The following is a 144,179-nucleotide window of genomic DNA, read 5'->3' as shown; positions in this document are numbered from 1 at the left end:
CTTTTCTGAAATATTAAGCGATTTTAGTGCATGATGGCTCGTTGGAAAGCTCTTGAAATTCTGAGACGTTTGATACCAAATCCGACGGACATATAATGGGTCGTTAGGGAAATACAACCGTTTGAAGGTGTCCAAATTGACGTCAGAGGCCTCTGTTAGAGTGCTACCGCACGCGCATGCGCGACACCATCGTTCTTATTTTAACATAGTTGGATAGCCAATGTAACCCTTTCAAGGTTTCCAAAGATTTCAAAAGATTTGGTCTCTGCAAAGTGTTTCAAAAGACCTGCACATTTACTCCAAAAACGAAAATTGGCGCGTTTCTCAAACACACAAGGCAGAACAATGTCTTGTCCGATTGCTGACTTGGAAGTTATTTTTCTGGACAGGTGAAAAACACAGTTTTCTTAAATATTAAGCGATTTTAGTGCATGATGGCTCGTTGGAAAGCTCTTGAAATTCTGAGACGTTTGATACCAAATCCGACGGACATGTAATGGGTCGTTAGGGAAATTCAACCGTTTGAAGGTGTCCAAATTGACGTCAGAGGCCTCTGTTTGAGTGCTACCGCACGCGCATGCGCGACACCATCGTTGTTATTTTAACATAGTTGGATAGCCAATGTAACCCTTTCAAGGTTTCCAAAGATTTCAAAAGATTTGGTCTCTGCAAAGTGTTTCAAAAGACCTGCACATTTACTCCAAAAACGAAAATTGGCGCGTTTCTCAAACACACAAGGCAGAACAATGTCTTGTCCGATTGCTGACTTGGAAGTTATTTTTCTGGACAGGTGAAAAACACAGTTTTCTTAAATATTAAGCGATTTTAGTGCATGATGGCTCGTTGGAAAGCTCTTGAAATTCTGAGACGTTTGATACCAAATCCGACGGACATATAATAGGTCGTTAGGGAAATTCAACCGTTTGAAGGTGTCCAAATTGACGTCAGAGGCCTCTGTTGGAGTGCTACCGCACGCGCATGCGCGACACCATCGTTCTTATTTTAACATAGTTGGATAGCCAATGTAACCCTTTCAAGGTTTCCAACAGATTTCAAAATATTTGGTCTCTGCAAAGTGTTTCAAAAGACCTGCACATTTACTCCAAAAACGAAAATTGGCGCGTTTCTCAAACACACAAGGCAGAACAATGTCTTGTCCGATTGCTGACTTGGAAGTTATTTTTCTGGACAGGTGAAAAACACAGTTTTCTTAAATATTAAGCGATTTTAGTGCATGATGGCTCGTTGGAAAGCTCTTGAAATTCTGAGACGTTTGATACCAAATCCGACGGACATGTAATGGGTCGTTAGGGAAATTCAACCGTTTGAAGGTGTCCAAATTGACGTCAGAGGCCTCTGTTGGAGTGCTACCGCACGCGCATGCGCGACACCATCGTTCTTATTTTAACATAGTTGGATAGCCAATGTAACCCTTTCAAGGTTTCCAACAGATTTCAAAATATTTGGTCTCTGCAAAGTGTTTCAAAAGACCTGCACATTTACTCCAAAAACGAAAATTGGCGCGTTTCTCAAACACACAAGGCAGAACAATGTCTTGTCCGATTGCTGACTTAGAAGTCCTTTTTCTGGACAGGTGAAAAACACACTTTTCTGAAATATTAAGCGATTTTAGTGCATGATGGCTCGTTGGAAAGCTCTTGAAATTCTGAGACGTTTGATACCAAATCCGACGGACATATAATGGGTCGTTAGGGAAATACAACCGTTTGAAGGTGTCCAAATTGACGTCAGAGGCCTCTGTTAGAGTGCTACCGCATGCGCATGCGCGACACCATCGTTCTTATTTTAACATAGTTGGATAGCCAATGTAACCCTTTCAAGGTTTCCAACAGATTTCAAAAGATTTGGTCTCTGCAAAGTGTTTCAAAAGACCTGCATATTTACTCCAAAAACGAAAATTGGCGCGTTTCTCAAACACACAAGGCAGAACAATGTCTTGTCCGATTGCTGACTTGGAAGTCCTTTTTCTGGACAGGTGAAAAACACACTTTTCTTAAATATTAAGCGATTTTAGTGCATGATGGCTCGTTGGAAAGCTCTTGAAATTCTGAGACGTTTGATACCAAATCCGACGGACATATAATGGGTCGTTAGGGAAATACAACCGTTTGAAGGTGTCCAAATTGACGTCAGAGGCCTCTGTTAGAGTGCTACCGCACGCGCATGCGCGACACCATCGTTCTTATTTTAACATAGTTGGATAGCCAATGTAACCCTTTCAAGGTTTCCAAAAGATTTCAAAAGATTTGGTCTCTGCAAAGTGTTTCAAAAGACCTGCACATTTACTCCAAAAACGAAAATTGGCGCGTTTCTCAAACACACAAGGCAGAACAATGTCTTGTCCGATTGCTGACTTGGAAGTCCTTTTTCTGGACAGGTGAAAAACACAGTTTTCTTAAATATTAAGCGATTTTAGTGCATGATGGCTCGTTGGAAAGCTCGTGAAATTCTGAGACGTTTGATACCAAATCCGACGGACATATAATTGGTCGTTAGGGAAATACAACCGTTTGAAGGTGTCCAAATTGACGTCAGAGGCCTCTGTTGGAGTGCTACCGCACGCGCATGCGCGACACCATCGTTCTTATTTTAACATAGTTGGATAGCCAATGTAACCCTTTCAAGGTTTCCAACAGATTTCAAAATATTTGGTCTCTGCAAAGTGTTTCAAAAGACCTGCACATTTACTCCAAAAACGAAAATTGGCGCGTTTCTCAAACACACAAGGCAGAACAATGTCTTGTCCGATTGCTGACTTAGAAGTCCTTTTTCTGGACAGGTGAAAAACACACTTTTCTGAAATATTAAGCGATTTTAGTGCATGATGGCTCGTTGGAAAGCTCTTGAAATTCTGAGACGTTTGATACCAAATCCGACGGACATATAATGGGTCGTTAGGGAAATACAACCGTTTGAAGGTGTCCAAATTGACGTCAGAGGCCTCTGTTAGAGTGCTACCGCATGCGCATGCGCGACACCATCGTTCTTATTTTAACATAGTTGGATAGCCAATGTAACCCTTTCAAGGTTTCCAACAGATTTCAAAAGATTTGGTCTCTGCAAAGTGTTTCAAAAGACCTGCATATTTACTCCAAAAACGAAAATTGGCGCGTTTCTCAAACACACAAGGCAGAACAATGTCTTGTCCGATTGCTGACTTGGAAGTCCTTTTTCTGGACAGGTGAAAAACACACTTTTCTTAAATATTAAGCGATTTTAGTGCATGATGGCTCGTTGGAAAGCTCTTGAAATTCTGAGACGTTTGATACCAAATCCGACGGACATATAATGGGTCGTTAGGGAAATACAACCGTTTGAAGGTGTCCAAATTGACGTCAGAGGCCTCTGTTAGAGTGCTACCGCACGCGCATGCGCGACACCATCGTTCTTATTTTAACATAGTTGGATAGCCAATGTAACCCTTTCAAGGTTTCCAAAAGATTTCAAAAGATTTGGTCTCTGCAAAGTGTTTCAAAAGACCTGCACATTTACTCCAAAAACGAAAATTGGCGCGTTTCTCAAACACACAAGGCAGAACAATGTCTTGTCCGATTGCTGACTTGGAAGTCCTTTTTCTGGACAGGTGAAAAACACAGTTTTCTTAAATATTAAGCGATTTTAGTGCATGATGGCTCGTTGGAAAGCTCGTGAAATTCTGAGACGTTTGATACCAAATCCGACGGACATATAATTGGTCGTTAGGGAAATACAACCGTTTGAAGGTGTCCAAATTGACGTCAGAGGCCTCTGTTAGAGTGCTACCGCACGCGCATGCGCGACACCATCGTTCTTATTTTAACATAGTTGGATAGCCAATGTAACCCTTTCAAGGTTTCCAAAAGATTTCAAAAGATTTGGTCTCTGCAAAGTGTTTCAAAAGACCTGCACATTTACTCCAAAAACGAAAATTGGCGCGTTTCTCAAACACACAAGGCAGAACAATGTCTTGTCCGATTGCTGACTTGGAAGTCCTTTTTCTGGACAGGTGAAAAACACACTTTTCTTAAATATTAAGCGGTTTTAGTGCATGATGGCTCGTTGGAAGCTCCTGAAATTCTAAGACGTTTGATACCAAATCCGACGGACATATAATGGGTCGTTAGGGAAATACAACCGTTTGAAGGTGTCCAAATTGACGTCAGAGGCCTCTGTTAGAGTGCTACCGCACGCGCATGCGCGACACCATCGTTCTTATTTTAACATAGTTGGATAGCCAATGTAACCCTTTCAAGGTTTCCAAAAGATTTCAAAAGATTTGGTCTCTGCAAAGTGTTTCAAAAGACCTGCACATTTACTCCAAAAACGAAAATTGGCGCGTTTCTCAAACACACAAGGCAGAACAATGTCTTGTCCGATTGCTGACTTGGAAGTTATTTTTCTGGACAGGTGAAAAACACAGTTTTCTTAAATATTAAGCGATTTTAGTGCATGATGGCTCGTTGGAAAGCTCTTGAAATTCTGAGACGTTTGATACCAAATCCGACGGACATATAATAGGTCGTTAGGGAAATTCAACCGTTTGAAGGTGTCCAAATTGACGTCAGAGGCCTCTGTTGGAGTGCTACCGCACGCGCATGCGCGACACCATCGTTGTTATTTTAACATAGTTGGATAGCCAATGTAACCCTTTCAAGGTTTCCAACAGATTTCAAAATATTTGGTCTCTGCAAAGTGTTTCAAAAGACCTGCACATTTACTCCAAAAACGAAAATTGGCGCGTTTCTCAAACACACAAGGCAGAACAATGTCTTGTCCGATTGCTGACTTAGAAGTCCTTTTTCTGGACAGGTGAAAAACACCCTTTTCTTAAATATTAAGCGATTTTAGTGCATGATGGCTCGTTGGAAAGCTCTTGAAATTCTGAGACGTTTGATACCAAATCCGACGGACATATAATGGGTCGTTAGGGAAATACAACCGTTTGAAGGTGTCCAAATTGACGTCAGAGGCCTCTGTTAGAGTGCTACCGCACGCGCATGCGCGACACCATCGTTCTTATTTTAACATAGTTGGATAGCCAATGTAACCCTTTCAAGGTTTCCAAAAGATTTCAAAAGATTTGGTCTCTGCAAAGTGTTTCAAAAGACCTGCACATTTACTCCAAAAACGAAAATTGGCGCGTTTCTCAAACACACAAGGCAGAACAATGTCTTGTCCGATTGCTGACTTGGAAGTTATTTTTCTGGACAGGTGAAAAACACACTTTTCTTAAATATTAAGCGATTTTAGTGCATGATGGCTCGTTGGAAAGCTCTTGAAATTCTGAGACGTTTGATACCAAATCCGACGGACATATAATAGGTCGTTAGGGAAATTCAACCGTTTGAAGGTGTCCAAATTGACGTCAGAGGCCTCTGTTGGAGTGCTACCGCACGCGCATGCGCGACACCATCGTTCTTATTTTAACATAGTTGGATAGCCAATGTAACCCTTTCAAGGTTTCCAACAGATTTTCAAAAGATTTGGTCTCTGCAAAGTGTTTCAAAAGACCTGCACATTTACTCCAAAAACGAAAATTGGCGCGTTTCTCAAACACACAAGGCAGAACAATGTCTTGTCCGATTGCTGACTTAGAAGTCCTTTTTCTGGACAGGTGAAAAACACCCTTTTCTTAAATATTAAGCGATTTTAGTGCATGATGGCTCGTTGGAAAGCTCTTGAAATTCTGAGACGTTTGATACCAAATCCGACGGACATATAATGGGTCGTTAGGGAAATACAACCGTTTGAAGGTGTCCAAATTGACGTCAGAGGCCTCTGTTAGAGTGCTACCGCACGCGCATGCGCGACACCATCGTTCTTATTTTAACATAGTTGGATAGCCAATGTAACCCTTTCAAGGTTTCCAAAAGATTTCAAAAGATTTGGTCTCTGCAAAGTGTTTCAAAAGACCTGCACATTTACTCCAAAAACGAAAATTGGCGCGTTTCTCAAACACACAAGGCAGAACAATGTCTTGTCCGATTGCTGACTTGGAAGTTATTTTTCTGGACAGGTGAAAAACACACTTTTCTTAAATATTAAGCGATTTTAGTGCATGATGGCTCGTTGGAAAGCTCTTGAAATTCTGAGACGTTTGATACCAAATCCGACGGACATATAATAGGTCGTTAGGGAAATTCAACCGTTTGAAGGTGTCCAAATTGACGTCAGAGGCCTCTGTTGGAGTGCTACCGCACGCGCATGCGCGACACCATCGTTCTTATTTTAACATAGTTGGATAGCCAATGTAACCCTTTCAAGGTTTCCAACAGATTTTCAAAAGATTTGGTCTCTGCAAAGTGTTTCAAAAGACCTGCATATTTACTCCAAAAACGAAAATTGGCGCGTTTCTCAAACACACAAGGCAGAACAATGTCTTGTCCGATTGCTGACTTGGAAGTCCTTTTTCTGGACAGGTGAAAAACACACTTTTCTTAAATATTAAGCGATTTTAGTGCATGATGGCTCGTTGGAAAGCTCTTGAAATTCTGAGACGTTTGATACCAAATCCGACGGACATATAATGGGTCGTTAGGGAAATACAACCGTTTGAAGGTGTCCAAATTGACGTCAGAGGCCTCTGTTAGAGTGCTACCGCACGCGCATGCGCGACACCATCGTTCTTATTTTAACATAGTTGGATAGCCAATGTAACCCTTTCAAGGTTTCCAAAAGATTTCAAAAGATTTGGTCTCTGCAAAGTGTTTCAAAAGACCTGCACATTTACTCCAAAAACGAAAATTGGCGCGTTTCTCAAACACACAAGGCAGAACAATGTCTTGTCCGATTGCTGACTTAGAAGTCCTTTTTCTGGACAGGTGAAAAACACCCTTTTCTTAAATATTAAGCGATTTTAGTGCATGATGGCTCGTTGGAAAGCTCTTGAAATTCTGAGACGTTTGATACCAAATCCGACGGACATATAATGGGTCGTTAGGGAAATACAACCGTTTGAAGGTGTCCAAATTGACGTCAGAGGCCTCTGTTAGAGTGCTACCGCACGCGCATGCGCGACACCATCGTTCTTATTTTAACATAGTTGGATAGCCAATGTAACCCTTTCAAGGTTTCCAAAAGATTTCAAAAGATTTGGTCTCTGCAAAGTGTTTCAAAAGACCTGCACATTTACTCCAAAAACGAAAATTGGCGCGTTTCTCAAACACACAAGGCAGAACAATGTCTTGTCCGATTGCTGACTTGGAAGTTATTTTTCTGGACAGGTGAAAAACACAGTTTTCTTAAATATTAAGCGATTTTAGTGCATGATGGCTCGTTGGAAAGCTCTTGAAATTCTGAGACGTTTGATACCAAATCCGACGGACATATAATAGGTCGTTAGGGAAATTCAACCGTTTGAAGGTGTCCAAATTGACGTCAGAGGCCTCTGTTGGAGTGCTACCGCACGCGCATGCGCGACACCATCGTTCTTATTTTAACATAGTTGGATAGCCAATGTAACCCTTTCAAGGTTTCCAACAGATTTTCAAAAGATTTGGTCTCTGCAAAGTGTTTCAAAAGACCTGCATATTTACTCCAAAAACGAAAATTGGCGCGTTTCTCAAACACACAAGGCAGAACAATGTCTTGTCCGATTGCTGACTTGGAAGTCCTTTTTCTGGACAGGTGAAAAACACACTTTTCTTAAATATTAAGCGATTTTAGTGCATGATGGCTCGTTGGAAAGCTCGTGAAATTCTGAGACGTTTGATACCAAATCCGACGGACATATAATTGGTCGTTAGGGAAATACAACCGTTTGAAGGTGTCCAAATTGACGTCAGAGGCCTCTGTTAGAGTGCTACCGCACGCGCATGCGCGACACCATCGTTCTTATTTTAACATAGTTGGATAGCCAATGTAACCCTTTCAAGGTTTCCAAAAGATTTCAAAAGATTTGGTCTCTGCAAAGTGTTTCAAAAGACCTGCACATTTACTCCAAAAACGAAAATTGGCGCGTTTCTCAAACACACAAGGCAGAACAATGTCTTGTCCGATTGCTGACTTGGAAGTTATTTTTCTGGACAGGTGAAAAACACAGTTTTCTTAAATATTAAGCGATTTTAGTGCATGATGGCTCGTTGGAAAGCTCTTGAAATTCTGAGACGTTTGATACCAAATCCGACGGACATATAATAGGTCGTTAGGGAAATTCAACCGTTTGAAGGTGTCCAAATTGACGTCAGAGGCCTCTGTTAGAGTGCTACCGCACGCGCATGCGCGACACCATCGTTCTTATTTTAACATAGTTGGATAGCCAATGTAACCCTTTCAAGGTTTCCAACAGATTTCAAAATATTTGGTCTCTGCAAAGTGTTTCAAAAGACCTGCACATTTACTCCAAAAACGAAAATTGGCGCGTTTCTCAAACACACAAGGCAGAACAATGTCTTGTCCGATTGCTGACTTAGAAGTCCTTTTTCTGGACAGGTGAAAAACACCCTTTTCTTAAATATTAAGCGATTTTAGTGCATGATGGCTCGTTGGAAAGCTCTTGAAATTCTGAGACGTTTGATACCAAATCCGACGGACATATAATGGGTCGTTAGGGAAATACAACCGTTTGAAGGTGTCCAAATTGACGTCAGAGGCCTCTGTTAGAGTGCTACCGCACGCGCATGCGCGACACCATCGTTCTTATTTTAACATAGTTGGATAGCCAATGTAACCCTTTCAAGGTTTCCAAAAGATTTCAAAAGATTTGGTCTCTGCAAAGTGTTTCAAAAGACCTGCACATTTACTCCAAAAACGAAAATTGGCGCGTTTCTCAAACACACAAGGCAGAACAATGTCTTGTCCGATTGCTGACTTGGAAGTTATTTTTCTGGACAGGTGAAAAACACAGTTTTCTTAAATATTAAGCGATTTTAGTGCATGATGGCTCGTTGGAAAGCTCTTGAAATTCTGAGACGTTTGATACCAAATCCGACGGACATATAATAGGTCGTTAGGGAAATTCAACCGTTTGAAGGTGTCCAAATTGACGTCAGAGGCCTCTGTTGGAGTGCTACCGCACGCGCATGCGCGACACCATCGTTCTTATTTTAACATAGTTGGATAGCCAATGTAACCCTTTCAAGGTTTCCAACAGATTTCAAAATATTTGGTCTCTGCAAAGTGTTTCAAAAGACCTGCACATTTACTCCAAAAACGAAAATTGGCGCGTTTCTCAAACACACAAGGCAGAACAATGTCTTGTCCGATTGCTGACTTAGAAGTCCTTTTTCTGGACAGGTGAAAAACACAGTTTTCTTAAATATTAAGCGATTTTAGTGCATGATGGCTCGTTGGAAAGCTCTTGAAATTCTGAGACGTTTGATACCAAATCCGACGGACATATAATGGGTCGTTAGGGAAATACAACCGTTTGAAGGTGTCCAAATTGACGTCAGAGGCCTCTGTTAGAGTGCTACCGCACGCGCATGCGCGACACCATCGTTGTTATTTTAACATAGTTGGATAGCCAATGTAACCCTTTCAAGGTTTCCAAAAGATTTCAAAAGATTTGGTCTCTGCAAAGTGTTTCAAAAGACCTGCACATTTACTCCAAAAACGAAAATTGGCGCGTTTCTCAAACACACAAGGCAGAACAATGTCTTGTCCGATTGCTGACTTGGAAGTTATTTTTCTGGACAGGTGAAAAACACAGTTTTCTTAAATATTAAGCGATTTTAGTGCATGATGGCTCGTTGGAAAGCTCTTGAAATTCTGAGACGTTTGATACCAAATCCGACGGACATGTAATGGGTCGTTAGGGAAATTCAACCGTTTGAAGGTGTCCAAATTGACGTCAGAGGCCTCTGTTGGAGTGCTACCGCACGCGCATGCGCGACACCATCGTTGTTATTTTAACATAGTTGGATAGCCAATGTAACCCTTTCAAGGTTTCCAACAGATTTCAAAATATTTGGTCTCTGCAAAGTGTTTCAAAAGACCTGCACATTTACTCCAAAAACGAAAATTGGCGCGTTTCTCAAACACACAAGGCAGAACAATGTCTTGTCCGATTGCTGACTTAGAAGTCCTTTTTCTGGACAGGTGAAAAACACACTTTTCTTAAATATTAAGCGATTTTAGTGCATGATGGCTCGTTGGAAAGCTCTTGAAATTCTGAGACGTTTGATACCAAATCCGACGGACATATAATAGGTCGTTAGGGAAATTCAACCGTTTGAAGGTGTCCAAATTGACGTCAGAGGCCTCTGTTGGAGTGCTACCGCACGCGCATGCGCGACACCATCGTTCTTATTTTAACATAGTTGGATAGCCAATGTAACCCTTTCAAGGTTTCCAACAGATTTCAAAATATTTGGTCTCTGCAAAGTGTTTCAAAAGACCTGCACATTTACTCCAAAAACGAAAATTGGCGCGTTTCTCAAACACACAAGGCAGAACAATGTCTTGTCCGATTGCTGACTTAGAAGTCCTTTTTCTGGACAGGTGAAAAACACACTTTTCTTAAATATTAAGCGATTTTAGTGCATGATGGCTCGTTGGAAAGCTCTTGAAATTCTGAGACGTTTGATACCAAATCCGACGGACATATAATGGGTCGTTAGGGAAATACAACCGTTTGAAGGTGTCCAAATTGACGTCAGAGGCCTCTGTTAGAGTGCTACCGCACGCGCATGCGCGACACCATCGTTCTTATTTTAACATAGTTGGATAGCCAATGTAACCCTTTCAAGGTTTCCAAAAGATTTCAAAAGATTTGGTCTCTGCAAAGTGTTTCAAAAGACCTGCACATTTACTCCAAAAACGAAAATTGGCGCGTTTCTCAAACACACAAGGCAGAACAATGTCTTGTCCGATTGCTGACTTGGAAGTTATTTTTCTGGACAGGTGAAAAACACAGTTTTCTTAAATATTAAGCGATTTTAGTGCATGATGGCTCGTTGGAAAGCTCTTGAAATTCTGAGACGTTTGATACCAAATCCGACGGACATATAATAGGTCGTTAGGGAAATTCAACCGTTTGAAGGTGTCCAAATTGACGTCAGAGGCCTCTGTTGGAGTGCTACCGCACGCGCATGCGCGACACCATCGTTCTTATTTTAACATAGTTGGATAGCCAATGTAACCCTTTCAAGGTTTCCAACAGATTTCAAAATATTTGGTCTCTGCAAAGTGTTTCAAAAGACCTGCACATTTACTCCAAAAACGAAAATTGGCGCGTTTCTCAAACACACAAGGCAGAACAATGTCTTGTCCGATTGCTGACTTAGAAGTCCTTTTTCTGGACAGGTGAAAAACACAGTTTTCTGAAATATTAAGCGATTTTAGTGCATGATGGCTCGTTGGAAAGCTCTTGAAATTCTGAGACGTTTGATACCAAATCCGACGGACATATAATGGGTCGTTAGGGAAATACAACCGTTTGAAGGTGTCCAAATTGACGTCAGAGGCCTCTGTTAGAGTGCTACCGCACGCGCATGCGCGACACCATCGTTCTTATTTTAACATAGTTGGATAGCCAATGTAACCCTTTCAAGGTTTCCAAAGATTTCAAAAGATTTGGTCTCTGCAAAGTGTTTCAAAAGACCTGCACATTTACTCCAAAAACGAAAATTGGCGCGTTTCTCAAACACACAAGGCAGAACAATGTCTTGTCCGATTGCTGACTTGGAAGTTATTTTTCTGGACAGGTGAAAAACACAGTTTTCTTAAATATTAAGCGATTTTAGTGCATGATGGCTCGTTGGAAAGCTCTTGAAATTCTGAGACGTTTGATACCAAATCCGACGGACATGTAACGGGTCGTTAGGGAAATTCAACCGTTTGAAGGTGTCCAAATTGACGTCAGAGGCCTCTGTTGGAGTGCTACCGCACGCGCATGCGCGACACCATCGTTGTTATTTTAACATAGTTGGATAGCCAATGTAACCCTTTCAAGGTTTCCAAAAGATTTCAAAATATTTGGTCTCTGCAAAGTGTTTCAAAAGACCTGCACATTTACTCCAAAAACGAAAATTGGCGCGTTTCTCAAACACACAAGGCAGAACAATGTCTTGTCCGACTGCTGACTTGGAAGTTATTTTTCTGGACAGGTGAAAAACACAGTTTTCTTAAATATTAAGCGATTTTAGTGCATGATGGCTCGTTGGAAAGCTCTTGAAATTCTGAGACGTTTGATACCAAATCCGACGGACATATAATAGGTCGTTAGGGAAATTCAACCGTTTGAAGGTGTCCAAATTGACGTCAGAGGCCTCTGTTGGAGTGCTACCGCACGCGCATGCGCGACACCATCGTTGTTATTTTAACATAGTTGGATAGCCAATGTAACCCTTTCAAGGTTTCCAACAGATTTCAAAATATTTGGTCTCTGCAAAGTGTTTCAAAAGACCTGCACATTTACTCCAAAAACGAAAATTGGCGCGTTTCTCAAACACACAAGGCAGAACAATGTCTTGTCCGATTGCTGACTTAGAAGTCCTTTTTCTGGACAGGTGAAAAACACCCTTTTCTTAAATATTAAGCGATTTTAGTGCATGATGGCTCGTTGGAAAGCTCTTGAAATTCTGAGACGTTTGATACCAAATCCGACGGACATATAATGGGTCGTTAGGGAAATACAACCGTTTGAAGGTGTCCAAATTGACGTCAGAGGCCTCTGTTAGAGTGCTACCGCACGAGCATGCGCGACACCATCGTTCTTATTTTAACATAGTTGGATAGCCAATGTAACCCTTTCAAGGTTTCCAAAAGATTTCAAAAGATTTGGTCTCTGCAAAGTGTTTCAAAAGACCTGCACATTTACTCCAAAAACGAAAATTGGCGCGTTTCTCAAACACACAAGGCAGAACAATGTCTTGTCCGATTGCTGACTTGGAAGTTATTTTTCTGGACAGGTGAAAAACACAGTTTTCTTAAATATTAAGCGATTTTAGTGCATGATGGCTCGTTGGAAAGCTCTTGAAATTCTGAGACGTTTGATACCAAATCCGACGGACATATAATAGGTCGTTAGGGAAATTCAACCGTTTGAAGGTGTCCAAATTGACGTCAGAGGCCTCTGTTGGAGTGCTACCGCACGCGCATGCGCGACACCATCGTTCTTATTTTAACATAGTTGGATAGCCAATGTAACCCTTTCAAGGTTTCCAAAAGATTTCAAAATATTTGGTCTCTGCAAAGTGTTTCAAAAGACCTGCACATTTACTCCAAAAACGAAAATTGGCGCGTTTCTCAAACACACAAGGCAGAACAATGTCTTGTCCGATTGCTGACTTAGAAGTCCTTTTTCTGGACAGGTGAAAAACACAGTTTTCTGAAATATTAAGCGATTTTAGTGCATGATGGCTCGTTGGAAAGCTCTTGAAATTCTGAGACGTTTGATACCAAATCCGACGGACATATAATGGGTCGTTAGGGAAATACAACCGTTTGAAGGTGTCCAAATTGACGTCAGAGGCCTCTGTTAGAGTGCTACCGCACGCGCATGCGCGACACCATCGTTGTTATTTTAACATAGTTGGATAGCCAATGTAACCCTTTCAAGGTTTCCAAAGATTTCAAAAGATTTGGTCTCTGCAAAGTGTTTCAAAAGACCTGCACATTTACTCCAAAAACGAAAATTGGCGCGTTTCTCAAACACACAAGGCAGAACAATGTCTTGTCCGATTGCTGACTTGGAAGTTATTTTTCTGGACAGGTGAAAAACACAGTTTTCTTAAATATTAAGCGATTTTAGTGCATGATGGCTCGTTGGAAAGCTCTTGAAATTCTGAGACGTTTGATACCAAATCCGACGGACATATAATAGGTCGTTAGGGAAATTCAACCGTTTGAAGGTGTCCAAATTGACGTCAGAGGCCTCTGTTGGAGTGCTACCGCACGCGCATGCGCGACACCATCGTTCTTATTTTAACATAGTTGGATAGCCAATGTAACCCTTTCAAGGTTTCCAACAGATTTCAAAATATTTGGTCTCTGCAAAGTGTTTCAAAAGACCTGCACATTTACTCCAAAAACGAAAATTGGCGCGTTTCTCAAACACACAAGGCAGAACAATGTCTTGTCCGATTGCTGACTTAGAAGTCCTTTTTCTGGACAGGTGAAAAACACAGTTTTCTGAAATATTAAGCGATTTTAGTGCATGATGGCTCGTTGGAAAGCTCGTGAAATTCTGAGACGTTTGATACCAAATCCGACGGACATATAATGGGTCGTTAGGGAAATACAACCGTTTGAAGGTGTCCAAATTGACGTCAGAGGCCTCTGTTAGAGTGCTACCGCACGCGCATGCGCGACACCATCGTTGTTATTTTAACATAGTTGGATAGCCAATGTAACCCTTTCAAGGTTTCCAAAGATTTCAAAAGATTTGGTCTCTGCAAAGTGTTTCAAAAGACCTGCACATTTACTCCAAAAACGAAAATTGGCGCGTTTCTCAAACACACAAGGCAGAACAATGTCTTGTCCGATTGCTGACTTGGAAGTTATTTTTCTGGACAGGTGAAAAACACAGTTTTCTTAAATATTAAGCGATTTTAGTGCATGATGGCTCGTTGGAAAGCTCTTGAAATTCTGAGACGTTTGATACCAAATCCGACGGACATGTAATGGGTCGTTAGGGAAATTCAACCGTTTGAAGGTGTCCAAATTGACGTCAGAGGCCTCTGTTGGAGTGCTACCGCACGCGCATGCGAGACACCATCGTTCTTATTTTAACATAGTTGGATAGCCAATGTAACCCTTTCAAGGTTTCCAACAGATTTCAAAATATTTGGTCTCTGCAAAGTGTTTCAAAAGACCTGCACATTTACTCCAAAAACGAAAATTGGCGCGTTTCTCAAACACACAAGGCAGAACAATGTCTTGTCCGATTGCTGACTTAGAAGTCCTTTTTCTGGACAGGTGAAAAACACACTTTTCTGAAATATTAAGCGATTTTAGTGCATGATGGCTCGTTGGAAAGCTCTTGAAATTCTGAGACGTTTGATACCAAATCCGACGGACATATAATGGGTCGTTAGGGAAATACAACCGTTTGAAGGTGTCCAAATTGACGTCAGAGGCCTCTGTTAGAGTGCTACCGCATGCGCATGCGCATGCGCGACACCATCGTTGTTATTTTAACATACTTGGATAGCCAATGTAACCCTTTCAAGGTTTCCAACAGATTTCAAAAGATTTGGTCTCTGCAAAGTGTTTCAAAAGACCTGCATATTTACTCCAAAAACGAAAATTGGCGCGTTTCTCAAACACACAAGGCAGAACAATGTCTTGTCCGATTGCTGACTTGGAAGTCCTTTTTCTGGACAGGTGAAAAACACACTTTTCTTAAATATTAAGCGATTTTAGTGCATGATGGCTCGTTGGAAAGCTCGTGAAATTCTGAGACGTTTGATACCAAATCCGACGGACATATAATGGGTCGTTAGGGAAATACAACCGTTTGAAGGTGTCCAAATTGACGTCAGAGGCCTCTGTTAGAGTGCTACCGCACGCGCATGCGCGACACCATCGTTGTTATTTTAACATAGTTGGATAGCCAATGTAACCCTTTCAAGGTTTCCAAAGATTTCAAAAGATTTGGTCTCTGCAAAGTGTTTCAAAAGACCTGCACATTTACTCCAAAAACGAAAATTGGCGCGTTTCTCAAACACACAAGGCAGAACAATGTCTTGTCCGATTGCTGACTTGGAAGTTATTTTTCTGGACAGGTGAAAAACACAGTTTTCTTAAATATTAAGCGATTTTAGTGCATGATGGCTCGTTGGAAAGCTCTTGAAATTCTGAGACGTTTGATACCAAATCCGACGGACATGTAATGGGTCGTTAGGGAAATTCAACCGTTTGAAGGTGTCCAAATTGACGTCAGAGGCCTCTGTTGGAGTGCTACCGCACGCGCATGCGCGACACCATCGTTCTTATTTTAACATAGTTGGATAGCCAATGTAACCCTTTCAAGGTTTCCAACAGATTTCAAAATATTTGGTCTCTGCAAAGTGTTTCAAAAGACCTGCACATTTACTCCAAAAACGAAAATTGGCGCGTTTCTCAAACACACAAGGCAGAACAATGTCTTGTCCGATTGCTGACTTAGAAGTCCTTTTTCTGGACAGGTGAAAAACACAGTTTTCTGAAATATTAAGCGATTTTAGTGCATGATGGCTTGTTGGAAAGCTCTTGAAATTCTGAGACGTTTGATACCAAATCCGACGGACATATAATGGGTCGTTAGGGAAATACAACCGTTTGAAGGTGTCCAAATTGACGTCAGAGGCCTCTGTTAGAGTGCTACCGCATGCGCATGCGCATGCGCGACACCATCGTTGTTATTTTAACATACTTGGATAGCCAATGTAACCCTTTCAAGGTTTCCAACAGATTTCAAAAGATTTGGTCTCTGCAAAGTGTTTCAAAAGACCTGCATATTTACTCCAAAAACGAAAATTGGCGCGTTTCTCAAACACACAAGGCAGAACAATGTCTTGTCCGATTGCTGACTTGGAAGTCCTTTTTCTGGACAGGTGAAAAACACACTTTTCTTAAATATTAAGCGATTTTAGTGCATGATGGCTCGTTGGAAAGCTCTTGAAATTCTGAGACGTTTGATACCAAATCCGACGGACATATAATGGGTCGTTAGGGAAATACAACCGTTTGAAGGTGTCCAAATTGACGTCAGAGGCCTCTGTTAGAGTGCTACCGCACGCGCATGCGCGACACCATCGTTCTTATTTTAACATAGTTGGATAGCCAATGTAACCCTTTCAAGGTTTCCAAAAGATTTCAAAAGATTTGGTCTCTGCAAAGTGTTTCAAAAGACCTGCACATTTACTCCAAAAACGAAAATTGGCGCGTTTCTCAAACACACAAGGCAGAACAATGTCTTGTCCGATTGCTGACATGGAAGTCCTTTTTCTGGACAGGTGAAAAACACACTTTTCTTAAATATTAAGCGATTTTAGTGCATGATGGCTCGTTGGAAGCTCTTGAAATTCTAAGACGTTTGATACCAAATCCGACGGACATATATAGGGTCGTTAGGGAAATACAACCGTTTGAAGGTGTCCAAATTGACGTCAGAGGCCTCTGTTAGAGTGCTACCGCACGAGCATGCGCGACACCATCGTTGTTGTTTTAACATAGTTGGATAGCCAATGTAACCCTTTCAAGGTTTCCAAAAGATTTCAAAAGATTTGGTCTCTGCAAAGTGTTTCAAAAGACCTGCACATTTACTCCAAAAACGAAAATTGGCGCGTTTCTCAAACACACAAGGCAGAACAATGTCTTGTCCGATTGCTGACTTGGAAGTCCTTTTTCTGGACAGGTGAAAAACACAGTTTTCTGAAATATTAAGCGATTTTAGTGCATGATGGCTCGTTGGAAAGCTCTTGAAATTCTGAGACGTTTGATACCAAATCCGACGGACATATAATGGGTCGTTAGGGAAATACAACCGTTTGAAGGTGTCCAAATTGACGTCAGAGGCCTCTGTTAGAGTGCTACCGCACGAGCATGCGCGACACCATCGTTGTTATTTTAACATAGTTGGATAGCCAATGTAACCCTTTCAAGGTTTCCAAAAGATTTCAAAAGATTTGGTCTCTGCAAAGTGTTTCAAAAGACCTGCACATTTACTCCAAAAACGAAAATTGGCGCGTTTCTCAAACACACAAGGCAGAACAATGTCTTGTCCGATTGCTGACTTAGAAGTCCTTTTTCTGGACAGGTGAAAAACACACTTTTCTTAAATATTAAGCGATTTTAGTGCATGATGGCTCGTTGGAAAGCTCTTGAAATTCTGAGACGTTTGATACCAAATCCGACGGACATATAATGGGTCGTTAGGGAAATACAACCGTTTGAAGGTGTCCAAATTGACGTCAGAGGCCTCTGTTAGAGTGCTACCGCACGCGCATGCGCGACACCATCGTTCTTATTTTAACATAGTTGGATAGCCAATGTAACCCTTTCAAGGTTTCCAAAAGATTTCAAAAGATTTGGTCTCTGCAAAGTGTTTCAAAAGACCTGCACATTTACTCCAAAAACGAAAATTGGCGCGTTTCTCAAACACACAAGGCAGAACAATGTCTTGTCCGATTGCTGACTTGGAAGTCCTTTTTCTGGACAGGTGAAAAACACACTTTTCTTAAATATTAAGCGATTTTAGTGCATGATGGCTCGTTGGAAGCTCTTGAAATTCTAAGACGTTTGATACCAAATCCGACGGACATATAATGGGTCGTTAGGGAAATACAACCGTTTGAAGGTGTCCAAATTGACGTCAGAGGCCTCTGTTAGAGTGCTACCGCACGCGCATGCGCGACACCATCGTTGTTGTTTTAACATAGTTGGAAAGCCAATGTAACCCTTTCAAGGTTTCCAAAAGATTTCAAAAGATTTGGTCTCTGCAAAGTGTTTCAAAAGACCTGCACATTTACTCCAAAAACGAAAATTGGCGCGTTTCTCAAACACACAAGGCAGAACAATGTCTTGTCCGATTGCTGACTTGGAAGTCCTTTTTCTGGACAGGTGAAAAACACACTTTTCTTAAATATTAAGCGATTTTAGTGCATGATGGCTCGTTGGAAAGCTCTTGAAATTCTGAGACGTTTGATACCAAATCCGACGGACATATAATGGGTCGTTAGGGAAATACAACCGTTTGAAGGTGTCCAAATTGACGTCAGAGGCCTCTGTTAGAGTGCTACCGCACGCGCATGCGCGACACCATCGTTGTTATTTTAACATAGTTGGATAGCCAATGTAACCCTTTCAAGGTTTCCAAAAGATTTCAAAAGATTTGGTCTCTGCAAAGTGTTTCAAAAGACCTGCACATTTACTCCAAAAACGAAAATTGGCGCGTTTCTCAAACACACAAGGCAGAACAATGTCTTGTCCGATTGCTGACTTGGAAGTCCTTTTTCTGGACAGGTGAAAAACACACTTTTCTTAAATATTAAGCGATTTTAGTGCATGATGGCTCGTTGGAAAGCTCTTGAAATTCTGAGACGTTTGATACCAAATCCGACGGACATATAATGGGTCGTTAGGGAAATACAACCGTTTGAAGGTGTCCAAATTGACGTCAGAGGCCTCTGTTAGAGTGCTACCGCACGCGCATGCGCGACACCATCGTTGTTATTTTAACATAGTTGGATAGCCAATGTAACCCTTTCAAGGTTTCCAAAAGATTTCAAAAGATTTGGTCTCTGCAAAGTGTTTCAAAAGACCTGCACATTTACTCCAAAAACGAAAATTGGCGCGTTTCTCAAACACACAAGGCAGAACAATGTCTTGTCCGATTGCTGACTTAGAAGTCCTTTTTCTGGACAGGTGAAAAACACACTTTTCTTAAATATTAAGCGATTTTAGTGCATGATGGCTCGTTGGAAAGCTCTTGAAATTCTGAGACGTTTGATACCAAATCCGACGGACATATAATGGGTCGTTAGGGAAATACAACCGTTTGAAGGTGTCCAAATTGACGTCAGAGGCCTCTGTTAGAGTGCTACCGCACGCGCATGCGCGACACCATCGTATTATTTTAACATAGTTGGATAGCCAATGTAACCCTTTCAAGGTTTCCAAAGATTTCAAAAGATTTGGTCTCTGCAAAGTGTTTCAAAAGACCTGCACATTTACTCCAAAAACGAAAATTGGCGCGTTTCTCAAACACACAAGGCAGAACAATGTCTTGTCCGATTGCTGACTTGGAAGTTCTTTTTCTGGACAGGTGAAAAACACACTTTTCTTAAATATTAAGCGATTTTAGTGCATGATGGCTCGTTGGAAAGCTCGTGAAATTCTGAGACGTTTGATACCAAATCCGACGGACATATAATGGGTCGTTAGGGAAATACAACCGTTTGAAGGTGTCCAAATTGACGTCAGAGGCCTCTGTTAGAGTGCTACCGCACGCGCATGCGCGACACCATTGTTGTTATTTTAACATAGTTGGATAGCCAATGTAACCCTTTCAAGGTTTCCAACAGATTTCAAAAGATTTGGTCTCTGCAAAGTGTTTCAAAGGACCTGCACATTTACTCCAAAAACGAAAATTGGCGCGTTTCTCAAACACACAAGGCAGAACAATGTCTTGTCCGATTGCTGACTTAGAAGTCCTTTTTCTGGACAGGTGAAAAACACACTTTTCTTAAATATTAAGCGATTTTAGTGCATGATGGCTCGTTGGAAAGCTCTTGAAATTCTGAGACGTTTGATACCAAATCCGACGGACATATAATGGGTCGTTAGGGAAATACAACCGTTTGAAGGTGTCCAAATTGACGTCAGAGGCCTCTGTTAGAGTGCTACCGCACGCGCATGCGCGACACCATCGTTGTTATTTTAACATAGTTGGATAGCCAATGTAACCCTTTCAAGGTTTCCAAAAGATTTCAAAAGATTTGGTCTCTGCAAAGTGTTTCAAAAGACCTGCACATTTACTCCAAAAACGAAAATTGGCGCGTTTCTCAAACACACAAGGCAGAACAATGTCTTGTCCGATTGCTGACTTAGAAGTCCTTTTTCTGGACAGGTGAAAAACACACTTTTCTTAAATATTAAGCGATTTTAGTGCATGATGGCTCGTTGGAAAGCTCTTGAAATTCTGAGACGTTTGATACCAAATCCGACGGACATATAATGGGTCGTTAGGGAAATACAACCGTTTGAAGGTGTCCAAATTGACGTCAGAGGCCTCTGTTAGAGTGCTACCGCACGCGCATGCGCGACACCATCGTTCTTATTTTAACATAGTTGGATAGCCAATGTAACCCTTTCAAGGTTTCCAAAAGATTTCAAAAGATTTGGTCTCTGCAAAGTGTTTCAAAAGACCTGCACATTTACTCCAAAAACGAAAATTGGCGCGTTTCTCAAACACACAAGGCAGAACAATGTCTTGTCCGATTGCTGACTTAGAAGTCCTTTTTCTGGACAGGTGAAAAACACACTTTTCTTAAATATTAAGCGATTTTAGTGCATGATGGCTCGTTGGAAAGCTCTTGAAATTCTGAGACGTTTGATACCAAATCCGACGGACATATAATGGGTCGTTAGGGAAATACAACCGTTTGAAGGTGTCCAAATTGACGTCAGAGGCCTCTGTTAGAGTGCTACCGCACGCGCATGCGCGACACCATCGTATTATTTTAACATAGTTGGATAGCCAATGTAACCCTTTCAAGGTTTCCAAAGATTTCAAAAGATTTGGTCTCTGCAAAGTGTTTCAAAAGACCTGCACATTTACTCCAAAAACGAAAATTGGCGCGTTTCTCAAACACACAAGGCAGAACAATGTCTTGTCCGATTGCTGACTTGGAAGTTCTTTTTCTGGACAGGTGAAAAACACACTTTTCTTAAATATTAAGCGATTTTAGTGCATGATGGCTCGTTGGAAAGCTCGTGAAATTCTGAGACGTTTGATACCAAATCCGACGGACATATAATGGGTCGTTAGGGAAATACAACCGTTTGAAGGTGTCCAAATTGACGTCAGAGGCCTCTGTTAGAGTGCTACCGCACGCGCATGCGCGACACCATTGTTGTTATTTTAACATAGTTGGATAGCCAATGTAACCCTTTCAAGGTTTCCAACAGATTTCAAAAGATTTGGTCTCTGCAAAGTGTTTCAAAGGACCTGCACATTTACTCCAAAAACGAAAATTGGCGCGTTTCTCAAACACACAAGGCAGAACAATGTCTTGTCCGATTGCTGACTTAGAAGTCCTTTTTCTGGACAGGTGAAAAACACACTTTTCTTAAATATTAAGCGATTTTAGTGCATGATGGCTCGTTGGAAAGCTCTTGAAATTCTGAGACGTTTGATACCAAATCCGACGGACATATAATGGGTCGTTAGGGAAATACAACCGTTTGAAGGTGTCCAAATTGACGTCAGAGGCCTCTGTTAGAGTGCTACCGCACGCGCATGCGCGACACCATCGTTGTTATTTTAACATAGTTGGATAGCCAATGTAACCCTTTCAAGGTTTCCAAAAGATTTCAAAAGATTTGGTCTCTGCAAAGTGTTTCAAAAGACCTGCACATTTACTCCAAAAACGAAAATTGGCGCGTTTCTCAAACACACAAGGCAGAACAATGTCTTGTCCGATTGCTGACTTGGAAGTCCTTTTTCTGGACAGGTGAAAAACACACTTTTCTGAAATATTAAGCGATTTTAGTGCATGATGGCTCGTTGGAAAGCTCGTGAAATTCTGAGACGTTTGATACCAAATCCGACGGACATATAATGGGTCGTTAGGGAAATACAACCGTTTGAAGGTGTCCAAATTGACGTCAGAGGCCTCTGTTAGAGTGCTACCGCACGCGCATGCGCGACACCATCGTTGTTGTTTTAACATAGTTGGATAGCCAATGTAACCCTTTCAAGGTTTCCAACAGATTTCAAAAGATTTGGTCTCTGCAAAGTGTTTCAAAAGACCTGCACATTTACTCCAAAAACGAAAATTGGCGCGTTTCTCAAACACACAAGGCAGAACAATGTCTTGTCCGATTGCTGACTTGGAAGTCCTTTTTCTGGACAGGTGAAAAACACACTTTTCTTAAATATTAAGCGATTTTAGTGCATGATGGCTCGTTGGAAAGCTCTTGAAATTCTGAGACGTTTGATACCAAATCCGACGGACATATAATGGGTCGTTAGGGAAATACAACCGTTTGAAGGTGTCCAAATTGACGTCAGAGGCCTCTGTTAGAGTGCTACCGCACGCGCATGCGCGACACCATCGTCGATATTTTAACATAGTTGGATAGCCAATGTAACCCTTTCAAGGTTTCCAACAGATTTCAAAAGATTTGGTCTCTGCAAAGTGTTTCAAAAGACCTGCACATTTACTCCAAAAACGAAAATTGGCGCGTTTCTCAAACACACAAGGCAGAACAATGTCTTGTCCGATTGCTGACTTGGAAGTTCTTTTTCTGGACAGGTGAAAAACACAGTTTTCTTAAATATTAAGCGATTTTAGTGCATGATGGCTCGTTGGAAAGCTCTTGAAATTCTGAGACGTTTGATACCAAATCCGACGGACATATAATGGGTCGTTAGGGAAATACAACCGTTTGAAGGTGTCCAAATTGACGTCAGAGGCCTCTGTTGGAGTGCTACCGCACGCGCATGCGCGACACCATCGTTCTTATTTTAACATAGTTGGATAGCCAATGTAACCCTTTCAAGGTTTCCAACAGATTTCAAAAGATTTGGTCTCTGCAAAGTGTTTCAAAAGACCTGCACATTTACTCCAAAAACGAAAATTGGCGCGTTTCTCAAACACACAAGGCAGAACAATGTCTTGTCCGATTGCTGACTTAGAAGTCCTTTTTCTGGACAGGTGAAAAACACAGTTTTCTTAAATATTAAGCGATTTTAGTGCATGATGGCTCGTTGGAAAGCTCTTGAAATTCTGAGACGTTTGATACCAAATCCGACGGACATATAATGGGTCGTTAGGGAAATACAACCGTTTGAAGGTGTCCAAATTGACGTCAGAGGCCTCTGTTAGAGTGCTACCGCACGCGCATGCGCGACACCATCGTTGTTATTTTAACATAGTTGGATAGCCAATGTAACCCTTTCAAGGTTTCCAAAAGATTTCAAAAGATTTGGTCTCTGCAAAGTGTTTCAAAAGACCTGCACATTTACTCCAAAAACGAAAATTGGCGCGTTTCTCAAACACACAAGGCAGAACAATGTCTTGTCCGATTGCTGACTTGGAAGTCCTTTTTCTGGACAGGTGAAAAACACACTTTTCTTAAATATTAAGCGATTTTAGTGCATGATGGCTCGTTGGAAAGCTCGTGAAATTCTGAGACGTTTGATATCAAATCCGACGGACATATAATGGGTCGTTAGGGAAATACAACCGTTTGAAGGTGTCCAAATTGACGTCAGAGGCCTCTGTTAGAGTGCTACCGCACGCGCATGCGCGACACCATCGTTGTTGTTTTAACATAGTTGGATAGCCAATGTAACCCTTTCAAGGTTTCCAACAGATTTCAAAAGATTTGGTCTCTGCAAAGTGTTTCAAAAGACCTGCACATTTACTCCAAAAACGAAAATTGGCGCGTTTCTCAAACACACAAGGCAGAACAATGTCTTGTCCGATTGCTGACTTGGAAGTCCTTTTTCTGGACAGGTGAAAAACACACTTTTCTTAAATATTAAGCGATTTTAGTGCATGATGGCTCGTTGGAAAGCTCTTGAAATTCTGAGACGTTTGATACCAAATCCGACGGACATATAATGGGTCGTTAGGGAAATACAACCGTTTGAAGGTGTCCAAATTGACGTCAGAGGCCTCTGTTAGAGTGCTACCGCACGCGCATGCGCGACACCATCGTCGATATTTTAACATAGTTGGATAGCCAATGTAACCCTTTCAAGGTTTCCAACAGATTTCAAAAGATTTGGTCTCTGCAAAGTGTTTCAAAAGACCTGCACATTTACTCCAAAAACGAAAATTGGCGCGTTTCTCAAACACACAAGGCAGAACAATGTCTTGTCCGATTGCTGACTTGGAAGTTCTTTTTCTGGACAGGTGAAAAACACACTTTTCTTAAATATTAAGCGATTTTAGTGCATGATGGCTCGTTGGAAAGCTCTTGAAATTCTGAGACGTTTGATACCAAATCCGACGGACATATAATGGGTCGTTAGGGAAATACAACCGTTTGAAGGTGTCCAAATTGACGTCAGAGGCCTCTGTTGGAGTGCTACCGCACGCGCATGCGCGACACCATCGTTCTTATTTTAACATAGTTGGATAGCCAATGTAACCCTTTCAAGGTTTCCAAAAGATTTCAAAAGATTTGGTCTCTGCAAAGTGTTTCAAAAGACCTGCACATTTACTCCAAAAACGAAAATTGGCGCGTTTCTCAAACACACACGGCAGAACAATGTCTTGTCCGATTGCTGACTTAGAAGTCCTTTTTCTGGACAGGTGAAAAACACACTTTTCTTAAATATTAAGCGATTTTAGTGCATGATGGCTCGTTGGAAGCTCTTGAAATTCTAAGACGTTTGATACCAAATCCGACGGACATATAATGGGTCGTTAGGGAAATACAACCGTTTGAAGGTGTCCAAATTGACGTCAGAGGCCTCTGTTAGAGTGCTACCGCACGCGCATGCGCGACACCATCGTTGTTATTTTAACATAGTTGGATAGCCAATGTAACCCTTTCAAGGTTTCCAAAAGATTTCAAAAGATTTGGTCTCTGCAAAGTGTTTCAAAAGACCTGCACATTTACTCCAAAAACGAAAATTGGCGCGTTTCTCAAACACACAAGGCAGAACAATGTCTTGTCCGATTGCTGACTTAGAAGTCCTTTTTCTGGACAGGTGAAAAACACAGTTTTCTTAAATATTAAGCGATTTTAGTGCATGATGGCTCGTTGGAAAGCTCTTGAAATTCTGACACGTTTGATACCAAATCCGACGGACATATAATAGGTCGTTAGGGAAATTCAACCGTTTGAAGGTGTCCAAATTGACGTCAGAGGCCTCTGTTGGAGTGCTACCGCACGCGCATGCGCGACACCATCGTTGTTATTTTAACATAGTTGGATAGCCAATGTAACCCTTTCAAGGTTTCCAACAGATTTCAAAAGATTTGGTCTCTGCAAAGTGTTTCAAAAGACCTGCACATTTACTCCAAAAACGAAAATTGGAGCGTTTCTCAAACACACAAGGCAGAACAATGTCTTGTCCGATTGCTGACTTGGAAGTCCTTTTTCTGGACAGGTGAAAAACACACTTTTCTTAAATATTAAGCGATTTTAGTGCATGATGGCTCGTTGGAAAGCTCGTGAAATTCTGAGACGTTTGATACCAAATCCGACGGACATATAATGGGTCGTTAGGGAAATACAACCGTTTGAAGGTGTCCAAATTGACGTCAGAGGCCTCTGTTAGAGTGCTACCGCACGCGCATGCGCGACACCATCGTTGTTGTTTTAACATAGTTGGATAGCCAATGTAACCCTTTCAAGGTTTCCAACAGATTTCAAAAGATTTGGTCTCTGCAAAGTGTTTCAAAAGACCTGCACATTTACTCCAAAAACGAAAATTGGCGCGTTTCTCAAACACACAAGGCAGAACAATGTCTTGTCCGATTGCTGACTTGGAAGTCCTTTTTCTGGACAGGTGAAAAACACACTTTTCTTAAATATTAAGCGATTTTAGTGCATGATGGCTCGTTGGAAAGCTCTTGAAATTCTGAGACGTTTGATACCAAATCCGACGGACATATAATGGGTCGTTAGGGAAATACAACCGTTTGAAGGTGTCCAAATTGACGTCAGAGGCCTCTGTTAGAGTGCTACCGCACGCGCATGCGCGACACCATCGTCGATATTTTAACATAGTTGGATAGCCAATGTAACCCTTTCAAGGTTTCCAACAGATTTCAAAAGATTTGGTCTCTGCAAAGTGTTTCAAAAGACCTGCACATTTACTCCAAAAACGAAAATTGGCGCGTTTCTCAAACACACAAGGCAGAACAATGTCTTGTCCGATTGCTGACTTGGAAGTTCTTTTTCTGGACAGGTGAAAAACACACTTTTCTTAAATATTAAGCGATTTTAGTGCATGATGGCTCGTTGGAAAGCTCTTGAAATTCTGAGACGTTTGATACCAAATCCGACGGACATATAATGGGTCGTTAGGGAAATACAACCGTTTGAAGGTGTCCAAATTGACGTCAGAGGCCTCTGTTGGAGTGCTACCGCACGCGCATGCGCGACACCATCGTTCTTATTTTAACATAGTTGGATAGCCAATGTAACCCTTTCAAGGTTTCCAAAAGATTTCAAAAGATTTGGTCTCTGCAAAGTGTTTCAAAAGACCTGCACATTTACTCCAAAAACGAAAATTGGCGCGTTTCTCAAACACACAAGGCAGAACAATGTCTTGTCCGATTGCTGACTTAGAAGTCCTTTTTCTGGACAGGTGAAAAACACACTTTTCTTAAATATTAAGCGATTTTAGTGCATGATGGCTCGTTGGAAGCTCTTGAAATTCTAAGACGTTTGATACCAAATCCGACGGACATATAATGGGTCGTTAGGGAAATACAACCGTTTGAAGGTGTCCAAATTGACGTCAGAGGCCTCTGTTAGAGTGCTACCGCACGCGCATGCGCGACACCATCGTTGTTATTTTAACATAGTTGGATAGCCAATGAAACCCTTTCAAGGTTTCCAAAAGATTTCAAAAGATTTGGTCTCTGCAAAGTGTTTCAAAAGACCTGCACATTTACTCCAAAAACGAAAATTGGCGCGTTTCTCAAACACACAAGGCAGAACAATGTCTTGTCCGATTGCTGACTTAGAAGTCCTTTTTCTGGACAGGTGAAAAACACAGTTTTCTTAAATATTAAGCGATTTTAGTGCATGATGGCTCGTTGGAAAGCTCTTGAAATTCTGAGACGTTTGATACCAAATCCGACGGACATATAATAGGTCGTTAGGGAAATTCAACCGTTTGAAGGTGTCCAAATTGACGTCAGAGGCCTCTGTTGGAGTGCTACCGCACGCGCATGCGCGACACCATCGTTGTTATTTTAACATAGTTGGATAGCCAATGTAACCCTTTCAAGGTTTCCAACAGATTTCAAAAGATTTGGTCTCTGCAAAGTGTTTCAAAAGACCTGCACATTTACTCCAAAAACGAAAATTGGCGCGTTTCTCAAACACACAAGGCAGAACAATGTCTTGTCCGATTGCTGACTTGGAAGTCCTTTTTCTGGACAGGTGAAAAACACACTTTTCTTAAATATTAAGCGATTTTAGTGCATGATGGCTCGTTGGAAAGCTCTTGAAATTCTGAGACGTTTGATACCAAATCCGACGGACATATAATGGGTCGTTAGGGAAATACAACCGTTTGAAGGTGTCCAAATTGACGTCAGAGGCCTCTGTTAGAGTGCTACCGCACGCGCATGCGCGACACCATCGTCGATATTTTAACATAGTTGGATAGCCAATGTAACCCTTTCAAGGTTTCCAACAGATTTCAAAAGATTTGGTCTCTGCAAAGTGTTTCAAAAGACCTGCACATTTACTCCAAAAACGAAAATTGGCGCGTTTCTCAAACACACAAGGCAGAACAATGTCTTGTCCGATTGCTGACTTAGAAGTCCTTTTTCTGGACAGGTGAAAAACACACTTTTCTTAAATATTAAGCGATTTTAGTGCATGATGGCTCGTTGGAAAGCTCTTGAAATTCTGAGACGTTTGATACCAAATCCGACGGACATATAATGGGTCGTTAGGGAAATACAACCGTTTGAAGGTGTCCAAATTGACGTCAGAGGCCTCTGTTAGAGTGCTACCGCACGCGCATGCGCGACACCATCGTTGTTATTTTAACATAGTTGGATAGCCAATGTAACCCTTTCAAGGTTTCCAACAGATTTCAAAAGATTTGGTCTCTGCAAAGTGTTTCAAAAGACCTGCACATTTACTCCAAAAACGAAAATTGGCGCGTTTCTCAAACACACAAGGCAGAACAATGTCTTGTCCGATTGCTGACTTGGAAGTCCTTTTTCTGGACAGGTGAAAAACACACTTTTCTTAAATATTAAGCGATTTTAGTGCATGATGGCTCGTTGGAAAGCTCGTGAAATTCTGAGACGTTTGATACCAAATCCGACGGACATATAATGGGTCGTTAGGGAAATACAACCGTTTGAAGGTGTCCAAATTGACGTCAGAGGCCTCTGTTAGAGTGCTACCGCACGCGCATGCGCGACACCATCGTTGTTGTTTTAACATAGTTGGATAGCCAATGTAACCCTTTCAAGGTTTCCAACAGATTTCAAAAGATTTGGTCTCTGCAAAGTGTTTCAAAAGACCTGCACATTTACTCCAAAAACGAAAATTGGCGCGTTTCTCAAACACACAAGGCAGAACAATGTCTTGTCCGATTGCTGACTTGGAAGTCCTTTTTCTGGACAGGTGAAAAACACAGTTTTCTTAAATATTAAGCGATTTTAGTGCATGATGGCTCGTTGGAAAGCTCTTGAAATTCTGAGACGTTTGATACCAAATCCGACGGACATATAATGGGTCGTTAGGGAAATACAACCGTTTGAAGGTGTCCAAATTGACGTCAGAGGCCTCTGTTAGAGTGCTACCGCACGCGCATGCGCGACACCATCGTCGATATTTTAACATAGTTGGATAGCCAATGTAACCCTTTCAAGGTTTCCAACAGATTTCAAAAGATTTGGTCTCTGCAAAGTGTTTCAAAAGACCTGCACATTTACTCCAAAAACGAAAATTGGCGCGTTTCTCAAACACACAAGGCAGAACAATGTCTTGTCCGATTGCTGACTTAGAAGTCCTTTTTCTGGACAGGTGAAAAACACACTTTTCTTAAATATTAAGCGATTTTAGTGCATGATGGCTCGTTGGAAAGCTCTTGAAATTCTGAGACGTTTGATACCAAATCCGACGGACATATAATGGGTCGTTAGGGAAATACAACCGTTTGAAGGTGTCCAAATTGACGTCAGAGGCCTCTGTTAGAGTGCTACCGCACGCGCATGCGCGACACCATCGTTGTTATTTTAACATAGTTGGATAGCCAATGTAACCCTTTCAAGGTTTCCAACAGATTTCAAAAGATTTGGTCTCTGCAAAGTGTTTCAAAAGACCTGCACATTTACTCCAAAAACGAAAATTGGCGCGTTTCTCAAACACACAAGGCAGAACAATGTCTTGTCCGATTGCTGACTTGGAAGTCCTTTTTCTGGACAGGTGAAAAACACACTTTTCTTAAATATTAAGCGATTTTAGTGCATGATGGCTCGTTGGAAAGCTCGTGAAATTCTGAGACGTTTGATACCAAATCCGACGGACATATAATGGGTCGTTAGGGAAATACAACCGTTTGAAGGTGTCCAAATTGACGTCAGAGGCCTCTGTTAGAGTGCTACCGCACGCGCATGCGCGACACCATCGTTGTTGTTTTAACATAGTTGGATAGCCAATGTAACCCTTTCAAGGTTTCCAACAGATTTCAAAAGATTTGGTCTCTGCAAAGTGTTTCAAAAGACCTGCACATTTACTCCAAAAACGAAAATTGGCGCGTTTCTCAAACACACAAGGCAGAACAATGTCTTGTCCGATTGCTGACTTGGAAGTCCTTTTTCTGGACAGGTGAAAAACACACTTTTCTTAAATATTAAGCGATTTTAGTGCATGATGGCTCGTTGGAAAGCTCTTGAAATTCTGAGACGTTTGATACCAAATCCGACGGACATATAATGGGTCGTTAGGGAAATACAACCGTTTGAAGGTGTCCAAATTGACGTCAGAGGCCTCTGTTAGAGTGCTACCGCACGCGCATGCGCGACACCATCGTCGATATTTTAACATAGTTGGATAGCCAATGTAACCCTTTCAAGGTTTCCAACAGATTTCAAAAGATTTGGTCTCTGCAAAGTGTTTCAAAAGACCTGCACATTTACTCCAAAAACGAAAATTGGCGCGTTTCTCAAACACACAAGGCAGAACAATGTCTTGTCCGATTGCTGACTTAGAAGTCCTTTTTCTGGACAGGTGAAAAACACACTTTTCTTAAATATTAAGCGATTTTAGTGCATGATGGCTCGTTGGAAAGCTCTTGAAATTCTGAGACGTTTGATACCAAATCCGACGGACATATAATGGGTCGTTAGGGAAATACAACCGTTTGAAGGTGTCCAAATTGACGTCAGAGGCCTCTGTTAGAGTGCTACCGCACGCGCATGCGCGACACCATCGTTGTTATTTTAACATAGTTGGATAGCCAATGTAACCCTTTCAAGGTTTCCAAAAGATTTCAAAAGATTTGGTCTCTGCAAAGTGTTTCAAAAGACCTGCACATTTACTCCAAAAACGAAAATTGGCGCGTTTCTCAAACACACAAGGCAGAACAATGTCTTGTCCGATTGCTGACTTGGAAGTTCTTTTTCTGGACAGGTGAAAAACACACTTTTCTTAAATATTAAGCGATTTTAGTGCATGATGGCTCGTTGGAAAGCTCTTGAAATTCTGAGACGTTTGATACCAAATCCGACGGACATATAATGGGTCGTTAGGGAAATACAACCGTTTGAAGGTGTCCAAATTGACGTCAGAGGCCTCTGTTGGAGTGCTACCGCACGCGCATGCGCGACACCATCGTTGTTATTTTAACATAGTTGGATAGCCAATGTAACCCTTTCAAGGTTTCCAAAAGATTTCAAAAGATTTGGTCTCTGCAAAGTGTTTCAAAAGACCTGCACATTTACTCCAAAAACGAAAATTGGCGCGTTTCTCAAACACACAAGGCAGAACAATGTCTTGTCCGATTGCTGACTTAGAAGTCCTTTTTCTGGACAGGTGAAAAACACACTTTTCTTAAATATTAAGCGATTTTAGTGCATGATGGCTCGTTGGAAAGCTCTTGAAATTCTGAGACGTTTGATACCAAATCCGACGGACATATAATAGGTCGTTAGGGAAATTCAACCGTTTGAAGGTGTCCAAATTGACGTCAGAGGCCTCTGTTGGAGTGCTACCGCACGCGCATGCGCGACACCATCGTTCTTATTTTAACATAGTTGGATAGCCAATGTAACCCTTTCAAGGTTTCCAACAGATTTCAAAAGATTTGGTCTCTGCAAAGTGTTTCAAAAGACCTGCACATTTACTCCAAAAACGAAAATTGGCGCGTTTCTCAAACACACAAGGCAGAACAATGTCTTGTCCGATTGCTGACTTAGAAGTCCTTTTTCTGGACAGGTGAAAAACACACTTTTCTTAAATATTAAGCGATTTTAGTGCATGATGGCTCGTTGGAAAGCTCTTGAAATTCTGAGACGTTTGATACCAAATCCGACGGACATATAATGGGTCGTTAGGGAAATACAACCGTTTGAAGGTGTCCAAATTGACGTCAGAGGCCTCTGTTGGAGTGCTACCGCACGCGCATGCGCGACACCATCGTTCTTATTTTAACATAGTTGGATAGCCAATGTAACCCTTTCAAGGTTTCCAACAGATTTCAAAAGATTTGGTCTCTGCAAAGTGTTTCAAAAGACTGCATATTTACTCCAAAAACGAAAATTGGCGCGTTTCTCAAACACACAAGGCAGAACAATGTCTTGTCCGATTGCTGACTTGGAAGTCCTTTTTCTGGACAGGTGAAAAACACACTTTTCTTAAATATTAAGCGATTTTAGTGCATGCTGGCTCGTTGGAAAGCTCTTGAAATTCTGAGACGTTTGATACCAAATCCGACGGACATATAATGGGTCGTTAGGGAAATACAACCGTTTGAAGGTGTCCAAATTGACGTCAGAGGCCTCTGTTAGAGTGCTACCGCACGCGCATGCGCGACACCATCGTTGTTATTTTAACATAGTTGGATAGCCAATGTAACCCTTTCAAGGTTTCCAACAGATTTCAAAAGATTTGGTCTCTGCAAAGTGTTTCAAAAGACCTGCACATTTACTCCAAAAACGAAAATTGGCGCGTTTCTCAAACACACAAGGCAGAACAATGTCTTGTCCGATTGGTGACTTAGAAGTCCTTTTTCTGGACAGGTGAAAAACACACTTTTCTTAAATATTAAGCGATTTTAGTGCATGATGGCTCGATGGAAAGCTCTTGAAATTCTGAGACGTTTGATACCAAATCCGACGGACATATAATGGGTCGTTAGGGAAATACAACCGTTTGAAGGTGTCCAAATTGACGTCAGAGGCCTCTGTTAGAGTGCTACCGCACGCGCATGCGCGACACCATCGTTGTTGTTTTAACATAGTTGGATAGCCAATGTAACCCTTTCAAGGTTTCCAACAGATTTCAAAAGATTTGGTCTCTGCAAAGTGTTTCAAAAGACCTGCACATTTACTCCAAAAACGAAAATTGGCGCGTTTCTCAAACACACAAGGCAGAACAATGTCTTGTCCGATTGCTGACTTAGAAGTCCTTTTTCTGGACAGGTGAAAAACACACTTTTCTTAAATATTAAGCGATTTTAGTGCATGATGGCTCGTTGGAAAGCTCTTGAAATTCTGAGACGTTTGATACCAAATCCGACGGACATATAATGGGTCGTTAGGGAAATACAACCGTTTGAAGGTGTCCAAATTGACGTCAGAGGCCTCTGTTAGAGTGCTACCGCACGAGCATGCGCGACACCATCGTTGTTATTTTAACATAGTTGGATAGCCAATGTAACCCTTTCAAGGTTTCCAACAGATTTCAAAAGATTTGGTCTCTGCAAAGTGTTTCAAAAGACCTGCACATTTACTCCAAAAACGAAAATTGGCGCGTTTCTCAAACACACAAGGCAGAACAATGTCTTGTCCGATTGCTGACTTAGAAGTCCTTTTTCTGGACAGGTGAAAAACACAGTTTTCTGAAATATTAAGCGATTTTAGTGCATGATGGCTCGTTGGAAAGCTCGTGAAATTCTGAGACGTTTGATACCAAATCCGACGGACATATAATGGGTCGTTAGGGAAATACAACCGTTTGAAGGTGTCCAAATTGACGTCAGAGGCCTCTGTTAGAGTGCTACCGCACGCGCATGCGCGACACCATCGTTGTTATTTTAACATAGTTGGATAGCCAATGTAACCCTTTCAAGGTTTCCAAAGATTTCAAAAGATTTGGTCTCTGCAAAGTGTTTCAAAAGACCTGCACATTTACTCCAAAAACGAAAATTGGCGCGTTTCTCAAACACACAAGGCAGAACAATGTCTTGTCCGATTGCTGACTTGGAAGTTATTTTTCTGGACAGGTGAAAAACACAGTTTTCTTAAATATTAAGCGATTTTAGTGCATGATGGCTCGTTGGAAAGCTCTTGAAATTCTGAGACGTTTGATACCAAATCCGACGGACATATAATGGGTCGTTAGGGAAATACAACCGTTTGAAGGTGTCCAAATTGACGTCAGAGGCCTCTGTTAGAGTGCTACTGCACGCGCATGCGCGACACCATCGTTGTTATTTTAACATAGTTGGATAGCCAATGTAACCCTTTCAAGGTTTCCAACAGATTTCAAAAGATTTGGTCTCTGCAAAGTGTTTCAAAAGACCTGCACATTTACTCCAAAAACGAAAATTGGCGCGTTTCTCAAACACACAAGGCGGAACAATGTCTTGTCCGATTGCTGACTTGGAAGTCCTTTTTCTGGACAGGTGAAAAACACACCTTTCTTAAATATTAAGCGATTTTAGTGCATGATGGCTCGTTGGAAAGCTCTTGAAATTCTGAGACGTTTGATACCAAATCCGACGGACATATAATGGGTCGTTAGGGAAATACAACCGTTTGAAGGTGTCCAAATTGACGTCAGAGGCCTCTGTTAGAGTGCTACCGCACGCGCATGCGCGACACCATCGTTGTTATTTTAACATAGTTGGATAGCCAATGTAACCCTTTCAAGGTTTCCAACAGATTTCAAAAGATTTGGTCTCTGCAAAGTGTTTCAAAAGACCTGCACATTTACTCCAAAAACGAAAATTGGCGCGTTTCTCAAACACACAAGGCAGAACAATGTCTTGTCCGATTGCTGACTTAGAAGTCCTTTTTCTGGACAGGTGAAAAACACACTTTTCTTAAATATTAAGCGATTTTAGTGCATGATGGCTCGTTGGAAAGCTCGTGAAATTCTGAGACGTTTGATACCAAATCCGACGGACATATAATGGGTCGTTAGGGAAATACAACCGTTTGAAGGTGTCCAAATTGACGTCAGAGGCCTCTGTTAGAGTGCTACCGCACGCGCATGCGCGACACCATCGTTGTTATTTTAACATAGTTGGATAGCCAATGTAACCCTTTCAAGGTTTCCAACAGATTTCAAAAGATTTGGTCTCTGCAAAGTGTTTCAAAAGACCTGCACATTTACTCCAAAAACGAAAATTGGCGCGTTTCTCAAACACACAAGGCAGAACAATGTCTTGTCCGATTGCTGACTTGGAAGTCCTTTTTCTGGACAGGTGAAAAACACACTTTTCTTAAATATTAAGCGATTTTAGTGCATGATGGCTCGTTGGAAAGCTCTTGAAATTCTGAGACGTTTGATACCAAATCCGACGGACATATAATGGGTCGTTAGGGAAATACAACCGTTTGAAGGTGTCCAAATTGACGTCAGAGGCCTCTGTTAGAGTGCTACCGCACGCGCATGCGCGACACCATCGTTGTTATTTTAACATAGTTGGATAGCCAATGTAACCCTTTCAAGGTTTCCAACAGATTTCAAAAGATTTGGTCTCTGCAAAGTGTTTCAAAAGACCTGCACATTTACTCCAAAAACGAAAATTGGCGCGTTTCTCAAACACACAAGGCAGAACAATGTCTTGTCCGATTGCTGACTTGGAAGTCCTTTTTCTGGACAGGTGAAAAACACACCTTTCTTAAATATTAAGCGATTTTAGTGCATGATGGCTCGTTGGAAAGCTCTTGAAATTCTGAGACGTTTGATACCAAATCCGACGGACATATAATGGGTCGTTAGGGAAATACAACCGTTTGAAGGTGTCCAAATTGACGTCAGAGGCCTCTGTTAGAGTGCTACCGCACGCGCATGCGCGACACCATCGTTGTTATTTTAACATAGTTGGATAGCCAATGTAACCCTTTCAAGGTTTCCAACAGATTTCAAAAGATTTGGTCTCTGCAAAGTGTTTCAAAAGACCTGCACATTTACTCCAAAAACGAAAATTGGCGCGTTTCTCAAACACACAAGGCAGAACAATGTCTTGTCCGATTGGTGACTTAGAAGTCCTTTTTCTGGACAGGTGAAAAACACACTTTTCTTAAATATTAAGCGATTTTAGTGCATGATGGCTCGTTGGAAAGCTCGTGAAATTCTGAGACGTTTGATACCAAATCCGACGGACATATAATGGGTCGTTAGGGAAATACAACCGTTTGAAGGTGTCCAAATTGACGTCAGAGGCCTCTGTTAGAGTGCTACCGCACGCGCATGCGCGACACCATCGTTCTTATTTTAACATAGTTGGATAGCCAATGTAACCCTTTCAAGGTTTCCAACAGATTTCAAAAGATTTGGTCTCTGCAAAGTGTTTCAAAAGACCTGCACATTTACTCCAAAAACGAAAATTGGCGCGTTTCTCAAACACACAAGGCAGAACAATGTCTTGTCCGATTGCTGACTTGGAAGTCCTTTTTCTGGACAGGTGAAAAACACACTTTTCTTAAATATTAAGCGATTTTAGTGCATGATGGCTCGTTGGAAAGCTCTTGAAATTCTGAGACGTTTGATACCAAATCCGACGGCCATATAATGGGTCGTTAGGGAAATACAACCGTTTGAAGGTGTCCAAATTGACGTCAGAGGCCTCTGTTAGAGTGCTACCGCACGCGCATGCGCGACACCATCGTTGTTATTTTAACATAGTTGGATAGCCAATGTAACCCTTTCAAGGTTTCCAAAGATTTCAAAAGATTTGGTCTCTGCAAAGTGTTTCAAAAGACCTGCACATTTACTCCAAAAACGAAAATTGGCGCGTTTCTCAAACACACAAGGCAGAACAATGTCTTGTCCGATTGCTGACTTAGAAGTCCTTTTTCTGGACAGGTGAAAAACACAGTTTTCTTAAATATTAAGCGATTTTAGTGCATGATGGCTCGTTGGAAAGCTCTTGAAATTCTGAGACGTTTGATACCAAATCCGACGGACATATAATGGGTCGTTAGGGAAATACAACCGTTTGAAGGTGTCCAAATTGACGTCAGAGGCCTCTGTTAGAGTGCTACCGCACGCGCATGCGCGACACCATCGTCGATATTTTAACATAGTTGGATAGCCAATGTAACCCTTTCAAGGTTTCCAAAAGATTTCAAAAGATTTGGTCTCTGCAAAGTGTTTCAAAAGACCTGCACATTTACTCCAAAAACGAAAATTGGCGCGTTTCTCAAACACACAAGGCAGAACAATGTCTTGTCCGATTGCTGACTTAGAAGTCCTTTTTCTGGACAGGTGAAAAACACACTTTTCTTAAATATTAAGCGATTTTAGTGCATGATGGCTCGTTGGAAAGCTCTTGAAATTCTGAGACGTTTGATACCAAATCCGACGGACATATAATGGGTCGTTAGGGAAATACAACCGTTTGAAGGTGTCCAAATTGACGTCAGAGGCCTCTGTTAGAGTGCTACCGCACGCGCATGCGCGACACCATCGTCGATATTTTAACATAGTTGGATAGCCAATGTAACCCTTTCAAGGTTTCCAAAAGATTTCAAAAGATTTGGTCTCTGCAAAGTGTTTCAAAAGACCTGCACATTTACTCCAAAAACGAAAATTGGCGCGTTTCTCAAACACACAAGGCAGAACAATGTCTTGTCCGATTGCTGACTTAGAAGTCCTTTTTCTGGACAGGTGAAAAACACAGTTTTCTTAAATATTAAGCGATTTTAGTGCATGATGGCTCGTTGGAAAGCTCTTGAAATTCTGAGACGTTTGATACCAAATCCGACGGACATATAATGGGTCGTTAGGGAAATACAACCGTTTGAAGGTGTCCAAATTGACGTCAGAGGCCTCTGTTAGAGTGCTACTGCACGCGCATGCGCGACACCATCGTTGTTATTTTAACATAGTTGGATAGCCAATGTAACCCTTTCAAGGTTTCCAAAGATTTCAAAAGATTTGGTCTCTGCAAAGTGTTTCAAAAGACCTGCACATTTACTCCAAAAACGAAAATTGGCGCGTTTCTCAAACACACAAGGCAGAACAATGTCTTGTCCGATTGCTGACTTAGAAGTCCTTTTTCTGGACAGGTGAAAAACACACTTTTCTTAAATATTAAGCGATTTTAGTGCATGATGGCTCGTTGGAAAGCTCTTGAAATTCTGAGACGTTTGATACCAAATCCGACGGACATATAATGGGTCGTTAGGGAAATACAACCGTTTGAAGGTGTCCAAATTGACGTCAGAGGCCTCTGTTAGAGTGCTACCGCACGCGCATGCGCGACACCATCGTTGTTATTTTAACATAGTTGGATAGCCAATGTAACCCTTTCAAGGTTTCCAACAGATTTCAAAAGATTTGGTCTCTGCAAAGTGTTTCAAAAGACCTGCACATTTACTCCAAAAACGAAAATTGGCGCGTTTCTCAAACACACAAGGCAGAACAATGTCTTGTCCGATTGCTGACTTAGAAGTCCTTTTTCTGGACAGGTGAAAAACACAGTTTTCTTAAATATTAAGCGATTTTAGTGCATGATGGCTCGTTGGAAAGCTCTTGAAATTCTGAGACGTTTGATACCAAATCCGACGGACATATAATGGGTCGTTAGGGAAATACAACCGTTTGAAGGTGTCCAAATTGACGTCAGAGGCCTCTGTTAGAGTGCTACCGCACGCGCATGCGCGACACCATCGTTGTTATTTTAACATAGTTGGATAGCCAATGTAACCCTTTCAAGGTTTCCAACAGATTTCAAAAGATTTGGTCTCTGCAAAGTGTTTCAAAAGACCTGCACATTTACTCCAAAAACGAAAATTGGCGCGTTTCTCAAACACACAAGGCAGAACAATGTCTTGTCCGATTGCTGACTTAGAAGTCCTTTTTCTGGACAGGTGAAAAACACACTTTTCTTAAATATTAAGCGATTTTAGTGCATGATGGCTCGTTGGAAAGCTCTTGAAATTCTGAGACGTTTGATACCAAATCCGACGGACATATAATGGGTCGTTAGGGAAATACAACCGTTTGAAGGTGTCCAAATTAACGTCAGAGGCCTCTGTTAGAGTGCTACTGCACGCGCATGCGCGACACCATCGTTGTTATTTTAACATAGTTGGATAGCCAATGTAACCCTTTCAAGGTTTCCAACAGATTTCAAAAGATTTGGTCTCTGCAAAGTGTTTCAAAAGACCTGCACATTTACTCCAAAAACGAAAATTGGCGCGTTTCTCAAACACACAAGGCAGAACAATGTCTTGTCCGATTGCTGACTTGGAAGTCCTTTTTCTGGACAGGTGAAAAACACACTTTTCTTAAATATTAAGCGATTTTAGTGCATGATGGCTCGTTGGAAAGCTCTTGAAATTCTGAGACGTTTGATACCAAATCCGACGGACATATAATGGGTCGTTAGGGAAATACAACCGTTTGAAGGTGTCCAAATTGACGTCAGAGGCCTCTGTTAGAGTGCTACCGCACGCGCATGCGCGACACCATCGTTGTTATTTTAACATAGTTGGATAGCCAATATAACCCTTTCAAGGTTTCCAAAAGATTTCAAAAGATTTGGTCTCTGCAAAGTGTTTCAAAAGACCTGCACATTTACTCCAAAAACGAAAATTGGCGCGTTTCTCAAACACACAAGGCAGAACAATGTCTTGTCCGATTGCTGACTTGGAAGTCCTTTTTCTGGACAGGTGAAAAACACACTTTTCTTAAATATTAAGCGATTTTAGTGCATGATGGCTCGTTGGAAAGCTCTTGAAATTCTGAGACGTTTGATACCAAATCCGACGGACATATAATGGGTCGTTAGGGAAATACAACCGTTTGAAGGTGTCCAAATTGACGTCAGAGGCCTCTGTTAGAGTGCTACCGCACGCGCATGCGCGACACCATCGTTGTTATTTTAACATAGTTGGATAGCCAATATAACCCTTTCAAGGTTTCCAACAGATTTCAAAAGATTTGGTCTCTGCAAAGTGTTTCAAAAGACCTGCACATTTACTCCAAAAACGAAAATTGGCGCGTTTCTCAAACACACAAGGCAGAACAATGTCTTGTCCGATTGCTGACTTAGAAGTCCTTTTTCTGGACAGGTGAAAAACACACTTTTCTTAAATATTAAGCGATTTTAGTGCATGATGGCTCGTTGGAAAGCTCTTGAAATTCTGAGACGTTTGATACCAAATCCGACGGACATATAATGGGTCGTTAGGGAAATACAACCGTTTGAAGGTGTCCAAATTGACGTCAGAGGCCTCTGTTAGAGTGCTACCGCACGCGCATGCGCGACACCATCGTCGATATTTTAACATAGTTGGATAGCCAATGTAACCCTTTCAAGGTTTCCAACAGATTTCAAAAGATTTGGTCTCTGCAAAGTGTTTCAAAAGACCTGCACATTTACTCCAAAAACGAAAATTGGCGCGTTTCTCAAACACACAAGGCAGAACAATGTCTTGTCCGATTGCTGACTTGGAAGTCCTTTTTCTGGACAGGTGAAAAACACAGTTTTCTTAAATATTAAGCGATTTTAGTGCATGATGGCTCGTTGGAAAGCTCTTGAAATTCTGAGACGTTTGATACCAAATCCGACGGACATATAATGGGTCGTTAGGGAAATACAACCGTTTGAAGGTGTCCAAATTGACGTCAGAGGCCTCTGTTAGAGTGCTACCGCACGCGCATGCGCGACACCATCGTTGTTATTTTAACATAGTTGGATAGCCAATATAACCCTTTCAAGGTTTCCAACAGATTTCAAAAGATTTGGTCTCTGCAAAGTGTTTCAAAAGACCTGCACATTTACTCCAAAAACGAAAATTGGCGCGTTTCTCAAACACACAAGGCAGAACAATGTCTTGTCCGATTGCTGACTTAGAAGTCCTTTTTCTGGACAGGTGAAAAACACACTTTTCTTAAATATTAAGCGATTTTAGTGCATGATGGCTCGTTGGAAAGCTCTTGAAATTCTGAGACGTTTGATACCAAATCCGACGGACATATAATGGGTCGTTAGGGAAATACAACCGTTTGAAGGTGTCCAAATTGACGTCAGAGGCCTCTGTTAGAGTGCTACCGCACGCGCATGCGCGACACCATCGTTCTTATTTTAACATAGTTGGATAGCCAATGTAACCCTTTCAAGGTTTCCAACAGATTTCAAAAGATTTGGTCTCTGCAAAGTGTTTCAAAAGACCTGCACATTTACTCCAAAAACGAAAATTGGCGCGTTTCTCAAACACACAAGGCAGAACAATGTCTTGTCCGATTGCTGACTTAGAAGTCCTTTTTCTGGACAGGTGAAAAACACACTTTTCTTAAATATTAAGCGATTTTAGTGCATGATGGCTCGTTGGAAAGCTCTTGAAATTCTGAGACGTTTGATACCAAATCCGACGGACATATAATGGGTCGTTAGGGAAATACAACCGTTTGAAGGTGTCCAAATTGACGTCAGAGGCCTCTGTTAGAGTGCTACCGCACGCGCATGCGCGACACCATCGTTGTTATTTTAACATAGTTGGATAGCCAATGTAACCCTTTCAAGGTTTCCAAAGATTTCAAAAGATTTGGTCTCTGCAAAGTGTTTCAAAAGACCTGCACATTTACTCCAAAAACGAAAATTGGCGCGTTTCTCAAACACACAAGGCAGAACAATGTCTTGTCCGATTGCTGACTTAGAAGTCCTTTTTCTGGACAGGTGAAAAACACAGTTTTCTTAAATATTAAGCGATTTTAGTGCATGATGGCTCGTTGGAAAGCTCTTGAAATTCTGAGACGTTTGATACCAAATCCGACGGACATATAATGGGTCGTTAGGGAAATACAACCGTTTGAAGGTGTCCAAATTGACGTCAGAGGCCTCTGTTAGAGTGCTACCGCACGCGCATGCGCGTCACCATCGTTGTTATTTTAACATAGTTGGATAGCCAATGTAACCCTTTCAAGGTTTCCAACAGATTTCAAAAGATTTGGTCTCTGCAAAGTGTTTCAAAAGACCTGCACATTTACTCCAAAAACGAAAATTGGCGCGTTTCTCAAACACACAAGGCAGAACAATGTCTTGTCCGATTGCTGACTTAGAAGTCCTTTTTCTGGACAGGTGAAAAACACAGTTTTCTTAAATATTAAGCGATTTTAGTGCATGATGGCTCGTTGGAAAGCTCTTGAAATTCTGAGACGTTTGATACCAAATCCGACGGACATATAATGGGTCGTTAGGGAAATACAACCGTTTGAAGGTGTCCAAATTGACGTCAGAGGCCTCTGTTAGAGTGCTACCGCACGCGCATGCGCGACACCATCGTTGTTATTTTAACATAGTTGGATAGCCAATGTAACCCTTTCAAGGTTTCCAACAGATTTCAAAAGATTTGGTCTCTGCAAAGTGTTTCAAAAGACCTGCACATTTACTCCAAAAACGAAAATTGGCGCGTTTCTCAAACACACAAGGCAGAACAATGTCTTGTCCGATTGCTGACTTAGAAGTCCTTTTTCTGGACAGGTGAAAAACACAGTTTTCTTAAATATTAAGCGATTTTAGTGCATGATGGCTCGTTGGAAAGCTCTTGAAATTCTGAGACGTTTGATACCAAATCCGACGGACATATAATGGGTCGTTAGGGAAATACAACCGTTTGAAGGTGTCCAAATTGACGTCAGAGGCCTCTGTTAGAGTGCTACCGCACGCGCATGCGCGACACCATCGTTGTTATTTTAACATAGTTGGATAGCCAATGTAACCCTTTCAAGGTTTCCAACAGATTTCAAAAGATTTGGTCTCTGCAAAGTGTTTCAAAAGACCTGCACATTTACTCCAAAAACGAAAATTGGCGCGTTTCTCAAACACACAAGGCAGAACAATGTCTTGTCCGATTGCTGACTTAGAAGTCCTTTTTCTGGACAGGTGAAAAACACACTTTTCTTAAATATTAAGCGATTTTAGTGCATGATGGCTCGTTGGAAAGCTCTTGAAATTCTGAGACGTTTGATACCAAATCCGACGGACATATAATGGGTCGTTAGGGAAATACAACCGTTTGAAGGTGTCCAAATTGACGTCAGAGGCCTCTGTTAGAGTGCTACCGCACGCGCATGCGCGACACCATCGTTGTTATTTTAACATAGTTGGATAGCCAATGTAACCCTTTCAAGGTTTCCAACAGATTTCAAAAGATTTGGTCTCTGCAAAGTGTTTCAAAAGACCTGCACATTTACTCCAAAAACGAAAATTGGCGCGTTTCTCAAACACACAAGGCAGAACAATGTCTTGTCCGATTGCTGACTTAGAAGTCCTTTTTCTGGACAGGTGAAAAACACAGTTTTCTTAAATATTAAGCGATTTTAGTGCATGATGGCTCGTTGGAAAGCTCTTGAAATTCTGAGACGTTTGATACCAAATCCGACGGACATATAATGGGTCGTTAGGGAAATACAACCGTTTGAAGGTGTCCAAATTGACGTCAGAGGCCTCTGTTAGAGTGCTACCGCACGCGCATGCGCGACACCATCGTTGTTATTTTAACATAGTTGGATAGCCAATGTAACCCTTTCAAGGTTTCCAACAGATTTCAAAAGATTTGGTCTCTGCAAAGTGTTTCAAAAGACCTGCACATTTACTCCAAAAACGAAAATTGGCGCGTTTCTCAAACACACAAGGCAGAACAATGTCTTGTCCGATTGCTGACTTAGAAGTCCTTTTTCTGGACAGGTGAAAAACACAGTTTTCTTAAATATTAAGCGATTTTAGTGCATGATGGCTCGTTGGAAAGCTCTTGAAATTCTGAGACGTTTGATACCAAATCCGACGGACATATAATGGGTCGTTAGGGAAATACAACCGTTTGAAGGTGTCCAAATTGACGTCAGAGGCCTCTGTTAGAGTGCTACCGCACGCGCATGCGCGACACCATCGTTGTTATTTTAACATAGTTGGATAGCCAATGTAACCCTTTCAAGGTTTCCAAAGATTTCAAAAGATTTGGTCTCTGCAAAGTGTTTCAAAAGACCTGCACATTTACTCCAAAAACGAAAATTGGCGCGTTTCTCAAACACACAAGGCAGAACAATGTCTTGTCCGATTGCTGACTTAGAAGTCCTTTTTCTGGACAGGTGAAAAACACAGTTTTCTTAAATATTAAGCGATTTTAGTGCATGATGGCTCGTTGGAAAGCTCTTGAAATTCTGAGACGTTTGATACCAAATCCGACGGACATATAATGGGTCGTTAGGGAAATACAACCGTTTGAAGGTGTCCAAATTGACGTCAGAGGCCTCTGTTAGAGTGCTACCGCACGCGCATGCGCGACACCATCGTTGTTATTTTAACATAGTTGGATAGCCAATGTAACCCTTTCAAGGTTTCCAACAGATTTCAAAAGATTTGGTCTCTGCAAAGTGTTTCAAAAGACCTGCACATTTACTCCAAAAACGAAAATTGGCGCGTTTCTCAAACACACAAGGCAGAACAATGTCTTGTCCGATTGCTGACTTGGAAGTCCTTTTTCTGGACAGGTGAAAAACACACTTTTCTTAAATATTAAGCGATTTTAGTGCATGATGGCTCGTTGGAAAGCTCGTGAAATTCTGAGACGTTTGATACCAAATCCGACGGACATATAATGGGTCGTTAGGGAAATACAACCGTTTGAAGGTGTCCAAATTGACGTCAGAGGCCTCTGTTAGAGTGCTACCGCACGCGCATGCGCGACACCATCGTTGTTATTTTAACATAGTTGGATAGCCAATATAACCCTTTCAAGGTTTCCAACAGATTTCAAAAGATTTGGTCTCTGCAAAGTGTTTCAAAAGACCTGCACATTTACTCCAAAAACGAAAATTGGCGCGTTTCTCAAACACACAAGGCAGAACAATGTCTTGTCCGATTGCTGACTTAGAAGTCCTTTTTCTGGACAGGTGAAAAACACACTTTTCTTAAATATTAAGCGATTTTAGTGCATGATGGCTCGTTGGAAAGCTCTTGAAATTCTGAGACGTTTGATACCAAATCCGACGGACATATAATGGGTCGTTAGGGAAATACAACCGTTTGAAGGTGTCCAAATTGACGTCAGAGGCCTCTGTTAGAGTGCTACCGCACGCGCATGCGCGACACCATCGTCGATATTTTAACATAGTTGGATAGCCAATGTAACCCTTTCAAGGTTTCCAACAGATTTCAAAAGATTTGGTCTCTGCAAAGTGTTTCAAAAGACCTGCACATTTACTCCAAAAACGAAAATTGGCGCGTTTCTCAAACACACAAGGCAGAACAATGTCTTGTCCGATTGCTGACTTGGAAGTCCTTTTTCTGGACAGGTGAAAAACACACTTTTCTTAAATATTAAGCGATTTTAGTGCATGATGGCTCGTTGGAAAGCTCTTGAAATTCTGAGACGTTTGATACCAAATCCGACGGACATATAATGGGTCGTTAGGGAAATACAACCGTTTGAAGGTGTCCAAATTGACGTCAGAGGCCTCTGTTAGAGTGCTACCGCACGCGCATGCGCGACACCATCGTTGTTATTTTAACATAGTTGGATAGCCAATATAACCCTTTCAAGGTTTCCAACAGATTTCAAAAGATTTGGTCTCTGCAAAGTGTTTCAAAAGACCTGCACATTTACTCCAAAAACGAAAATTGGCGCGTTTCTCAAACACACAAGGCAGAACAATGTCTTGTCCGATTGCTGACTTAGAAGTCCTTTTTCTGGACAGGTGAAAAACACAGTTTTCTTAAATATTAAGCGATTTTAGTGCATGATGGCTCGTTGGAAAGCTCTTGAAATTCTGAGACGTTTGATACCAAATCCGACGGACATATAATGGGTCGTTAGGGAAATACAACCGTTTGAAGGTGTCCAAATTGACGTCAGAGGCCTCTGTTAGAGTGCTACCGCACGCGCATGCGCGACACCATCGTTCTTATTTTAACATAGTTGGATAGCCAATGTAACCCTTTCAAGGTTTCCAACAGATTTCAAAAGATTTGGTCTCTGCAAAGTGTTTCAAAAGACCTGCACATTTACTCCAAAAACGAAAATTGGCGCGTTTCTCAAACACACAAGGCAGAACAATGTCTTGTCCGATTGCTGACTTAGAAGTCCTTTTTCTGGACAGGTGAAAAACACAGTTTTCTTAAATATTAAGCGATTTTAGTGCATGATGGCTCGTTGGAAAGCTCTTGAAATTCTGAGACGTTTGATACCAAATCCGACGGACATATAATGGGTCGTTAGGGAAATACAACCGTTTGAAGGTGTCCAAATTGACGTCAGAGGCCTCTGTTAGAGTGCTACCGCACGCGCATGCGCGACACCATCGTTGTTATTTTAACATAGTTGGATAGCCAATGTAACCCTTTCAAGGTTTCCAAAGATTTCAAAAGATTTGGTCTCTGCAAAGTGTTTCAAAAGACCTGCACATTTACTCCAAAAACGAAAATTGGCGCGTTTCTCAAACACACAAGGCAGAACAATGTCTTGTCCGATTGCTGACTTAGAAGTCCTTTTTCTGGACAGGTGAAAAACACAGTTTTCTTAAATATTAAGCGATTTTAGTGCATGATGGCTCGTTGGAAAGCTCTTGAAATTCTGAGACGTTTGATACCAAATCCGACGGACATATAATGGGTCGTTAGGGAAATACAACCGTTTGAAGGTGTCCAAATTGACGTCAGAGGCCTCTGTTAGAGTGCTACCGCACGCGCATGCGCGTCACCATCGTTGTTATTTTAACATAGTTGGATAGCCAATGTAACCCTTTCAAGGTTTCCAACAGATTTCAAAAGATTTGGTCTCTGCAAAGTGTTTCAAAAGACCTGCACATTTACTCCAAAAACGAAAATTGGCGCGTTTCTCAAACACACAAGGCAGAACAATGTCTTGTCCGATTGCTGACTTAGAAGTCCTTTTTCTGGACAGGTGAAAAACACAGTTTTCTTAAATATTAAGCGATTTTAGTGCATGATGGCTCGTTGGAAAGCTCTTGAAATTCTGAGACGTTTGATACCAAATCCGACGGACATATAATGGGTCGTTAGGGAAATACAACCGTTTGAAGGTGTCCAAATTGACGTCAGAGGCCTCTGTTAGAGTGCTACCGCACGCGCATGCGCGACACCATCGTTGTTATTTTAACATAGTTGGATAGCCAATGTAACCCTTTCAAGGTTTCCAACAGATTTCAAAAGATTTGGTCTCTGCAAAGTGTTTCAAAAGACCTGCACATTTACTCCAAAAACGAAAATTGGCGCGTTTCTCAAACACACAAGGCAGAACAATGTCTTGTCCGATTGCTGACTTAGAAGTCCTTTTTCTGGACAGGTGAAAAACACAGTTTTCTTAAATATTAAGCGATTTTAGTGCATGATGGCTCGTTGGAAAGCTCTTGAAATTCTGAGACGTTTGATACCAAATCCGACGGACATATAATGGGTCGTTAGGGAAATACAACCGTTTGAAGGTGTCCAAATTGACGTCAGAGGCCTCTGTTAGAGTGCTACCGCACGCGCATGCGCGACACCATCGTTGTTATTTTAACATAGTTGGATAGCCAATGTAACCCTTTCAAGGTTTCCAACAGATTTCAAAAGATTTGGTCTCTGCAAAGTGTTTCAAAAGACCTGCACATTTACTCCAAAAACGAAAATTGGCGCGTTTCTCAAACACACAAGGCAGAACAATGTCTTGTCCGATTGCTGACTTAGAAGTCCTTTTTCTGGACAGGTGAAAAACACACTTTTCTTAAATATTAAGCGATTTTAGTGCATGATGGCTCGTTGGAAAGCTCTTGAAATTCTGAGACGTTTGATACCAAATCCGACGGACATATAATGGGTCGTTAGGGAAATACAACCGTTTGAAGGTGTCCAAATTGACGTCAGAGGCCTCTGTTAGAGTGCTACCGCACGCGCATGCGCGACACCATCGTTGTTATTTTAACATAGTTGGATAGCCAATGTAACCCTTTCAAGGTTTCCAACAGATTTCAAAAGATTTGGTCTCTGCAAAGTGTTTCAAAAGACCTGCACATTTACTCCAAAAACGAAAATTGGCGCGTTTCTCAAACACACAAGGCAGAACAATGTCTTGTCCGATTGCTGACTTAGAAGTCCTTTTTCTGGACAGGTGAAAAACACAGTTTTCTTAAATATTAAGCGATTTTAGTGCATGATGGCTCGTTGGAAAGCTCTTGAAATTCTGAGACGTTTGATACCAAATCCGACGGACATATAATGGGTCGTTAGGGAAATACAACCGTTTGAAGGTGTCCAAATTGACGTCAGAGGCCTCTGTTAGAGTGCTACCGCACGCGCATGCGCGACACCATCGTTGTTATTTTAACATAGTTGGATAGCCAATGTAACCCTTTCAAGGTTTCCAACAGATTTCAAAAGATTTGGTCTCTGCAAAGTGTTTCAAAAGACCTGCACATTTACTCCAAAAACGAAAATTGGCGCGTTTCTCAAACACACAAGGCAGAACAATGTCTTGTCCGATTGCTGACTTAGAAGTCCTTTTTCTGGACAGGTGAAAAACACAGTTTTCTTAAATATTAAGCGATTTTAGTGCATGATGGCTCGTTGGAAAGCTCTTGAAATTCTGAGACGTTTGATACCAAATCCGACGGACATATAATGGGTCGTTAGGGAAATACAACCGTTTGAAGGTGTCCAAATTGACGTCAGAGGCCTCTGTTAGAGTGCTACCGCACGCGCATGCGCGACACCATCGTTGTTATTTTAACATAGTTGGATAGCCAATGTAACCCTTTCAAGGTTTCCAAAGATTTCAAAAGATTTGGTCTCTGCAAAGTGTTTCAAAAGACCTGCACATTTACTCCAAAAACGAAAATTGGCGCGTTTCTCAAACACACAAGGCAGAACAATGTCTTGTCCGATTGCTGACTTAGAAGTCCTTTTTCTGGACAGGTGAAAAACACAGTTTTCTTAAATATTAAGCGATTTTAGTGCATGATGGCTCGTTGGAAAGCTCTTGAAATTCTGAGACGTTTGATACCAAATCCGACGGACATATAATGGGTCGTTAGGGAAATACAACCGTTTGAAGGTGTCCAAATTGACGTCAGAGGCCTCTGTTAGAGTGCTACCGCACGCGCATGCGCGACACCATCGTTGTTATTTTAACATAGTTGGATAGCCAATGTAACCCTTTCAAGGTTTCCAACAGATTTCAAAAGATTTGGTCTCTGCAAAGTGTTTCAAAAGACCTGCACATTTACTCCAAAAACGAAAATTGGCGCGTTTCTCAAACACACAAGGCAGAACAATGTCTTGTCCGATTGCTGACTTAGAAGTCCTTTTTCTGGACAGGTGAAAAACACACTTTTCTTAAATATTAAGCGATTTTAGTGCATGATGGCTCGTTGGAAAGCTCTTGAAATTCTGAGACGTTTGATACCAAATCCGACGGACATATAATGGGTCGTTAGGGAAATACAACCGTTTGAAGGTGTCCAAATTGACGTCAGAGGCCTCTGTTAGAGTGCTACCGCACGCGCATGCGCGACACCATCGTTGTTATTTTAACATAGTTGGATAGCCAATGTAACCCTTTCAAGGTTTCCAACAGATTTCAAAAGATTTGGTCTCTGCAAAGTGTTTCAAAAGACCTGCACATTTACTCCAAAAACGAAAATTGGCGCGTTTCTCAAACACACAAGGCAGAACAATGTCTTGTCCGATTGCTGACTTAGAAGTCCTTTTTCTGGACAGGTGAAAAACACAGTTTTCTTAAATATTAAGCGATTTTAGTGCATGATGGCTCGTTGGAAAGCTCTTGAAATTCTGAGACGTTTGATACCAAATCCGACGGACATATAATGGGTCGTTAGGGAAATACAACCGTTTGAAGGTGTCCAAATTGACGTCAGAGGCCTCTGTTAGAGTGCTACCGCACGCGCATGCGCGACACCATCGTTGTTATTTTAACATAGTTGGATAGCCAATGTAACCCTTTCAAGGTTTCCAACAGATTTCAAAAGATTTGGTCTCTGCAAAGTGTTTCAAAAGACCTGCACATTTACTCCAAAAACGAAAATTGGCGCGTTTCTCAAACACACAAGGCAGAACAATGTCTTGTCCGATTGCTGACTTAGAAGTCCTTTTTCTGGACAGGTGAAAAACACACTTTTCTTAAATATTAAGCGATTTTAGTGCATGATGGCTCGTTGGAAAGCTCTTGAAATTCTGAGACGTTTGATACCAAATCCGACGGACATATAATGGGTCGTTAGGGAAATACAACCGTTTGAAGGTGTCCAAATTGACGTCAGAGGCCTCTGTTAGAGTGCTACCGCACGCGCATGCGCGACACCATCGTTGTTATTTTAACATAGTTGGATAGCCAATGTAACCCTTTCAAGGTTTCCAACAGATTTCAAAAGATTTGGTCTCTGCAAAGTGTTTCAAAAGACCTGCACATTTACTCCAAAAACGAAAATTGGCGCGTTTCTCAAACACACAAGGCAGAACAATGTCTTGTCCGATTGCTGACTTAGAAGTCCTTTTTCTGGACAGGTGAAAAACACAGTTTTCTTAAATATTAAGCGATTTTAGTGCATGATGGCTCGTTGGAAAGCTCTTGAAATTCTGAGACGTTTGATACCAAATCCGACGGACATATAATGGGTCGTTAGGGAAATACAACCGTTTGAAGGTGTCCAAATTGACGTCAGAGGCCTCTGTTAGAGTGCTACCGCACGCGCATGCGCGACACCATCGTTGTTATTTTAACATAGTTGGATAGCCAATGTAACCCTTTCAAGGTTTCCAAAGATTTCAAAAGATTTGGTCTCTGCAAAGTGTTTCAAAAGACCTGCACATTTACTCCAAAAACGAAAATTGGCGCGTTTCTCAAACACACAAGGCAGAACAATGTCTTGTCCGATTGCTGACTTAGAAGTCCTTTTTCTGGACAGGTGAAAAACACACTTTTCTTAAATATTAAGCGATTTTAGTGCATGATGGCTCGTTGGAAAGCTCTTGAAATTCTGAGACGTTTGATACCAAATCCGACGGACATATAATGGGTCGTTAGGGAAATACAACCGTTTGAAGGTGTCCAAATTGACGTCAGAGGCCTCTGTTAGAGTGCTACCGCACGCGCATGCGCGACACCATCGTCGATATTTTAACATAGTTGGATAGCCAATGTAACCCTTTCAAGGTTTCCAACAGATTTCAAAAGATTTGGTCTCTGCAAAGTGTTTCAAAAGACCTGCACATTTACTCCAAAAACGAAAATTGGCGCGTTTCTCAAACACACAAGGCAGAACAATGTCTTGTCCGATTGCTGACTTAGAAGTCCTTTTTCTGGACAGGTGAAAAACACAGTTTTCTTAAATATTAAGCGATTTTAGTGCATGATGGCTCGTTGGAAAGCTCTTGAAATTCTGAGACGTTTGATACCAAATCCGACGGACATATAATGGGTCGTTAGGGAAATACAACCGTTTGAAGGTGTCCAAATTGACGTCAGAGGCCTCTGTTAGAGTGCTACCGCACGCGCATGCGCGACACCATCGTTGTTATTTTAACATAGTTGGATAGCCAATGTAACCCTTTCAAGGTTTCCAACAGATTTCAAAAGATTTGGTCTCTGCAAAGTGTTTCAAAAGACCTGCACATTTACTCCAAAAACGAAAATTGGCGCGTTTCTCAAACACACAAGGCAGAACAATGTCTTGTCCGATTGCTGACTTAGAAGTCCTTTTTCTGGACAGGTGAAAAACACACTTTTCTTAAATATTAAGCGATTTTAGTGCATGATGGCTCGTTGGAAAGCTCTTGAAATTCTGAGACGTTTGATACCAAATCCGACGGCCATATAATGGGTCGTTAGGGAAATACAACCGTTTGAAGGTGTCCAAATTGACGTCAGAGGCCTCTGTTAGAGTGCTACCGCACGCGCATGCGCGACACCATCGTTGTTATTTTAACATAGTTGGATAGCCAATGTAACCCTTTCAAGGTTTCCAAAGATTTCAAAAGATTTGGTCTCTGCAAAGTGTTTCAAAAGACCTGCACATTTACTCCAAAAACGAAAATTGGCGCGTTTCTCAAACACACAAGGCAGAACAATGTCTTGTCCGATTGCTGACTTAGAAGTCCTTTTTCTGGACAGGTGAAAAACACAGTTTTCTTAAATATTAAGCGATTTTAGTGCATGATGGCTCGTTGGAAAGCTCTTGAAATTCTGAGACGTTTGATACCAAATCCGACGGACATATAATGGGTCGTTAGGGAAATACAACCGTTTGAAGGTGTCCAAATTGACGTCAGAGGCCTCTGTTAGAGTGCTACCGCACGCGCATGCGCGACACCATCGTTGTTATTTTAACATAGTTGGATAGCCAATGTAACCCTTTCAAGGTTTCCAAAGATTTCAAAAGATTTGGTCTCTGCAAAGTGTTTCAAAAGACCTGCACATTTACTCCAAAAACGAAAATTGGCGCGTTTCTCAAACACACAAGGCAGAACAATGTCTTGTCCGATTGCTGACTTAGAAGTCCTTTTTCTGGACAGGTGAAAAACACAGTTTTCTTAAATATTAAGCGATTTTAGTGCATGATGGCTCGTTGGAAAGCTCTTGAAATTCTGAGACGTTTGATACCAAATCCGACGGACATATAATGGGTCGTTAGGGAAATACAACCGTTTGAAGGTGTCCAAATTGACGTCAGAGGCCTCTGTTAGAGTGCTACCGCACGCGCATGCGCGACACCATCGTCGATATTTTAACATAGTTGGATAGCCAATGTAACCCTTTCAAGGTTTCCAACAGATTTCAAAAGATTTGGTCTCTGCAAAGTGTTTCAAAAGACCTGCACATTTACTCCAAAAACGAAAATTGGCGCGTTTCTCAAACACACAAGGCAGAACAATGTCTTGTCCGATTGCTGACTTAGAAGTCCTTTTTCTGGACAGGTGAAAAACACAGTTTTCTTAAATATTAAGCGATTTTAGTGCATGATGGCTCGTTGGAAAGCTCTTGAAATTCTGAGACGTTTGATACCAAATCCGACGGCCATATAATGGGTCGTTAGGGAAATACAACCGTTTGAAGGTGTCCAAATTGACGTCAGAGGCCTCTGTTAGAGTGCTACCGCACGCGCATGCGCGACACCATCGTTGTTATTTTAACATAGTTGGATAGCCAATGTAACCCTTTCAAGGTTTCCAAAGATTTCAAAAGATTTGGTCTCTGCAAAGTGTTTCAAAAGACCTGCACATTTACTCCAAAAACGAAAATTGGCGCGTTTCTCAAACACACAAGGCAGAACAATGTCTTGTCCGATTGCTGACTTAGAAGTCCTTTTTCTGGACAGGTGAAAAACACAGTTTTCTTAAATATTAAGCGATTTTAGTGCATGATGGCTCGTTGGAAAGCTCTTGAAATTCTGAGACGTTTGATACCAAATCCGACGGCCATATAATGGGTCGTTAGGGAAATACAACCGTTTGAAGGTGTCCAAATTGACGTCAGAGGCCTCTGTTAGAGTGCTACCGCACGCGCATGCGCGACACCATCGTTGTTATTTTAACATAGTTGGATAGCCAATGTAACCCTTTCAAGGTTTCCAAAGATTTCAAAAGATTTGGTCTCTGCAAAGTGTTTCAAAAGACCTGCACATTTACTCCAAAAACGAAAATTGGCGCGTTTCTCAAACACACAAGGCAGAACAATGTCTTGTCCGATTGCTGACTTAGAAGTCCTTTTTCTGGACAGGTGAAAAACACAGTTTTCTTAAATATTAAGCGATTTTAGTGCATGATGGCTCGTTGGAAAGCTCTTGAAATTCTGAGACGTTTGATACCAAATCCGACGGACATATAATGGGTCGTTAGGGAAATACAACCGTTTGAAGGTGTCCAAATTGACGTCAGAGGCCTCTGTTAGAGTGCTACCGCACGCGCATGCGCGACACCATCGTTGTTATTTTAACATAGTTGGATAGCCAATGTAACCCTTTCAAGGTTTCCAAAGATTTCAAAAGATTTGGTCTCTGCAAAGTGTTTCAAAAGACCTGCACATTTACTCCAAAAACGAAAATTGGCGCGTTTCTCAAACACACAAGGCAGAACAATGTCTTGTCCGATTGCTGACTTAGAAGTCCTTTTTCTGGACAGGTGAAAAACACAGTTTTCTTAAATATTAAGCGATTTTAGTGCATGATGGCTCGTTGGAAAGCTCTTGAAATTCTGAGACGTTTGATACCAAATCCGACGGACATATAATGGGTCGTTAGGGAAATACAACCGTTTGAAGGTGTCCAAATTGACGTCAGAGGCCTCTGTTAGAGTGCTACCGCACGCGCATGCGCGACACCATCGTCGATATTTTAACATAGTTGGATAGCCAATGTAACCCTTTCAAGGTTTCAAACAGATTTCAAAAGATTTGGTCTCTGCAAAGTGTTTCAAAAGACCTGCACATTTACTCCAAAAACGAAAATTGGCGCGTTTCTCAAACACACAAGGCAGAACAATGTCTTGTCCGATTGCTGACTTAGAAGTCCTTTTTCTGGACAGGTGAAAAACACAGTTTTCTTAAATATTAAGCGATTTTAGTGCATGATGGCTCGTTGGAAAGCTCTTGAAATTCTGAGACGTTTGATACCAAATCCGACGGCCATATAATGGGTCGTTAGGGAAATACAACCGTTTGAAGGTGTCCAAATTGACGTCAGAGGCCTCTGTTAGAGTGCTACCGCACGCGCATGCGCGACACCATCGTTGTTATTTTAACATAGTTGGATAGCCAATGTAACCCTTTCAAGGTTTCCAAAGATTTCAAAAGATTTGGTCTCTGCAAAGTGTTTCAAAAGACCTGCACATTTACTCCAAAAACGAAAATTGGCGCGTTTCTCAAACACACAAGGCAGAACAATGTCTTGTCCGATTGCTGACTTAGAAGTCCTTTTTCTGGACAGGTGAAAAACACAGTTTTCTTAAATATTAAGCGATTTTAGTGCATGATGGCTCGTTGGAAAGCTCTTGAAATTCTGAGACGTTTGATACCAAATCCGACGGCCATATAATGGGTCGTTAGGGAAATACAACCGTTTGAAGGTGTCCAAATTGACGTCAGAGGCCTCTGTTAGAGTGCTACCGCACGCGCATGCGCGACACCATCGTTGTTATTTTAACATAGTTGGATAGCCAATGTAACCCTTTCAAGGTTTCCAAAGATTTCAAAAGATTTGGTCTCTGCAAAGTGTTTCAAAAGACCTGCACATTTACTCCAAAAACGAAAATTGGCGCGTTTCTCAAACACACAAGGCAGAACAATGTCTTGTCCGATTGCTGACTTAGAAGTCCTTTTTCTGGACAGGTGAAAAACACAGTTTTCTTAAATATTAAGCGATTTTAGTGCATGATGGCTCGTTGGAAAGCTCTTGAAATTCTGAGACGTTTGATACCAAATCCGACGGACATATAATGGGTCGTTAGGGGAATACAACCGTTTGAAGGTGTCCAAATTGACGTCAGAGGCCTCTGTTAGAGTGCTACCGCACGCGCATGCGCGACACCATCGTTGTTATTTTAACATAGTTGGATAGCCAATGTAACCCTTTCAAGGTTTCCAAAGATTTCAAAAGATTTGGTCTCTGCAAAGTGTTTCAAAAGACCTGCACATTTACTCCAAAAACGAAAATTGGCGCGTTTCTCAAACACACAAGGCAGAACAATGTCTTGTCCGATTGCTGACTTAGAAGTCCTTTTTCTGGACAGGTGAAAAACACAGTTTTCTTAAATATTAAGCGATTTTAGTGCATGATGGCTCGTTGGAAAGCTCTTGAAATTCTGAGACGTTTGATACCAAATCCGACGGACATATAATGGGTCGTTAGGGAAATACAACCGTTTGAAGGTGTCCAAATTGACGTCAGAGGCCTCTGTTAGAGTGCTACCGCACGCGCATGCGCGACACCATCGTCGATATTTTAACATAGTTGGATAGCCAATGTAACCCTTTCAAGGTTTCCAACAGATTTCAAAAGATTTGGTCTCTGCAAAGTGTTTCAAAAGACCTGCACATTTACTCCAAAAACGAAAATTGGCGCGTTTCTCAAACACACAAGGCAGAACAATGTCTTGTCCGATTGCTGACTTAGAAGTCCTTTTTCTGGACAGGTGAAAAACACAGTTTTCTTAAATATTAAGCGATTTTAGTGCATGATGGCTCGTTGGAAAGCTCTTGAAATTCTGAGACGTTTGATACCAAATCCGACGGCCATATAATGGGTCGTTAGGGAAATACAACCGTTTGAAGGTGTCCAAATTGACGTCAGAGGCCTCTGTTAGAGTGCTACCGCACGCGCATGCGCGACACCATCGTTGTTATTTTAACATAGTTGGATAGCCAATGTAACCCTTTCAAGGTTTCCAAAGATTTCAAAAGATTTGGTCTCTGCAAAGTGTTTCAAAAGACCTGCACATTTACTCCAAAAACGAAAATTGGCGCGTTTCTCAAACACACAAGGCAGAACAATGTCTTGTCCGATTGCTGACTTAGAAGTCCTTTTTCTGGACAGGTGAAAAACACAGTTTTCTTAAATATTAAGCGATTTTAGTGCATGATGGCTCGTTGGAAAGCTCTTGAAATTCTGAGACGTTTGATACCAAATCCGACGGACATATAATGGGTCGTTAGGGAAATACAACCGTTTGAAGGTGTCTAAATTGACGTCAGAGGCCTCTGTTAGAGTGCTACCGCACGCGCATGCGCGACACCATCGTCGATATTTTAACATAGTTGGATAGCCAATGTAACCCTTTCAAGGTTTCCAACAGATTTCAAAAGATTTGGTCTCTGCAAAGTGTTTCAAAAGACCTGCACATTTACTCCAAAAACGAAAATTGGCGCGTTTCTCAAACACACAAGGCAGAACAATGTCTTGTCCGATTGCTGACTTAGAAGTCCTTTTTCTGGACAGGTGAAAAACACAGTTTTCTTAAATATTAAGCGATTTTAGTGCATGATGGCTCGTTGGAAAGCTCTTGAAATTCTGAGACGTTTGATACCAAATCCGACGGACATATAATGGGTCGTTAGGGAAATACAACCGTTTGAAGGTGTCCAAATTGACGTCAGAGGCCTCTGTTAGAGTGCTAACGCACGCGCATGCGCGACACCATCGTTGTTATTTTAACATAGTTGGATAGCCAATGTAACCCTTTCAAGGTTTCCAACAGATTTCAAAAGATTTGGTCTCTGCAAAGTGTTTCAAAAGACCTGCACATTTACTCCAAAAACGAAAATTGGCGCGTTTCTCAAACACACAAGGCAGAACAATGTCTTGTCCGATTGCTGACTTAGAAGTCCTTTTTCTGGACAGGTGAAAAACACACTTTTCTTAAATATTAAGCGATTTTAGTGCATGATGGCTCGTTAGAAAGCTCTTGAAATTCTGAGACGTTTGATACCAAATCCGACGGCCATATAATGGGTCGTTAGGGAAATACAACCGTTTGAAGGTGTCCAAATTGACGTCAGAGGCCTCTGTTAGAGTGCTACCGCACGCGCATGCGCGACACCATCGTTGTTATTTTAACATAGTTGGATAGCCAATGTAACCCTTTCAAGGTTTCCAAAGATTTCAAAAGATTTGGTCTCTGCAAAGTGTTTCAAAAGACCTGCACATTTACTCCAAAAACGAAAATTGGCGCGTTTCTCAAACACACAAGGCAGAACAATGTCTTGTCCGATTGCTGACTTAGAAGTCCTTTTTCTGGACAGGTGAAAAACACAGTTTTCTTAAATATTAAGCGATTTTAGTGCATGATGGCTCGTTGGAAAGCTCTTGAAATTCTGAGACGTTTGATACCAAATCCGACGGACATATAATGGGTCGTTAGGGAAATACAACCGTTTGAAGGTGTCCAAATTGACGTCAGAGGCCTCTGTTAGAGTGCTACCGCACGCGCATGCGCGACACCATCGTTGTTATTTTAACATAGTTGGATAGCCAATGTAACCCTTTCAAGGTTTCCAAAGATTTCAAAAGATTTGGTCTCTGCAAAGTGTTTCAAAAGACCTGCACATTTACTCCAAAAACGAAAATTGGCGCGTTTCTCAAACACACAAGGCAGAACAATGTCTTGTCCGATTGCTGACTTAGAAGTCCTTTTTCTGGACAGGTGAAAAACACAGTTTTCTTAAATATTAAGCGATTTTAGTGCATGATGGCTCGTTGGAAAGCTCTTGAAATTCTGAGACGTTTGATACCAAATCCGACGGCCATATAATGGGTCGTTAGGGAAATACAACCGTTTGAAGGTGTCCAAATTGACGTCAGAGGCCTCTGTTAGAGTGCTACCGCACGCGCATGCGCGACACCATCGTCGATATTTTAACATAGTTGGATAGCCAATGTAACCCTTTCAAGGTTTCCAACAGATTTCAAAAGATTTGGTCTCTGCAAAGTGTTTCAAAAGACCTGCACATTTACTCCAAAAACGAAAATTGGCGCGTTTCTCAAACACACAAGGCAGAACAATGTCTTGTCCGATTGCTGACTTAGAAGTCCTTTTTCTGGACAGGTGAAAAACACAGTTTTCTTAAATATTAAGCGATTTTAGTGCATGATGGCTCGTTGGAAAGCTCTTGAAATTCTGAGACGTTTGATACCAAATCCGACGGACATATAATGGGTCGTTAGGGAAATACAACCGTTTGAAGGTGTCTAAATTGACGTCAGAGGCCTCTGTTAGAGTGCTACCGCACGCGCATGCGCGACACCATCGTTGTTATTTTAACATAGTTGGATAGCCAATGTAACCCTTTCAAGGTTTCCAAAGATTTCAAAAGATTTGGTCTCTGCAAAGTGTTTCAAAAGACCTGCACATTTACTCCAAAAACGAAAATTGGCGCGTTTCTCAAACACACAAGGCAGAACAATGTCTTGTCCGATTGCTGACTTAGAAGTCCTTTTTCTGGACAGGTGAAAAACACACTTTTCTTAAATATTAAGCGATTTTAGTGCATGATGGCTCGTTGGAAAGCTCTTGAAATTCTGAGACGTTTGATACCAAATCCGACGGACATATAATGGGTCGTTAGGGAAATACAACCGTTTGAAGGTGTCCAAATTGACGTCAGAGGCCTCTGTTAGAGTGCTACCGCACGCGCATGCGCGACACCATCGTCGATATTTTAACATAGTTGGATAGCCAATGTAACCCTTTCAAGGTTTCCAACAGATTTCAAAAGATTTGGTCTCTGCAAAGTGTTTCAAAAGACCTGCACATTTACTCCAAAAACGAAAATTGGCGCGTTTCTCAAACACACAAGGCAGAACAATGTCTTGTCCGATTGCTGACTTAGAAGTCCTTTTTCTGGACAGGTGAAAAACACAGTTTTCTTAAATATTAAGCGATTTTAGTGCATGATGGCTCGTTGGAAAGCTCCTGAAATTCTGAGACGTTTGATACCAAATCCGACGGACATATAATGGGTCGTTAGGGAAATACAACCGTTTGAAGGTGTCCAAATTGACGTCAGAGGCCTCTGTTAGAGTGCTACCGCACGCGCATGCGCGACACCATCGTTGTTATTTTAACATAGTTGGATAGCCAATGTAACCCTTTCAAGGTTTCCAAAGATTTCAAAAGATTTGGTCTCTGCAAAGTGTTTCAAAAGACCTGCACATTTACTCCAAAAACGAAAATTGGCGCGTTTCTCAAACACACAAGGCAGAACAATGTCTTGTCCGATTGCTGACTTAGAAGTCCTTTTTCTGGACAGGTGAAAAACACAGTTTTCTTAAATATTAAGCGATTTTAGTGCATGATGGCTCGTTGGAAAGCTCTTGAAATTCTGAGACGTTTGATACCAAATCCGACGGACATATAATGGGTCGTTAGGGAAATACAACCGTTTGAAGGTGTCCAAATTGACGTCAGAGGCCTCTGTTAGAGTGCTACCGCACGCGCATGCGCGACACCATCGTTGTTATTTTAACATAGTTGGATAGCCAATGTAACCCTTTCAAGGTTTCCAAAGATTTCAAAAGATTTGGTCTCTGCAAAGTGTTTCAAAAGACCTGCACATTTACTCCAAAAACGAAAATTGGCGCGTTTCTCAAACACACAAGGCAGAACAATGTCTTGTCCGATTGCTGACTTAGAAGTCCTTTTTCTGGACAGGTGAAAAACACACTTTTCTTAAATATTAAGCGATTTTAGTGCATGATGGCTCGTTGGAAAGCTCTTGAAATTCTGAGACGTTTGATACCAAATCCGACGGACATGTAATGGGTCGTTAGGGAAATTCAAACGTTTGAAGGTGTCCAAATTGACGTCAGAGGCCTCTGTTGGAGTGCTACCGCACGCGCATGCGCGACACCATCGTTCTTATTTTAACATAGTTGGATAGCCAATGTAACCCTTTCAAGGTTTCCAAAAGATTTCAAAAGATTTGGTCTCTGCAAAGTGTTTCAAAAGACCTGCATATTTACTCCAAAAACGAAAATTGGCGCGTTTCTCAAACACACAAGGCAGAACAATATCTTGTCCGATTGCTGACTTGGAAGTCCTTTTTCTGGACAGGTGAAAAACACAGTTTCTTAAATATTAAGCGATTTTAGTGCATGATGGCTCGTTGGAAAGCTCTTGAAATTCTGAGACGTTTGATACCAAATCCGACGGACATATAATGGGTCGTTAGGGAAATACAACCGTTTGAAGGTGTCCAAATTGACGTCAGAGGCCTCTGTTAGAGTGCTACCGCACGCGCATGCGCGACACCATCGTTGTTATTTTAACATAGTTGGATAGCCAATGTAACCCTTTCAAGGTTTCCAACAGATTTCAAAAGATTTGGTCTCTGCAAAGTGTTTCAAAAGACCTGCACATTTACTCCAAAAACGAAAATTGGCGCGTTTCTCAAACACACAAGGCAGAACAATGTCTTGTCCGATTGCTGACTTAGAAGTCCTTTTTCTGGACAGGTGAAAAACACAGTTTTCTTAAATATTAAGCGATTTTAGTGCATGATGGCTCGTTGGAAAGCTCTTGAAATTCTGAGACGTTTGATACCAAATCCGACGGACATATAATGGGTCGTTAGGGAAATACAACCGTTTGAAGGTGTCCAAATTGACGTCAGAGGCCTCTGTTAGAGTGCTACCGCACGCGCATGCGCGACACCATCGTTCTTATTTTAACATAGTTGGATAGCCAATGTAACCCTTTCAAGGTTTCCAACAGATTTCAAAAGATTTGGTCTCTGCAAAGTGTTTCAAAAGACCTGCACATTTACTCCAAAAACGAAAATTGGCGCGTTTCTCAAACACACAAGGCAGAACAATGTCTTGTCCGATTGCTGACTTGGAAGTCCTTTTTCTGGACAGGTGAAAAACACACTTTTCTTAAATATTAAGCGATTTTAGTGCATGATGGCTCGTTGGAAAGCTCTTGAAATTCTGAGACGTTTGATACCAAATCCGACGGACATATAATGGGTCGTTAGGGAAATACAACCGTTTGAAGGTGTCCAAATTGACTTCAGAGGCCTCTGTTAGAGTGCTACCGCACGCGCATGCGCGACACCATCGTTGTTATTTTCACATAGTTGGATAGCCAATGTAACCCTTTCAAGGTTTCCAACAGATTTCAAAAGATTTAGTCTCTGCAAAGTGTTTCAAAAGACCTGCACATTTACTCCAAAAACGAAAATTGGCGCGTTTCTCAAACACACAAGGCAGAACAATGTCTTCTCTGATTGCTGACTTGGAAGTCCTTTTTCTGGACAGGTGAAAAACACACTTTTCTTAAATATTAAGCGGTTTTAGTGCATGATGGCTCGTTGGAAAGCTCTTGAAATTCTGAGACGTTTGATACCAAATCCGACGGACATATAATGGGTCGTTAGGGAAATACAACCGTTTGAAGGTGTCCAAATTGACGTCAGAGGCCTCTGTTAGAGTGCTACCGCACGCGCATGCGCGACACCATCGTTGTTATTTTAACATAGTTGGATAGCCAATGTAACCCTTTCAAGGTTTCCAAAGATTTCAAAAGATTTGGTCTCTGCAAAGTGTTTCAAAAGACCTGCACATTTACTCCAAAAACGAAAATTGGCGCGTTTCTCAAACACACAAGGCAGAACAATGTCTTGTCCGATTGCTGACTTAGAAGTCCTTTTTCTGGACAGGTGAAAAACACAGTTTTCTTAAATATTAAGCGATTTTAGTGCATGATGGCTCGTTGGAAAGCTCTTGAAATTCTGAGACGTTTGATACCAAATCCGACGGACATATAATGGGTCGTTAGGGAAATACAACCGTTTGAAGGTGTCCAAATTGACGTCAGAGGCCTCTGTTAGAGTGCTACCGCACGCGCATGCGCGACACCATCGTTGTTATTTTAACATAGTTGGATAGCCAATGTAACCCTTTCAAGGTTTCCAAAGATTTCAAAAGATTTGGTCTCTGCAAAGTGTTTCAAAAGACCTGCACATTTACTCCAAAAACGAAAATTGGCGCGTTTCTCAAACACACAAGGCAGAACAATGTCTTGTCCGATTGCTGACTTAGAAGTCCTTTTTCTGGACAGGTGAAAAACACACTTTTCTTAAATATTAAGCGATTTTAGTGCATGATGGCTCGTTGGAAAGCTCTTGAAATTCTGAGACGTTTGATACCAAATCCGACGGACATGTAATGGGTCGTTAGGGAAATTCAAACGTTTGAAGGTGTCCAAATTGACGTCAGAGGCCTCTGTTGGAGTGCTACCGCACGCGCATGCGCGACACCATCGTTCTTATTTTAACATAGTTGGATAGCCAATGTAACCCTTTCAAGGTTTCCAAAAGATTTCAAAAGATTTGGTCTCTGCAAAGTGTTTCAAAAGACCTGCATATTTACTCCAAAAACGAAAATTGGCGCGTTTCTCAAACACACAAGGCAGAACAATATCTTGTCCGATTGCTGACTTGGAAGTCCTTTTTCTGGACAGGTGAAAAACACAGTTTCTTAAATATTAAGCGATTTTAGTGCATGATGGCTCGTTGGAAAGCTCTTGAAATTCTGAGACGTTTGATACCAAATCCGACGGACATATAATGGGTCGTTAGGGAAATACAACCGTTTGAAGGTGTCCAAATTGACGTCAGAGGCCTCTGTTAGAGTGCTACCGCACGCGCATGCGCGACACCATCGTTGTTATTTTAACATAGTTGGATAGCCAATGTAACCCTTTCAAGGTTTCCAACAGATTTCAAAAGATTTGGTCTCTGCAAAGTGTTTCAAAAGACCTGCACATTTACTCCAAAAACGAAAATTGGCGCGTTTCTCAAACACACAAGGCAGAACAATGTCTTGTCCGATTGCTGACTTAGAAGTCCTTTTTCTGGACAGGTGAAAAACACAGTTTTCTTAAATATTAAGCGATTTTAGTGCATGATGGCTCGTTGGAAAGCTCTTGAAATTCTGAGACGTTTGATACCAAATCCGACGGACATATAATGGGTCGTTAGGGAAATACAACCGTTTGAAGGTGTCCAAATTGACGTCAGAGGCCTCTGTTAGAGTGCTACCGCACGCGCATGCGCGACACCATCGTTCTTATTTTAACATAGTTGGATAGCCAATGTAACCCTTTCAAGGTTTCCAACAGATTTCAAAAGATTTGGTCTCTGCAAAGTGTTTCAAAAGACCTGCACATTTACTCCAAAAACGAAAATTGGCGCGTTTCTCAAACACACAAGGCAGAACAATGTCTTGTCCGATTGCTGACTTGGAAGTCCTTTTTCTGGACAGGTGAAAAACACACTTTTCTTAAATATTAAGCGATTTTAGTGCATGATGGCTCGTTGGAAAGCTCTTGAAATTCTGAGACGTTTGATACCAAATCCGACGGACATATAATGGGTCGTTAGGGAAATACAACCGTTTGAAGGTGTCCAAATTGACTTCAGAGGCCTCTGTTAGAGTGCTACCGCACGCGCATGCGCGACACCATCGTTGTTATTTTCACATAGTTGGATAGCCAATGTAACCCTTTCAAGGTTTCCAACAGATTTCAAAAGATTTAGTCTCTGCAAAGTGTTTCAAAAGACCTGCACATTTACTCCAAAAACGAAAATTGGCGCGTTTCTCAAACACACAAGGCAGAACAATGTCTTCTCTGATTGCTGACTTGGAAGTCCTTTTTCTGGACAGGTGAAAAACACACTTTTCTTAAATATTAAGCGGTTTTAGTGCATGATGGCTCGTTGGAAAGCTCTTGAAATTCTGAGACGTTTGATACCAAATCCGACGGACATATAATGGGTCGTTAGGGAAATACAACCGTTTGAAGGTGTCCAAATTGACGTCAGAGGCCTCTGTTAGAGTGCTACCGCACGCGCATGCGCGACACCATCGTTGTTGTTTTAACATAGTTGGATAGCCAATGTAACCCTTTCAAGGTTTCCAACAGATTTCAAAAGATTTGGTCTCTGCAAAGTGTTTCAAAAGACCTGCACATTTACTCCAAAAACGAAAATTGGCGCGTTTCTCAAACACACAAGGCAGAACAATGTCTTGTCCGATTGCTGACTTAGAAGTCCTTTTTCTGGACAGGTGAAAAACACAGTTTTCTTAAATATTAAGCGATTTTAGTGCATGATGGCTCGTTGGAAAGCTCCTGAAATTCTGAGACGTTTGATACCAAATCCGACGGACATATAATGGGTCGTTAGGGAAATACAACCGTTTGAAGGTGTCCAAATTGACGTCAGAGGCCTCTGTTAGAGTGCTACCGCACGCGCATGCGCGACACCATCGTTGTTATTTTAACATAGTTGGATAGCCAATGTAACCCTTTCAAGGTTTCCAACAGATTTCAAAAGATTTGGTCTCTGCAAAGTGTTTCAAAAGACCTGCACATTTACTCCAAAAACGAAAATTGGCGCGTTTCTCAAACACACAAGGCAGAACAATGTCTTGTCCGATTGCTGACTTGGAAGTTATTTTTCTGGACAGGTGAAAAACACAGTTTTCTTAAATATTAAGCGATTTTAGTGCATGATGGCTCGTTGGAAAGCTCTTGAAATTCTGAGACGTTTGATACCAAATCCGACGGACATATAATGGGTCGTTAGGGAAATACAACCGTTTGAAGGTGTCCAAATTGACGTCAGAGGCCTCTGTTAGAGTGCTACCGCACGCGCATGCGCGACACCATCGTCGATATTTTAACATAGTTGGATAGCCAATGTAACCCTTTCAAGGTTTCCAACCGATTTCAAAAGATTTGGTCTCTGCAAAGTGTTTCAAAAGACCTGCACATTTACTCCAAAAACGAAAATTGGCGCGTTTCTCAAACACACAAGGCGGAACAATGTCTTGTCCGATTGCTGACTTGGAAGTCCTTTTTCTGGACAGGTGAAAAACACACTTTTCTTAAATATTAAGCGGTTTTAGTGCATGATGGCTCGTTGGAAAGCTCTTGAAATTCTGAGACGTTTGATACCAAATCCGACGGACATATAATGGGTCGTTAGGGAAATACAACCGTTTGAAGGTGTCCAAATTGACGTCAGAGGCCTCTGTTAGAGTGCTACCGCACGCGCATGCGCGACACCATCGTTCTTATTTTAACATAGTTGGATAGCCAATGTAACCCTTTCAAGGTTTCCAAAAGATTTCAAAAGATTTGGTCTCTGCAAAGTGATTCAAAAGACCTGCACATTTACTCCAAAAACGAAAATTGGCGCGTTTCTCAAACACACAAGGCAGAACAATGTCTTGTCCGATTGCTGACTTGGAAGTCCTTTTTCTGGACAGGTGAAAAACACACTTTTCTTAAATATTAAGCGATTTTAGTGCATGATGGCTCGTTGGAAAGCTCTTGAAATTCTGAGACGTTTGATACCAAATCCGACGGACATATAATGGGTCGTTAGGGAAATACAACCGTTTGAAGGTGTCCAAATTGACGTCAGAGGCCTCTGTTAGAGTGCTAACGCACGCGCATGCGCGACACCATCGTTCTTATTTTAACATAGTTGGATAGCCAATGTAACCCTTTCAAGGTTTCCAACAGATTTCAAAAGATTTGGTCTCTGCAAAGTGTTTCAAAAGACCTGGACATTTACTCCAAAAACGAAAATTGGCGCGTTTCTCAAACACACAAGGCAGAACAATGTCTTGTCCGATTGCTGACTTGGAAGTCCTTTTTCTGGACAGGTGAAAAACACACTTTTCTTAAATATTAAGCGATTTTAGTGCATGATGGCTCGTTGGAAAGCTCTTGAAATTCTGAGACGTTTGATACCAAATCCGACGGACATATAATGGGTCGTTAGGGAAATACAACCGTTTGAAGGTGTCCAAATTGACGTCAGAGGCCTCTGTTAGAGTGCTAACGCACGCGCATGCGCGACACCATCGTTCTTATTTTAACATAGTTGGATAGCCAATGTAACCCTTTCAAGGTTTCCAACATATTTCAAAAGATTTGGTCTCTGCAAAGTGTTTCAAAAGACCTGCACATTTACTCCAAAAACGAAAATTGGCGCGTTTCTCAAACACACAAGGCAGAACAATGTCTTGTCCGATTGCTGACTTAGAAGTCCTTTTTCTGGACAGGTGAAAAACACAGTTTTCTTAAATATTAAGCGATTTTAGTGCATGATGGCTCGTTGGAAAGCTCTTGAAATTCTGAGACGTTTGATACCAAATCCGACGGACATATAATGGGTCGTTAGGGAAATACAACCGTTTGAAGGTGTCCAAATTGACGTCAGAGGCCTCTGTTAGAGTGCTACCGCACGCGCATGCGCGACACCATCGTTGTTATTTTAACATAGTTGGATAGCCAATGTAACCCTTTCAAGGTTTCCAACAGATTTCAAAAGATTTGGTCTCTGCAAAGTGTTTCAAAAGACCTGCACATTTACTCCAAAAACGAAAATTGGCGCGTTTCTCAAACACACAAGGCAGAACAATGTCTTGTCCGATTGCTGACTTAGAAGTCCTTTTTCTGGACAGGTGAAAAACACAGTTTTCTTAAATATTAAGCGATTTTAGTGCATGATGGTTCGTTGGAAAGCTCTTGAAATTCTGAGACGTTTGATACCAAATCCGACGGACATATAATGGGTCGTTAGGGAAATTCAACCGTTTGAAGGTGTTCAAATTGACGTCAGATGCCTCTGTTGGAGTACTACCGCACGCGCATGCGCGACACCATCGTTCTTATTTTAACATAGTTGGATAGCCAATGTAACCCTTTCAAGGTTTCCAACAGATTTCAAAAGATTTGGTCTCTGCAAAGTGTTTCAAAAGACCTGCACATTTACTCCAAAAACGAAAATTGGCGCGTTTCTCAAACACACAAGGCAGAACAATGTCCTGTCCGATTGCTGACTTGGAAGTCCTTTTTATGGACAGGTGAAAAACACACTTTTCTTAAATATTAAGCGATTTTAGTGCATGATGGCTCGTTGGAAAGCTCTTGAAATTCTGAGACGTTTGATACCAAATCCGACGGACATATAATGGGTCGTTAGGGAAATACAACCGTTTGAAGGTGTCCAAATTGACGTCAGAGGCCTCTGTTAGAGTGCTACCGCACGCGCATGCGCGACACCATCGTTGTTATTTTAACATAGTTGGATAGCCAATGTAACCCTTTCAAGGTTTCCAAAAGATTTCAAAAGATTTGGTCTCTGCAAAGTGTTTCAAAAGACCTGCACATTTACTCCAAAAACGAAAATTGGCGCGTTTCTCAAACACACAAGGCAGAACAATGTCTTGTCCGATTGCTGACTTAGAAGTCCTTTTTCTGGACAGGTGAAAAACACAGTTTTCTTAAATATTAAGCGATTTTAGTGCATGATGGCTCGTTGGAAAGCTCTTGAAATTCTGAGACGTTTGATACCAAATCCGACGGACATATAATGGGTCGTTAGGGAAATACAACCGTTTGAAGGTGTCCAAATTGACTTCAGAGGCCTCTGTTAGAGTGCTACCGCACGCGCATGCGCGACACCATCGTTGTTATTTTCACATAGTTGGATAGCCAATGTAACCCTTTCAAGGTTTCCAACAGATTTCAAAAGATTTAGTCTCTGCAAAGTGTTTCAAAAGACCTGCACATTTACTCCAAAAACGAAAATTGGCGCGTTTCTCAAACACACAAGGCAGAACAATGTCTTCTCTGATTGCTGACTTGGAAGTCCTTTTTCTGGACAGGTGAAAAACACACTTTTCTTAAATATTAAGCGGTTTTAGTGCATGATGGCTCGTTGGAAAGCTCTTGAAATTCTGAGACGTTTGATACCAAATCCGACGGACATATAATGGGTCGTTAGGGAAATACAACCGTTTGAAGGTGTCCAAATTGACGTCAGAGGCCTCTGTTAGAGTGCTACCGCACGCGCATGCGCGACACCATCGTTGTTATTTTAACATAGTTGGATAGCCAATGTAACCCTTTCAAGGTTTCCAAAGATTTCAAAAGATTTGGTCTCTGCAAAGTGTTTCAAAAGACCTGCACATTTACTCCAAAAACGAAAATTGGCGCGTTTCTCAAACACACAAGGCAGAACAATGTCTTGTCCGATTGCTGACTTAGAAGTCCTTTTTCTGGACAGGTGAAAAACACAGTTTTCTTAAATATTAAGCGATTTTAGTGCATGATGGCTCGTTGGAAAGCTCTTGAAATTCTGAGACGTTTGATACCAAATCCGACGGACATATAATGGGTCGTTAGGGAAATACAACCGTTTGAAGGTGTCCAAATTGACGTCAGAGGCCTCTGTTAGAGTGCTACCGCACGCGCATGCGCGACACCATCGTTGTTATTTTAACATAGTTGGATAGCCAATGTAACCCTTTCAAGGTTTCCAAAGATTTCAAAAGATTTGGTCTCTGCAAAGTGTTTCAAAAGACCTGCACATTTACTCCAAAAACGAAAATTGGCGCGTTTCTCAAACACACAAGGCAGAACAATGTCTTGTCCGATTGCTGACTTAGAAGTCCTTTTTCTGGACAGGTGAAAAACACACTTTTCTTAAATATTAAGCGATTTTAGTGCATGATGGCTCGTTGGAAAGCTCTTGAAATTCTGAGACGTTTGATACCAAATCCGACGGACATGTAATGGGTCGTTAGGGAAATTCAAACGTTTGAAGGTGTCCAAATTGACGTCAGAGGCCTCTGTTGGAGTGCTACCGCACGCGCATGCGCGACACCATCGTTCTTATTTTAACATAGTTGGATAGCCAATGTAACCCTTTCAAGGTTTCCAAAAGATTTCAAAAGATTTGGTCTCTGCAAAGTGTTTCAAAAGACCTGCATATTTACTCCAAAAACGAAAATTGGCGCGTTTCTCAAACACACAAGGCAGAACAATATCTTGTCCGATTGCTGACTTGGAAGTCCTTTTTCTGGACAGGTGAAAAACACAGTTTCTTAAATATTAAGCGATTTTAGTGCATGATGGCTCGTTGGAAAGCTCTTGAAATTCTGAGACGTTTGATACCAAATCCGACGGACATATAATGGGTCGTTAGGGAAATACAACCGTTTGAAGGTGTCCAAATTGACGTCAGAGGCCTCTGTTAGAGTGCTACCGCACGCGCATGCGCGACACCATCGTTGTTATTTTAACATAGTTGGATAGCCAATGTAACCCTTTCAAGGTTTCCAACAGATTTCAAAAGATTTGGTCTCTGCAAAGTGTTTCAAAAGACCTGCACATTTACTCCAAAAACGAAAATTGGCGCGTTTCTCAAACACACAAGGCAGAACAATGTCTTGTCCGATTGCTGACTTAGAAGTCCTTTTTCTGGACAGGTGAAAAACACAGTTTTCTTAAATATTAAGCGATTTTAGTGCATGATGGCTCGTTGGAAAGCTCTTGAAATTCTGAGACGTTTGATACCAAATCCGACGGACATATAATGGGTCGTTAGGGAAATACAACCGTTTGAAGGTGTCCAAATTGACGTCAGAGGCCTCTGTTAGAGTGCTACCGCACGCGCATGCGCGACACCATCGTTCTTATTTTAACATAGTTGGATAGCCAATGTAACCCTTTCAAGGTTTCCAACAGATTTCAAAAGATTTGGTCTCTGCAAAGTGTTTCAAAAGACCTGCACATTTACTCCAAAAACGAAAATTGGCGCGTTTCTCAAACACACAAGGCAGAACAATGTCTTGTCCGATTGCTGACTTGGAAGTCCTTTTTCTGGACAGGTGAAAAACACACTTTTCTTAAATATTAAGCGATTTTAGTGCATGATGGCTCGTTGGAAAGCTCTTGAAATTCTGAGACGTTTGATACCAAATCCGACGGACATATAATGGGTCGTTAGGGAAATACAACCGTTTGAAGGTGTCCAAATTGACTTCAGAGGCCTCTGTTAGAGTGCTACCGCACGCGCATGCGCGACACCATCGTTGTTATTTTCACATAGTTGGATAGCCAATGTAACCCTTTCAAGGTTTCCAACAGATTTCAAAAGATTTAGTCTCTGCAAAGTGTTTCAAAAGACCTGCACATTTACTCCAAAAACGAAAATTGGCGCGTTTCTCAAACACACAAGGCAGAACAATGTCTTCTCTGATTGCTGACTTGGAAGTCCTTTTTCTGGACAGGTGAAAAACACACTTTTCTTAAATATTAAGCGGTTTTAGTGCATGATGGCTCGTTGGAAAGCTCTTGAAATTCTGAGACGTTTGATACCAAATCCGACGGACATATAATGGGTCGTTAGGGAAATACAACCGTTTGAAGGTGTCCAAATTGACGTCAGAGGCCTCTGTTAGAGTGCTACCGCACGCGCATGCGCGACACCATCGTTGTTGTTTTAACATAGTTGGATAGCCAATGTAACCCTTTCAAGGTTTCCAACAGATTTCAAAAGATTTGGTCTCTGCAAAGTGTTTCAAAAGACCTGCACATTTACTCCAAAAACGAAAATTGGCGCGTTTCTCAAACACACAAGGCAGAACAATGTCTTGTCCGATTGCTGACTTAGAAGTCCTTTTTCTGGACAGGTGAAAAACACAGTTTTCTTAAATATTAAGCGATTTTAGTGCATGATGGCTCGTTGGAAAGCTCCTGAAATTCTGAGACGTTTGATACCAAATCCGACGGACATATAATGGGTCGTTAGGGAAATACAACCGTTTGAAGGTGTCCAAATTGACGTCAGAGGCCTCTGTTAGAGTGCTACCGCACGCGCATGCGCGACACCATCGTTGTTATTTTAACATAGTTGGATAGCCAATGTAACCCTTTCAAGGTTTCCAACAGATTTCAAAAGATTTGGTCTCTGCAAAGTGTTTCAAAAGACCTGCACATTTACTCCAAAAACGAAAATTGGCGCGTTTCTCAAACACACAAGGCAGAACAATGTCTTGTCCGATTGCTGACTTGGAAGTTATTTTTCTGGACAGGTGAAAAACACAGTTTTCTTAAATATTAAGCGATTTTAGTGCATGATGGCTCGTTGGAAAGCTCTTGAAATTCTGAGACGTTTGATACCAAATCCGACGGACATATAATGGGTCGTTAGGGAAATACAACCGTTTGAAGGTGTCCAAATTGACGTCAGAGGCCTCTGTTAGAGTGCTACCGCACGCGCATGCGCGACACCATCGTCGATATTTTAACATAGTTGGATAGCCAATGTAACCCTTTCAAGGTTTCCAACCGATTTCAAAAGATTTGGTCTCTGCAAAGTGTTTCAAAAGACCTGCACATTTACTCCAAAAACGAAAATTGGCGCGTTTCTCAAACACACAAGGCGGAACAATGTCTTGTCCGATTGCTGACTTGGAAGTCCTTTTTCTGGACAGGTGAAAAACACACTTTTCTTAAATATTAAGCGGTTTTAGTGCATGATGGCTCGTTGGAAAGCTCTTGAAATTCTGAGACGTTTGATACCAAATCCGACGGACATATAATGGGTCGTTAGGGAAATACAACCGTTTGAAGGTGTCCAAATTGACGTCAGAGGCCTCTGTTAGAGTGCTACCGCACGCGCATGCGCGACACCATCGTTCTTATTTTAACATAGTTGGATAGCCAATGTAACCCTTTCAAGGTTTCCAAAAGATTTCAAAAGATTTGGTCTCTGCAAAGTGATTCAAAAGACCTGCACATTTACTCCAAAAACGAAAATTGGCGCGTTTCTCAAACACACAAGGCAGAACAATGTCTTGTCCGATTGCTGACTTGGAAGTCCTTTTTCTGGACAGGTGAAAAACACACTTTTCTTAAATATTAAGCGATTTTAGTGCATGATGGCTCGTTGGAAAGCTCTTGAAATTCTGAGACGTTTGATACCAAATCCGACGGACATATAATGGGTCGTTAGGGAAATACAACCGTTTGAAGGTGTCCAAATTGACGTCAGAGGCCTCTGTTAGAGTGCTAACGCACGCGCATGCGCGACACCATCGTTCTTATTTTAACATAGTTGGATAGCCAATGTAACCCTTTCAAGGTTTCCAACAGATTTCAAAAGATTTGGTCTCTGCAAAGTGTTTCAAAAGACCTGGACATTTACTCCAAAAACGAAAATTGGCGCGTTTCTCAAACACACAAGGCAGAACAATGTCTTGTCCGATTGCTGACTTGGAAGTCCTTTTTCTGGACAGGTGAAAAACACACTTTTCTTAAATATTAAGCGATTTTAGTGCATGATGGCTCGTTGGAAAGCTCTTGAAATTCTGAGACGTTTGATACCAAATCCGACGGACATATAATGGGTCGTTAGGGAAATACAACCGTTTGAAGGTGTCCAAATTGACGTCAGAGGCCTCTGTTAGAGTGCTAACGCACGCGCATGCGCGACACCATCGTTCTTATTTTAACATAGTTGGATAGCCAATGTAACCCTTTCAAGGTTTCCAACATATTTCAAAAGATTTGGTCTCTGCAAAGTGTTTCAAAAGACCTGCACATTTACTCCAAAAACGAAAATTGGCGCGTTTCTCAAACACACAAGGCAGAACAATGTCTTGTCCGATTGCTGACTTAGAAGTCCTTTTTCTGGACAGGTGAAAAACACAGTTTTCTTAAATATTAAGCGATTTTAGTGCATGATGGCTCGTTGGAAAGCTCTTGAAATTCTGAGACGTTTGATACCAAATCCGACGGACATATAATGGGTCGTTAGGGAAATACAACCGTTTGAAGGTGTCCAAATTGACGTCAGAGGCCTCTGTTAGAGTGCTACCGCACGCGCATGCGCGACACCATCGTTGTTATTTTAACATAGTTGGATAGCCAATGTAACCCTTTCAAGGTTTCCAACAGATTTCAAAAGATTTGGTCTCTGCAAAGTGTTTCAAAAGACCTGCACATTTACTCCAAAAACGAAAATTGGCGCGTTTCTCAAACACACAAGGCAGAACAATGTCTTGTCCGATTGCTGACTTAGAAGTCCTTTTTCTGGACAGGTGAAAAACACAGTTTTCTTAAATATTAAGCGATTTTAGTGCATGATGGTTCGTTGGAAAGCTCTTGAAATTCTGAGACGTTTGATACCAAATCCGACGGACATATAATGGGTCGTTAGGGAAATTCAACCGTTTGAAGGTGTTCAAATTGACGTCAGATGCCTCTGTTGGAGTACTACCGCACGCGCATGCGCGACACCATCGTTCTTATTTTAACATAGTTGGATAGCCAATGTAACCCTTTCAAGGTTTCCAACAGATTTCAAAAGATTTGGTCTCTGCAAAGTGTTTCAAAAGACCTGCACATTTACTCCAAAAACGAAAATTGGCGCGTTTCTCAAACACACAAGGCAGAACAATGTCCTGTCCGATTGCTGACTTGGAAGTCCTTTTTATGGACAGGTGAAAAACACACTTTTCTTAAATATTAAGCGATTTTAGTGCATGATGGCTCGTTGGAAAGCTCTTGAAATTCTGAGACGTTTGATACCAAATCCGACGGACATATAATGGGTCGTTAGGGAAATACAACCGTTTGAAGGTGTCCAAATTGACGTCAGAGGCCTCTGTTAGAGTGCTACCGCACGCGCATGCGCGACACCATCGTTGTTATTTTAACATAGTTGGATAGCCAATGTAACCCTTTCAAGGTTTCCAAAAGATTTCAAAAGATTTGGTCTCTGCAAAGTGTTTCAAAAGACCTGCACATTTACTCCAAAAACGAAAATTGGCGCGTTTCTCAAACACACAAGGCAGAACAATGTCTTGTCCGATTGCTGACTTGGAAGTCCTTTTTCTGGACAGGTGAAAAACACAGTTTTCTTAAATATTAAGCGATTTTAGTGCATGATGGCTCGTTGGAAAGCTCGTGAAATTCTGAGACGTTTGATACCAAATCCGACGGACATATAATGGGTCGTTAGGGAAATACAACCGTTTGAAGGGGTCCAAATTGACGTCAGAGGCCTCTGTTAGAGTGCTACCGCACGCGCATGCGCGACACCATCGTTGTTATTTTAACATAGTTGGATAGCCAATGTAACCCTTTCAAGGTTTCCAACAGATTTCAAAAGATTTGGTCTCTGCAAAGTGTTTCAAAAGACCTGCACATTTACTCCAAAAACGAAAATTGGCGCGTTTCTCAAACACACAAGGCAGAACAATGTCTTGTCCGATTGCTGACTTGGAAGTCCTTTTTCTGGACAGGTGAAAAACACAGTTTTCTTAAATATTAAGCGATTTTAGTGCATGATGGCTCGTTGGAAAGCTCGTGAAATTCTGAGACGTTTGATACCAAATCCGACGGACATATAATTGGTCGTTAGGGAAATTTAACCGTTTGAAGGTGTCCAAATTGACGTCAGAGGCCTCTGTTAGAGTGCTACCGCACGCGCATGCGCTACACCATCGTTGTTATTTTAACATAGTTGGATAGCCAATGTAACCCTTTCAAGGTTTCCAAAAGATTTCAAAAGATTTGGTCTCTGCAAAGTGTTTCAAAAGACCTGCACATTTACTCCAAAAACGAAAATTGGCGCGTTTCTCAAACACACAAGGCAGAACAATGTCTTGTCCGATTGCTGACTTGGATTTTATTTTTCTGGACAGGTGAAAAACACACTTTTCTTAAATATTAAGCGATTTTAGTGCATGATGGCTCGTTGGAAAGCTCTTGAAATTCTGAGACGTTTGATACCAAATCCGACGGACATATAATGGGTCGTTAGGGAAATACAACCGTTTGAAGGTGTCCAAATTGACGTCAGAGGCCTCTGTTAGAGTGCTACCGCACGCGCATGCGCGACACCATCGTTGTTATTTTAACATAGTTGGATAGCCAATGTAACCCTTTCAAGGTTTCCAACAGATTTCAAAAGATTTGGTCTCTGCAAAGTGTTTCAAAAGACCTGCACATTTACTCCAAAAACGAAAATTGGCGCGTTTCTCAAACACACAAGGCAGAACAATGTCTTGTCCGATTGCTGACTTGGAAGTCCTTTTTCTGGACAGGTGAAAAACACACTTTTCTTAAATATTAAGCGATTTTAGTGCATGATGGCTCGTTGGAAAGCTCTTGAAATTCTGAGACGTTTGATACCAAATCCGACGGACATATAATGGGTCGTTAGGGAAATACAACCGTTTGAAGGTGTCCAAATTGACGTCAGAGGCCTCTGTTAGAGTGCTAACGCACGCGCATGCGCGACACCATCGTTCTTATTTTAACATAGTTGGATAGCCAATGTAACCCTTTCAAGGTTTCCAACAGATTTCAAAAGATTTGGTCTCTGCAAAGTGTTTCAAAAGACCTGCACATTTACTCCAAAAACGAAAATTGGCGCGTTTCTCAAACACACAAGGCAGAACAATGTCTTGTCCGATTGCTGACTTGGAAGTCCTTTTTCTGGACAGGTGAAAAACACACTTTTCTTAAATATTAAGCGATTTTAGTGCATGATGGCTCGTTGGAAAGCTCTTGAAATTCTGAGACGTTTGATACCAAATCCGACGGACATATAATGGGTCGTTAGGGAAATACAACCGTTTGAAGGTGTCCAAATTGACGTCAGAGGCCTCTGTTAGAGTGCTAACGCACGCGCATGCGCGACACCATCGTTCTTATTTTAACATAGTTGGATAGCCAATGTAACCCTTTCAAGGTTTCCAACAGATTTCAAAAGATTTGGTCTCTGCAAAGTGTTTCAAAAGACCTGCACATTTACTCCAAAAACGAAAATTGGCGCGTTTCTCAAACACACAAGGCAGAACAATGTCTTGTCCGATTGCTGACTTAGAAGTCCTTTTTCTGGACAGGTGAAAAACACAGTTTTCTTAAATATTAAGCGATTTTAGTGCATGATGGCTCGTTGGAAAGCTCGTGAAATTCTGAGACGTTTGATACCAAATCCGACGGACATATAATGGGTCGTTAGGGAAATACAACCGTTTGAAGGTGTCCAAATTGACGTCAGAGGCCTCTGTTAGAGTGCTACCGCACGCGCATGCGCGACACCATCGTTGTTATTTTAACATAGTTGGATAGCCAATGTAACCCTTTCAAGGTTTCCAACAGATTTCAAAAGATTTGGTCTCTGCAAAGTGTTTCAAAAGACCTGCACATTTACTCCAAAAACGAAAATTGGCGCGTTTCTCAAACACACAAGGCAGAACAATGTCTTGTCCGATTGCTGACTTGGAAGTTATTTTTCTGGACAGGTGAAAAACACAGTTTTCTTAAATATTAAGCGATTTTAGTGCATGATGGCTCGTTGGAAAGCTCTTGAAATTCTGAGACGTTTGATACCAAATCCGACGGACATATAATGGGTCGTTAGGGAAATACAACCGTTTGAAGGTGTCCAAATTGACGTCAGAGGCCTCTGTTGGAGTGCTACCGCACGCGCATGCGCGACACCATCGTTGTTATTTTAACATAGTTGGATAGCCAATGTAACCCTTTCAAGGTTTCCAAAAGATTTCAAAAGATTTGGTCTCTGAAAAGTGTTTCAAAAGACCTGCATATTTACTCCAAAAACGAAAATTGGCGCGTTTCTCAAACACACAAGGCAGAACAATGTCTTGTCCGATTGCTGACTTGGAAGTCCTTTTTCTGGACAGGTGAAAAACACACTTTTCTTAAATATTAAGCGATTTTAGTGCATGATGGCTCGTTGGAAAGCTCTTAAATTCTGAGACGTTTGATACCAAATCCGACGGACATATAATGGGTCGTTAGGGAAATACAACCGTTTGAAGGTGTCCAAATTGACGTCAGAGGCCTCTGTTAGAGTGCTACCGCACGCGCATGCGCGACACCATCGTTGTTATTTTAACATAGTTGGATAGCCAATGTAACCCTTTCAAGGTTTCCAACAGATTTCAAAAGATTTGGTCTCTGCAAAGTGTTTCAAAAGACCTGCACATTTACTCCAAAAACGAAAATTGGCGCGTTTCTCAAACACACAAGGCAGAACAATGTCTTGTCCGATTGCTGACTTAGAAGTCCTTTTTCTGGACAGGTGAAAAACACAGTTTTCTTAAATATTAAGCGATTTTAGTGCATGATGGTTCGTTGGAAAGCTCTTGAAATTCTGAGACGTTTGATACCAAATCCGACGGACATATAATGGGTCGTTAGGGAAATTCAACCGTTTGAAGGTGTTCAAATTGACGTCAGATGCCTCTGTTGGAGTACTACCGCACGCGCATGCGCGACACCATCGTTCTTATTTTAACATAGTTGGATAGCCAATGTAACCCTTTCAAGGTTTCCAACAGATTTCAAAAGATTTGGTCTCTGCAAAGTGTTTCAAAAGACCTGCACATTTACTCCAAAAACGAAAATTGGCGCGTTTCTCAAACACACAAGGCAGAACAATGTCCTGTCCGATTGCTGACTTGGAAGTCCTTTTTATGGACAGGTGAAAAACACACTTTTCTTAAATATTAAGCGATTTTAGTGCATGATGGCTCGTTGGAAAGCTCTTGAAATTCTGAGACGTTTGATACCAAATCCGACGGACATATAATGGGTCGTTAGGGAAATACAACCGTTTGAAGGTGTCCAAATTGACGTCAGAGGCCTCTGTTAGAGTGCTACCGCACGCGCATGCGCGACACCATCGTTCTTATTTTAACATAGTTGGATAGCCAATGTAACCCTTTCAAGGTTTCCAACAGATTTCAAAAGATTTGGTCTCTGCAAAGTGTTTCAAAAGACCTGCACATTTACTCCAAAAACGAAAATTGGCGCGTTTCTCAAACACACAAGGCAGAACAATGTCTTGTCCGATTGCTGACTTGGAAGTCCTTTTTCTCGACAGGTGAAAAACACAGTTTTCTTAAATATTAAGCGATTTTAGTGCATGATGGCTCGTTGGAAAGCTCGTGAAATTCTGAGACGTTTGATACCAAATCCGACGGACATATAATGGGTCGTTAGGGAAATACAACCGTTTGAAGGGGTCCAAATTGACGTCAGAGGCCTCTGTTAGAGTGCTACCGCACGCGCATGCGCGACACCATCGTTGTTATTTTAACATAGTTGGATAGCCAATGTAACCCTTTCAAGGTTTCCAACAGATTTCAAAAGATTTGGTCTCTGCAAAGTGTTTCAAAAGACCTGCACATTTACTCCAAAAACGAAAATTGGCGCGTTTCTCAAACACACAAGGCAGAACAATGTCTTGTCCGATTGCTGACTTGGAAGTCCTTTTTATGGACAGGTGAAAAACACACTTTTCTTAAATATTAAGCGATTTTAGTGCATGATGGCTCGTTGGAAAGCTCTTGAAATTCTGAGACGTTTGATACCAAATCCGACGGACATATAATGGGTCGTTAGGGAAATACAACCGTTTGAAGGTGTCCAAATTGACGTCAGAGGCCTCTGTTAGAGTGCTACCGCACGCGCATGCGCGACACCATCGTTGTTATTTTAACATAGTTGGATAGCCAATGTAACCCTTTCAAGGTTTCCAACAGATTTCAAAAGATTTGGTCTCTGCAAAGTGTTTCAAAAGACCTGCACATTTACTCCAAAAACGAAAATTGGCGCGTTTCTCAAACACACAAGGCAGAACAATGTCTTGTCCGATTGCTGACTTGGAAGTCCTTTTTCTGGACAGGTGAAAAACACAGTTTTCTTAAATATTAAGCGATTTTAGTGCATGATGGCTCGTTGGAAAGCTCGTGAAATTCTGAGACGTTTGATACCAAATCCGACGGACATATAATGGGTCGTTAGGGAAATACAACCGTTTGAAGGGGTCCAAATTGACGTCAGAGGCCTCTGTTAGAGTGCTACCGCACGCGCATGCGCGACACCATCGTTGTTATTTTAACATAGTTGGATAGCCAATGTAACCCTTTCAAGGTTTCCAACAGATTTCAAAAGATTTGGTCTCTGCAAAGTGTTTCAAAAGACCTGCACATTTACTCCAAAAACGAAAATTGGCGCGTTTCTCAAACACACAAGGCAGAACAATGTCTTGTCCGATTGCTGACTTGGATTTTATTTTTCTGGACAGGTGAAAAACACAGTTTTCTTAAATATTAAGCGATTTGAGTGCATGATGGCTCGTTGGAAAGCTCGTGAAATTCTGAGACGTTTGATACCAAATCCGACGGACATATAATGGGTCGTTAGGGAAATACAACCGTTTGAAGGTGTCCAAATTGACGTCAGAGGCCTCTGTTAGAGTGCTACCGCACGCGCATGCGCGACACCATCGTTGTTATTTTAACATAGTTGGATAGCCAATGTAACCCTTTCAAGGTTTCCAAAAGATTTCAAAAGATTTGGTCTCTGCAAAGTGTTTCAAAAGACCTGCACATTTACTCCAAAAACGAAAATTGGCGCGTTTCTCAAACACACAAGGCAGAACAATGTCTTGTCCGATTGCTGACTTAGAAGTCCTTTTTCTGGACAGGTGAAAAACACACTTTTCTTAAATATTAAGCGATTTTAGTGCATGATGGTTCGTTGGAAAGCTCTTGAAATTCTGAGACGTTTGACACCAAATCCGACGGACATATAATGGGTCGTCAGGGAAATTCAACCGTTTGAAGGTGTTCAAATTGACGTCAGATGCCTCTGTTGGAGTACTACCGCACGCGCATGCGCGACACCATCGTTCTTATTTTAACATAGTTGGATAGCCAATGTAACCCTTTCAAGGTTTCCAACAGATTTCAAAAGATTTGGTCTCTGCAAAGTGTTTCAAAAGACCTGCACATTTACTCCAAAAACGAAAATTGGCGCGTTTCTCAAACACACAAGGCAGAACAATGTCCTGTCCGATTGCTGACTTGGAAGTCCTTTTTATGGACAGGTGAAAAACACACTTTTCTTAAATATTAAGCGATTTTAGTGCATGATGGCTCGTTGGAAAGCTCTTGAAATTCTGAGACGTTTGATACCAAATCCGACGGACATATAATGGGTCGTTAGGGAAATACAACCGTTTGAAGGGGTCCAAATTGACGTCAGAGGCCTCTGTTAGAGTGCTACCGCACGCGCATGCGCGACACCATCGTTGTTATTTTAACATAGTTGGATAGCCAATGTAACCCTTTCAAGGTTTCCAACAGATTTCAAAAGATTTGGTCTCTGCAAAGTGTTTCAAAAGACCTGCACATTTACTCCAAAAACGAAAATTGGCGCGTTTCTCAAACACACAAGGCAGAACAATGTCTTGTCCGATTGCTGACTTGGAAGTCCTTTTTCTGGACAGGTGAAAAACACAGTTTTCTTAAATATTAAGCGATTTTAGTGCATGATTGCTCGTTGGAAAGCTCGTGAAATTCTGAGACGTTTGATACCAAATCCGACGGACATATAATTGGTCGTTAGGGAAATTTAACCGTTTGAAGGTGTCCAAATTGACGTCAGAGGCCTCTGTTAGAGTGCTACCGCACGCGCATGCGCTACACCATCGTTGTTATTTTAACATAGTTGGATAGCCAATGTAACCCTTTCAAGGTTTCCAAAAGATTTCAAAAGATTTGGTCTCTGCAAAGTGTTTCAAAAGACCTGCACATTTACTCCAAAAACGAAAATTGGCGCGTTTCTCAAACACACAAGGCAGAACAATGTCTTGTCCGATTGCTGACTTGGATTTTATTTTTCTGGACAGGTGAAAAACACAGTTTTCTTAAATATTAAGCGATTTTAGTGCATGATGGCTCGTTGGAAAGCTCTTGAAATTCTGAGACGTTTGATACCAAATCCGACGGACATATAATGGGTCGTTAGGGAAATACAACCGTTTGAAGGTGTCCAAATTGACGTCAGAGGCCTCTGTTGGAGTGCTACCGCACGCGCATGCGCGACACCATCGTTGTTATTTTAACATAGTTGGATAGCCAATGTAACCCTTTCAAGGTTTCCAAAAGATTTCAAAAGATTTGGTCTCTGAAAAGTGTTTCAAAAGACCTGCACATTTACTCCAAAAACGAAAATTGGCGCGTTTCTCAAACACACAAGGCAGAACAATGTCTTGTCCGATTGCTAACTTGGAAGTCCTTTTTCTGGACAGGTGAAAAACTCACTTTTCTTAAATATTAAGCGATTTTAGTGCATGATGGCTCGTTGGAAAGCTCTTGAAATTCTGAGACGTTTGATACCAAATCCGACGGACATATAATTGGTCGTTAGGGAAATACAACCGTTTGAAGGTGTCCAAATTGACGTCAGAGGCCTCTGTTACAGTGCTACCGCACGAGCATGCGCGACACCATCGTTGTTATTTTAACATAGTTGGATAGCCAATGTAACCCTTTCAAGGTTTCCAAAAGATTTCAAAAGATTTGGTCTCTGCAAAGTGTTTCAAAAGACCTGCACATTTACTCCAAAAACGAAAATTGGCGCGTTTCTCAAACACACAAGGCAGAACAATGTCTTGTCCGATTGCTGACTTGGAAGTCCTTTTTCTGGACAGGTGAAAAACACAGTTTTCTTAAATATTAAGCGATTTTAGTGCATGATGGCTCGTTGGAAAGCTCGTGAAATTCTGAGACGTTTGATACCAAATCCGACGGACATATAATGGGTCGTTAAGGAAATACAACCGTTTGAAGGTGTCCAAATTGACGTCAGAGGCCTCTGTTAGAGTGCTACCGCACGCGCATGCGCGACACCATCGTTGTTATTTTAACATAGTTGGATAGCCAATGTAACCCTTTCAAGGTTTCCAACAGATTTCAAAAGATTTGGTCTCTGCAAAGTGTTTCAAAAGACCTGCACATTTACTCCAAAAACGAAAATTGGCGCGTTTCTCAAACACACAAGGCAGAACAATGTCTTGTCCGATTGCTGACTTGGAAGTCCTTTTTCTGGACAGGTGAAAAACACACTTTTCTTAAATATTAAGCGATTTTAGTGCATGATGGCTCGTTGGAAAGCTCGTGAAATTCTGAGACGTTTGATACCAAATCCGACGGACATATAATGGGTCGTTAGGGAAATACAACCGTTTGAAGGTGTCCAAATTGACGTCAGAGGCCTCTGTTAGAGTGCTACCGCACGCGCATGCGCGACACCATCGTTGTTATTTTAACATAGTTGGATAGCCAATGTAACCCTTTCAAGGTTTCCAAAAGATTTCAAAAGATTTGGTCTCTGCAAAGTGTTTCAAAAGACCTGCACATTTACTCCAAAAACGAAAATTGGCGCGTTTCTCAAACACACAAGGCAGAACAATGTCTTGTCCGATTGCTAACTTGGAAGTCCTTTTTCTGGACAGGTGAAAAACACACTTTTCTTAAATATTAAGCGATTTTAGTGCATGATGGCTCGTTGGAAAGCTCTTGAAATTCTGAGACGTTTGATACCAAATCCGACGGACATATAATTGGTCGTTAGGGAAATACAACCGTTTGAAGGTGTCCAAATTGACGTCAGAGGCCTCTGTTACAGTGCTACCGCACGAGCATGCGCGACACCATCGTTGTTATTTTAACATAGTTGGATAGCCAATGTAACCCTTTCAAGGTTTCCAAAAGATTTCAAAAGATTTGGTCTCTGCAAAGTGTTTCAAAAGACCTGCACATTTACTCCAAAAACGAAAATTGGCGCGTATCTCAAACACACAAGGCAGAACAATGTCTTGTCCGATTGCTAACTTGGAAGTCCTTTTTCTGGACAGGTGAAAAACACAGTTTTCTTAAATATTAAGCGATTTTAGTGCATGATGGCTCGTTGGAAAGCTCTTGAAATTCTGAGACGTTTGATACCAAATCCGACGGACATATAATTGGTCGTTAGGGAAATTTAACCGTTTGAAGGTGTCCAAATTGACGTCAGAGGCCTCTGTTAGAGTGCTACCGCACGAGCATGCGCGACACCATCGTTGTTATTTTAACATAGTTGGATAGCCAATGTAACCCTTTCAAGGTTTCCAAAAGATTTCAAAAGATTTGGTCTCTGCAAAGTGTTTTAAAGGCCTGCACATTTACTCCAAAAACGAAAATTGGCGCGTTTCTCAAACACACAAGGCAGAACAATGTCTTGTCCGATTGCTGACTTGGAAGTCCTTTTTCTGGACAGGTGAAAAACACAGTTTTCTTAAATATTCAGCGATTTTAGTGCATGATGGCTCGTTGGAAGCTCTTGAAATTCTAAGACGTTTGATACCAAATCCGACGGACATATAATGGGTCGTTAGGGAAATACAACCGTTTGAAGGTGTCCAAATTGACGTCAGAGGCCTCTGTTAGAGTGCTACCGCACGCGCATGCGCGACACCATCGTTGTTATTTTAACATAGTTGGATAGCCAATGTAACCCTTTCAAGGTTTCCAAAAGATTTCAAAAGATTTGGTCTCTGCAAAGTGTTTCAAAAGACCTGCACATTTACTCCAAAAACGAAAATTGGCGCGTTTCTCAAACACACAAGGCAGAACAATGTCTTGTCCGATTGCTGACTTAGAAGTCCTTTTTCTGGACAGGTGAAAAACACAGTTTTCTTAAATATTAAGCGATTTTAGTGCATGATGGCTCGTTGGAAAGCTCGTGAAATTCTGAGACGTTTGATACCAAATCCGACGGACATATAATGGGTCGTTAGGGAAATACAACCGTTTGAAGGTGTCCAAATTGACGTCAGAGGCCTCTGTTAGAGTGCTACCGCACGCGCATGCGCGACACCATCGTTGTTATTTTAACATAGTTGGATAGCCAATGTAACCCTTTCAAGGTTTCCAAAAGATTTCAAAAGATTTGGTCTCTGCAAAGTGTTTCAAAAGACCTGCACATTTACTCCAAAAACGAAAATTGGCGCGTTTCTCAAACACACAAGGCAGAACAATGTCTTGTCCGATTGCTGACTTAGAAGTCCTTTTTCTGGACAGGTGAAAAACACAGTTTTCTTAAATATTAAGCGATTTTAGTGCATGATGGCTCGTTGGAAAGCTCTTGAAATTCTGAGACGTTTGATACCAAATCCGACGGACATATAATGGGTCGTTAGGGAAATACAACCGTTTGAAGGTGTCCAAATTGACGTCAGAGGCCTCTGTTAGAGTGCTACCGCACGCGCATGCGCGACACCATCGTTGTTATTTTAACATAGTTGGATAGCCAATGAAACCCTTTCAAGGTTTCCAAAAGATTTCAAAAGATTTGGTCTCTGCAAAGTGTTTCAAAAGACCTGCACATTTACTCCAAAAACGAAAATTGGCGCGTTTCTCAAACACACAAGGCAGAACAATGTCTTGTCCGATTGCTAACTTGGAAGTCCTTTTTCTGGACAGGTGAAAAACACACTTTTCTTAAATATTAAGCGATTTTAGTGCATGATGGCTCGTTGGAAAGCTCTTGAAATTCTGAGACGTTTGATACCAAATCCGACGGACATATAATTGGTCGTTAGGGAAATACAACCGTTTGAAGGTGTCCAAATTGACGTCAGAGGCCTCTGTTACAGTGCTACCGCACGAGCATGCGCGACACCATCGTTGTTATTTTAACATAGTTGGATAGCCAATGTAACCCTTTCAAGGTTTCCAAAAGATTTCAAAAGATTTGGTCTCTGCAAAGTGTTTCAAAAGACCTGCACATTTACTCCAAAAACGAAAATTGGCGCGTATCTCAAACACACAAGGCAGAACAATGTCTTGTCCGATTGCTAACTTGGAAGTCCTTTTTCTGGACAGGTGAAAAACACAGTTTTCTTAAATATTAAGCGATTTTAGTGCATGATGGCTCGTTGGAAAGCTCTTGAAATTCTGAGACGTTTGATACCAAATCCGACGGACATATAATTGGTCGTTAGGGAAATTTAACCGTTTGAAGGTGTCCAAATTGACGTCAGAGGCCTCTGTTAGAGTGCTACCGCACGAGCATGCGCGACACCATCGTTGTTATTTTAACATAGTTGGATAGCCAATGTAACCCTTTCAAGGTTTCCAAAAGATTTCAAAAGATTTGGTCTCTGCAAAGTGTTTTAAAGGCCTGCACATTTACTCCAAAAACGAAAATTGGCGCGTTTCTCAAACACACAAGGCAGAACAATGTCTTGTCCGATTGCTGACTTGGAAGTCCTTTTTCTGGACAGGTGAAAAACACAGTTTTCTTAAATATTCAGCGATTTTAGTGCATGATGGCTCGTTGGAAGCTCTTGAAATTCTAAGACGTTTGATACCAAATCCGACGGACATATAATGGGTCGTTAGGGAAATACAACCGTTTGAAGGTGTCCAAATTGACGTCAGAGGCCTCTGTTAGAGTGCTACCGCACGCGCATGCGCGACACCATCGTTGTTATTTTAACATAGTTGGATAGCCAATGTAACCCTTTCAAGGTTTCCAAAAGATTTCAAAAGATTTGGTCTCTGCAAAGTGTTTCAAAAGACCTGCACATTTACTCCAAAAACGAAAATTGGCGCGTTTCTCAAACACACAAGGCAGAACAATGTCTTGTCCGATTGCTGACTTAGAAGTCCTTTTTCTGGACAGGTGAAAAACACAGTTTTCTTAAATATTAAGCGATTTTAGTGCATGATGGCTCGTTGGAAAGCTCGTGAAATTCTGAGACGTTTGATACCAAATCCGACGGACATATAATGGGTCGTTAGGGAAATACAACCGTTTGAAGGTGTCCAAATTGACGTCAGAGGCCTCTGTTAGAGTGCTACCGCACGCGCATGCGCGACACCATCGTTGTTATTTTAACATAGTTGGATAGCCAATGTAACCCTTTCAAGGTTTCCAAAAGATTTCAAAAGATTTGGTCTCTGCAAAGTGTTTCAAAAGACCTGCACATTTACTCCAAAAACGAAAATTGGCGCGTTTCTCAAACACACAAGGCAGAACAATGTCCTGTCCGATTGCTGACTTGGAAGTCCTTTTTCTGGACAGGTGAAAAACACACTTTTCTTAAATATTAAGCGATTTTAGTGCATGATGGCTCGTTGGAAAGCTCTTGAAATTCTGAGACGTTTGATACCAAATCCGACTGACATATAATGGGTCGTTAGGGAAATACAACCGTTTGAAGGTGTCCAAATTGACGTCAGAGGCCTCTGTTAGAGTGCTACCGCACGCGCATGCGCGACACCATCGTTGTTATTTTAACATAGTTGGATAGCCAATGTAACCCTTTCAAGGTTTCCAACAGATTTCAAAAGATTTGGTCTCTGCAAAGTGTTTCAAAAGACCTGCACATTTACTCCAAAAACGAAAATTGGCGCGTTTCTCAAACACACAAGGCAGAACAATGTCTTGTCCGATTGCTGACTTAGAAGTCCTTTTTCTGGACAGGTGAAAAACACAGTTTTCTTAAATATTAAGCGATTTTAGTGCATGATGGCTCGTTGGAAAGCTCTTGAAATTCTGAGACGTTTGATACCAAATCCGACGGACATATAATGGGTCGTTAGGGAAATACAACCGTTTGAAGGTGTCCAAATTGACGTCAGAGGCCTCTGTTAGAGTGCTACCGCACGCGCATGCGCGACACCATCGTTGTTATTTTAACATACTTGGATAGCCAATGAAACCCTTTCAAGGTTTCCAAAAGATTTCAAAAGATTTGGTCTCTGCAAAGTGTTTCAAAAGACCTGCACATTTACTCCAAAAACGAAAATTGGCGCGTTTCTCAAACACACAAGGCAGAACAATGTCTTGTCCGATTGCTAACTTGGAAGTCCTTTTTCTGGACAGGTGAAAAACACAGTTTTCTTAAATATTAAGCGATTTTAGTGCATGATGGCTCGTTGGAAAGCTCTTGAAATTCTGAGACGTTTGATACCAAATCCGACGGACATATAATTGGTCGTTAGGGAAATTTAACCGTTTGAAGGTGTCCAAATTGACGTCAGAGGCCTCTGTTAGAGTGCTACCGCACGAGCATGCGCGACACCATCGTTGTTATTTTAACATAGTTGGATAGCCAATGTAACCCTTTCAAGGTTTCCAAAAGATTTCAAAAGATTTGGTCTCTGCAAAGTGTTTTAAAGGCCTGCACATTTACTCCAAAAACGAAAATTGGCGCGTTTCTCAAACACACAAGGCAGAACAATGTCTTGTCCGATTGCTGACTTGGAAGTCCTTTTTCTGGACAGGTGAAAAACACAGTTTTCTTAAATATTAAGCGATTTTAGTGCATGATGGCTCGTTGGGAGCTCTTGAAATTCTAAGACGTTTGATACCAAATCCGACGGACATATAATGGGTCGTTAGGGAAATACAACCGTTTGAAGGTGTCCAAATTGACGTCAGAGGCCTCTGTTAGAGTGCTACCGCACGCGCATGCGCGACACCATCGTTGTTATTTTAACATAGTTGGATAGCCAATGAAACCCTTTCAAGGTTTCCAAAAGATTTCAAAAGATTTGGTCTCTGCAAAGTGTTTCAAAAGACCTGCACATTTACTCCAAAAACGAAAATTGGCGCGTTTCTCAAACACACAAGGCAGAACAATGTCTTGTCCGATTGCTAACTTGGAAGTCCTTTTTCTGGACAGGTGAAAAACACACTTTTCTTAAATATTAAGCGATTTTAGTGCATGATGGCTCGTTGGAAAGCTCTTGAAATTCTGAGACGTTTGATACCAAATCCGACGGACATATAATTGGTCGTTAGGGAAATACAACCGTTTGAAGGTGTCCAAATTGACGTCAGAGGCCTCTGTTACAGTGCTACCGCACGAGCATGCGCGACACCATCGTTGTTATTTTAACATAGTTGGATAGCCAATGTAACCCTTTCAAGGTTTCCAAAAGATTTCAAAAGATTTGGTCTCTGCAAAGTGTTTCAAAAGACCTGCACATTTACTCCAAAAACGAAAATTGGCGCGTATCTCAAACACACAAGGCAGAACAATGTCTTGTCCGATTGCTAACTTGGAAGTCCTTTTTCTGGACAGGTGAAAAACACAGTTTTCTTAAATATTAAGCGATTTTAGTGCATGATGGCTCGTTGGAAAGCTCTTGAAATTCTGAGACGTTTGATACCAAATCCGACGGACATATAATTGGTCGTTAGGGAAATTTAACCGTTTGAAGGTGTCCAAATTGACGTCAGAGGCCTCTGTTAGAGTGCTACCGCACGAGCATGCGCGACACCATCGTTGTTATTTTAACATAGTTGGATAGCCAATGTAACCCTTTCAAGGTTTCCAAAAGATTTCAAAAGATTTGGTCTCTGCAAAGTGTTTTAAAGGCCTGCACATTTACTCCAAAAACGAAAATTGGCGCGTTTCTCAAACACACAAGGCAGAACAATGTCTTGTCCGATTGCTGACTTGGAAGTCCTTTTTCTGGACAGGTGAAAAACACAGTTTTCTTAAATATTCAGCGATTTTAGTGCATGATGGCTCGTTGGAAGCTCTTGAAATTCTAAGACGTTTGATACCAAATCCGACGGACATATAATGGGTCGTTAGGGAAATACAACCGTTTGAAGGTGTCCAAATTGACGTCAGAGGCCTCTGTTAGAGTGCTACCGCACGCGCATGCGCGACACCATCGTTGTTATTTTAACATAGTTGGATAGCCAATGTAACCCTTTCAAGGTTTCCAAAAGATTTCAAAAGATTTGGTCTCTGCAAAGTGTTTCAAAAGACCTGCACATTTACTCCAAAAACGAAAATTGGCGCGTTTCTCAAACACACAAGGCAGAACAATGTCTTGTCCGATTGCTGACTTAGAAGTCCTTTTTCTGGACAGGTGAAAAACACAGTTTTCTTAAATATTAAGCGATTTTAGTGCATGATGGCTCGTTGGAAAGCTCGTGAAATTCTGAGACGTTTGATACCAAATCCGACGGACATATAATGGGTCGTTAGGGAAATACAACCGTTTGAAGGTGTCCAAATTGACGTCAGAGGCCTCTGTTAGAGTGCTACCGCACGCGCATGCGCGACACCATCGTTGTTATTTTAACATAGTTGGATAGCCAATGTAACCCTTTCAAGGTTTCCAAAAGATTTCAAAAGATTTGGTCTCTGCAAAGTGTTTCAAAAGACCTGCACATTTACTCCAAAAACGAAAATTGGCGCGTTTCTCAAACACACAAGGCAGAACAATGTCCTGTCCGATTGCTGACTTGGAAGTCCTTTTTCTGGACAGGTGAAAAACACACTTTTCTTAAATATTAAGCGATTTTAGTGCATGATGGCTCGTTGGAAAGCTCTTGAAATTCTGAGACGTTTGATACCAAATCCGACTGACATATAATGGGTCGTTAGGGAAATACAACCGTTTGAAGGTGTCCAAATTGACGTCAGAGGCCTCTGTTAGAGTGCTACCGCACGCGCATGCGCGACACCATCGTTGTTATTTTAACATAGTTGGATAGCCAATGTAACCCTTTCAAGGTTTCCAACAGATTTCAAAAGATTTGGTCTCTGCAAAGTGTTTCAAAAGACCTGCACATTTACTCCAAAAACGAAAATTGGCGCGTTTCTCAAACACACAAGGCAGAACAATGTCTTGTCCGATTGCTGACTTAGAAGTCCTTTTTCTGGACAGGTGAAAAACACAGTTTTCTTAAATATTAAGCGATTTTAGTGCATGATGGCTCGTTGGAAAGCTCTTGAAATTCTGAGACGTTTGATACCAAATCCGACGGACATATAATGGGTCGTTAGGGAAATACAACCGTTTGAAGGTGTCCAAATTGACGTCAGAGGCCTCTGTTAGAGTGCTACCGCACGCGCATGCGCGACACCATCGTTGTTATTTTAACATACTTGGATAGCCAATGAAACCCTTTCAAGGTTTCCAAAAGATTTCAAAAGATTTGGTCTCTGCAAAGTGTTTCAAAAGACCTGCACATTTACTCCAAAAACGAAAATTGGCGCGTTTCTCAAACACACAAGGCAGAACAATGTCTTGTCCGATTGCTAACTTGGAAGTCCTTTTTCTGGACAGGTGAAAAACACAGTTTTCTTAAATATTAAGCGATTTTAGTGCATGATGGCTCGTTGGAAAGCTCTTGAAATTCTGAGACGTTTGATACCAAATCCGACGGACATATAATTGGTCGTTAGGGAAATTTAACCGTTTGAAGGTGTCCAAATTGACGTCAGAGGCCTCTGTTAGAGTGCTACCGCACGAGCATGCGCGACACCATCGTTGTTATTTTAACATAGTTGGATAGCCAATGTAACCCTTTCAAGGTTTCCAAAAGATTTCAAAAGATTTGGTCTCTGCAAAGTGTTTTAAAGGCCTGCACATTTACTCCAAAAACGAAAATTGGCGCGTTTCTCAAACACACAAGGCAGAACAATGTCTTGTCCGATTGCTGACTTGGAAGTCCTTTTTCTGGACAGGTGAAAAACACAGTTTTCTTAAATATTAAGCGATTTTAGTGCATGATGGCTCGTTGGGAGCTCTTGAAATTCTAAGACGTTTGATACCAAATCCGACGGACATATAATGGGTCGTTAGGGAAATACAACCGTTTGAAGGTGTCCAAATTGACGTCAGAGGCCTTTGTTAGAGTGCTACCGCACGCGCATGCGCGACACCATCGTTGTTATTTTAACATAGTTGGATAGCCAATGTAACCCTTTCACGGTTTCCAAAAGATTTCAAAAGATTTGGTCTCTGCAAAGTGTTTCAAAAGACCTGCACATTTACTCCAAAAACGAAAATTGGCGCGTTTCTCAAACACACAAGGCAGAACAATGTCTTGTCCGATTGCTGACTTGGAAGTTATTTTTCTGTACAGGTGAAAAACACAGTTTTCTTAAATATTAAGCGATTTTAGTGCATGATGGCTTGTTGGAAAGCTCTTGAAATTCTGAGACGTTTGATACCAAATCCGACGGACATATAATTGGTCGTTAGGGAAATACAACCGTTTGAAGGTGTCCAAATTGACGTCAGAGGCCTCTGTTAGAGTGCTACCGCACGCGCATGCGCGACACCATCGTTGTTATTTTAACATAGTTGGATAGCCAATGTAACCCTTTCAAGGTTTCCAAAAGATTTCAAAAGATTTGGTCTCTGCAAAGTGTTTCAAAAGACCTGCACATTTACTCCAAAAACGAAAATTGGCGCGTTTCTCAAACACACAAGGCAGAACAATGTCTTGTCCGATTGCTGACTTAGAAGTCCTTTTTCTGGACAAGTGAAAAACACAGTTTTCTTAAATATTAAGCGATTTTAGTGCATGATGGCTCGTTGGAAAGCTCGTGAAATTCTGAGACGTTTGATACCAAATCCGACGGACATATAATGGGTCGTTAGGGAAATACAACCGTTTGAAGGTGTCCAAATTGACGTCAGAGGCCTCTGTTAGAGTGCTACCGCACGCGCATGCGCGACACCATCGTTGTTATTTTAACATAGTTGGATAGCCAATGTAACCCTTTCAAGGTTTCCAAAAGATTTCAAAAGATTTGGTCTCTGCAAAGTGTTTCAAAAGACCTGCACATTTACTCCAAAAACGAAAATTGGCGCGTTTCTCAAACACACAAGGCAGAACAATGTCCTGTCCGATTGCTGACTTGGAAGTCCTTTTTCTGGACAGGTGAAAAACACACTTTTCTTAAATATTAAGCGATTTTAGTGCATGATGGCTCGTTGGAAAGCTCTTGAAATTCTGAGACGTTTGATACCAAATCCGACTGACATATAATGGGTCGTTAGGGAAATACAACCGTTTGAAGGTGTCCAAATTGACGTCAGAGGCCTCTGTTAGAGTGCTACCGCACGCGCATGCGCGACACCATCGTTGTTATTTTAACATAGTTGGATAGCCAATGTAACCCTTTCAAGGTTTCCAAAAGATTTCAAAAGATTTGGTCTCTGCAAAGTGTTTCAAAAGACCTGCACATTTACTCCAAAAACGAAAATTGGCGCGTTTCTCAAACACACAAGGCAGAACAATGTCTTGTCCGATTGCTGACTTAGAAGTCCTTTTTCTGGACAGGTGAAAAACACAGTTTTCTTAAATATTAAGCGATTTTAGTGCATGATGGCTCGTTGGAAAGCTCTTGAAATTCTGAGACGTTTGATACCAAATCCGACGGACATATAATGGGTCGTTAGGGAAATACAACCGTTTGAAGGTGTCCAAATTGACGTCAGAGGCCTCTGTTAGAGTGCTACCGCACGCGCATGCGCGACACCATCGTTGTTATTTTAACATAGTTGGATAGCCAATGAAACCCTTTCAAGGTTTCCAACAGATTTCAAAAGATTTGGTCTCTGCAAAGTGTTTCAAAAGACCTGCACATTTACTCCAAAAACGAAAATTGGCGCTTTTCTCAAACACACAAGGCAGAACAATGTCTTGTCCGATTGCTGACTTAGAAGTCCTTTTTCTGGACAAGTGAAAAACACACTTTTCTTAAATATTAAGCGATTTTAGTGCATGATGGCTCGTTGGAAAGCTCTTGAAATTCTGAGACGTTTGATACCAAATCCGACGGACATATAATGGGTCGTTAGGGAAATACAACCGTTTGAAGGTGTCCAAATTGACGTCAGAGGCCTCTGTTAGAGTGCTACCGCACGCGCATGCGCGACACCATCGTTGTTATTTTAACATAGTTGGATAGCCAATGTAACCCTTTCAAGGTTTCCAAAAGATTTCAAAAGATTTGGTCTCTGCAAAGTGTTTCAAAAGACCTGCACATTTACTCCAAAAACGAAAATTGGCGCGTTTCTCAAACACACAAGGCAGAACAATGTCTTGTCCGATTGCTGACTTAGAAGTCCTTTTTCTGGACAAGTGAAAAACACACTTTTCTTAAATATTAAGCGATTTTAGTGCATGATGGCTCGTTGGAAAGCTCGTGAAATTCTGAGACGTTTGATACCAAATCCGACGGACATATAATTGGTCGTTAGGGAAATACAACCGTTTGAAGGTGTCCAAATTGACGTCAGAGGCCTCTGTTAGAGTGCTACCGCACGCGCATGCGCGACACCATCGTTGTTATTTTAACATAGTTGGATAGCCAATGTAACCCTTTCAAGGTTTCCAAAAGATTTCAAAAGATTTGGTCTCTGCAAAGTGTTTCAAAAGACCTGCACATTTACTCCAAAAACGAAAATTGGCGCGTTTCTCAAACACACAAGGCAGAACAATGTCTTGTCCGATTGCTGACTTAGAAGTCCTTTTTCTGGACAAGTGAAAAACACACTTTTCTTAAATATTAAGCGATTTTAGTGCATGATGGCTCGTTGGAAAGCTCGTGAAATTCTGACACGTTTGATACCAAATCCGACGGACATATAATTGGTCGTTAGGGAAATACAACCGTTTGAAGGTGTCCAAATTGACGTCAGAGGCCTCTGTTAGAGTGCTACCGCACGCGCATGCGCGACACCATCGTTGTTATTTTAACATAGTTGGATAGCCAATGTAACCCTTTCAAGGTTTCCAAAAGATTTCAAAAGATTTGGTCTCTGCAAAGTGTTTCAAAAGACCTGCACATTTACTCCAAAAACGAAAATTGGCGCGTTTCTCAAACACACAAGGCAGAACAATGTCTTGTCCGATTGCTAACTTGGAAGTCCTTTTTCTGGACAGGTGAAAAACACAGTTTTCTTAAATATTAAGCGATTTTAGTGCATGATGGCTCGTTGGAAAGCTCTTGAAATTCTGAGACGTTTGATACCAAATCCGACGGACATATAATTGGTCGTTAGGGAAATACAACCGTTTGAAGGTGTCCAAATTGACGTCAGAGGCCTCTGTTAGAGTGCTAACGCACGCGCATGCGCGACACCATCGTTGTTATTTTAACATAGTTGGATAGCCAATGTAACCCTTTCAAGGTTTCCAAAAGATTTCAAAAGATTTGGTCTCTGCAAAGTGTTTCAAAGGCCTGCACATTAACTCCAAAAACGAAAATTGGCGCGTTTCTCAAACACACAAGGCAGAACAATGTCTTGTCCGATTGCTGACTTGGAAGTCCTTTTTCTGGACAGGTGAAAAACACAGTTTTCTTAAATATTAAGCGATTTTAGTGCATGATGGCTCGTTGGAAGCTCTTGAAATTCTAAGACGTTTGATACCAAATCCGACGGACATATAATGGGTCGTTAGGGAAATACAACCGTTTGAAGGTGTCCAAATTGACGTCAGAGGCCTCTGTTAGAGTGCTACCGCACGCGCATGCGCGACACCATCGTTGTTATTTTAACATAGTTGGATAGCCAATGTAACCCTTTCACGGTTTCCAAAAGATTTCAAAAGATTTGGTCTCTGCAAAGTGTTTCAAAAGACCTGCACATTTACTCCAAAAACGAAAATTGGCGCGTTTCTCAAACACACAAGGCAGAACAATGTCTTGTCCGATTGCTGACTTAGAAGTCCTTTTTCTGGACAGGTGAAAAACACAGTTTTCTTAAATATTAAGCGATTTTAGTGCATGATGGCTCGTTGGAAAGCTCTTGAAATTCTGAGACGTTTGATACCAAATCCGACGGACATATAATGGGTCGTTAGGGAAATACAACCGTTTGAAGGTGTCCAAATTGACTTCAGAGGCCTCTGTTAGAGTGCTACCGCACGCGCATGCGCGACACCATCGTTGTTATTTTAACATAGTTGGATAGCCAATGTAACCCTTTCACGGTTTCCAACAGATTTCAAAAGATTTGGTCTCTGCAAAGTGTTTCAAAAGACCTGCACATTTACTCCAAAAACGAAAATTGGCGCGTTTCTCAAACACACAAGGCAGAACAATGTCTTGTCCGATTGCTGACTTGGAAGTTATTTTTCTGGACAGGTGAAAAACACAGTTTTCTTAAATATTAAGCGATTTTAGTGCATGATGGCTTGTTGGAAAGCTCTTGAAATTCTGAGACGTTTGATACCAAATCCGACGGACATATAATTGGTCGTTAGGGAAATACAACCGTTTGAAGGTGTCCAAATTGACGTCAGAGGCCTCTGTTAGAGTGCTACCGCACGCGCATGCGCGACACCATCGTTGTTATTTTAACATAGTTGGATAGCCAATGTAACCCTTTCAAGGTTTCCAAAAGATTTCAAAAGATTTGGTCTCTGCAAAGTGTTTCAAAAGACCTGCACATTTACTCCAAAAACGAAAATTGGCGCGTTTCTCAAACACACAAGGCAGAACAATGTCTTGTCCGATTGCTGACTTGGAAGTTATTTTTCTGGACAGGTGAAAAACACAGTTTTCTTAAATATTAAGCGATTTTAGTGCATGATGGCTCGTTGGAAAGCTCTTGAAATTCTGAGACGTTTGATACCAAATCCGACGGACATATAATTGGTCGTTAGGGAAATACAACCGTTTGAAGGTGTCCAAATTGACGTCAGAGGCCTCTGTTAGAGTGCTACCGCACGAGCATGCGCGACACCATCGTTGTTATTTTAACATAGTTGGATAGCCAATGTAACCCTTTCAAGGTTTCCAAAAGATTTCAAAAGATTTGGTCTCTGCAAAGTGTTTCAAAAGACCTGCACATTTACTCCAAAAACGAAAATTGGCGCGTTTCTCAAACACACAAGGCAGAACAATGTCTTGTCCGATTGCTGACTTGGAAGTTATTTTTCTGGACAGGTGAAAAACACAGTTTTCTTAAATATTAAGCGATTTTAGTGCATGATGGCTTGTTGGAAAGCTCTTGAAATTCTGAGACGTTTGATACCAAATCCGACGGACATATAATTGGTCGTTAGGGAAATACAACCGTTTGAAGGTGTCCAAATTGACGTCAGAGGCCTCTGTTAGAGTGCTACCGCACGCGCATGCGCGACACCATCGTTGTTATTTTAACATAGTTGGATAGCCAATGTAACCCTTTCAAGGTTTCCAAAAGATTTCAAAAGATTTGGTCTCTGCAAAGTGTTTCAAAAGACCTGCACATTTACTCCAAAAACGAAAATTGGCGCGTTTCTCAAACACACAAGGCAGAACAATGTCTTGTCCGATTGCTGACTTGGAAGTTATTTTTCTGGACAGGTGAAAAACACAGTTTTCTTAAATATTAAGCGATTTTAGTGCATGATGGCTCGTTGGAAAGCTCTTGAAATTCTGAGACGTTTGATACCAAATCCGACGGACATATAATTGGTCGTTAGGGAAATACAACCGTTTGAAGGTGTCCAAATTGACGTCAGAGGCCTCTGTTAGAGTGCTACCGCACGAGCATGCGCGACACCATCGTTGTTATTTTAACATAGTTGGATAGCCAATGTAACCCTTTCAAGGTTTCCAAAAGATTTCAAAAGATTTGGTCTCTGCAAAGTGTTTCAAAAGACCTGCACATTTACTCCAAAAACGAAAATTGGCGCGTTTCTCAAACACACAAGGCAGAACAATGTCTTGTCCGATTGCTGACTTGGAAGTTATTTTTCTGGACAGGTGAAAAACACAGTTTTCTTAAATATTAAGCGATTTTAGTGCATGATGGCTTGTTGGAAAGCTCTTGAAATTCTGAGACGTTTGATACCAAATCCGACGGACATATAATTGGTCGTTAGGGAAATACAACCGTTTGAAGGTGTCCAAATTGACGTCAGAGGCCTCTGTTAGAGTGCTACCGCACGCGCATGCGCGACACCATCGTTGTTATTTTAACATAGTTGGATAGCCAATGTAACCCTTTCAAGGTTTCCAAAAGATTTCAAAAGATTTGGTCTCTGCAAAGTGTTTCAAAAGACCTGCACATTTACTCCAAAAACGAAAATTGGCGCGTTTCTCAAACACACAAGGCAGAACAATGTCTTGTCCGATTGCTGACTTAGAAGTCCTTTTTCTGGACAGGTGAAAAACACACTTTTCTTAAATATTAAGCGATTTTAGTGCATGATGGCTCGTTGGAAAGCTCTTGAAATTCTGAGACGTTTGATACCAAATCCGACGGACATATAATGGGTCGTTAGGGAAATACAACCGTTTGAAGGTGTCCAAATTGACGTCAGAGGCCTCTGTTAGAGTGCTACCGCACGCGCATGCGCGACACCATCGTTGTTATTTTAACATAGTTGGATAGCCAATGTAACCCTTTCAAGGTTTCCAAAAGATTTCAAAAGATTTGGTCTCTGCAAAGTGTTTCAAAAGACCTGCACATTTACTCCAAAAACGAAAATTGGCGCGTTTCTCAAACACACAAGGCAGAACAATGTCTTGTCCGATTGCTGACTTGGAAGTTATTTTTCTGGACAGGTGAAAAACACAGTTTTCTTAAATATTAAGCGATTTTAGTGCATGATGGCTCGTTGGAAAGCTCTTGAAATTCTGAGACGTTTGATACCAAATCCGACGGACATATAATGGGTCGTTAGGGAAATACAACCGTTTGAAGGTGTCCAAATTGACGTCAGAGGCCTCTGTTAGAGTGCTACCGCACGAGCATGCGCGACACCATCGTTGTTATTTTAACATAGTTGGATAGCCAATGTAACCCTTTCAAGGTTTCCAAAAGATTTCAAAAGATTTGGTCTCTGCAAAGTGTTTTAAAGGCCTGCACATTAACTCCAAAAACGAAAATTGGCGCGTTTCTCAAACACACAAGGCAGAACAATGTCTTGTCCGATTGCTGACTTGGAAGTCCTTTTTCTGGACAGGTGAAAAACACAGTTTTCTTAAATATTAAGCGATTTTAGTGCATGATGGCTCGTTGGAAGCTCTTGAAATTCTAAGACGTTTGATACCAAATCCGACGGACATATAATGGGTCGTTAGGGAAATACAACCGTTTGAAGGTGTCCAAATTGACGTCAGAGGCCTCTGTTAGAGTGCTACCGCACGCGCATGCGCGACACCATCGTTGTTATTTTAACATAGTTGGATAGCCAATGTAACCCTTTCACGGTTTCCAAAAGATTTCAAAAGATTTGGTCTCTGCAAAGTGTTTCAAAAGACCTGCACATTTACTCCAAAAACGAAAATTGGCGCGTTTCTCAAACACACAAGGCAGAACAATGTCTTGTCCGATTGCTGACTTAGAAGTCCTTTTTCTGGACAGGTGAAAAACACAGTTTTCTTAAATATTAAGCGATTTTAGTGCATGATGGCTCGTTGGAAAGCTCTTGAAATTCTGAGACGTTTGATACCAAATCCGACGGACATATAATGGGTCGTTAGGGAAATACAACCGTTTGAAGGTGTCCAAATTGACTTCAGAGGCCTCTGTTAGAGTGCTACCGCACGCGCATGCGCGACACCATCGTTGTTATTTTAACATAGTTGGATAGCCAATGTAACCCTTTCACGGTTTCCAACAGATTTCAAAAGATTTGGTCTCTGCAAAGTGTTTCAAAAGACCTGCACATTTACTCCAAAAACGAAAATTGGCGCGTTTCTCAAACACACAAGGCAGAACAATGTCTTGTCCGATTGCTGACTTGGAAGTTATTTTTCTGGACAGGTGAAAAACACAGTTTTCTTAAATATTAAGCGATTTTAGTGCATGATGGCTTGTTGGAAAGCTCTTGAAATTCTGAGACGTTTGATACCAAATCCGACGGACATATAATTGGTCGTTAGGGAAATACAACCGTTTGAAGGTGTCCAAATTGACGTCAGAGGCCTCTGTTAGAGTGCTACCGCACGCGCATGCGCGACACCATCGTTGTTATTTTAACATAGTTGGATAGCCAATGTAACCCTTTCAAGGTTTCCAAAAGATTTCAAAAGATTTGGTCTCTGCAAAGTGTTTCAAAAGACCTGCACATTTACTCCAAAAACGAAAATTGGCGCGTTTCTCAAACACACAAGGCAGAACAATGTCTTGTCCGATTGCTGACTTGGAAGTTATTTTTCTGGACAGGTGAAAAACACAGTTTTCTTAAATATTAAGCGATTTTAGTGCATGATGGCTCGTTGGAAAGCTCTTGAAATTCTGAGACGTTTGATACCAAATCCGACGGACATATAATTGGTCGTTAGGGAAATACAACCGTTTGAAGGTGTCCAAATTGACGTCAGAGGCCTCTGTTAGAGTGCTACCGCACGCGCATGCGCGACACCATCGTTGTTATTTTAACATAGTTGGATAGCCAATGTAACCCTTTCAAGGTTTCCAAAAGATTTCAAAAGATTTGGTCTCTGCAAAGTGTTTCAAAAGACCTGCACATTTACTCCAAAAACGAAAATTGGCGCGTTTCTCAAACACACAAGGCAGAACAATGTCTTGTCCGATTGCTGACTTGGAAGTTATTTTTCTGGACAGGTGAAAAACACACTTTTCTTAAATATTAAGCGATTTTAGTGCATGATGGCTTGTTGGAAAGCTCTTGAAATTCTGAGACGTTTGATACCAAATCCGACGGACATATAATTGGTCGTTAGGGAAATACAACCGTTTGAAGGTGTCCAAATTGACGTCAGAGGCCTCTGTTAGAGTGCTACCGCACGCGCATGCGCGACACCATCGTTGTTATTTTAACATAGTTGGATAGCCAATGTAACCCTTTCAAGGTTTCCAAAAGATTTCAAAAGATTTGGTCTCTGCAAAGTGTTTCAAAAGACCTGCACATTTACTCCAAAAACGAAAATTGGCGCGTTTCTCAAACACACAAGGCAGAACAATGTCTTGTCCGATTGCTGACTTGGAAGTTATTTTTCTGGACAGGTGAAAAACACAGTTTTCTTAAATATTAAGCGATTTTAGTGCATGATGGCTCGTTGGAAAGCTCTTGAAATTCTGAGACGTTTGATACCAAATCCGACGGACATATAATGGGTCGTTAGGGAAATACAACCGTTTGAAGGTGTCCAAATTGACGTCAGAGGCCTCTGTTAGAGTGCTACCGCACGAGCATGCGCGACACCATCGTTGTTATTTTAACATAGTTGGATAGCCAATGTAACCCTTTCAAGGTTTCCAAAAGATTTCAAAAGATTTGGTCTCTGCAAAGTGTTTCAAAAGACCTGCACATTTACTCCAAAAACGAAAATTGGCGCGTTTCTCAAACACACAAGGCAGAACAATGTCTTGTCCGATTGCTGACTTGGAAGTTATTTTTCTGGACAGGTGAAAAACACAGTTTTCTTAAATATTAAGCGATTTTAGTGCATGATGGCTCGTTGGAAAGCTCTTGAAATTCTGAGACGTTTGATACCAAATCCGACGGACATATAATGGGTCGTTAGGGAAATACAACCGTTTGAAGGTGTCCAAATTGACGTCAGAGGCCTCTGTTAGAGTGCTACCGCACGCGCATGCGCGACACCATCGTTGTTATTTTAACATAGTTGGATAGCCAATGTAACCCTTTCAAGGTTTCCAAAAGATTTCAAAAGATTTGGTCTCTGCAAAGTGTTTCAAAAGACCTGCACATTTACTCCAAAAACGAAAATTGGCGCGTTTCTCAAACACACAAGGCAGAACAATGTCTTGTCAGATTGCTGACTTAGAAGTCCTTTTTCTGGACAGGTGAAAAACACACTTTTCTTAAATATTAAGCGATTTTAGTGCATGATGGCTCGTTGGAAAGCTCGTGAAATTCTGAGACGTTTGATACCAAATCCGAGGGACATATAATGGGTCGTTAGGGAAATACAACCGTTTGAAGGTGTCCAAATTGACGTCAGAGGCCTCTGTTAGAGTGCTACCGCACGCGCATGCGCGACACCATCGTTGTTATTTTAACATAGTTGGATAGCCAATGTAACCCTTTCAAGGTTTCCAAAAGATTTCAAAAGATTTGGTCTCTGCAAAGTGTTTCAAAAGACCTGCACATTTACTCCAAAAACGAAAATTGGCACGTTTCTCAAACACACAAGGCAGAACAATGTCTTGTCCGATTGCTGACTTGGAAGTTATTTTTCTGGACAGGTGAAAAACACAGTTTTCTTAAATATTAAGCGATTTTAGTGCATGATGGCTCGTTGGAAAGCTCTTGAAATTCTGAGACGTTTGATACCAAATCCGACGGACATATAATGGGTCGTTAGGGAAATACAACCGTTTGAAGGTGTCCAAATTGACGTCAGAGGCCTCTGTTAGAGTGCTACCGCACGCGCATGCGCGACACCATCGTTGTTATTTTAACATAGTTGGATAGCCAATGTAACCCTTTCAAGGTTTCCAAAAGATTTCAAAAGATTTGGTCTCTGCAAAGTGTTTCAAAAGACCTGCACATTTACTCCAAAAACGAAAATTGGCGCGTTTCTCAAACACACAAGGCAGAACAATGTCTTGTCCGATTGCTGACTTAGAAGTCCTTTTTCTGGACAGGTGAAAAACACAGTTTTCTTAAATATTAAGCGATTTTAGTGCATGATGGTTCGTTGGAAAGCTCGTGAAATTCTGAGACGTTTGATACCAAATCCGACGGACGTATAATGGGTCGTTAGGGAAATACAACCGTTTGAAGGTGTCCAAATTGACGTCAGAGGCCTCTGTTAGAGTGCTACCGCACGCGCATGCGCGACACCATCGTTGTTATTTTAACATAGTTGGATAGCCAATGTAACCCTTTCAAGGTTTCCAAAAGATTTCAAAAGATTTGGTCTCTGCAAAGTGTTTCAAAAGACCTGCACATTTACTCCAAAAACGAAAATTGGCGCGTTTCTCAAACACACAAGGCAGAACAATGTCTTGTCCGATTGCTGACTTGGAAGTTATTTTTCTGGACAGGTGAAAAACACAGTTTTCTTAAATATTAAGCGATTTTAGTGCATGATGGCTCGTTGGAAAGCTCTTGAAATTCTGAGACGTTTGATACCAAATCCGACGGACATATAATTGGTCGTTAGGGAAATTTAACCGTTTGAAGGTGTCCAAATTGACGTCAGAGGCCTCTGTTAGAGTGCTACCGCACGAGCATGCGCGACACCATCGTTGTTATTTTCACATAGTTGGATAGCCAATGTAACCCTTTCAAGGTTTCCAAAAGATTTCAAAAGATTTGGTCTCTGCAAAGTGTTTTAAAGGCCTGCACATTTACTCCAAAAACGAAAATTGGCGCGTTTCTCAAACACACAAGGCAGAACAATGTCTTGTCCGATTGCTGACTTGGAAGTCCTTTTTCTGGACAGGTGAAAAACACAGTTTTCTTAAATATTAAGCGATTTTAGTGCATGATGGCTAGTTGGAAGCTCTTGAAATTCTAAGACGTTTGATACCAAATCCGACGGACATATAATGGGTCGTTAGGGAAATACAACCGTTTGAAGGTGTCCAAATTGACGTCAGAGGCCTCTGTTAGAGTGCTACCGCACGCGCATGCGCGACACCATCGTTGTTATTTTAACATAGTTGGATAGCCAATGTAACCCTTTCACGGTTTCCAAAAGATTTCAAAAGATTTGGTCTCTGCAAAGTGTTTCAAAAGACCTGCACATTTACTCCAAAAACGAAAATTGGCGCGTTTCTCAAACACACAAGGCAGAACAATGTCTTGTCCGATTGCTGACTTAGAAGTCCTTTTTCTGGACAGGTGAAAAACACAGTTTTCTTAAATATTAAGCGATTTTAGTGCATGATGGCTCGTTGGAAAGCTCTTGAAATTCTGAGACGTTTGATACCAAATCCGACGGACATATAATGGGTCGTTAGGGAAATACAACCGTTTGAAGGTGTCCAAATTGACGTCAGAGGCCTCTGTTAGAGTGCTACCGCACGCGCATGCGCGACACCATCGTTGTTATTTTAACATAGTTGGATAGCCAATGTAACCCTTTCAAGGTTTCCAAAAGATTTCAAAAGATTTGGTCTCTGCAAAGTGTTTCAAAAGACCTGCACATTTACTCCAAAAACGAAAATTGGCGCGTTTCTCAAACACACAAGGCAGAACAATGTCTTGTCCGATTGCTGACTTGGAAGTTATTTTTCTGGACAGGTGAAAAACACAGTTTTCTTAAATATTAAGCGATTTTAGTGCATGATGGCTCGTTGGAAAGCTCTTGAAATTCTGAGACGTTTGATACCAAATCCGACGGACATATAATGGGTCGTTAGGGAAATACAACCGTTTGAAGGTGTCCAAATTGACGTCAGAGGCCTCTGTTAGAGTGCTACCGCACGCGCATGCGCGACACCATCGTTGTTATTTTAACATAGTTGGATAGCCAATGTAACCCTTTCAAGGTTTCCAAAAGATTTCAAAAGATTTGGTCTCTGCAAAGTGTTTCAAAAGACCTGCACATTTACTCCAAAAACGAAAATTGGCGCGTTTCTCAAACACACAAGGCAGAACAATGTCTTGTCCGATTGCTGACTTAGAAGTCCTTTTTCTGGACAGGTGAAAAACACAGTTTTCTTAAATATTAAGCGATTTTAGTGCATGATGGCTCGTTGGAAAGCTCTTGAAATTCTGAGACGTTTGATACCAAATCCGACGGACATATAATGGGTCTTTAGGGAAATACAACCGTTTGAAGGTGTCCAAATTGACGTCAGAGGCCTCTGTTAGAGTGCTACCGCACGCGCATGCGCGACACCATCGTTGTTATTTTAACATAGTTGGATAGCCAATGTAACCCTTTCAAGGTTTCCAAAAGATTTCAAAAGATTTGGTCTCTGCAAAGTGTTTCAAAAGACCTGCACATTTACTCCAAAAACGAAAATTGGCGCGTTTCTCAAACACACAAGGCAGAACAATGTCCTGTCCGATTGCTGACTTGGAAGTCCTTTTTCTGGACAGGTGAAAAACACAGTTTTCTTAAATATTAAGCGATTTTAGTGCATGATGGCTTGTTGGAAAGCTCTTGAAATTCTGAGACGTTTGATACCAAATCCGACGGACATATAATTGGTCGTTAGGGAAATACAACCGTTTGAAGGTGTCCAAATTGACGTCAGAGGCCTCTGTTAGAGTGCTACCGCACGCGCATGCGCGACACCATCGTTGTTATTTTAACATAGTTGGATAGCCAATGTAACCCTTTCAAGGTTTCCAAAAGATTTCAAAAGATTTGGTCTCTGCAAAGTGTTTCAAAAGACCTGCACATTTACTCCAAAAACGAAAATTGGCGCGTTTCTCAAACACACAAGGCAGAACAATGTCTTGTCCGATTGCTGACTTAGAAGTCCTTTTTCTGGACAGGTGAAAAACACAGTTTTCTTAAATATTAAGCGATTTTAGTGCATGATGGCTCGTTGGAAAGCTCGTGAAATTCTGAGACGTTTGATACCAAATCCGACGGACATATAATGGGTCGTTAGGGAAATACAACCGTTTGAAGGTGTCCAAATTGACGTCAGAGGCCTCTGTTAGAGTGCTACCGCACGAGCATGCGCGACACCATCGTTGTTATTTTAACATAGTTGGATAGCCAATGTAACCCTTTCAAGGTTTCCAAAAGATTTCAAAAGATTTGGTCTCTGCAAAGTGTTTCAAAAGACCTGCACATTTACTCCAAAAACGAAAATTGGCGCGTTTCTCAAACACACAAGGCAGAACAATGTCTTGTCCGATTGCTGACTTGGAAGTTATTTTTCTGGACAGGTGAAAAACACAGTTTTCTTAAATATTAAGCGATTTTAGTGCATGATGGCTTGTTGGAAAGCTCTTGAAATTCTGAGACGTTTGATACCAAATCCGACGGACATATAATTGGTCGTTAGGGAAATACAACCGTTTGAAGGTGTCCAAATTGACGTCAGAGGCCTCTGTTAGAGTGCTACCGCACGCGCATGCGCGACACCATCGTTCTTATTTTAACATAGTTGGATAGCCAATGTAACCCTTTCAAGGTTTCCAAAAGATTTCAAAAGATTTGGTCTCTGCAAAGTGTTTCAAAAGACCTGCACATTTACTCCAAAAACGAAAATTGGCGCGTTTCTCAAACACACAAGGCAGAACAATGTCCTGTCCGATTGCTGACTTGGAAGTCCTTTTTCTGGACAGGTGAAAAACACAGTTTTCTTAAATATTAAGCGATTTTAGTGCATGATGGCTTGTTGGAAAGCTCTTGAAATTCTGAGACGTTTGATACCAAATCCGACGGACATATAATTGGTCGTTAGGGAAATACAACCGTTTGAAGGTGTCCAAATTGACGTCAGAGGCCTCTGTTAGAGTGCTACCGCACGCGCATGCGCGACACCATCGTTGTTATTTTAACATAGTTGGATAGCCAATGTAACCCTTTCAAGGTTTCCAAAAGATTTCAAAAGATTTGGTCTCTGCAAAGTGTTTCAAAAGACCTGCACATTTACTCCAAAAACGAAAATTGGCGCGTTTCTCAAACACACAAGGCAGAACAATGTCTTGTCCGATTGCTGACTTGGAAGTTATTTTTCTGGACAGGTGAAAAACACAGTTTTCTTAAATATTAAGCGATTTTAGTGCATGATGGCTCGTTGGAAAGCTCGTGAAATTCTGAGACGTTTGATACCAAATCCGACGGACATATAATTGGTCGTGAGGGAAATTCAACCGTTTGAAGGTGTCCAAATTGACGTCAGAGGCCTCTGTTAGAGTGCTACCGCACGAGCATGCGCGACACCATCGTTGTTATTTTAACATAGTTGGATAGCCAATGTAACCCTTTCACGGTTTCCAAAAGATTTCAAAAGATTTGGTCTCTGCAAAGTGTTTCAAAAGACCTGCACATTTACTCCAAAAACGAAAATTGGCACGTTTCTCAAACACACAAGGCAGAACAATGTCTTGTCCGATTGCTGACTTAGAAGTCCTTTTTCTGGACAGGTGAAAAACACACTTTTCTTAAATATTAAGCGATTTTAGTGCATGATGGCTCGTTGGAAAGCTCTTGAAATTCTGAGACGTTTGATACCAAATCCGACGGACATATAATGGGTCGTTAGGGAAATACAACCGTTTGAAGGTGTCCAAATTGACGTCAGAGGCCTCTGTTAGAGTGCTACCGCACGCGCATGCGCGACACCATCGTTGTTATTTTAACATAGTTGGATAGCCAATGTAACCCTTTCAAGGTTTCCAAAAGATTTCAAAAGATTTGGTCTCTGCAAAGTGTTTCAAAAGACCTGCACATTTACTCCAAAAACGAAAATTGGCGCGTTTCTCAAACACACAAGGCAGAACAATGTCTTGTCCGATTGCTGACTTAGAAGTCCTTTTTCTGGACAGGTGAAAAACACAGTTTTCTTAAATATTAAGCGATTTTAGTGCATGATGGCTCGTTGGAAAGCTCTTGAAATTCTGAGACGTTTGATACCAAATCCGACGGACATATAATGGGTCGTTAGGGAAATACAACCGTTTGAAGGTGTCCAAATTGACGTCAGAGGCCTCTGTTAGAGTGCTACCGCACGCGCATGCGCGACACCATCGTTGTTATTTTAACATAGTTGGATAGCCAATGTAACCCTTTCACGGTTTCCAAAAGATTTCAAAAGATTTGGTCTCTGCAAAGTGTTTCAAAAGACCTGCACATTTACTCCAAAAACGAAAATTGGCACGTTTCTCAAACACACAAGGCAGAACAATGTCTTGTCCGAATGCTAACTTGGAAGTCCTTTTTCTGGACAGGTGAAAAACACAGTTTTCTTAAATATTAAGCGATTTTAGTGCATGATGGCTCGTTGGAAAGCTCTTGAAATTCTGAGACGTTTGATACCAAATCCGACGGACATATAATGGGTCGTTAGAGAAATACAACCGTTTGAAGGTGTCCAAATTGACGTCAGAGGCCTCTGTTAGAGTGCTACCGCACGCGCATGCGCGACACCATCGTTGTTATTTTAACATAGTTGGATAGCCAATGTAACCCTTTCAAGGTTTCCAAAAGATTTCAAAAGATTTGGTCTCTGCAAAGTGTTTCAAAAGACCTGCACATTTACTCCAAAAACGAAAATTGGCGCGTTTCTCAAACACACAAGGCAGAACAATGTCTTGTCCGATTGCTGACTTAGAAGTCCTTTTTCTGGACAGGTGAAAAACACAGTTTTCTTAAATATTAAGCGATTTTAGTGCATGATGGCTCGTTGGAAAGCTCGTGAAATTCTGAGACGTTTGATACCAAATCCGACGGACATATAATGGGTCGTTAGGGAAATACAACCGTTTGAAGGTGTCCAAATTGACGTCAGAGGCCTCTGTTAGAGTGCTACCGCACGCGCATGCGCGACACCATCGTTGTTATTTTAACATAGTTGGATAGCCAATGTAACCCTTTCAAGGTTTCCAAAAGATTTCAAAAGATTTGGTCTCTGCAAAGTGTTTCAAAAGACCTGCACATTTACTCCAAAAACGAAAATTGGCGCGTTTCTCAAACACACAAGGCAGAACAATGTCTTGTCCGATTGCTGACTCAGAAGTCCTTTTTCTGGACAGGTGAAAAACACACTTTTCTTAAATATTAAGCGATTTTAGTGCATGATGGCTCGTTGGAAAGCTCTTGAAATTCTGAGACGTTTGATACCAAATCCGACGGACATATAATGGGTCGTTAGGGAAATACAACCGTTTGAAAGTGTCCAAATTGACGTCAGAGGCCTCTGTTAGAGTGCTACCGCACGAGCATGCGCGACACCATCGTTGTTATTTTAACATAGTTGGATAGCCAATGTATCCCTTTCAAGGTTTCCAACAGATTTCAAAAGATTTGGTCTCTGCAAAGTGTTTCAAAAGACCTGCACATTTACTCCAAAAACGAAAATTGGCACGTTTCTCAAACACACAAGGCAGAACAATGTCTTGTCCGATTGCTGACTTAGAAGTCCTTTTTCTGGACAGGTGAAAAACACAGTTTTCTTAAATATTAAGCGATTTTAGTGCATGATGGCTCGTTGGAAAGCTCTTGAAATTCTGAGACGTTTGATACCAAATCCGACGGACATATAATGGGTCGTTAGGGAAATACAACCGTTTGAAGGTGTCCAAATTGACGTCAGAGGCCTCTGTTAGAGTGCTACCGCACGCGCATGCGCGACACCATCGTTGTTATTTTAACATAGTTGGATAGCCAATGTAACCCTTTCAAGGTTTCCAAAAGATTTCAAAAGATTTGGTCTCTGCAAAGTGTTTCAAAAGACCTGCACATTTACTCCAAAAACGAAAATTGGCGCGTTTCTCAAACACACAAGGCAGAACAATGTCTTGTCCGATTGCTGACTTAGAAGTCCTTTTTCTGGACAGGTGAAAAACACACTTTTCTTAAATATTAAGCGATTTTAGTGCATGATGGCTCGTTGGAAAGCTCTTGAAATTCTGAGACGTTTGATACCAAATCCGACGGACATATAATGGGTCGTTAGGGAAATACAACCGTTTGAAAGTGTCCAAATTGACGTCAGAGGCCTCTGTTAGAGTGCTACCGCACGCGCATGCGCGACACCATCGTTGTTATTTTAACATAGTTGGATAGCCAATGTAACCCTTTCAAGGTTTCCAAAAGATTTCAAAAGATTTGGTCTCTGCAAAGTGTTTCAAAAGACCTGCACATTTACTCCAAAAACGAAAATTGGCACGTTTCTCAAACACACAAGGCAGAACAATGTCTTGTCCGATTGCTGACTTAGAAGTCCTTTTTCTGGACAGGTGAAAAACACACTTTTCTTAAATATTAAGCGATTTTAGTGCATGATGGCTCGTTGGAAAGCTCTTGAAATTCTGAGACGTTTGATACCAAATCCGACGGACATATAATGGGTCGTTAGGGAAATACAACCGTTTGAAGGTGTCCAAATTGACGTCAGAGGCCTCTGTTAGAGTGCTACCGCACGCGCATGCGCGACACCATCGTTGTTATTTTAACATAGTTGGATAGCCAATGTAACCCTTTCAAGGTTTCCAAAAGATTTCAAAAGATTTGGTCTCTGCAAAGTGTTTCAAAAGACCTGCACATTTACTCCAAAAACGAAAATTGGCACGTTTCTCAAACACACAAGGCAGAACAATGTCTTGTCCGATTGCTGACTTAGAAGTCCTTTTTCTGGACAGGTGAAAAACACAGTTTTCTTAAATATTAAGCGATTTTAGTGCATGTTTGCTCGTTGGAAAGCTCTTGAAATTCTGAGACGTTTGATACCAAATCCGACGGACATATAATGGGTCGTTAGGGAAATACAACCGTTTGAAGGTGTCCAAATTGACGTCAGAGGCCTCTGTTAGAGTGCTACCGCACGCGCATGCGCGACACCATCGTTGTTATTTTAATATAGTTGGATAGCCAATGTAACCCTTTCAAGGTTTCCAAAAGATTTCAAAAGATTTGGTCTCTGCAAAGTGTTTCAAAAGACCTGCACATTTACTCCAAAAACGAAAATTGGCACGTTTCTCAAACACACAAGGCAGAACAATGTCTTGTCCGATTGCTGACTTAGAAGTCCTTTTTCTGGACAGGTGAAAAACACACTTTTCTTAAATATTAAGCGATTTTAGTGCATGATGGCTCGTTGGAAAGCTCTTGAAATTCTGAGACGTTTGATACCAAATCCGACGGACATATAATGGGTCGTTAGGGAAATACAACCGTTTGAAGGTGTCCAAATTGACGTCAGAGGCCTCTGTTAGAGTGCTACCGCACGCGCATGCGCGACACCATCGTTGTTATTTTAACATAGTTGGATAGCCAATGTAACCCTTTCAAGGTTTCCAAAAGATTTCAAAAGATTTGGTCTCTGCAAAGTGTTTCAAAAGACCTGCACATTTACTCCAAAAACGAAAATTGGCACGTTTCTCAAACACACAAGGCAGAACAATGTCTTGTCCGATTGCTGACTTAGAAGTCCTTTTTTCTGGACAGGTGAAAAACACACTTTTCTTAAATATTAAGCGATTTTAGTGCATGTTTGCTCGTTGGAAAGCTCTTGAAATTCTGAGACGTTTGATACCAAATCCGACGGACATATAATGGGTCGTTAGGGAAATACAACCGTTTGAAGGTGTCCAAATTGACGTCAGAGGCCTCTGTTAGAGTGCTACCGCACGCGCATGCGCGACACCATCGTTGTTATTTTAACATAGTTGGATAGCCAATGTAACCCTTTCAAGGTTTCCAAAAGATTTCAAAAGATTTGGTCTCTGCAAAGTGTTTCAAAAGACCTGCACATTTACTCCAAAAACGAAAATTGGCGCGTTTCTCAAACACACAAGGCAGAACAATGTCTTGTCCGATTGCTGACTTAGAAGTCCTTTTTCTGGACAGGTGAAAAACACACTTTTCTTAAATATTAAGCGATTTTAGTGCATGATGGCTCGTTGGAAAGCTCTTGAAATTCTGAGACGTTTGATACCAAATCCGACGGACATATAATGGGTCGTTAGGGAAATACAACCGTTTGAAGGTGTCCAAATTGACGTCAGAGGCCTCTGTTAGAGTGCTACCGCACGAGCATGCGCGACACCATCGTTGTTATTTTAACATAGTTGGATAGCCAATGTAACCCTTTCAAGGTTTCCAAAAGATTTCAAAAGATTTGGTCTCTGCAAAGTGTTTCAAAAGACCTGCACATTTACTCCAAAAACGAAAATTGGCGCGTTTCTCAAACACACAAGGCAGAACAATGTCTTGTCCGATTGCTGACTTGGATTTTATTTTTCTGGACAGGTGAAAAACACACTTTTCTTAAGTATTTAGCGATTTTAGTGCATGATGGCTCGTTGGAAAGCTCTTGAAATTCTGAGACGTTTGATACCAAATCCGACGGACATATAATGGGTCGTTAGGGAAATACAACCGTTTGAAGGTGTCCAAATTGACGTCAGAGGCCTCTGTTAGAGTGCTACCGCACGCGCATGCGCGACACCATCGTTGTTATTTTAACATAGTTGGATAGCCAATGTAACCCTTTCACGGTTTCCAACAGATTTCAAAAGATTTGGTCTCTGCAAAGTGTTTCAAAAGACCTGCACATTTACTCCAAAAACGAAAATTGGCACGTTTTTCAAACACACAAGGCAGAACAATGTCTTGTCCGAATGCTAACTTGGAAGTCCTTTTTCTGGACAGGTGAAAAACACAGTTTTCTTAAATATTAAGCAATTTTAGTGCATGATGGCTCGTTGGAAAGCTCTTGAAATTCTGAGACGTTTGATACCAATCCGACGGACATATAATGGGTCGTTAGGGAAATACAACCGTTTGAAGGTGTCCAAATTGACGTCAGAGGCCTCTGTTAGAGTGCTACCGCACGAGCATGCGCGACACCATCGTTGTTATTTTAACATAGTTGGATAGCCAATGTAACCCTTTCAAGGTTTCCAAAAGATTTCAAAAGATTTGGTCTCTGCAAAGTGTTTCAAAAGACCTGCACATTTACTCCAAAAACGAAAATTGGCACCTTTCTCAAACACACAAGGCAGAACAATGTCTTGTCCGATTGCTGACTTAGAAGTCCTTTTTCTGGACAGGTGAAAAACACACTTTTCTTAAATATTAAGCGATTTTAGTGCATGATGGCTCGTTGGAAAGCTCTTGAAATTCTGAGACGTTTGATACCAAATCCGGCGGACATATAATGGGTCGTTAGGGAAATACAACCGTTTGAAGGTGTCCAAATTGACGTCAGAGGCCTCTGTAAGAGTGCTACCGCATGCGCATGCGCGGCACCATTGTTGTTATTTTAACATAGTTGGATAGTCAATGTAACCCTTTCAAGGTTTCCAAAAGATTTCAAAAGATTTGGTCACTACAAAGTGTTTCAATAGACCTGCACATTAACTCAAAAAACGAAAGTTGGCGCGTTTCTCAAACACACAAGGTAGAACAATGTCCTGTCCGTTTGCTGACTTGGAAGTCCTTTTGCTGGACAGGTGAAAAACACATTTTTCTTAAGTATTAAGCGATTTTAGTGCATGATGGCTCGCTGGAAAGCTCTTCAAATTCTGAGACGTATGATACCAAATCCGAGAAACATATATTTGGTCATCAGGGAAATACAACCGTTTGAATGTATCCAAATTGACGTCAGAGGACTCTGTTGGGGTGCTACCGCACGCGCATGCGCGACACCATTGTTGTTATTTTAACATAGTTGGATAGTCAATGTAACCCTTTCAATGTTTCCAAAAGATTTCAAAAGATTTGGTCACTACAATGTGTTTCAATAGACCTGCACATTAACTCCAAAAACGAAAATTGGCGCGTTTCTCAAACACACAAGGTAGAACAAATGTCGTGTCTATTTGCTGACTTGGAAGTCCTTTTGCTGGAGAGGGGAAAAACACGTCTTTCTTAAATATTGAGCGATTTTAGTGCATGATGGCTCGTTGGAAAGCTCTTCAAAATCTGAGAAGTTTGATAGCAAATCCGATGGACATATAATGGGTCGTTAGGGAAATACAACCGTTTGAAGGTGTCCAAACTGACGTCAGAGGCCTCTCTTAGGGTGCTATCACACGCGCATGCGCGGCACCATTGTGTTTTTTTTTACTACAGTTGGATAGCCAATGTAACCCTTTCAAGGTTTCCAAAAGATTTCAAAAGATTTGGACAGTACAAAGTGTTTCAAAAGACCTGCACATTTACTCCAAAAACGAAAATTCGCGCGTTTCTCAAACACACAAGGTAGAACAATGTCTTGTCCGTTTGCTGACTTGGAAGTCCTTTTGCTGGAGTTTTGAAAAACAAACATTTTCTTAAATATTAAGCGATTTTAGTACATGATGGCTCGTTGGAAAGCTCTTCAAATTCTGAGACGTTTGATACCAAATCCGACGGACATATAATGGGTCGTTAGGGAAATACAACCGTTTGAAAGTGTCCAAATTGACGTCAGAGGCCTCTGTTAGAGTGCTACCGCACGCGCATGCGCGACACCATCGTTGTTATTTTAACATAGTTGGATAGCCAATGTAACCCTTTCAAGGTTTCCAAAAGATTTCAAAAGATTTGGTCTCTGCAAAGTGTTTCAAAAGACCTGCACATTTACTCCAAAAACGAAAATTGGCACGTTTCTCAAACACACAAGGCAGAACAATGTCTTGTCCGATTGCTGACTTAGAAGTCCTTTTTCTGGACAGGTGAAAAACACACTTTTCTTAAATATTAAGCGATTTTAGTGCATGATGGCTCGTTGGAAAGCTCTTGAAATTCTGAGACGTTTGATACCAAATCCGACGGACATATAATGGGTCGTTAGGGAAATACAACCGTTTGAAGGTGTCCAAATTGACGTCAGAGGCCTCTGTTAGAGTGCTACCGCACGCGCATGCGCGACACCATCGTTGTTATTTTAACATAGTTGGATAGCCAATGTAACCCTTTCAAGGTTTCCAAAAGATTTCAAAAGATTTGGTCTCTGCAAAGTGTTTCAAAAGACCTGCACATTTACTCCAAAAACGAAAATTGGCACGTTTCTCAAACACACAAGGCAGAACAATGTCTTGTCCGATTGCTGACTTAGAAGTCCTTTTTCTGGACAGGTGAAAAACACAGTTTTCTTAAATATTAAGCGATTTTAGTGCATGTTTGCTCGTTGGAAAGCTCTTGAAATTCTGAGACGTTTGATACCAAATCCGACGGACATATAATGGGTCGTTAGGGAAATACAACCGTTTGAAGGTGTCCAAATTGACGTCAGAGGCCTCTGTTAGAGTGCTACCGCACGCGCATGCGCGACACCATCGTTGTTATTTTAACATAGTTGGATAGCCAATGTAACCCTTTCAAGGTTTCCAAAAGATTTCAAAAGATTTGGTCTCTGCAAAGTGTTTCAAAAGACCTGCACATTTACTCCAAAAACGAAAATTGGCACGTTTCTCAAACACACAAGGCAGAACAATGTCTTGTCCGATTGCTGACTTAGAAGTCCTTTTTCTGGACAGGTGAAAAACACACTTTTCTTAAATATTAAGCGATTTTAGTGCATGATGGCTCGTTGGAAAGCTCTTGAAATTCTGAGACGTTTGATACCAAATCCGACGGACATATAATGGGTCGTTAGGGAAATACAACCGTTTGAAAGTGTCCAAATTGACGTCAGAGGCCTCTGTTAGAGTGCTACCGCACGCGCATGCGCGACACCATCGTTGTTATTTTAACATAGTTGGATAGCCAATGTAACCCTTTCAAGGTTTCCAAAAGATTTCAAAAGATTTGGTCTCTGCAAAGTGTTTCAAAAGACCTGCACATTTACTCCAAAAACGAAAATTGGCACGTTTCTCAAACACACAAGGCAGAACAATGTCTTGTCCGATTGCTGACTTAGAAGTCCTTTTTCTGGACAGGTGAAAAACACAGTTTTCTTAAATATTAAGCGATTTTAGTGCATGATGGCTCGTTGGAAAGCTCTTGAAATTCTGAGACGTTTGATACCAAATCCGACGGACATATAATGGGTCGTTAGGGAAATACAACCGTTTGAAGGTGTCCAAATTGACGTCAGAGGCCTCTGTTAGAGTGCTACCGCACGCGCATGCGCGACACCATCGTTGTTATTTTAACATAGTTGGATAGCCAATGTAACCCTTTCAAGGTTTCCAAAAGATTTCAAAAGATTTGGTCTCTGCAAAGTGTTTCAAAAGACCTGCACATTTACTCCAAAAACGAAAATTGGCACGTTTCTCAAACACACAAGGCAGAACAATGTCTTGTCCGATTGCTGACTTAGAAGTCCTTTTTTCTGGACAGGTGAAAAACACACTTTTCTTAAATATTAAGCGATTTTAGTGCATGTTTGCTCGTTGGAAAGCTCTTGAAATTCTGAGACGTTTGATACCAAATCCGACGGACATATAATGGGTCGTTAGGGAAATACAACCGTTTGAAGGTGTCCAAATTGACGTCAGAGGCCTCTGTTAGAGTGCTACCGCACGCGCATGCGCGACACCATCGTTGTTATTTTAACATAGTTGGATAGCCAATGTAACCCTTTCAAGGTTTCCAAAAGATTTCAAAAGATTTGGTCTCTGCAAAGTGTTTCAAAAGACCTGCACATTTACTCCAAAAACGAAAATTGGCGCGTTTCTCAAACACACAAGGCAGAACAATGTCTTGTCCGATTGCTGACTTAGAAGTCCTTTTTCTGGACAGGTGAAAAACACACTTTTCTTAAATATTAAGCGATTTTAGTGCATGATGGCTCGTTGGAAAGCTCTTGAAATTCTGAGACGTTTGATACCAAATCCGACGGACATATAATGGGTCGTTAGGGAAATACAACCGTTTGAAGGTGTCCAAATTGACGTCAGAGGCCTCTGTTAGAGTGCTACCGCACGAGCATGCGCGACACCATCGTTGTTATTTTAACATAGTTGGATAGCCAATGTAACCCTTTCAAGGTTTCCAAAAGATTTCAAAAGATTTGGTCTCTGCAAAGTGTTTCAAAAGACCTGCACATTTACTCCAAAAACGAAAATTGGCGCGTTTCTCAAACACACAAGGCAGAACAATGTCTTGTCCGATTGCTGACTTGGATTTTATTTTTCTGGACAGGTGAAAAACACACTTTTCTTAAGTATTTAGCGATTTTAGTGCATGATGGCTCGTTGGAAAGCTCTTGAAATTCTGAGACGTTTGATACCAAATCCGACGGACATATAATGGGTCGTTAGGGAAATACAACCGTTTGAAGGTGTCCAAATTGACGTCAGAGGCCTCTGTTAGAGTGCTACCGCACGCGCATGCGCGACACCATCGTTGTTATTTTAACATAGTTGGATAGCCAATGTAACCCTTTCACGGTTTCCAACAGATTTCAAAAGATTTGGTCTCTGCAAAGTGTTTCAAAAGACCTGCACATTTACTCCAAAAACGAAAATTGGCACGTTTCTCAAACACACAAGGCAGAACAATGTCTTGTCCGAATGCTAACTTGGAAGTCCTTTTTCTGGACAGGTGAAAAACACAGTTTTCTTAAATATTAAGCAATTTTAGTGCATGATGGCTCGTTGGAAAGCTCTTGAAATTCTGAGACGTTTGATACCAATCCGACGGACATATAATGGGTCGTTAGGGAAATACAACCGTTTGAAGGTGTCCAAATTGACGTCAGAGGCCTCTGTTAGAGTGCTACCGCACGAGCATGCGCGACACCATCGTTGTTATTTTAACATAGTTGGATAGCCAATGTAACCCTTTCAAGGTTTCCAAAAGATTTCAAAAGATTTGGTCTCTGCAAAGTGTTTCAAAAGACCTGCACATTTACTCCAAAAACGAAAATTGGCACGTTTCTCAAACACACAAGGCAGAACAATGTCTTGTCCGATTGCTGACTTAGAAGTCCTTTTTCTGGACAGGTGAAAAACACACTTTTCTTAAATATTAAGCGATTTTAGTGCATGATGGCTCGTTGGAAAGCTCTTGAAATTCTGAGACGTTTGATACCAAATCCGGCGGACATATAATGGGTCGTTAGGGAAATACAACCGTTTGAAGGTGTCCAAATTGACGTCAGAGGCCTCTGTAAGAGTGCTACCGCATGCGCATGCGCGGCACCATTGTTGTTATTTTAACATAGTTGGATAGTCAATGTAACCCTTTCAAGGTTTCCAAAAGATTTCAAAAGATTTGGTCACTACAAAGTGTTTCAATAGACCTGCACATTAACTCAAAAAACGAAAGTTGGCGCGTTTCTCAAACACACAAGGTAGAACAATGTCCTGTCCGTTTGCTGACTTGGAAGTCCTTTTGCTGGACAGGTGAAAAACACATTTTTCTTAAGTATTAAGCGATTTTAGTGCATGATGGCTCGCTGGAAAGCTCTTCAAATTCTGAGACGTATGATACCAAATCCGAGAAACATATATTTGGTCATCAGGGAAATACAACCGTTTGAATGTATCCAAATTGACGTCAGAGGACTCTGTTGGGGTGCTACCGCACGCGCATGCGCGACACCATTGTTGTTATTTTAACATAGTTGGATAGTCAATGTAACCCTTTCAATGTTTCCAAAAGATTTCAAAAGATTTGGTCACTACAATGTGTTTCAATAGACCTGCACATTAACTCCAAAAACGAAAATTGGCGCGTTTCTCAAACACACAAGGTAGAACAAATGTCGTGTCTATTTGCTGACTTGGAAGTCCTTTTGCTGGAGAGGGGAAAAACACGTCTTTCTTAAATATTGAGCGATTTTAGTGCATGATGGCTCGTTGGAAAGCTCTTCAAAATCTGAGAAGTTTGATAGCAAATCCGATGGACATATAATGGGTCGTTAGGGAAATACAACCGTTTGAAGGTGTCCAAACTGACGTCAGAGGCCTCTCTTAGGGTGCTATCACACGCGCATGCGCGGCACCATTGTGTTTTTTTTTACTACAGTTGGATAGCCAATGTAACCCTTTCAAGGTTTCCAAAAGATTTCAAAAGATTTGGACAGTACAAAGTGTTTCAAAAGACCTGCACATTTACTCCAAAAACGAAAATTCGCGCGTTTCTCAAACACACAAGGTAGAACAATGTCTTGTCCGTTTGCTGACTTGGAAGTCCTTTTGCTGGAGTTTTGAAAAACAAACATTTTCTTAAATATTAAGCGATTTTAGTACATGATGGCTCGTTGGAAAGCTCTTCAAATTCTGAGACGTTTGATACCAAATCCGACGGACTTTTAATGGATCGTTAGGGAAATACAACCGTTTGAAGGTGTCCAAATTGACGTCAGAGGCCTCTGTTAGGTTGTTATCGCACGCGCATGCGCTGCGCCATTGTGGTTATTTTACCACAGTTGGATAGCCAATGTAACCCTTTCAATGTTTCCAAAAGATTTCAAAAGATTTGGTCACTACAAAGTGTTTCAAAAGACCTGCACATTAACTCCAAAAACGAAAGGTGGCGCGTTTCTCAAATACGAGGTACATGTATACTGGATTGTCTCTGTGTCTAGGTATACTGGATTGTCGCTGATTCTAGGAATACTGGATTGTCGCTGTATCTTGGTACATTGGATTGTCATTGTTTCTAGGCATACTGGATTAACGCTGTGTCTAGGCACATTGGATTGTCGTTGTGTCTAAGTATACTTGATTGTCGCTGTGTCTAGGTATAGTGGATTGTCTCAGTGTGTAGGTATGTTGAATGGTCACTGTGTCTAGGTATACTAGGTTGTTTCTGTGGCTAGGTATACTGTATTGTCACTTAATCTAGGTTTACTGGATTGTCGCTGTCTCTAGGGGTATTGGATTGTGGCTGTGTCTAGGGATACTGGACTGTTGTTGTGTCTAGGCATATTGGATTGTCGCTGTGTTTTGGTATATTGGACTAACGCTGTGTCAAGGCACACTGGATTGCTGCTGTGTCTAGGTATACTGGATTGTTTCTGTGTCTAGGTATACAGGATTGTCTCTGAATCTAGGCATAAAGGATTGTTTCTGTGTCTAGGTATACAGAATTGTTTATGTGTCTAGGTATACTGGATTGTCTCTGAATCTAAGTATACAGGATTGTTTCTGTGTCTAGGTATACATCATTGTTTCTGTGTCTAGGTATACAGGATTGTTTCTGTGTCTAGGTATGCAGGATTGTTTCTGTGTCTAGGTATTCTGAATTGTTTCTGTGTCTAGATATACAGGATTGTTTCTGTGTCTGGGTATTCAGGATTGTTTCTGTGTCTAGGTATACAGGATTGTTTCTGTCTCTAGGCACACTGGATTTTTTCAGTGTCTGGGTATTCTGAATTGTTTCTGTGTCTAGGTATACAGGATTGCTTCTGTGTCTAGGTATTCTGAATTGTTTCTGTGTCTAGATAAACAGGATTGTTTCTGTGTCTGGGTATTCTGAATTGTTTCTGTGTCTAGGTATACAGGATTGTTTCTGTGTCTAGGTATTCTGAATTGTTTCTGTGTCTAGGTAGACTGGATTGCTTCTGTGTCTAGGTATACTGGATTGTCTCTGAAGCTAGGTAAACTGGATTGTTTCTGTATCTAGGTATACAGGATTGTTTCTGTGTCTAGATATGCTGAATTGTTTCTGTGTCTAGGTATACTGGATTGCTTCTGTGTCTAGGTATACTGGATTGTCTCTGAAGCTAGGTAAACTGGATTGTTTCTGTGTCTAGGTATTCTGAATTGTGTCTGTGTCTAGGTATTCTGAATTGTTTCTATGTCTTGGTACACTTGATTGTCGCTGTGTCTAGGCACACTGGATTGTTTCTGTGTCTAGGTATACAGGATTGCTTCTGTGTCTAGGTATTCTGAATTGTTTCTGTGTCTAGGAATACAGGATTGTTTCTGTGTCTTGGTACACTTGATTGTCGCTGTGTCTAGGTATACTGGATTGTTTCTGTGTATAGGTATACTAGATTGTTTCTTTATCTAGGTATACTAGATTGTTTCTGTGTCTGGGTATATTGGATTGTCGGAGTATTTAGTTACACCGGATTGTTGCAGCGTCTAGGTAGATTGTTATGTCACTGTATCTAGGTATACTGGAGTGTTTCTGTGCCTAGTCATATTAGATTGTCGCTGTTTCTAGGTATATTGGATTGTCGCTCTGTCTAGGGTTATTGGATTGTTGCTCTGTCTAGTTATATTGGATTGTCGCTGTGTCTAGGTATATTGGATTGTCACTCTGTCTAGGTATTTTGGATTGTCGCTCTGTCTATGTATATTGGATTGTCGGAGTGTATAGTTACACTGGCTTGTTTCAGTGTCTAGGTATATTGTATTGTCACAGTGTCACGGTATACTTGAGTGTTTCTGTGCCTAGCTATATTTGATTGCCGCTGTGTCTAGGTGTACTAAATTATTTCTGTGCATAGGTATTCTGGATTGTCGCTGTGTCTAGGTATGCTGGATTGTCGCTGTGTCTACGTATACTGGAGTGTCGCTCTGCCTAGGTATATTGGATTGTTGCTGTGTCTACGTATACTGGAGTGTCGCTCTGCCTAGGTAAATTGGATTGTCGCTCTGTCTAGGTATACTGGATAGTCGCTCTGTCTAGGTATACTGGGTTGTCGCTATGTCTTGGTATATTGGGTTGTCACTGTTTCTAGGCATATTGGTTTAACGCTGTGTCTAGGCACACTGAATTGTCGCTTTGTCTAGGGATACTGGATTGTCAGTGTGTCTAGGTATATTGGATTGCCAGTGTGTCTAGATATATTGGATTGTGGTTGTGTCTAGGTATACTGTATTGTCACTGTATCTAGGTTTACTGTATTGCCGCTGTGTCTAGGGATACTGGATTGTTGCTGTGTCTAGGGATACTGGATTGTTGTTGTGTCTAGGCATATTGGATTGTCGCTGTGTTTTGGTATATTGGACTAACGCTGTGTCTAGGCACACTGGATTGTTGTTGGGTCTAGGCACACTTGATTGTTGTTGTGTCTAGGTATACTCTTCAAAACAAAGGAAACGCATAAGGGAATTTTGTTTGCCATAAAAGCACACTAAGCTGACCAAGGGGTGCAAAATGAAAAGATTTAATGCGTTATAGTGTCAGTCACAAATTTACCGGATCAAAATGATTACAAGGAGATGCAAATCATTAGTAAGATAACACGTACGATTCGGATAAACGCACCAATTAACTAAAGGGTCATTGAGCTGTACGTACTGCACGTGCAGCAGCACTATGAGTGAGTGAGTGAGTGAGTTAAGATTTAACGTAACATCGGCAGTATTTCAGCCATATCGTGACAAGAAGCAGCACTATGAACGGTATTAAGGTCCCGGGTTTTTGATTGCCTGGCATCTGCGTCAATTGAACTGTAACTGTTCAACAGCATGCCAAGATTAACAGAAGTGCAAAGAAACAACGTCAAAAACCGCTTGCAGGCAGGGGAATCCCGATCAGCAGTAACCAGGGCTTTCAATGTAGCGCCCAGCACCATCACAATGCTATGGGTTCGGTTTCAACAGCCTGGGTCAACACGTGATCGGCCAAGGTCGGGTCGACCAAGAGTAACCACCCTCGCCCGAGATCGCTACATCCGACTGCGCCACCTTCGTGAAAGGACGACCACAGCCACCTTAACCACATCCAGAATACCCGGACTGAGCAGAATCTCAGATCAGACCGTACGAAACCGTTTAAAAGCCGAAGGTCTACGAACAAGACGTCCTGTTCCACACGTCATATTGAGTCGACAACTTCGTCAACAACGATTTCACAGGTGTCGACAACACAGGGTTTGGCATCAACTGCAATGGAGAGATGGCTGGTTCAGCGAGGAATCAAGATTTCTCCTCCGTCGAGGGGATGGAAGAGCACGGGCCTGCAGACGTCGGGGAGAACGTTACTCCGGAAACTGCGTACAGGAAGTGGATATATTTGATGGGGGTAACGTTATGATGTGGGCGGATATCTCTCATTATGGTAGGACAGGTTTGGGCCATATCCATATCTTAAGGCTCATAGATACATCAACGAATTCCTCCTACCACACGTCCTCCCAATTACAGCCAACGGCAACGACGTAATCCAGCAGGACAACGCTCGACCGCATACAGCACGAATCACAAGAGTCTGTCTACAAAACAACAACGTTGATGTTCTCCCCTGGCCCTCTAGATTCCTGGAATTGAACCCAATAGAGCACCTGGGGGATGATTAGGGTTAGACGGCTATGCCGACGTCAACCACTGCCCCAGAGGTTGCAGCAGTTGGCTTTTGCGTTGTGGGCCGAGTGGGCCTACGACTTTTTGCCAGATAAACTAGGGATTTATACTGCACTTATACAGGTTCTAGTATCTGCTCAAAAGCGGTTTATTTGTTCCACGACCACTGGATCCTTTTGCATTCAAGTTATCATGTTCAACCCCGAGGATAGTAGATAAGCCAAGCTGCCTACGGGCGCTAGAGGGTTTTTACATCCACCTCACATATCGGGTACCCATCCCTGCAAGGTGGACAGGGGTACGGCTGAAATAAGTCACTTGCCCAGGGTGATAGCACACGTTTTTTACACTTGTGTTTCGGGTGTATGAACGTGTTCATGTTTCCACATCTAGTCATCTACGATGAGTGGGTTTTTCTCAGTGCACAGGGCGAAAGCGTATGCTGCAATTAATGACGACTGGGTCAGAGCCTGATAAATCGATCCAGTTTAGTCAAGTCTTTACTAAGAGAAGCGTACACATATGTTGTTTGGGATAAACGCCACCCCACGTGTCTCCCTTCTCACAACATAGTGAAACGGGGAAAAAATAAGACAATCTGTTGATATTGCAAATGGTTCATTACGACCTGGTAAGTAAGTAATAATATAAAGTCGTTGAGAGGCATTTTGAAGACTTAGTGATACACATAAGGAAGATAATTTATGGATGTCAACTTCTTTATTTTGATGAACAAAACGTTTCGGAGTATATGTTTACTCCGAAACATTGTGGTCCTTCGTTATGGGTAATGATATTAAAGTGAATAAGAAAAGTTAATAATCTTTTTCTCAATGATTGTTACTATATACATTTCAGGTGGTTTCACTGAACATTTTAGAACATTCTACATTTCTGTATCATCAATTTTGACGAGTTTGTCCAGGTGAACCTACATTGTTTTATATGTTTGCTATTTGTGATACATTTGAAAGTAAATTATTCTGGGCACTTCCAGCAAATCTCAAACAACACGCAAATTGATGAATGTTTAAACCAAATGTGTCCTGATTAAGGCTATCATGCGACTCAGATTACCATGCGACTTCAATGACCTTCACCTTGGAGTAACTTCGTGCACATAGCAGGAATACCAGGTCAACAGAGCTGCCTATGTCCGGGTTGGTGTATGGATCTTACAAATGCGTCTATGTATTATATTTTGTATTTCAATATAAATATTATCTATAAAACACTTCATGAATGTTTACAATGCAGGTTTTTCATTGAACATTTCTGTACCTTCATTTCTATATCATCAAGTCCATTTTGTCAGAGTGAATACAACTTGGATTTGGACACATAAAGTCATAAATTGCAGGAAAATGGGCTTTACAAAATGTACCCATGTGCAGAATCGAACCCGGTTCTTCAGCGTGACGAGCCAACACCTTAACCACAAGACTACCCCACAGCCCCTATTTTGTACTGAGATGGTACTTGTGAGAATCTAATCAATTCTAACCGGACGTATATTCCCTGCATGAAATCATAAAGCGAGGTCAATCACGTCTGTATGTGTAGTTGTGCGCGTGTACTTGTGGCGTGTTGGTTTACATCCTGAATATAATGTCATTTCATTTTTTGTACTAGCCGACTAACACACACTGTCACAGTCTTAAAACACGAATACCCCACTCGGAAACACAGTTCTTGTTTAATTCCCTTAATGCCCCAGCACCACAAAACAAGTACCACATCTTAACGTGTTTTAGAATGAGACAGCCGAGGATGGTACCACCGACCTTCTCTGCAGGCAGACGCTCCATCTACAAGATTACACAGACGGTACCAAGCATAGCAACAACCATGGAACAACGCCATGGAACATGCTGTATTTCGTGCTCTGAAGTTGTAATCATGCAGTCAATCAAAACACGTATCAAAATCACCTATTGTTTCCAGGTGTATTTGTAAACAAACGTGGCGACTCCGACTAACTAACTTGTTTTTTCTGTCTAAATATCAACATTAAATACCCGTATTTCCTCTATTAGACGCCCGGGCTTCTATTTATTTCGGACAAGCCTTTGACCCGGCGTCTATTAGAGGCCCGGCGTCTATTGGAGGCCCGGCTTCTATTAATACCCCCATTTCACTATGACCACGAATGTCCCGAATCGTCACGAAATGGAAATATTTTGTGTTCGTAGATATCCGTAGATATATCTCAATCAATCCTCGAGCCGTCGCCTATTAGAGGCCCGGCTTCTATTTTTGGCACTGAACAATTGACCCGGCTTCTAATAGAGGAAATACGGTACAAGAAACTTTGATGTGAGGCATCAGCAAAATGTCTTTATTAAAATTGCAAAAAGGTAACTTTGCAAAAATATGAATATTTAAACCAAATGACTCCTCCTCAAGTTAATGGTGCGACTCCAGTAGACGTGGAGACGACCCTTCAATGATCTTCACAAATCAAGACAAAAACATGTTTTTAATAAGCGTCCAATTGCAGGTCTCAAGCGTTCTCGTTCTTTTGCTATAGTAGTTCTAGGCGAAACTACCCTTCATTACAATACTCATAGTGAGTAAGTGAGTGAGTATAGTTTTATGCCACTTTCATGTTCCAGCAACAACATCGCAAAAGACGCTTTAACCACTAGGCTACTCAACCGCCCCTACAATACTCGTTAAGGGTACGGCAAACATTCACTTTATATATATATATATACAAAAAAAATGTTCACTCGGTGTACATGCAATAAATAATAACATAATAATGCCCAACTAACGTTTGTTGGATTAACGAAGACTGAATTAGACCTTATTATTATTATTATTTTTATTATATATATATATATATATATATATATATAGAGAGAGAGAGAGAGAGAGAGAGAGAGAGAGAGAGAGAGAGAGAGAGAGAGGGAGAGAGAGAACAACAGTCCATATATTTGTCCTTCTTGCACATAAGTACTTTTGCCGCTTTTGTTACAAAACTTAGTGAACACAGATGCTTTAAAGTATCTATATTCAAAGGTTCATGACAATTTGTTTCTTGCAGATCCGTTTCTTTATCCATATGAATAGGAATTTCTGCTCGGATTGGCGAAAGAAGTCAACACAAGGTAATTTGGCCAAGAAGTGTAACTTAAGTGTTAGTATATCGATGTTCTGATATCGTTCAATAACCACCAAATAGCAAATACCCTTCCACTGACTTGCCCCGCCCCCCGAATTAGAAATAAAGGAGACCAGTAAGACCTCCTCGTCTGTTTCATATCTTGATTTATGCACACAGAGGTTACACGTTACATTCAAGGTTACAACATCGAACGCCTCAGTTAATCTCTCAATATGTTTTCAAAAGTGACGGATCAGTGACATAAATAATGTATATCCTCCCGTGTGTTTTTTAGCCCACCAATTGACATGCCTTTGGGCGTGTTTGTGACGGGTGCTATCGGTAGGGCACTACACAGTGAAACGATAATACCCATTGTTTTCTTACAAGAGCATATTTATTTTGATGGCAATTAACATTAACCAGAGTCCATGATAAACCCCAGTCACTTGAGGATATCAATGTATCTCTTTGAGATTACTTAAGATAACAGGGGGCACGGGTGGCCAAGTCGTCTAAGGCGCCACGATTCGCTGTGCAGAGTTGTGTCCCTTGGGCACACTAGAAACCTACGATTGTGGGTTCGAGCCGGGATTCACACATCGGGACATGGTGCCTTGTTCAACATCTAAGACCTAGATGGCCAACCAGACATGGATCCCCCCACACGCAGACAGGCAATGTATGATTTGAAGTACTACACCAGCATTCTCAAAAGTAAGACAATATTTGTTTGCAGGTATCCACCAAACTCCAGAGGCAGATTTTCCAAAGGCAAGCACGAGGTACGAGAAATAAGATGATTATCTTTGGGTTGTCTTTATTATATCATCATGGTTTAGTGACAAAGCATACGCCATGGTTGTAAACATCAGTGTGATAGGTTATAGGTTCAATATCCACATAACCTATAATAGTTATAGTTAAGACAGGGTTATATCCTAACCTACAATAGTTATAGTTAAGTCTCATCCATCACTCACATGTCTGGTCGGTCGAGCAGGTGGTAAATGGACCGCTGACATAGGAGAAATAAAACCCAAACCCAGGTGTGAGCATACATGTTATTCCGGTTGCCTGTGCATTATCATCACAATAATTATTATCACCATTCTCATCATAATACTTAGAATCATCATCACCCTGTGCACCGAGCCAGCATTCCGTCTGAAACTTATCCTTGCCTCTCTTGCCTGTCTTCATCTCTTCAGTGACCACTCCAACCTGAAACTCGACAACTGACACTCGACAACAGTTTCTGGAACTCGACAACTGAAACTCACTAACAGGGCCATCATACCCTCATAGGCGTGTGGTGTACGTCAATATTTCCTTCTACAGTAAACTACTGTTATAACGAACACGCTTATAACGAACTGACGGACATAACGAACTTACTTTTTTGGTCCCGACTATTTGCTGTTGTTATGCTGTATATATGTTTATAACGAACTACGGTTATAACGAACTACAATTCGTAGTCCCTTTGAGTTCGTTATAACCGTAGTTTACTGTATTCATTATTGAATGTGCATCCTTAGTCATTGGGATGGAATTAGCGTTTCTGTTGTAAAAGCAATATATAATGTTCCTGACAAATGATAAGATATAATAGCCAATATGACCCTTAACGTGTAAAACCACTGCCCCTTTGCCGCAGATCGTGGAGGTGGATGACAATACTGCATCGCCAACGCAATGATGCGTAGTCGGTCAGGCAATATGGCAGAATTAAAATATTTGGTACTGGTGAGGTGAGGTGAAATGGTGTTTAATGTCGCGTCCAAGATTATTGCACTTATATAGCGAAGTGCATTTACGTGTGTGTGTTTGCGTAGATGATTGTACTAGTCCGGAGTGATGCCGATGTATAGTGCTAGCTCACTGAGATACCATGCCGCAGTTCAACATGAACACCCCACTCAGACACGGTATACTGACTCCGAGCCGACCAGTCCTTGTTTCAGCCCCTTAATGGCGAGCGCCAGACAGGGTAACAACAAGTACCATCCTTTAACGTCTTTTGGTATGACGCGGTCGGGGATCGAACCCCGGACCTTCAGCTCTCCGGGCCGACGCTCTACCACTAGACCACGGAGGCGGTCATTTGGTACTGGATGTGAATGATACAGTTCAGAGTGGGACATTTTGTTTACTGATTTGCTAAATTCAGTGTTCACGCTTTGAAGCCATTGTTCCCGAATCAATTTTTATATTTTCAGAAAATAGCATATGCTCTCGTCTAAAAACATTCACACACACTGAGACAGTACTGACTCACATGATGACAAGCATGGTTACTCACGTATTCAATGAACCAATCATCTTTGTTGCAGGGATCAGAAAAGTGAAGACGTACTGATCTCACACTACAGACAGAATCGGCAATAAACTGAAAGGAATCGGTTATACAGATAAACACCTGCATATGTTTCTTTAAGTAGTTAAGCTTCTCTAGTAGGCCATTCCACGGAAATTACAATCGATTAAGGATGTGGATATGTTAACAAGCCCCGAAGCTTTAATTCTTATAGGAAATTTGAGATAATTGGAAATATTCATGAAAGTCATGTACATGGTTGCCCAAATACAATACGCCTTGTTGGTATGTGTTCAAGGCAACGGTTGATGGTGATCCCTACGTGATTGTGGCTTATGACCAGACCATATCAGTCCAGACCATTCCTCAGATCCTGGAAGAGCCCCGTGAAGATTACGGGGTAGAATAGGTCTTCAGCAACCCATAAAACGTGACTATGCTTGTCGTAAAAGGCGACTAACGGGATCGGGTGGTCAGGCTCGCTGACTTGGTTGAATTGAATTGTCTGGTCCAGACTCGATTATTTACAGAAGGCCGTCATATAGCTGGAATATTGCTGAGTGCGGCATTAAACAACAAACCAACCAACCAACTAGGGGGAATTCGAAGTGGCATTATCATGCTGGAACAATTTATTCGTATGCCACTTACTGTTTGTCAGCCAATCCGATGACCCAAAGACACTGACACTGATAAAATTACTGTCAGGAAGGAATTACACAGATGCAGACTTTGCAGATGCCAGTCATTGGAGGATGACCATTCTCTCTGTTCTATGATTGCTGTCAGCATTACATGTATATTTTGCCATCAATATGTATGCTTGATAAAAACACCAAGTCATTTTTTAAACTTATAGAACATGTGCAGACACTCTTCAGGTCGCCTGATTTACATTTGTTATGCAGCCATACATAAAGCATGCATTATTAAGTATTTTTTTGTGGTCGGGTCATGTTTCTGAAATTATTTGCTCTGGTTTATTTACTATTCAATATTCAATTAAGTAACTCGTTAACGCTTTTATGTTTGTTTGTTTTTCATTCTGTCTGTGTTTTGTCAGTATATTTTCACCGTCAAAATGACCTCAATTTGCCTTTTTCACCGGATTTGAGTCGCTAGACTCTCAAAACAGGCAACTGACAATATATTTTTTATTTCAAGTATCAATTTGGGATACGTCACAATATTTGTGTTGGGCTCCAACTCAGGTCATGGGCGTGTGTTGGTCAATTATCCCATCCCATCCACGTATTTTGAGCACTGGTCCCAAACAGAGAGGAGTAAGGGTAACTTGTTCAGTGCTGTAGGCATCAGCCTGTACATGATCGAATCATCGGTAGGGTAAGGTGTTGTTCACTGCATTGATTAATATTAAACTGGTTATTGCAATGACTTACAACTGTGTTGTTATACATGTGTTTTGAGAATGGGAATGGGAATTTTAAACCTCTATATATTTGTGTGAGTGTTGCAAGTAAAGTGTAAAGTGTGTGTTTTTTTAAAAGTGAAATTATACTTTCAAACATGCTTGCAGGGGCGGTCGAGTAGCCTAGTGCTTAAAGCGTTCGCTCGTCACGCCAAAAACCAGGGTTCGATTCCCGACATGGGTACAATGTGTGAAGCCCATTTCTGGTGTCCCCCCCCCGTGTTATTGCTGGAATATTGCTAAAAGCGGCGTAAAACCATACTCACTCACTCACAACTTGCTTCAGTCGTCTCTCAATGTATTGTGTACATTCTTTAGTACAATCAGGCTACCTTGAGTGCGCTTCGGTGTCCTTTTCTTAGTATGTCTTTCCCATTTTGCATTGCTTATTTAGTGAGTGAGTTTGAATTTACGACGCTTTTGGCAATATTTCAGCAATATCATGGCGGGGGACACCAGAAATGGGCTTCACACATTGTACCCATGTCGGGAATCGAACCCGGGCCTTGGGCGTGAGGAGCGAACGCTTTAACCACTTGGGTACCCGAAAGCCTCAATTATTGATTAACCTTAAACACGTCCCTTTGGCCGTTAGCATAAAGTCAACTTTAGAGTCGTACACTACATTGTGTGTGCCTAGGCGTCCTTCAGCAGAGGAACCGTGAAGATCCGGGGTAGAATAGGTCTTCGGCAACCCATGCTTGCTGTAAAAGGCGACTATGCTTGTCATAAGAGGCGACTAATGAGATAGGGTGGTCAGGCTCCCTGACTTGGTTGATGCATGTTATCGATCCCAATTGCGTGGATCGATGATATCAATCACTGGATTGTCTGGTCCACACTCGATTATTTACGGACCGCCGTCATATAGCTGGAATATTGCGGAAGAGTGCGGCGTTAAACAACAAACCAACCAATTAACCAATATTATAAATTGAGCACTTCAGCAACATTCACGTCGGGAGCAGTTCTGTTACCTTGTGTGTGTGTGCATCAGCTACATTCCAGTTAGAAACAGTTTACTTATCTTGTTCGTGCTTCTGCGTCCCTTAACTACATTCCAGTCGGAACAAGTTAGGTTACCTCGAGTGTACTTCGATGTCCTTTTCTTAGTCTGACGTCTTTCCCATTTGTCAGTTCTTTACTAACTCGTCCACACTTTCCTATGACGCTCAGCACCACGTCAGCTTTCGAACCAGCATTTCGTTCCCGTTCAGTCTGTATATATATCTTGTATTTTGTTTTTTGCTCTGTGTTTTAGAAGAGACATAGGGTTCAACCATCGGCTGTGTCAGTCTTATCGATCAGTATTGCAATATTTAAGTATTCTGCCCGTTTTCCCCCGCAATTATTAGGCATAAATAAACTGAGGGCCAAAAGAAACGTTACCAACATTAACTGATTTGCCACTTTGAAACAAAGATGCCAACCTGTTCAAAAACAGTAAAGAAGACATCTCGCGAATGCAGCCTTCATGTTCTCCGTCGTTCATTGCACGTGATTTGCGGATTTGGGGAGATATTGCTGTTTGTCAGCAATTTTTTAAAACATCATTTCCCAAATTATCGTGCAATTTCCGGGTATAGATTACGCACTGACCTGTTCCCTATCATTGGCTGCGATGATTAACACCAACGAACATGCCAAGACTGACCGCTGTCCAGAGGGAGAGAGCCATAGGTATGCTGCAGATTGGAGCGACACAGAGAGCAGTTGCCATTAACATGAACTGCTCCAAGATGACCGTTACCAGACTGGTCGCACGTCTCCGACAGACTGGCATGACCGCAGACAGACCACGGAATGGCAGACCAAAGGTCACGACCCCGCAGGATGAACGCTTTTTATGGGTTCTTCATCTGAGGAACAGATTTCTTACTGTGACGTCATCAGCTGCCAACAGCTTAGGACATCCGGTCAGCAGACAAACAGTGACCAGATGACTACGGCATTATGGTCTCCGGGCTTATCGCCCTTTCAAGGGCATGACACTGACCCGTTAACATCGACGTGCCAGATTGACGTGGTGCAGGCAAACTCAGCGATGGCAACAAAGGGAATGGTGGCGAGTGTTGTTTAGTGACGAGAGCAGGTTCCAACTCTTCAAACCTGATGGGCGGACGCGAGTTTATCCACGACGTGGTGAACGTTTGGCTCCTTGTTGTGTCCAGGAGGTGGAACCTTACGGTGACAGAATTGTGATGGTCTGGGGCGTCATTTGCGGGGACGAGACGACGGAACTTGTCATCATCGAAGGCAATCTGACAGCACAACGCTACATTGACAATATCTTACGGCCAGTTGTTCTTCCTTTCATCCAGCGTCAACAACGGACGGTGTTCCAACAAGATAACTCCACACTCCCTAAAGCCCGTATTACTAGAGACTTCCTCAACGCCAACAACGTGACTGTCCTGCCGTGACCAGCTCGATCAAGAGGTATGTCACCCATAGAACATATCTGGGACCAGCTGGGCCGTCGTCTTCGGAAACGTCAACATCCTCCCTTCGCGAGACAAGCGTTGATCGTTGCCCTCCGTGAGGAATGGAATCGGATACCTGCAGTCGATGTAAGGACGCTTGTCTACTCAGTTCAACGCCGCATTCGAAGATGCATTACCGCTCATGGAGGTCATATCCCGTATTGAACGGTCTGGGCCGTCGTTACCTTAAAGTTGTAACCATTATTGTAGATCGAATACTGGACGAATGACCCCTTGTCAAGAAATGTCCGTGTTGGAGGTCAAGGACTTTGTTTTTGAATTAGTAAATTCGCATTTTACTGTTCTGAATGATGAATTTCTACAATACAATTGTTATTGCTGCTTCAAATTGTGTTGGTCATATTTTACCCTAGAAATATCGGTGGTAACGTTTCTTTTGGCCGTCAGTGTATATGTTTCTAGCGCATCAAAGCATCCCTTTTAAGCGCTTGCTGAGTGATTTCAGAGTGTCCGATGAATAGAAGATACTCACACGTTTTCATGAACCTTTTCACACAAAGCAGTTATATACTGATCAGGATTTTTTTTTAAATGTTTTTTTTTATTTACTCATATAACGATGCATGCCCTTCAGTATGTTTCTATCTTTTTGGACCACTTCAGCGCAGCAAGTGTTTGCATGTCTGCATTTCTTCTCAGACATGTGTCATTTGTTGATGAAATGTTGTTTATTTCACACAGGCGTGTATAGTTAATGTGCATATTTGATATGTATTTTCCCAACCGCTAAAATATCACATCAATTAGGATACTTACTTTCGCATCTCTTCTTGCACGTGTGTTTGTACAGCAGGTTGCCCACGCTCGTACCAGCTGTTCCATCGTCTCCCCACCGTCACAACCTTCAAGTGAATTTAGTGTGAATGGTCAGAAGAGCAGACATGACACCATTATTGGTGTGCATGTGTCGTAAGGGTCGACTATACAGATGTGGTCTAGTTCGGTGACACAGTAGAGCAGACATGACACCATCAGTGGTGTGCAGGTGTCGTAAGGGTCGACTATACAGATGTGGTCTAGTTCGGTGACACTGCTGATTGCATGTAATTGACAAAGTTATCTAAAATTTTATATAAATATTTGATGAAGGACTATGATGCAAATGCGAAATCGTTTACGTGGATAGCTACAGTTAAAAAATATATATACTAAAAGATGTCGGGCTGTCAGAAGTATTCATAAACCCGTCTATTTGCTCTACTTCATGGCTGGTTTCAAAGGTCTTAAAGACCAATTTATTCAACAGTGGCGAGACTGTATCTCATCAAGTTCAAAAGGTTTATACTAGCAACATCTAAAAGAATTACCAAAATTCGAAAATGTTCTATTCCTTCCCAAAACTATCTACTTGCCAAGTTTACAATTTTGCACATCCAATCATCAGTTGCCAATTGAAACCGGCCGATGGCGAGGGTTACTGAGAGAAGACCGTGTCTGCACACTGTGCAATTCATCTGAACCGTGTACATCTACTTACGATTTTCTTCGTAACCATCACATCGCTTGTTGTGGCTGTTGTACACCAAATACAAACAGCTGTTATTTGTGTAACAGGTCACGGTACATGACACCAGGTTATTCTCAGGAACGGAGTATAATGGTTCTGTTTGCTGATCGTCGTTGACATCGTTGTTGACACCATGTTTTCTGCATTTATAGGACATTTGATCAACACTGCTGCGAACGTAAACTGTCCAAAAGACGCAGATGCGCCAAATACTCCCAACACTGAGGAGCTTCATCTTGCAAAGGATAGAGAATACAAAGTGTGTGAAACTATCACGATCCGTGCAAACTGTTTTTAAGAACTAATTTACTTTTCCTCACACAATCGATTCTATGAATGTCACTGGGTAATTAAGTTGCAATATGGCTGAAATATTGCCGATGCGATGTAAAATTTAACTCACTCACTCACTAATACAGTTTTTGTACAATTGGCGTTTATTTATGCATGAGCAGCACGGGTAGCCCTGTCGTCTAACACGAGTTATGCCCCTTGGACACGCCAGAAACCTGTGATTGTGGGTTATGTCCCGTTTAGGTTTTTAGGTGTGTCAACACCATTCTCTGCACAAAAATCTCAAATAACACGCATATTGATGAATGTTTTAACACGATGCTACCTGATAAAGTTAATAATGCAACACAAATTGGCACGCACTTCAACTGACCCTCACCTCGGTTTTTCTGTGTGCACATACCAGGAACAACATGCAAATAGAGCAGCCTGTCTTCACGTTTGTTTCACAACTGCAGCTTTGTATGAAATTTAGCACTCCAATATAAAGATAATCGGTGAAACATTTTCCATGATAAAAAGAAGAGTCCTATCGACTAATTGCTCAGACAATTCCAACGATATATAAGTCATGGGGACAAAATGTTCAACTGTCCCATTATTGGGATTCGTTATGACAAGGGTGGTTTATTCAAATGAAGTTTACATTGATTTGTTTATGAATAGCTAATACGCCAAACTGTGTGCATCTGTTGGAATAGCCAAAGACAACATTGCGTGAAGTTCTGTATAATGTGATCAATAATTAGTCGGATCAAACATCAAACGTGAGTGTGTGAGTATGGTTTAATGTCACTTTTAGCAATATTTTAGCAATATCGAAGCGGGGGACACCATAAATGGGCTTAACACATTGTACCCATGTCGGAAATCGAACCCGGGTCTTCGGCGTTCAAACATCAAAATGAGAGCGTGTGATGAAATTTGAAACGTGAACAAAACACGAAAACAAAATCATTGCCCAAACAAGCAACTCTTATTAACATATGTGATCCACGTGAAACCATCACGGCATGGGACCATCGTCTCATGATCCCAGTTAGTGTCTGAATCGATGCCGAAGGAAGATGGTCAACTACTTAGTAAGAACATTGCCAAGTTCCTGTACAAATGAAGGAAGGGCAGCGTGTCCGGAGAGGGCAGTCTTCAGCTGGTTCCACAAGTGCTGGATAGTGCTGAGGTATGACCGGGGTTACTCGATGCGGACTCCATCAGGAAGCAGTTTGGTGGTACACATCCATAATGTCACCCATCTAGCACTCACCCGTCGTTGTGCCACGCTGTATCACATGGAGATTAGTCCAGTTATACTGATCCCTCCCCCAATCATGATTGAGCCTATTCCAAAGCGGGTATATTCGGCTACGTTCGAATCCTGAAATCGTCCTTGCCAACGTCACAATGTGGCACGATTTGTCAGTGATAATTACAGAAGCCCACTCATCTTTTGTCCAATTGACGCGATCTTCCGTTCCAGCCAAATTTGCCTTCCCGTGAAGTCGGATCCGTGGGATTTAAATCAATGCTCTCCATGACCCGAGACTAGCCTCACAGAGACGATTACCCACTGTCTGGCCTTAAACGATGATACCACTTGAGTTCCGCATGTCATTTCCGAGTTTGGTGGCAGTCATGAAGTGACGGCGTCTGACTGAGATCAGGAGTAATCTGTCGCAAGGTTGCTGTTCCAAACGTCTGTTTTTGGTTGTCAGTAGCAAATGTTGTGCTCTCTGGTAAAATGCCCTCTTTGTACCAGCATAGGTTGCGGAGGGGCCTATTCTAACCCATGATCCCTATGTTTATAAGTAGGTGTATATCAATGTCTTATACCTACATGGCAAGTGAATCAGTACTACGCCAACTAGGTGACTATAGCCTTACCGACGACAGACGTCCCTGTGTGCTTCACGGTATTGAATTGACCTTCTTTAGGCACACTGTTTTAAGTTCTTCTTTACCCTTAATTTTAACAAGATTTTTTAAATTGTGTAAGAGTAAAGTCCACCTCCGGTCTGATAAGTTGCCAGGGAGGAGAAGACAAAAAGCCTGAAAGGAGAAATATTATCTAAATCAATATTGGCAGCTGTGATGTGGGATTTAATCCGAATGCCTAGTGGTAGGACCAGCTTAGGCAAACTATGAAAAAGTTCTTCATAAAGGGGTTGAAATATACAGTTATATGCAGGGTTAAACGGGTTAGAACGTAATTTTGTAATGTATTAAAGTGATAATTTGATACGACGTTGCTTCAACGATGGTTCATCAGCTTTTACATATAAGCTATCCACAGGAGACGTTCGAAATGCGCCAAGACATAGTCTTAGGCCCTGATGGTGAATTGAATCTAATTTTTGTAAATTGCTATTACAGGCTCCACCATAAACGATGAGCCATAATTTAATTTAGAGCGGATCAGAGGCATATACAAGTGTAGGTGGGTTGTCTGATCACCAACAACTTTCAACAAATCTAAAGCCTTGAGGCATTTAGTTTTGATATAATTAATATGTGGCTTAAAAGTTATATGGTGATCGAAAATGAGACCCAAGGAACTTGGCCTCTTCTACAATCTTGAAAGGAGTGCCATGTAAAAAGAGCTCTGGATCTTTGTGGTTCTTGAATTTCCTGCAAAAATGGATACAATTGGTCTTAACTTTGGAAAACTAAAAACCATTATCAAGACACCATTTTTCGATTTTGTTGAGACATAGCTGCAACTGTCTCTCGATGGTACGCATATTTTTGCCACAACATGAAATATTAAAATCGTCCACAAAAGGTTGAACCATCAATGGAATCATTTAAAAGCTTTGACAGACTATCAATAGTTATGCTAAACAATGTTACAGAACAAAATACGGCCTTGTGGGACACCCTGATCCTGATTATAATGGTTCGACAGGGTGGAACCCACACGAACCTGGAATTGTAGGTCTGTTAAAAATTGGGATATTAATTGAGGCAAATTACTTACTTATGAGATTGTTAGTTTCCAAGTACCACACCAGTCGATTATTTACCATTCATTCAAAGGTTTTACACACACAGCTGGTTAGTGATATTGGTCTATAATTAGATGCATCAATATGGTCCCTACCAGGTTTAGGTATGGGAACAACTATTGCATTATGCTACGAAGGAGGAAAATTTCCTGACGCCCAGATCTGATCAAATACATCAAGAAGCGTCTCTAAACATGAATCAGGCAAATGCTTCAGGAAATGTTGCAGTATCGTGCGCTTGACCTAGCGCAGTATTTAGCTCATGGAACGAAAATACCTCATTATAATCTTCTCAGTTTTGAAAAGTAAAACATACCCTCTTCTTTTACTGTCGTTTCTGATATTTTTGATATTTAGGATCGTAGTTCGATGATGAAGAGTGTTTGGCCAGCGTTTTGCCAAGCGTTTTGCCCAATGTATCTGTTAACAGATGGTCACCATCCTTGAGAATATGGACACTCGATTTTGAACCTTTGCCTTTAATTTTAGCAATCATGTTCCACACCTTGAATATAGGCGTGCGAGAATTTCTTTTAGAGACATAATTCCTCCAAGACTTACGCTTATTTTGCTTGAAGGTACGGCGTGCCTTAGTACTTGTAATTTTAACATGATTTAAATGGATGTCGTCGGAAATATTTCTCTTCCTTTTTCCTTCTCTTCCTAGCCTGTTTGCACTCATTATCAAACCATGGTTTTCTAATGTGTGGATTTGCAGTTGACTTTGGAATGGTTATGTTACATTCCTGAACACACCAGGCTTCAACCTTTCAGTACGGAGTTCCTGAAAGGAAGGCCAATTGGCTTTGGTAAAGTTCCACCTTGATGTGGGTGGAACATCAGATGGATTTTTTACTGTTAGGATTGAAGGGAAATGATCGCTTCCACACAAGTCATTGTGAACCGACCACGGAACTTCGTTTAAGAGAATGGAATCTTTAAGTGACAAACCTAAAGCAGAATAGGTACCAGTAGCAGGATGTAAGTATGTACTTGATCCATCATTGAAAATGCACACGTTGTTATCAGAAATGAAACCTTCAAGGACCTTACCTTTAGGGTAAACAGCAACACTTCCCCATAATGGGTTATGTCCGTTTAAATCACCCATGACTTAGGGAGCTGGTCATGTAAAGATTTAAGGTCCGATCGCTGAAGAACAGAAGGTGAATTGTACAGAGAACACAGTGTAAAGGTTATGTGCAAAGTCAGTCGGACTGCAACAGCTTGTAGATTGATATGAGGTGAGGTGAAATTGGGTTTAACGTCGCGTCCAAGATTATTGCACTTATATAGCGACGTGCATGCACGTGTATGTGTGTGTGTGGCTGCTTGTACTAGTCCGGACTGATGCCGATTTATAGTGCTAGCTCACTGAGATACCATGCCGCAGTTTAACATGAATACCCCACTCAGACACAGTATACTGACTCCGAGCCGACCAGTCCTTGTTTTAGCCCCTTAATGCCGAGCGCCAGACAGGGTAACAACAAGTACAATCTTTTAACGTCTTTTTGTATGACGCGGCCCGGGATCGAACCCTGGACCTTCCACTCTCCGGGCGGACGCTCTACCACAAGACCACAGAGGCGGTGTAGATTGATATGAAGTGAAACAGGGCTGTGGATCCTCCCTGCTTCACCAAAAACAGAAGATGCTCCAGTAGCTTTTACACCTGGAGGAGAAAATTAATTGTAGGAACTATACCGACCTAAATCAAAGTTGTCAGTCTGTTTGATATATGTCTCCTGGAGACAGATTGCTGATGGGTTAAAATATTGTATTGATAAACGTATTTCATTAACATTGGTCCTAAAGCCTCTGCAATTCCACTGAATCAGTGGATTCATAATGTGCAAGTTACTGGTGGATGAACAGGAGATCTACGTCTCCCATTTTGAGGCGACTTACTTGTGTTGCGACCATTAGGATAAGGAGAGACATCCATGTCCTCCAAGGTTTGAAAGTAGTTATACATTTGTATAGGGTCACGTTGACCCTTTGGTACACGATCTGATTTTAGTGAGTAATCAACATTTTTGTTTGCACTTTTTACAACAGGAGTTGGCTTTGTTGACGGTGCGAGTGTTGGCGCTTGCGCTGCTGCTACTGATAGTGTTGACAGAAGTGCTTCGTCTGTTTGTGAAGAGGAACTGGATTATAACAAAGAATATTTGTCTCCCCAAACTCAAGTTATGTCAGTCTGGCATTGCACAGACATGGTTGATTTTGAAGATGTGCCTGTGACAGCTGCCGAGTAGGAAACAGCTGTGGTTGGAGAGGTATAAGCCTTGATTAAACGCTTTGCTTTGCTTTGTACAATCTGGAGTTGAAGTTTGAACTGTGGGCAGGTCTTTGAGGAAGCCGCATGATGTCCAGAACAATTTGCACAGTTATTTTGTACATTTATCATCAGTTCCGTGGTCATGTTCTCCACATTGATGGCAGATCTTGCGATTTTTGCATGATTGAGCACCATGCCCAAACTGCTGGCACTTGTAACATCGAAGTGGGTTTGGAATATACTTGCCCACTTCAATGTTGAAATATCCTGCTTTAATGTTTCTAGGAGGAGTTGCTTTTGAAAAGGTCATGAGATAGGTATTTGAATTAAAAATTGTGTCATCTCTTTTGTAAGTGAAACGTTTGGCGTTTGTGACTCCCTGATCTTGTTATTCGACGGCTATTTCATTTGCTGTCATATCACAGAGACAACAATCTCTATCTCTGACCATGCCTTTGCTCGAATTTAGAGTTTGGTGAGGAGAAATCAGAACAGGAGTGGAAACAAACTATTTTGCAGCTTGCAAGATCGAAGATTGTTTTGAGGTTTTGCATTCTACCAGCAGAAATCCAGATCGAATTTTCTTGACATCTTTACATCGCCAGCGATGCCATAAAGAGCCTTAGAAATCGCGAATGGGTTAAGCTTTAAGGGTGTACCATCAGAAGGAGTAACCACTAAAAATCGAGACCAACTGTTGTTTGAAGAATTCTTCAGAATAGTATTTTCCTCATCTGAGGAATCATCCAGCAAACGTTTTATTTTTATATTTTTGGGGGGCCATGTTGATTGTGTATATGGTTCATCACCCTAGCTCCCCACCCACCACGGAGTGTCATAAAGATGATGCTTTACACCATTGGGTCTCCAACTGGCAGCACCAAGGATACTGATGTGGTATACTCGAGCAGAAGAATTTATTGAAAATTATCAAACAACCGGATTGGCCCATGAACCACCGCCTTCTGGGCATACGACTCTAGGCATCTGAAAGATTTCACAAGCAAAATCCAAGCTTAAATAGATAAATAATTGGTTCAAGTCCTAAAGTATAAGTCAAATTTGTGCAAATAAAATAATGCACAGGGCTCGACATGACCAGCCAATTGGTAAAACCGGGCCTATCCTACCACCCTTCTAGCGGAGTAAGGGTCGAAGTGGTGTATTGGGCAAAGGAACACTATTCCTGGAACCAGTGTCCTCAACCACCAGACTACCGTCCTCCGCAAACACAGGGACGCAACCCATGGAAAACGGGCTGTCAAATTTGGTCGCCTTTTATGACCAGCAATGGGGTGCTGTGGACAAATTCTGCCCCCGGTCCACACGGGGGAAGAGCTATTAGCGCTACAATGAGGAGGTTGTTCTTCACGAGTGCCGTAGTTTGGCATGACAGATTAAAAACGTTTCAATTAATTAATTTTATAGTCAGTTATAATGCTGCCAAAAATTTCATATTTTGGAACTTTTAGGGTCCTTCCTCTCCTTTGGATTGTGCTTTTTACTGTTTTTTTCAGTATGAATATAGGTTTTTCAAAAGCTGCATATTCTCGATTGAGTGTTAAAGAAAGGTTATTACCTGGTCTAAGGTGTCTATGTTGCGGCACATTCTCTGGCAGTGCCGTTCCGTAGGAAGTCCCAGAGGCTTCCACATCCGTCTGTTTTTTGCCTCTAAAACAAAATCTCCCCCCTTCCCCATAGAAAAGATCTGAGAAACGTGCATAAGATTCGGTGATCAATTTCTCGTTTCCTCTTCTCATGCCACAGCGGAATAGAAACAGTGCCATGATATAGGTAAAGGTAACATCGGCCATGAATAGGTAGTTTCTGTTCTTTGCACATGATAACCATGAATGTAAAAGAGCCACACTTGCCTGCCTGCCATGTTGCTTACAGTCTCTGATGAAAGGAACGATAAGTTTAGCTCCTGTCCCCCAAAGAAATATCTCCAGCATCTGCCATGCTTTATGATGGTCTGTGGCGAGTCTTGGGCTCGAATTGTCCTGAAACCCAGCATGATGGCAAGATCTTTAAGGATTACATCCCACAATAATTTAAAACTTGCCTTTGCCATGTTATTTCCATGTGTCCCCGGGTCCTGGGAGCAATAAGATGTTTCCGAACGTCCGGTGTTCCTGTGGATTGTGACACGGTAGGTTATGGTCATCATCCAGATGCTTCTGTAATTCAGGCACGCCATGAATATCGGTGGCATTGCAGATGGAACATCTGTAATGAGTGTCTATCACACGTGAAGCAAGGTTATAGGGTAGGCCATCACATCCAATCACACACCATGATCTGAATAATCCCACACCAACATCTTCCAAAATCCTGCGTAACACAACCTCCATTGACATATATTAACATGGATTTATAATAACGGGTTCACCCACAACAAGATCTGGATGGAACAGTTCACCAGCCTCAACAATGTAATACTTGTTTAGTGTCCTATTTGATCTCACGATTCTGATCTTTGATGTATCGTCATCCCGACTCACCGTGTATTGGGTGTCATCCATAGCTTTGGGTAGATCAGGCAGCACAGCACAATCAAAAGTATCACTCACGCCATATGTACCTTCTTCTGCAAGGACTTTGTCCAACATTACAGCTAGTACTTTTGTACGATAATGACGAAAGACATCCATAGATGAAGATATAAAAGAAGGTAGTGTATTCTGCAGAGATATGACGTCATACGTCAACCAGTTGCATGGAATGAGATGGGATGTTGTCTGCAACGTATCTTGTTTGGGAAATGTGGAGCAACGTCGTTACAACACTCACGATGGCTTTAGCGTCGTATCTCACTCGCCAATTCCTCGTCAGCACCTGTTTGTTGTCAAAAAATGCTATAATATCTCCTGCTGTGGGACACTTTACAGGCATGGCAGCTTGTTCATTGATCTACTTGAGTATGCTTTGGTAAAAGCCAGCTGGACTTGTCTTGGATGACAGATTGCAAGCCACTTTACTTCCTGTCATATAATAAAGTAACATGTCCATGGCAAACGATAACGGACAAATGACATTATTATTCCTTGCACCACATAAGTGTTCATGGGCACGTGCCTAATATGCATATTTTGTTGCAGAACTATTATCACTTACATTCGTCAGTGATTGTAACAGGGTGACAACAACAGGGTTCTGATGTGTCAACCATTCCTTGGCATCATACTTGCTGAGGTTATCTGGTTCCCTGTACTGGGATGACACAATGTGGCTGTCATGGTACAATTGTTGCTGTTGAGTGTTACCAAGTGCGACAGCAATCATTCGCAAATCGTGACTGGTGTAGACACCGGATTCAATGTAACGTGCAATATCGAAGAGCTGTGGGAACGGTGTTATCGGATGGATTTGCCAACAACACAGTTTGCACATTCAGTGCACAAATGATTGTTTGTTGTTGACAGCAACCCATTTTTTCTTAAGAAATTCATCACAGGTTGCCTGATTTTGCGCCATTTCAGTTTGTAAACATTAAAGATTTTTTCTCTGACGAAATTGTCATGTTGTGTACACCCACATTCCTACCTTCAATATGGCGTAATATATATATATATATATATATCTACTAAGACAGTACTGGAGATCACAAATTGTCTATCACAATGTTTTTGAGTAATATCACTGTCAACGTTTCACAGAATCTCTATCACAGATGTGGAGTTGATCACAGTTTGATGGTGGTTTCTATCACAGATGATATGAAGAGTTCAGGTTATGACAGTTCCAAATACAATATATCACAATGAGCAATGCCAATATTTACCAAGATAATGTTCCTCCATACCCTTTCCTGTGCAGGAATTTGATGTCGGACACAATTACTATCATGACATTGCTTTAAATACACTTTTTACGAACGACATTTTTTAATCTTTATTAACCAATCAGATGGCTCGTTCTATTTATGTACTTATGGTAGACAACATGTGTTATTCGTATACACTGTTGCCATGACAATTTTTCCTCAATTTTTATTTCTTTTACGGTTTGATTTTCCATTTCATTTTGTAATTCGGATTTCTTCAATTATGACCAGCCACTGGGCCTCCATAGAATTTGTTTGTTTGGACTCATGCATTCATTTCCCAGTCAACATCTCGTTTTATCGTTTAGTACTGCTTCCGGTGCAGAGTAACATGGCGTTTCAGATGTACGACTGAGCGGTGTATGTGCTTTAAACTGTGCAAACAGAAGTTTAACATTGCCAGTATGTGTGCAAGTAAGTTGACGGGAGTTGTCTTTGTGTGCCATGTGTGGTAAAATTCTTTATTTGTTTTACTTAATTGACATTTCTCTCTCAGGTGGGGATTTGGCCACTTTCAATTGGCGCTCTAGCGCACGTTCGGAAATTGATTTTTGCATGGTCTGCGCCGTGAATTTCTTCACATACGTCGATCGGCGTATGTTGTTATATACGCCAATTAACGTATAATACGTCGATTGGTGGTTATCTCCGACCTGATTGATTCGGCTTCAAATGTCATGTAAAATTGATTGAAGCAACTATGTCAGCAATAAGTAGGCCCATGTTCTAAACATAGTGGCAGATTTGTGCAGTCCAAATATTTATTGTTTTCTAGGCGGTGAAATGTTCTAAGAAAAGTAAGAGCTCTTTGGAGAGACGTCCCCTTCCATGCAAGATATCCAGGTTGGAGCTCACTTCTACAGCAGTTGTGAGTACAGAGTGAGTTAAGATTTAACGTCATATCGGAAGTATTTCAGCCATATCGTGACGACAAGTACATAAATAATACATAGATTTAGACTAAATAAAAAGCTGTCATCGAAGGACAGTACAATAACTAGAATATCACGGATTCGATTTAAAACTAGTTGATATATAAAAGCAATAAGTATTAGCGAACAACACAATATAAAAATGGGCTAGGGGTCGTCAGTAACTAAAGGGAGATCCTCATACTAGGGTCCATGGGGACTTACAGTGCCTTTGCTTCCTGCATGGACCCCGGCAGGATTTATATCATCCCTTCAGTCACTGGCGATAGTTTACCAGTTAAGCCTAAGATTAAAAGGACAAAAATGCTACGTTTTAAAGGTCTGGTATGCATGAAAATACTTCCAATGATTTGGGACTTACATACCCTCTTATGGGGACAATAATTTTAGGCTACTTCAACCCCCCTCGTGGGTACAGCCACGCACAATCTAAGTTATTAATAAGCACTATCATTTTATAAAATAAAATATTCAGTACATCAAATTTTTTGGACAAGTTCGATTTCTTTTAAAAAACTTAATCATCACAAAGGATACAAAACGGAGGATCCTCACCTCTTAACAAATACTCATGTGTATATCTAGAATGGCCAATACGACATCGTCGCATAATGACTTTCTTCAAATCTGGACTGACAACCCAAGTATGTGTAACCAATATTTAGTTTAATTTCATGTGATTTATTGATACCTACTTGGGTGTCCCTCTTCTTTTGCAACAGATCACGGGTGTAAGATCTAATTGTAGGTTTATAATCAGTGTATGGGATAAGAAGTGGTGTCACAGATTTGTTGAGTGCTGCTTTTGCAGCAGCCGCAGCCATTGTGTTACCTGTGATACCAACATGGCTTGGTAACCAGTCGCAAGATCATTAAATAACTCAAGAATTTCAATTGAAAATGGATGTTTACACTACATATTTTTAATAGCAAGGCACGAAAGTTAATCTGAAAAAATAATAAATTCTTTATATTTGGATTTGTTCTTGATATATGTGAGTGCTGTTAAAATTGCGTGTGCTTCTGCTGTGAATATGGAACTATTATCGGGTAATCGTGAAGATAATGTCCTGGATCCAATGACAGTGGCACTAGCAACTGCGCCATCATCCTTGGATCCATCTGTACATATAGATTTATAAGTGTCATAAGTGTTTCGTAATTGATATAAGTTAGTGGATTTGTATCGGATTTGTTAAGTCAAGATTCAAGATTCAAGATTCAAGATTATTTATTCAGTATTTTGTGCCATGTGGCTTAGAGTACAATTACAATTACAATTACAATATTTTTTATATAATATAATTGCTGCGTCACGTGATGTCAGGAAAATAAATACAAGTAGTCTTATTTCACATTAAATACATGATATAAGTATAAGGCCAAAGCCTTTACAATGTTGATATTTTTGGAGTTGAGTAGATTACATAAACTGTGATTACCATGATGGACATTGGATAACCAAGGCAAATAGTGGTTTCTGACAGAAGAATATTTTGAACATATAAACAAAACATGAAATTCATCCTCTAATTGCCTCCCTGTACAGTGGGTACATAGATATAAACTCAAGTCTTCATTTGTATGT

The sequence above is a fragment of the Haliotis rufescens genome, unplaced genomic scaffold (assembly GCF_023055435.1).
Source record: "Haliotis rufescens isolate VD_foot unplaced genomic scaffold, xgHalRufe1.0.p SCAF_14, whole genome shotgun sequence".
In the NCBI taxonomy this organism is placed as follows: Eukaryota; Metazoa; Mollusca; class Gastropoda; order Lepetellida; family Haliotidae; genus Haliotis; species Haliotis rufescens.
This window is presented reverse-complemented; position numbering follows the sequence as displayed.